This window comes from Netta rufina, assembly GCF_964035555.1.
Source record: "Netta rufina genome assembly, chromosome: 1".
In the NCBI taxonomy this organism is placed as follows: domain Eukaryota; kingdom Metazoa; phylum Chordata; class Aves; order Anseriformes; family Anatidae; genus Netta; species Netta rufina.
Window position 1 is genome coordinate 161,178,641 of NC_140123.1, and position 107,418 is coordinate 161,286,058.

At 40.1% G+C, this 107,418-nt stretch overlaps 2 protein-coding genes across 5 annotated transcripts; both read left to right on the plus strand.

Annotated features, from left to right (window-relative positions):
- The first annotated feature begins 64,641 nt into the window (after positions 1-64,641).
- On the plus strand, positions 64,642-89,612 carry TMPO (thymopoietin). Of its 3 annotated transcripts, XM_084300686.1 has the most exons (11): positions 64,642-64,986; positions 73,673-73,799; positions 75,422-75,580; positions 77,062-77,159; positions 81,723-81,842; positions 81,941-82,036; positions 82,588-82,698; positions 83,577-83,666; positions 83,749-83,814; positions 83,983-84,077; positions 87,796-89,612. In XM_084300686.1, exons 1-11 carry the CDS (start codon positions 64,744-64,746, stop codon positions 88,085-88,087), a joined length of 1,497 nt encoding a protein of 498 aa, XP_084156812.1. In that variant the 5' UTR covers positions 64,642-64,743; the 3' UTR covers positions 88,088-89,612. The 3 variants fall into 3 exon arrangements, with proteins under 3 accessions (XP_084156812.1, XP_084156810.1, XP_084156811.1); XM_084300684.1 differs by lacking the exons at positions 83,577-83,666; positions 83,749-83,814; XM_084300685.1 differs by lacking the exons at positions 81,723-81,842; positions 81,941-82,036; positions 83,577-83,666; positions 83,749-83,814.
- A 3,903-nt stretch (positions 89,613-93,515) lies between these two features.
- SLC25A3 (solute carrier family 25 member 3) lies at positions 93,516-102,775 on the plus strand. 2 transcript variants are annotated; one of them, XM_084295863.1, is made up of 8 exons: positions 93,516-93,644; positions 93,782-93,935; positions 97,498-97,619; positions 100,325-100,504; positions 100,615-100,796; positions 101,462-101,634; positions 102,222-102,332; positions 102,441-102,775. In XM_084295863.1, exons 2-8 carry the CDS (start codon positions 93,788-93,790, stop codon positions 102,599-102,601), a joined length of 1,077 nt encoding a protein of 358 aa, XP_084151989.1. In that variant the 5' UTR covers positions 93,516-93,644; positions 93,782-93,787; the 3' UTR covers positions 102,602-102,775. The 2 variants fall into 2 exon arrangements, with proteins under 2 accessions (XP_084151989.1, XP_084151990.1); XM_084295864.1 differs by lacking the exon at positions 97,498-97,619 and adding an exon at positions 97,785-97,906.
- Positions 102,776-107,418: the final 4,643 nt, after the last annotated feature.

Consider the following 107,418-nt stretch of genomic DNA (forward strand, 5'->3'; position numbering starts at 1 on the left):
GCTGCACCAAGCAGGCCGCCCCTCGAGGCTGGGAGCACTCCAAACCAGAGCGTGGCCTCACTGAAGCTGGATGCCTGGTTCCTCACAAATGATTCCTTCATCCCCTCAAACAGGAGAGCTTTGACATACTCCCACAAGGTTTCTTGGCTCTTCTGGGCTTTTTTTTGTGGTGGGAAGTACTTGGATTCAGTTTATGGTAATGAACAGATTTTTGTCTGCTGGATATGAGAAGTCCCACACTGATCCAAGTGAGGGATATGATCCTCATAATCTTGACTCCAAAAGGTGGTTTAAATAACTAAGTTGGTTGGCATGTTTGCATGACCAGGAGGGAATCTTCACCACATCACAGAATGGTTAAGGTTGGAAGAGACTTCAGGAAGTGACCTTCAGGGTCATTTAGTGTAACACCCGCGTCGTTTTTTATTTTTTAAATAAACAGGTTCTTTACAAATAGATCGAGTGGAGACAATTGGGAAACTGTGGTTCCCACATGCAGCCTAGTAACCTGATCGCATTGAGTCCTGAGCAGTTCTTCCACCTCTGAAGCTGAGCTGGAAGCATGCAGGACTGATGGGGTGGTGAAGCTGCAGAAGGCAGCACTGCTATGAAGAACTGAGCTGCCTCCCCCTTTTCTGCCCTCCCTGCTGGGCATTGCAGTCCCCATTGCCTCAGGCAGCAGCTGGTGCACAGGACTGGACCAGACTGGCACAGGGTCATGCAGGGACAAGTGGCATAGGAGCCCTGTCACAGAAACATGAGTATCATTTCTCCTTGGGGCTGGGGATAAACCTGTCTGAGTCCCTATGCTGTACTTTGTCAGCTAATGATGCTGGGCTGAGAGTGGGGCATCAAAAAGCAAAGTGTGGGAGGAAAGCACCATGTGAAAGTGCAGTCATTTTTTGGTCAGTCAGGCAGCTATAAGAACAGGAAAATAAAAGACTACTGGAGGTTACTGTGTAGGCAGATGTTTCACCTGTTATTTGTACAGCTGAGCCATTGATTTGCTTCTGTCGTTTTGGTGTTTGTTTTTATTTTCCTAAATTAATGTTCTTTTCCTCCTCCTGTTAAAATAGTTTTGTTTCAAACACAGGCTCATCATTCACAAAGAGGAAAGAGTAGTTTCACCAGGGACACCAAAGAAGATATTTTTGAATTTGGATGCCAAGCTGAAGGCAATAGCTAACTTTATGAGGCCAGCCCTGAGCTACTGCTGCTGCATAGGTTACCTTTGTCATTCAGCCAGGATCATCCTCTTAGTGAATAGACTTCTGCACCAGATCATTCCCAAAGGCCTGAAAGGCTGTAGAAAAAGTGCCAAAATCCAAGGATGTCTATGTGCTGTGCTAGAAGCCATATGCTGTGGTTGTCTCCATGCAACAGTTCACTGCCCCTTTATAGCCTGTTGTGCTTAAGAAACCTGTTGTCATGGACTCCCTCCTTCAACCATCATGAGCATTCTGCCAGCTTCATCCTTGTTCTTGACTCTAGGCCATGGCTTTTTGCCCATCTAGCGAACTTCTTAAACAGCTCCTGATTTTCAAGCATATTTTCTGACTTGCATCCTCCCTCCAGTCAGATTCTCTTAATATTCCTTAATGATGAGAAATTCAATTCTGTGAAACTCCAAATATAAAGATTACTAGTTAGGACTGTCCTTTGTTTGTTCATAATGAATGTAACCAAACCATATAAGCCCCAGGCAATCAATGACTTGTAGTCCTGGAATTAATCTATTGTTATCTGTTGGAATGAGGCTTCAAACACATAGCTGTCAAGTGCAATCTCCTTTTCCATAGAGAAAACAACAACAACAACAACAACAACAACAAAAAACACTTTTAAATCACTAAAACTCTGACTGTTTTACTACCAGCTGCAGATCTTCCAAACTTTAGTTGCTCATAATAACGTAGTTTTCAATTTACAATTCAGACAGACACTTTATGAGTAATTCATCCTACTTTCTGTTTTGATTCAGTGTTTTGAAGCAGACATCATCTCTTTATTCCCCCTTAGTCCCCAACAACCCTTCTGGAGCTTGTAGTTAGCATATTTTCACACTCCTCCAGCCACTGATCACTTCAGAGGGGATAGGATAATGCAGGGTGCCATCTCTCCCCCTCAGCCCTTCCTATGAGAACTGCAACCTGAGATTCAAAGATTTCATTCAGGTGAATCACCCTGTTAACTCCCTGCAATGGCAGTTACAACAGACATTCTTTCATCAGTAAGAATTTCCAATTTCTTTTGCACAAAACTATCCAACTGGCATTAATGCATTAACTATTCAATTTCTTCTATTCCCAGTCAGCTCCAGCACTGTTCAATACAAACGTGACTTCCTGAGATTGAACTACATTTTCCTTCCTAGTTTCCCTCCCCGACATCTTTCACACCCTCCTAGTTGCTTCCCTGATTAAACTAACCCTTTCTTTCTGTATTCTCCTATCCAAGGGGAGAGTAGTGCTGCAGCCCTGAGGCATGACAGCTGCCATGGGAAAGCAATGTACAGCTCGATAGCTCACAAGGATATGTTGCCCATGTCCCCACTTGCAGCTTCATGAGGTTACAGGACAGCAAAGTATTCATTACCATAGCACAAAGCTAAGCACTGGGCTTTCCTACTGATGCTGAAAGTTGTGCATGGCATATGTGGTATGCTGAACTATCCTGCTGAGACTAAAGCTGTAAGAGTGTAGCATGGTTATCTGCATCCTTGGCAGAGGCTCCAGCCCCAGAGTTCTAACTCTCCTGGTAGGCAGTGAATGGGAAGAAAGGCAGTGTCTCCGAGTCAGCTGCAGCAGTTTGTCCATCGTGCCCCAGGACACTGAGTCCTGCTCTGCAGTGCTGGGCTGTCAGGAGCTCCCCCTGAGGCCACCAACACCACCTCTCTGCTGTACTTCCAGCCTTTGTAGCTTCTGCTCAGGAGTCTGTGGGGGGAATTAATGTCATTCCTAATACCTCACTGCCCAGGGCTAAGCAGCTTCTTGCAATATGATGCAAAATTATCAATTTGCAAATATACATTCAACTATAAACCGCTTGTGGTTAGAAGGGTCCCCTGAGAAACTGTGGAAAGTGTGTAATGCCTTACATCCTGCATAAGCAGGCAGCAGGGGAGCTTGTAGGAAGCCGCAAGGCAGCTGTGTAGAGAGGGATCAGATACTAATCATGGGAAGTGAAGGAGAGTGGGACAGACCTGAGGGGATGTGCATGGGATTCAGTCCACCAGCCCTCTTCAGGGAGAAAAGGGCATTCCCTTCTTCACCTTCTTGACACTTCTGCTGCTCACTGTGCAAAAGAGGGCAGAAAGGCTGCCTCCTCAGCAGATGCACATTCAACCTATGGCAATTAAATCTTCCAGTTTGCAGATCCCAAAGGATGAGTGACATTTAGCCTGGACAGCACAAGCAAAACAAGAATAAACAAGAGATGACAACTTGGTGTCTCTACACATGGCTTCTGTACTGATGGGGTAAAGAAGGTATGCTTGGCTTCCTGGGAATCTCAGTCCTTCCCTGATCCCCAGAAAATTATGTTTTGGAGGTGTCTGGGTAGGCTCACATGCCCTCAAAAAGCAATTCTTCAAAGTGATACCCATGTCTCTGTTTCTTTGGCTGGTACTCTAAAGGGTATGACCAAGACAGGAGTTGGACTCAATGATCTTTATGGGTCCCTTTCAACTTGGGATATTCTATGACTCTGTGATTATAAGACACACCTAATGCCTAAGGGACATTATTGTTTGTGCTGTAGTGGTGGAACCTCAGACTCTGGAATTGAATCTGACTCTTATATTCACAGAAACTTTCTTAAACTGTTCAGTGGTATTTTAAACTTTAGTTTAAAGGTTTATTTTAGACTTGCATTGAAAATACTTCAGCATGCAGGAACAAAAACTAAAACTCCTGTCCTGGCCATGAATCAGCTTTTCCTCAGTGGGATTTTCAGAGCCTTACTCTCCTTTTCAGAGCCTAACTCATCTCTTTGGTCACTTGATTGAAGGAGCTCCCCAACTTCACATTTTCATTCCTTTAAATAGAGCTTCATTTACCATCCATCCGTTTTAAATAGAACTCCATTAGTTAATTAACATCAGAGAAACACTGGAGTCATCTCTGAATATATATAAGCAATGATATCTAGTAACCTCTCAGAAATATCAAAGGGAAATGAGCAAAGAGGCCAATTTGGATAATTTAGCCTATGGACTGGGGCCATGATGGATGAATGCACTACAGTTAGTGGCATATTAAATCCTCAGCCCATCATCAGATGGTTTTGTATCCTATGATAGTTTTAGTTCCTGACATTCTGGGTGAAAAGAAACTTGTTATTATGGAAAGAAAATATCTTCATTTGTGTGTGTCAATAGTTCTTGAAAGATTCCCAGTGAAGCATATGAAGGCCCTATCCTTCTCTCTGGGCAGCTTTATTTATTCATCTTTTTTTTTTTTTTTCTTTTTTTTTTTTTCCTGTGGTCTCTGACTTGAACAGAGAGGATTCCAGCAGTTAATGTCTCCTAAGCTTTCTGAATGGATGAAGTGTGGCTTTTCATCAATATAGACTGACAGCTGGGATGCCTGGGCTCCACTGCTTCCTGATAACAGTGAAACATAGGGGTAGAACAGGGGATTAACATTACACTTAATTTTCACATGTGACAAGGTCTGGATCTGTTGATCTGAGTGACTTTGAAGATGGTCACTGTCCTTTTCTGGGCATCAGATAACAGCAATAATAAGACATTTCTGAGGACATGTGAATGAGCAGCTCCTCATCCATCAGCAAAGCAACCTATTATGACTTCTGTGGATGCTGAATTCTTCCCCACAGCATCATCAGATGCAGCAGCTCTCAGGATGGTTCACATAACTATTTGGATTTCAGATTATTTTCAGAAGTTAGCTACTAACAGGCTACTCTCAGACTTAAGTATGGAGCAGTTTTTTACTGCTCCACCACAAAAAGCTTTAAATAAAAAAATAATAATAAAAAAAGCTTTAAATAAAAAAAAAATGTAAAACCAAACGCACATATTCTTGGGTATACACAAAATAAATACAGGAAATATCTGACATTTTTGTGGTAATAGGACATTACCATGGACATTAATAGGACACTCCATAATAAAATGACTGCTGTTTGTTAAAAACATGGATTTTTCTGTAACATTATCCTAGCATTTGATAATTCATTTTAAGAGAAAAATATGTCAAGTGAATTTGGATATGTTGGAAATTTGCATTTGAGCACCATTCTGCATAGAAGTCCTTCCAAAGCCCTTGAATATAAATGAATCTAAGTTATTTCCATAACACGTTGAACCATTATGCCAATGAATGAAAAGCTCTTCCTAATGCTGCCAATTTATGTTCCAGATTGTATAACAGGAGAGTAATCATACTGCAAAAGTTTCCGAAATATGAATGCTCACATACACAGTGCTGTAGGTTAGCCTACTTTAAAATGGATGTTACTTATTCTTGTGCAGATGAAACTGCACCTCACTATAAATATTTCTGCAATGATGGAGAATTTCTGTTAGGCATTTTATGATCACTCATATGAGTCAGAATAGAGCCTATTCCTGACTTTTCCCATCCAAAAGAATAATCCTATCAGACTAACCAGTAAATATTCTGAATATTTTTCTTTTCGGAAATTATCTGTGACACTTGCAGTATGTTCCCTGATATAATGAGCAATAACATTGCCACTAGAAGCAACTTACCAATAGTGCTTCACATAATGCAGAATTACATTTATTATGATTTTGTGATATGCTCCTATCTATTAATTTAAAGTCAGGAAAGCTATTTAAAATATATCTCTATCTGAAATCATCTGCATTCTGAATTATTAATTTTCTGAAAAACAATGTTAAGTCCAAACTTGTTTTATAGCCTCTGGAGCTATTCTAAGTGAGAACTTCAGCTCTGGTAAATCAGCTTAGTTTACTTATAGGTCCCAGGGATGAAGAGAATACAGAGAACTTTGTTTACGTCTGCCAGCACAAGACCAGATATACTATCTTGTCCTGCAACCTTAGCTCTGGTATACAGCTTAAGAAACTGGGATTAGGACTTTGTGAGTGTTAGGAGACTTGGGGAAATGGCAACTTTCTAAACGTTTATTGATTAGTTCACTATAACCTTCCTTCCTGCAGATTCTGCTTAAATTCCCAATAAATTTCTTTTCTCCATTAAATCTGGTTCTCTGCTGAGACATCATTTCTCTTCAGAGATTTATTTCACCTATTTACCTGTCACATACTTTGTTGTTCATTCACTTTATTACACTGTTTTCCTTTGTTGTTGTTGTTGTTGTTGTTTTTCTATTAAGTCTGCAAAGCCTGGCACTCCAAAACCGTCTTTAATGACTCATTCCTGAGGCAAATGAGAAATCCTCTGGTCTGGAAAGTCATCTGAGCAGGACAGCAGAAGCTATTCCACACTTACCACTTGAACATGATGTGATAAACTGTTCTACCAAGAGGTAAGGAAAGGGGTATCTCCACTTTTGGGGATCTGGTAGCACAGTGCAGGTTAGAAACATATTACATAATATTCACCCATTTCTTATAATTACCGTAACAGGTGAGCTTATTAACTCTTGTAATAACCACTGCTGGGATCCCAAGAGGCATCCCTTCTGCAAAGTGAGGCAGGCTGAGAGGTAACAAACCCAGAAAAGATTCTACAGCACAGCTCTCCCATTCCAGTTTTCGAGGCAGCTGCCCATCAGGCCAGTTCTTGTCTCCTGCTTCTGGGGGTGGAGTTGCCTCTCTCAGCAATGCGGCCTGCACTGTTTGACCACAAGTCCAGTCTTTGGTGCATGTGGGAAGCTCTGTTCACTTTCTCCCATCACCTTTCTACAGTACCTGCCTGACTAGGAAGACGCCCATCCCCAAATGTCTTTTTTTATCTTCGGGACAACGTCAAAGAATCAAGACTACAACCAGCCTATGTTCTCAAAGGGAGTATGAAGAATCCCAGTTCTGCTTTCACATGAAGGCCTCTAATCACCAGTTTTTTACCAAGAAGGACCTTCTCCTTCACTCTCAGCAATCTTCTCATTTATCTTTGTATACATAAATCCCCTGGCATAAATCTATCTTGACGGAAACTATCTTCTGTGGGCCAGATGGCCTTTGTGTGTATTTTATCACTAGTGCCAACAAACTGGGGAAGTGCACAGAAACAAAACTCTTTTTGACAACTCCTATCATTGCATTTTAATGATGTAAGGCTTCTAAAAAGACAGCTACTTTCAGATGGAACAAGGTTGGTCAGAGTTTTCTGAAGAAAATAAGAGCATATTCATGACACCCAAACTATGTACCATCTATCATTGCTTCCAGCAGACTTTCAGAAAGGAAATTGAAAATTGACTTGGTTTTGCACAAAGATTTTTCAGCCAGCATCAGGTGTTAGTTCCCAGGCTTGATCATAAAAATAAATAAATAAATAAATAATGGGTATCAAATGTCATAAATGTCTTAAATCAGCATAAAAATGTGTTGAAAAATATTTGGTTTTCACAAACTTTAATATGTCTGAAAGGGGTAGGTAGAAAAAATAGTTAAAATGGTGAAATCAGAGAAAAAAAGTGAATTAAAGCCCTCTAGGGTCTGATTTGTTAAAACCATTTCAGTCTAATGCTAAAATACCAGATTAAGAGAAAAGGAATGTAAGTAAAATGTGATCAAGAATAACAGGAAGAACATATTTGTTTAGGATAATATTCTATATATTTCCTTCAATTTAGCAATTTGTAAGTAACAAAATGGGTCCCATTTGCATTGATTCTCTGACCTGCAATATAGCTATAAAGATACTTTTGAGATGTGTCTGTTCTCCTGGAGCTAGTCTGCTGGCTTGTTTCCTGAAGTTTGTTGAGGAACATGATATCTGTTGCATGATAAACACCACACAGAGGGTTTCCTTAGAAAGCTCTGACTCAAAAATAAACTAGTGACATATTAAATGCAGAGGATTAGCAACAGGTGTAAAATAATAAATTAAGATATCACTCTGTTGGAATCTCTTTAATACCTTTAATCCAGCAATGAAAATTCAGGACAGTTATATATGGTTCAAGTTAAAAAGGAGAAACATAATTCTTTAGAAAAAAATAAAATAAAATATGTCAATCATTTCCACATGCCATTCCTCTTGAAGAATGTTTAATATCCATTTACTTTATGTGCACAGAAATCTTCCAGAACCTGAAAAAAAAAAAAAAAAGTTCTTATTTCTAAACTGACAAAAATTAGAATTACTAGGAATGATATGAGAGAGCTTGTACTCAAGATCTGTCAGCTGCTGTCTTAACTGAAGAGATCCAGAGAAGAGAATTAGAATTAGCCATAGACCTTCTGAACACCTGGCCAAATCATCCACCAAACCTTTAGAGATTTGTCTATTCCTATTTAACTATGAGAAGACATATAGTGGAAATACATGCAAAAAGGTTAAAAAAAAAAAAAAAGAAAAAAAAAAGAAAAAGAAAAAGAAAGAAAGAAAGAAAAAACACACAAAACAACACAATTAATGCTAATTAACATCACAATTAGTTATCTAAGCAGATTTATTAGAATCTGTCTAAAATTGGAGAATAAATTAATCTTTCATGTCACACATTTTTAATTCCATCTCCAGATGTAAAATTTACCCTTGTTACCGGTCCAGTGTGGAGAAGCCCTCAGAGCCCTACACTTCACCCATTCTCAGTCTGGACTAAAGGACTTCACACTGCTGGGTGACTGCCCAGTTTCAAGGAAACTGGCAGCAAAGCTCTCACTGACTTCTGTAAAGCCAAAATTTCAGACCTGGGATATCTGTCTATCACTATTTATGCACACCATAGACATGCACACACAACTGCACTGACTTTGTACAGAGCTTTGCTACAGATCAGAACATTACTGCACAGACAGCAGAATCCTTGGGCAACACATTTCCTGAAGTTCAGCAAAACCAAAATATCCTGAAACTTTTGCTTTTTATTCGCATTTCTTCTAAAGCTAAGACCTGCCTCATTTCCTGGTTAAATTTTAAACTGGAAAGCTTGAAGGGTAACAGTATGGCTGCATAAGAACTCAGGGTAGGGCTTGTCACCACAAGGATGGGAGCTTTGCCCTGCAACAACTTCCTGCGTCAGTTACTGCTCTGACTTCAGAGAGGAGCCCCATTAGCATGCACTCCGTCTGCACACGTTTTATTTGTAGAAGTAATGTAGAAGCAGAAAATGCATAGGTTCTCTGCTTGGGGAAAGAAGAGGGTGTGCTGTTCAATGCATTCAAATTAGACTGCCTTTATGGACAGAAGTCCTACTTGTGTGATAAAAGGCAGGGCATTTATCAATGTTCCTCTTCCCTATTGCTATTCAATCCTTTATGAAATTCAGCCTGAAAACATCTGCTGAAACTTTCTTCCACTTACAATTTACCTGTTTTAAATAAAAAGGACTTTGGATAGAACTAAACCATTTCCTTCTTTCATTGTTAATACTTTGCTTTCGAATTGCTGAAATCTGTCTGCAGCTCACTGCTTTCCTTTCTGAACATGTAGTTCCAAGACCTCCTTTTTTAACCAGCGAAGATTCACCTGGGGACTGTCTCCTAGGAGATTTAGGTGAAGATTTAAGCAGAACATCTCATTTTAATCAGATTTATGCATTTTGCATACAAATAAATTTTCAAGTAACAATGAAGGTCTTTATATTAATTAGAAAATGTATTAATGTTAGAATGGAAAATACTAGCACAAGAAGCTGGCAGATATTTAGATCCTATTAAAAATTAAAGCAATCAACAAGTTCACAGTTATTCCAGAGTGGGAATCTGATTTGAATAGAGTTTAGATCTAATGTGATACCACTGAAGTCATTATCTGCAAAATAAGCCAAAGAGCAGTATTTATAAGACAATCCTGTATGAAACACTTTGGCCAGAACAGTACAATGTAAACAAATTGAGCTAACCCTAGATTTGGGGTTATTTAGCATTTTTATTACATTTGCTGGATTTTATTTCATTTTCAATTTTTGCCCCATTTCACAAAATTTTCTGTTAGGTACAAAAATCCTGCTGTTGGAAAAATGTTAAAATAGTTTATATCTCTCTGGAAAAGGCACTAGATTTTTTTGTTGTTGTTGTTAGTTAGAGGGTAGTGAAATTGCCATTATAGCTTTTTACCTGATTTTTATGATCTGTTTGTAGCTACAATAAGATTAAAATGGTATTTTGCTTTGAGTTGCCTGTTTTCCCTCTGTGAAGTTGGCTCCCTATGCCTGCTGCAGTTTGAAACAAAACCCTTTCTGAAGAGGAATTCCAAATCTTCCAAATCACATTAGGAAGGAAGAACTTGGTATCAAAAGGCCAAGCTGCCACTATTTCTTCGTGATGACTCTCATTTAACAGCCATTAAAATGCAAATAGAACTATGATTTTCAGATCACAAAATTAACATTAACAGCTGGAATGATTGATTAAAGGTCATGGCAACTGTATAACTTAATTTCCTATATAATTGTGTTCAGTTTTCTGCAGATTGTTTGGATTTCTGAATTAATTTTAGCTGTTGCTGAACAGTGACAGGTGCATTTATTGGTCTCTCATTTTTGTTAATATCTTCCTGTGTGAATGATTCCCTTCTTTCCAGGAACCAGAAGAGTACCCAGAGGGGACACTCCAGAATTACTATCTTCAGCTAACAGGTTTTGCAGCATATTAGCAGATCTCTTAGAAGTTTTTTATTGACCTGGACAAGACAAAAATGACAATTCATGGGTAGCTAACAAGTCGTTCCTCCAGGAGCTTTCTCATGTATGCATGTACAGAATAATGCAAATATGGCCCCTAACTTCCCAAGAGGCTTTGAGCTAACTGCTCAGATCCTACTCATCTTAGATCTGGCCCACTTTAATGGACAAAATATGCCACAGGTAGATGAACTTTCAGTTTATTTTTGAGTCAAGTCATCAATAGGATGAGAAGGCAGCATCTGCCTGTACTGCTCCTTAGATATGGAAAATTGAAATTCAGCTGTAAATCTTATTCTACAGCAAGAGACAGAGTCATTTTTGAAAATCTCTCAGAAAAAATCCACAAATACCACCTGCAAATGCAGCCAGAATTCAAAAGAGTTCAGTCCAAGAGTCTGAGGTTGTTTTTTTGTTGTTGTTGTTGTTTTTTAATCTGCTTATTTCAGTGCTTACCTGGAAGCACATCTAAAAATCAGATCCCAGTGATAGATGCTAAGCACTTCTGAAAATACAATCCTAGAAAAAATTAACCTGAGGCCAGAGAGAATCTAAGATAGTGTAACTTGCACCTGACCTCATGGCCACATCCCAGCACAAACACAGCATCAGCTCAGACACTCCTCCTCTCCCCAGTGAGAGCTCCATTCGCTGCCTTTGGTCGCTCAGTCCCATATCTGCCTGCTAAGATGCAGTGAGTCTACGAAGAGCCAGATAAGACTACCAAAAAAATCAGCATTTGAAAAGATCGGGAGAGTGTGTCATTGTGAAAATAGGGAGGGGCATAGTGGAGTGGAGAGAAAACATGACAAATTGCCTTTATTTTTTTAACTTCTCCTGTTACTGCAGGGGTCAGACCCCTGTTCAGGACCACTGAGACATACTCACCAGACTGCTTGGTTTACAAAGAAACCAAAACTCATTGCCCCCACTCCCTTCCTGGGGCAACAGGTAGCTGCTGAGGCTTCTGCTCTTTCTAATGAAATTGCTTCAGTGTTGGAGAATGTTTTATGGTGCACAGGACAGGCAAAGAAGCTGAGTCACGTGTGCCTGCAGGCAACTTCCGATCTTGTCCTTTTGAGTCCCAGGCTTTGGAGTCCTGTGTTTTCCTGAACAGCTTGCTCTAGAAAAAGCAGATGTCGAACACCTGCACTGGGGCAGGGAGTGTTCCACAAGCAGTGAGCTAAGCAGCCCTCCATGTGGGAGAAGGCACCAGGTTGTTTTTATTTTTGCAGCCTCCCACAGCTCTGTACGTCTGAAGGTTTAGCCGTAAAAATCCAAGCCACTTCAGCAAGAGGTCTAATTGTTGTTAAAATCAGAAAACGGAGAGCCTGAAATTACCCCGCTCAGGCAAATGAGAGCAAACAGGAATTGGAACGGTTCATTTTCCACAGGCAGACAAAAAGCCTGAAATGAAATTAGCCTTTAAAGTTTTGTCACAGGCGGCAGGGATAATGACTCCTCTGCTGTTTAAATGAACTGAGTGTTCTCACAGCTAAAGTCTCATCTCGGAGCCACAGAACTGTTCGGATAGTCATTATTCCCTGCTACCCACATTCTGAGATGTCTCATACATGAGGGAGAGCAGAGTATCTTGACACGTATGAGGCGCGGATTTTACCTTGTGGGTTTACAACTAGTACTTGTAAAAACCTGAACTTTTGCCCTTGGAATTCTTTGTTTGTCAGTCAAATACAGATTGCATGAGGAGCATGACAAAAGCAGTCCCGTAGCCATTGTCCATGGAGCATTATCCCGGAACAGAAGGACTATCTCTAGTGAGGAGAAGGCAATTATTTTCAGGCGCACTAAGTCTTGATTTCTATAGTAAAATTGCCAAAGGGGGGCATCAATATAGGTTATAATGGACTTGACTGCTCCCACATCCCATCTTTTACATATGCTATTCAACAGCTGTCAGATGGAGTCCTTTTGGGTTATACAACATTATCATGGACAAACTGGCCCCTCTTCACGTGAAATTCAAATAAATCAATCACATTTTTCAGGATTTCATTAACATATAGAGAATTCTGCCCTTTAAAAAATTAAATGCTATTGTCCCACATGCTTTTCATTATGTAGCTGTCAGACAACGTTGGTAAAATACCACCGGCTCTAACTTATATCAGTGTATCTCTACAGATATACCTCACATTACACAGTTTTGTTCTGTTTTTTCCTTAAAAAATGCATTGTCAAAATATAAATCATTAGCATACAGGGAGAACTGATCTGTATAAAACAGCTTTGAGTTTTCACAGTACCACAGTAAGAGGACAAAAGTGCTAACAGAGGACATGTAGCCTTGCATGCATGGAAATACTTGGCAAAAATACACTTGTGAAAAACTGGCTTACTGGCTCAAGAACATTTTGCATGTAGTTAAAAAAAAAAAAAAAAAAAAAAAGCCAGTGAGAGAGCACCAGAAAAAAAAAAAAAATGCCTGCAAAGAAATAAAGAAATGGTTCAGGAACAAAGAAAAACTGACAGAAACTGTCAGTTTGACAGTACTGACATGAGATCAGTACTGGATAACACAGAATTTTTCTCTAAGTGCAGGGCAGTGCTTTGCCCGATATCAGTAAAAATGTAAAATACAGATTTATGAATCATCCCAATTTGATGAAAATGTCCTTTTGGCTTAATCAGTCTGAGGAAATGATCCCTCATTTGCATAAATGCTAAGGCTAAAATAATTCAAAACTGTGCAGTTATATATGTATTTGAACAACCTGAAGGAGTAATTAGCTGCTAGTAGAGCATTCTTGTGGGGCTTGAAATATGGATGATTCAGAATCAGAAAGGGGAAATTTGAATATCCTAATCCTGATCCTGCATCTATGAAATACAATAACCTTTTGACAATGCTCCTTTTTCTTCAGTCAGTTTTGCTAAGTTGTGCTAGTATTGAGACCTAGAGGAAAAAAAAATAAAAATAAAAATAAAAATAAATGTTTCCTTCATTATTTAAGTGCTAAGTAGTCATATTATTGTTTATTGAGATTCTTTGAATGGTTTTAGTTCTGCAGGCACCTGCTTACTTTGAAATGTCCTTCTGCCTTTTTTTTTGCCAATATTTTCAGTATCTGTATGTTTTCTCTGTATGTAAGGGAAAGTTTTCATATGGTAGGCATTTGGGTGGTTTGGATGTTTTATTGCTTTTCTTCAGCATCCTTACGTATTTTGTTTTACTCCTGCAATATCTCTCTTTCTCACTGAATCTATGTCAGAAGTTTAAGTGCACTTCTAGTACACTTTATACATATCATCATCTTGTTGCTACTTGCTTTCAATTAAGATAAAAAGCCCATATTTAGCATTGTTGGCATTGGTTTATATATCTGAAATTGTTCATATTTTCATTTAAGGTTTTGACACTCTTCTGAAAGCTGAAGCATCAGCTGAAGCCTCACAACTATTCCAAAAGGAACAAAGGCTATAAGGTAGAAATAATTTGCCCAAATTCACAGACAAAGTGAGGATCAGATTTGAAAGTAGATGCTCTGGTTTCAATCCCACCTCACTGAATCCTGCAGATTATCTGCCATTGATTTCCTCTGGCATTTGACCAGGCTCTGATTTCATTGTTGTAATCTTGCTAGGGGTTATGAACTTCATTCGTTTCTAACATTGTGGTTTGTGAATGCCTGTGTTATGAGATTCTTCAATTACTAGGCAAAAATAAAATACAATAAAATGATGCTTTCATGGATGGAAACAGCCCTGGCTTAAATGGAGGGTACTGCAACCAAATCATGTAATGTAGGAGTACGTGTTTTGCTAGCAACTGCTAGCTAAGGTTTCTGGATCTTTCACATTGCTGATTGTTCTGAGGCATCTCCATGCCAAACTACTCTTACAAGTAGAGAAGATGCTTACAATTTTTTCCCCTTGTTATTATTTGACTATGATTTTCTTGAATGTATGTATTACTTCATGATATTGAATACCTGCCCCAAATTTCTTGTTTGCAAATTATGTTGAGTAATCCAAAGAAGGGATTCACTGTTTGAAATGTCACGTTTCAACTCTTGTGATTGAGCATACAGTTGTCTTGGCATTTTCAATGTCCTAATTACATATCACAACTTTTAGACTAGTGTGTCTAGTTTAAAAGCTCAAATTTTTAAACTCAGCTATTGTTCTTTACTTATGAATTTATGAGTCAGTCTATGAAAACTGTCAAAATACAGGCTTTCTATAAGCAGTCTCTCCAGTAAGTTCAGCAGATGAAGTTTCAATTTTGAATGATTATTATTGGTAGAAAGTTTTAAACAGAGTCTAATAGTAAGGGTGTTAATATACACAGAAAAGTTTTATAGATGTTTACCTGACCCTCTTAGCTATATAAATTACCAAAACCATTACTAGAGATGATAGATTTCCATGCTAGCACTACGACAGAGGACATTTTTTTTTTGCAGCAGATCCCTCTGCAGAATGAGTTATAGAACCATACCAAAAATATAACTGAATCTTTTGACATCACAGAAATGTGATTAGTGTGATTTGATTTCTCTCTTCTCTAAAACAAAGCACTTGCAGAAGTTAGAGAAACTAAAAGCTTTATGCAGCCCTATCTTGGGGAATATATAGTGGTAACATTAAATCAAATTTTTCAGAGTGGTTCTTATAATTGGTAAAATAATATATCTCTGTGTGTGAGAGACAGGAGACAGGAAGAAAAGAGGGAAATTCTGCAAACATTTGTCCCAAGGCCAGTAAAACCCTTATGTTGTATGCTTATATCGTAACTTCTTTGAGGATCAGGCTATCACTTAGTTGTATGCTTTTGGTGTATCTTGAACACCAAAAGAATATTGAGGAGTACTGTCACACAACCAGCTATTATTATCAATTATAACAAGCAAAATCAAATTTGATTCATATGATTTTCCAATCTGACATCTTTGCTGTCAGTAAATATTCATGCAGTCAAGCTTCACTTCCACTGATGTTCAAAACATTGATTTTCACCTTTGCATTCTGAGCTATTCAGCAAACAAACAAACAAACAAAAGAACACATTTAAGTTTGATTGTTACTGTTTTCATTGACATGGTTGATTACCTAAATCATTCAATCAGAGAGCAGAAACAATATATGTGACTTACATAGATAACATCAAGCTGGAAAGCAGCAAATGTTTACAACACTTTTTGTGAGCTACTCCAATGCAGAAAAGTTTTGGGGAAGAAATAGACTATTAAAAAAGTACAAAAGTTAGATCCACCTACACCCTTTTGTTCACTCATCATTGGATTAGGAGAAATACTGGTAGACCTAGCCATGAAGTAGTCAATCAATCTTCTAAGTTGCTTCAAATTTTTAAAACAACAGGGTTTCTCTAGGTTGCTTAATAAAGACTGAGCTCCCTAAGGACCCCGCATCTCACCCTTGCAATTGGCAAGGGCTAGGAGCCACTAAAGCTGTTTGAAAAGAGGCAGCTGCCAGCATCACATAACCTGCCATGACCAGCTGGTCGCATTATGCAAACAAGTGTCCCTTGGCAAAGCAATCCAACAGGCTCTAGGGTGTATGGCTGCATTTCAGCTGGTAGCTTTGAATGGAAAAAAAAAAAAAAAAAAAAAAGTTATGGAGTGCAAAAGGTGCTGTGTATAAGTGGGTCTCACTCATCTTCTCTCCAGTGTTGGTGGGTGAATGTTGCTTCAACCTTTTGGTGGAAATGAGAGGTGTTAATTGCAGGTATCAAAGGGCTGTCCCACTCTGCAAAGTCAGCATGGACTACATGCTGATCCAAGGAGTAAACTGTCTTTGGAGCTGCTTAGCTGTGACTGTAGTCACCGTGATCTCTTAATTTTCTCACAAGAAACATCTTAAATCTGTTTCTCTCTCCTGTGGGGCTCTTTCAGAACCGCTAACAAGAACTGCGAGTGTGTGATGATCAACCTTTCCGCAGGCACACCAAACTCCAGACAATCTGATATCAAGGCAATATTTTAGTGTGGGCAAAAAGACACCCAAAGATCCCCCTTCACATTGTCAAACAAATTATGCAAATATTAAAAGTAATGGAGGTAATAAATACTGTTGCTTGAATGGAAAACTCAAAAGAATATGAAAGGGAAAAGAAAAATGTAGAAGTTGACTGGACTCACTAAACAAGATTGTCCTTTTCCTGATTAGAATTATCTTAATTTTTAAAGGATAATACTTTAAAAATCCACAAGCCCAAAATTAGTAAGATTACCAGAGCTGCCCTAGAGAGTTCTCCAGGCAATCCCTTGTGTCTGCAACAGATCTGTCTGCAAAGCCATCATCGGCCTCATTTTGTACAAAAATACTGAAGAACTGAGAAGCAAATTCCTTGAACATCCTTGAAAAAAGCATGACTAATCAGCAGAAGCTTTTGCATCTCAGTGACTTTCTCAGACCCCTCCTCAGACAAGCTAATGCTGTTAACACAGAGGAATACTCACTTCATGAATGTTGATAACATTCAATGTTATCAACATGCATTTTTATTTCTCCATCCTGAATGGTGAAGACATTTTTTTTGTTTGTTTATGCTGCATAACAGGCATGTGGCACCTCATAGGAAAGCAAATAGAATAAAAAGATTGAGATTCCTGCTTCAGGCTTCAGATCAAGACTCAAGAACTGCTGGAGCAGTACCCTGTAGCTCTCCCAGAACATCAATTAAAGTTCTGTTGCCACTTAAGCATCCAAAGCAAGGCTAAGATTGTGTATACTGAGTATGTCTAACACTAAATTCTCCACAAAAACATTTTACTGACTATTCTGTTCTGAAAACAACCAGACTTCTTGTAACACATTTCTTGGACATGATATAGTAATTTTCCCTTCTTTCATATGAGAAATATTTTCTTGGATCCAAAATAAAGCCTTCCTAAATATATTAACCTATTGGCTTGTTCTTTCTTCTCTTATCATCATTCATAAGTAATAATGTAACAGATGCTGTTCCCTGTAACTCCAGACTGAGAGATGTTTTTTACTTTCACAACAATTTTTTAGATTCTGAAAATGCTGAAGTTGGTGATTTTAAACCTCCTACTTTACTTTCAAAGTTGCTGAGGCTGCAGAATCAATCTCTGCAATGGTTACCTTCTTTAAGTCTCTCATATATCAGTGAAATAGACACAGTCTTCTCTTCATTCTGTTGTGTCTGGAATTAAGGTGGAAATTAGACTTTTTTATAGCTTTACAGACAGATAAAGATTTTTTCAAGATGCTGTCAAAGGTAAGAAATGGTACAATTCCACTGGGTGCTTAAGAGTAGCCTTTTAGTAGATTAAAATTAAAGGGAAAATTTTAAAAAATACTAACTGCTAAGTGGTAGCACAGCTAGATTTTGTCACTGCTAAAGATATAATATAGCAAAATAAGATCTTGTCTACTCCAAAAACGGGATCAGAACCTGAAATCACAGTTTAAGCAAGAGAGCAGCAGTGAGCGAGGGGACACAACCATTTAGTGTTTGGTTCTCTGATCCAGTTGAGAGGAACTGCTCAAGCCACCTTCTCCTTTCATGCTGGTCAGATGTTCTTTGCCACAGAAACATTTCTGTAGGCCCACTGTGCAAAAAATGTCTGTGGATTAAAATGCTGAAATCAGGAAATGACAAAATAAAGAAGTTTAATGGATACTGCGGCAAGGTCATTAAAAGAAATGGAGGAAAACATTTTGCTGGCAAATGGAGGTGCATAAAATAGCTGTGAAAACCTTTGCCTTCTAATAAAACACACAGTTGCTGCTGACAATATAACTAACCCCCAGATTGTTCCTTTTCAGGCTTCAGTACATTTCGTCTTTGTTTTCCAAAACCTCAAAACATCCTTTCGATTTTAAAAGTTTTCTAAGGAATCTGTCCCTTTCTTTCCCATGGTGGGGAAGAGGGGAAGGAGCTTCTGCCAAATTCTAAACTATTTGATATTTTCCACGTTTAATTTCCAGTGCAACTGAACAAAACTAAAAGCCAGCTTCCTTGTGAACCCTTTTGAGCCTCTGTCTCTCTCTGCCTCCTGTTCTTGGTACAAGTGACCTTAGCAGGTGCTAGGTTTCACATTCCACCTCATTTGCTCCTTTGTTCATAAGCATTTCTGTCCTCCCTACCTTCTCACCACGTGATCTTCTATGATTCCTCTCACAGCTGTCAGAAGGCAGGGAGGGGATGTATTTCTGACATGCTCTCAGTGCTCGCAGCTTCCATTCCTGGTCAAAAGGAAGAAAACCACCAGAAACGCTTGTCCGCATCAGTCTGTCACTGAGCAGCAATTAGGGCAGAGTGGCTTGTGGTGGCACATCATACATAAAGCAAAGGTGTAGGGCAGACCAAAAATTCCTTTGAAACTGTGAAGGATCACAGGTCTGGTGTCCTGCTGACATGATCAAGCCCTCACTAAGCATTTATGCTGTTGGCCTAGCATTCACGAGTGATGCTGCCTCCTCCATTACAAGGTCTTTGTAGAAGACACTGGTGTCAACATCCCTGCCACCTGTAGGTGTCACACTTTGAGGAGAGAAGTACCATTTACCCAAAGTAGCCCGGAGGAAAAACACCAGTCCTGCATTAAAAGCACAATCGTCTTCTAATCTCAATGTCTGTGCTGAGCTGATGAGACAACAGACGATGAAGCAAGGGAAGATATTTCTCTAATAGGTCAATTATTCCCTAATTGTCTTTCCCCAAATTTCTCGAAGCTTCCCTCAGCCACAGGGTAGCTGTCAGTTCCTGGAATAGTTGAGTCTCCATCCTGGAAGCCCTTGAGTTCACCCAGACGTACAAGCAGTCATCACTAAACAGTATTTCAGGTCTTATATGTTCTCCCACACAGTTTGTTTTTTCCTTCTCACTTCCCCTCATTATTTGATGAGCTCTTGGATTTGATAGCTACTATTCCTAAACAGACGTAAGTACACAGAAAATTAACAAATCTTATATGGATAAAGTATCAGTTTATTGTCACATTCAATATGAAGTAAATGCAGTCTTTCAAGTCATTAATATTGGTAAAAAAAAAAAAAAAAAAAAAAAAAAAAAAAAAGTTAGGAATAATTTATACTATGATTTCACTGCATTTTCAAATCAGTCCATCCCCCTCACATCTAGTCAACTTCATAGCACAATGAAAGCTGACACACTGAAGAATACCAGACTCATTTTACATTCTGTTTCATGGTGTTTCTGGACCTACTTCTTTGTTTGTCCATGATGTACTACAGAAGGTTTCACTTTAAGAAACTTTGACTACTGCCTCTTAGAATATTTATAGTGGGCCATTAATTTGCTAATGCAGTTTTATTTATTTTTAATTCCAAAGGAAATACAGTACTCATGTTCAGAAGATTCTCATAAGTGACCAAAAATGTTTTCTAAATACATCATTTTAAGTGCTCTTTTTCTGACTGCCTAAAGTCACCCCCAAGTTTTACTCATGGAAGTACTGTTCTTCGTTGTTCTCTGTTTTCTCAATTTCATTTTCTTACTGAGTTGATTATGTGCCTCTGCAGGGATGGCATTTTAGAAATGTATTCTTTGATGACAGGAGAAAATTACTTTGTTTGCCTTACCACAAACAGTGGGGAAAATCTTAAATTCTTTATTTGAGCAAAGTCCTTATGACTTCAGTAACTTCTTTGCTAAAAAGTAAAATTAAAGGTACTGTATTTTGAAAATCTATCTGATCTGAGCCCACTAGAACACAATGAAAGAAATTCAGTGTTGAGAGAGAAGCTTGATGCTGAAGACTTAAATCTGCATGATTGGCTTCAAACATATGTCTAGTTCATTTAGGAACTACTCATTACTTGAAGGGATACCCAGGGACAACTCTCATTGTGATTTGTACCCAAGTGTGTCAATATGCAGTCTGTCATGATATAAGGTCCCAAAATAAAATATTCTATTTTGATCCAGATAGGCAATCTTTGATGTTTTTGAAAAAGAAAAGATTCACTTAAATCTTTCATAGTTCGAAGTATTTCCCTGTCTCTGCCAAAGAGGTCCTTTCTGATTTTGGGCAAGGCATTTAGACTAAAATGGTAACAGGTTATCACTATTTGTGTGCTCCCCATATACAGAAGAACATGTAATGTGAATTCCTGGGGCCAGATTTGCATGCATAGCTGCAGCTGTATATTAGACCTATGGCCTGAACTCACTCATTTCAATAAAATCATACCCTTACAAAAATCAGGCCCTGGGTATTTTGAGAAGCTTATGCAAATGGCTGTTGAGTGCCATTGAGACTTACCCTTTCTGTATAACTGACCTACTGCATCAGCCAAGAATCTGAGCTCCTAGGCCGTCAACAGATGCTTGTTAACAAAAATTTCTTTATGATATACCTTGTAAAACATATTTGGCTAATGTGTTCAGGGTTTTAAAAATCTGCTTTAATTGCATGAACACTTACAGTTATTTTTAAAATACCTCCCTTTTTTATAACTGACTGAAATATATGCAAACTAATAAAAGTGCTGTCAAAACAGACATTCATACTCAGATGACTAACACCTGAAGCAACAGCTTTCCTTAGAGAAATGGTGACCTTATAAATGAATTTCAGTGACGCAAAACGGTATCACCTGACTAAGTTACATCATTTTCTCAGCGAGGTCTAGGCAATGTAAGTCTAATCTACTTTTGACTTACTGTCTGCCTGTACCTTAAGTTTGTATTAGAATGGTTTATGTAGTTTTGTGGCATATCATCATTCATGATCAAAAAAGGTGGAAGTGCCAAGTTTGAAATGGCTTGATCAAATACAGATTCACCTTGTGAATTTAGCTCTACACAGCAGCAGAGCAAGAGAAGCCATGCACTTCCCAGACAGAAGCTTGTGTACAGTGTGAGAGTGCCTGTCAGTATCAGAGAAGAAAAATGTAAGAGCACTTTAATTCTCTAAGAGAGCGATTGAGAAGTTAGGGAACACACTGTAAGACTAAACTAAGACCACTTGAAAAGTGGAAATGATCTTCAGGTGTAGTTCTAACCTTGGTTCTCCTCTGCAGCAGTACCAGTCTTTCAATCCTCCTCTCTGTGTACCTTTTTATCTGTTATGCAAAATCTGCTAGGAGCATTCTCTATGATCTTTAGAAGTAAAGCAAAAGATTCAAAGCCCATGCCAATATAGGAATGTGGTTGGACTTTTTCCATCTAGAGGAATTACGAATTCTCTGAAGGATGTCTGAAAAGCTTGTTGTTCAAAATCAGTGGCAAATTAGAAAGTGTATCCATTCCTGGATGATCACAGAATCAAGAAATAGCTCAAAAAACAGTCCTCCTCCAAAGGAGTTGGTTTCCTCAGATTCAGTAAACACCATATTAAACAGACCAAGACAGGAAGGAATGCACTGTAAACATAATTCCCAGAATTACTACTGAAACCCACACCAAAACAAGAAACAACATTTTTTGAATGATTTCTTGGTTATGGTGATTTCCTATTTTCTTGTCTGACATATGACATACCTGTCAGGGATGTGCTGGCTAGCAATAGGTAACTAGAGCAGCTATATAGAAATGAGACCTGTAAGGCAGTAACTGAGTCAAGGTAAATAATAACATCAGTGATTTTTACTGTTTTTCTTTCTCACAATAACTGCTCCTAATAATTAAGATTCTTCAACTTTCTTCTTTCACTTTATCTCCCAAAGCATTACACTATTCTTTTTTAAAGAAAAAACAAAGAACAACAACAAGCAGTGGACAGATGCCACCTTAGTTCTCTATGCATTCAGCATTTTCATTGTGAGCCGTGTTGGTCAGCTGTAATTTGCCAGCCAAGTTACCCGATTTGCACTGTGCTTGTTTTCTAGCCGAATCCAGGTGTAAGTGCTTCCAGCATGAATACAGACAGATGAGCATAAAATATTGCTTCCTGCAAATACTTGCACCTGTCACTGTGTTACTTGTCACTGGTTTTCATTTGCTGAAAATGTTCAGGAAAAGTTGGATAGGTGAATTTCCACTGCAGCAAACATAAAGGAAGAAGTGTGAATTCAGCCACAGGAACTTCACTTTGTATTTTACCCAGTGAGCCTTTCAGCCCCAGCACATGATGTCCTCAAAGTCTTAAATTTCATGGGAAGTTTCACAGAGGAGACACTGTAAAATGTGGCGAAAAAAAAAAAAAAAAAAAAAAAAAAAAAAAAAAAAAAAAAGTTAAAAGGTATGTTAACATCCAGCTGTCCATAGATCTGAACCAAATGGGTACCTTGCTTGAGTTATCTGAAATGTGAACAAAACATCTCTCTTTGCTACTCATTGTGGTCCCACTATGTGAAAGAGGAATGGTCTTTACTGAGAATTTCAGAGGTAAGGCCAAGATTGAGTTTATAATGGAAAACAAGTTTCGACCTTAGCTATGCAGAGCCAGTAGCCTCTCCATAATACAACTGTCAGTTCAATTTTTGTCAGTGATATAAACATGGAATTGAAATAAGTGTTAGACTAGTATTTGGATGAAAGTTTTAATCAGATGAGCACCTGCACTCCAAGTCTTAAAAAATCGCTGAAACTGAAATTGTGTGTGAAACATTGCCATCCAGTGGCTGCTTGTGCAATTTCCAACCCTTCCCTTTGTAGAAGAGAAAAATGCTAGGGATTATGCCATTCCTGCTCTTCTGTTTTATGAAACCACGCTGATCTCTGCATTAGCACCACAATTCCAGAGAGAAAGCTCAAATACCAAGGGTCTTCAGTTCTTTCAAGTTGTATGCTTTTTTAAATAAACATTACTTTCTCATAGCAATGCATTGTATTGACATTTAAACCTCACTTCTGTATCTGTGGTATATCTCCCACAAGGGGAGTTTGCAACAGGTAAGTGAAAGCCCAAGGGAGTCAAGTGGCAAGTTAAAGACCATGATCCTGCAATGAAAACATAACATCATCCTTTCTCCATCTGAATGTCATTCCTCACTCTCCTTTATCCCATCCTGCTAGCCTTCTGTTTGAAGTCCCCTGGAGTTGCCTCATTCCCAAAAGCTCCACCACTGTCTTTACCCTCTTGTGGGGGATTGAAACATTTGGAAGCTCCACATGCTGCCCCTGGCAACTAATTCTTTTGCTTTGCCACAGGATATCTACAGCATGGGCAGAGATGGTGAATTTCCTTCTGCCACCTTGTCACCCACACTCAGCTCTGAGCTGGAGGGACCACATTTGATCTTCATCTCTAGTTAATCCTCTGTCCCTCTGCAGATCTACACCGGGATTTGCAGATGGTCAGGAGGAGTTAGAGGCACAGCAGCAGAAATTCATCTGAGGGCTTAATTTCCTTGGAGAACACTGATAGTTTTTAATAAAAGCATCAGCAGCAGCAGTCATCTTTGCAAAGGAGGTGCTAATCCATAGGAAATGAGATTGAGAACAGCTGTATTAGTTGTTACTGTGACTCAGTTCCTTTGAATCGTGGCCCACACTGAGGGGAAATTAAGAAGTTCTGCTCCTTTCCCAGGTCCATAAGCCTGGTTCTACTTTGTTCTCACAACATTCATGATATCCACCAGGTTATGTAGACTTATTGTCTTCGCAAACAACATGACGCTGCGTGGAAACCCATGCCCACAAAGTCCTTATCACCAATAAGGGAAACTGTTGCCCACAAGTACAGCCATTATCTCACCAAGCTGCAAAGCATTTCGTGTAGTGAAAGCTCTTTCCTCAGGTCTGGAGAGGAGTTCTGGCATTTGGACTAGATGGTATTTGTTCCAAAGTATGCAAGACCTTTGAGGGTAAATATTTGACCTGTCTGTGGTATCAGGTATATGACAGATATATTAAAGGTCACACATACTACTAATGATAAAAGGGTTAGCACAAAAATGTAGTTTATTTTATAAAAATAAAAGTAGCTAGTGGGTTGCAACAATCAGGCAAATAAAACAAAGATATTAAAAGCTTTCAAACGGTTTCATATTCTTAGACTCTTTCAAGTTCCTCCTTTTGGTGGTCTGCCCTAGCTAGACAAACTCAGAAGCGATCTTACAGTCCTATTAAATGTTATCTGTGTGAAATCAATCAAAAGTACTCTAAATAGCATGTAGCTCTGGGACTGATTCATGAAACATTGCCCTGTCTGATAAGTATGGCCTGTAGATTATTCAGTTATGCACCTAAAGAGTCAAATTCACCAAGCAGCAACCCATCCCCTATATTCTACCCTACAGAAGAGGAATCCATGAGCCTCACTGTAAATCACCAGAACATCTGAGGATTATAGAATTTAAACAAATCATCAGAGCTTTTCTAGGCTCTCTGCTTTCTTTGCTTTCCTAATTAACTTTTATGTAACTTATTGTATTACCTACCTGCAACAGGGAGCTAGCACACTAATCCATCTGCAAGGTGACTCCTGTTGTGTGCTATGCAGATTGGGATATTGATATGCTGCTGTAGACTACAAGACATATCTGTTTCTGTCCCTTGTCTGTCATTTGTAGATAGAAAAGGAGGAATGGCTCAGAGACTAACAAGAGAGCTTGATCCTACCATATCTCTAGACTAATGCAGGGAACAATAAGACTGGGATAACCGTCCTTACTTAGACATTATGGTGATTGGCTTCGTTACCGTGTCTATGATTGATCTGTACTTTGAGAGATTCAATCAAATCAAAGCTTTAAATAGATATAGCCTTTGTGATTGTTAATTTTAAGGCAGGATTCAGTGCTTTTAAGCTCTGGCACTTATCTTTGCTCTCTCCACATTTAAATCTATATAATCAAAGTCCCTTTGGGAGCTGTGACTTATTGCAGTCAAACTCACTGCAGTTATGGAGCCCCATAGAAATGATCAACACTTTCTCTTAAGTCCCCTAGACTTATTGTTGATGATCACTATAAATATTTTTCAGCAGGATTTATTCTGCTCTTAAAAAAAGGCAGGTGTTAAAGTTATTAGAAGTACGTCAAAAGTTTGCCAGTTAATACCAGCCTAGAGGTGTGTTTACCAATGATAACATGAAAAATAAGAAAGAAAAAAAAAATCTGTGGGAATTAGGATTTGTCAGTTATTTCAGAAAGTTTGGGATCATTTTGGGAAAACCAATTTTTAGAAGAGGAGGCTCTATTAAAGTACCATTTCAGCAATCAGACTCTCTAAATCCAAAATGTAGGAAACCTTTCTTGCATGAAATAGCGTGTTTCAGTTTCTAGAGATATCTTTTAAAGAGTCAGTCAAAGATTACAGAGTTGCCCTGGGATCCCCAGGTGACAGAAGAAGTGTGGACAAGCACTTTTAAACAGGCAGCTTTCACCTGCACAGAGCCCCAGCAGTACCACAATTTTCTTCATTCCTGCCATTTCCAACACACCATGCAGAATAAGCACCTGAACCTCTTCTTGCTTGTACAGTACCCAGCATGCTTTTATGCCTGCCAAAGAAACAGGAGTAATAACAGATTTGAAAGCCTGTTTGTCATTACATACAAATTATTCCCATATATATTACGTTCCATCAAAACATTACTGTATCCTCTTCTGTCCCCAGTTGAAAAAAAAAAATAATAATAAATATATTAAGCCAAAAAGATCTATGCACAGATTTGTAGTGGTGTTGAGTTTTCCTGCTGTGATTGCTACAGCAGTCTTTTGAGCAGCTGAAATTTTGTAACCAAATGGGGGGAGGGAGTTAAAAGCCAAAGAAATGTAAAGTAATTGTCTGGAAAGTTCCTAAGTGGGTTTTTGAGTGTAGTTTTCCAAGAATGTGCTCTTTTACAGAAAGAAGTGATTTTTGCTGAGAGCAGTGAGTGTTGCTGATTTACTGAAGTTGATATTGGCTAGCTGCCTGGTTACAGTCCCAGGCATAGAATTATTTGCCTTCCAGGCCGCCAGCACTAAGTCCTTCAGCTCATCTCTATTTACTTCAGACACAGCCCAGGAGGTAGGAAAATAGATGCATGCTTTCATAGGAGTTAGGCCACAGACACACTGGAGAGACAACGGTTACATTTACAATGGTCCCAGTTTTCACAGGTCTGTTCCAGATCCCACAGTCTCACATCCTCATCCTATGAAAGCAAATACAGGTGAGTATTGCTGTGCCTCGGAGAGGAGTGGGGTGTCTTGCAAGCAGCTCTGTGTATGCTGTGCTTCTCACAGGAACTGACCTGAGAGTTCAAAATACACTTACAACCACCAAGGATATTAAAGCGTTATAGCATGAAGGTAATCCTGCACACAGTGCAGTGGCCCATGTCAGCATGAAGACCTGATAACGGCATCCACTGATGCAGCCTTGGAGTTCGAAGATTTTGTCATGCAGGTAGCCCTGCAGTCCTTCCTGGTATTCCTGCTGTAGGTGTGGAAAGGACCTGATGACATTCAGCCTCCCACTATGAAGAGAAATGCATTTATATAGCCTTCTCTGAAAAACATTGGTACAAAAAAAAAACATCCTTCAGCAGCCTGTTCCAGAACATAAACATATTTATAGTTTGATTTTTTTTCCTAAATATTTAGCTAAGGTAATGATTGATGAAACTTCAGCTGCTATTTTCCTGAGACTGCTGTTGAGCACAGAGAATGATGGGTCACTGTCCTCTTATAATAATCTTTTAAATTTTGCAGGGTTGAAAGGCTATCGGAATTACCTCTCCCCAATTACAGTTATCTCTTTTCTGGAGGTGACAAATCCTTTCCTCTTTCATTTCTCACAGATAATGTTTTTTAAACACCTCTGACTATTTTCACTGCTCTTTTTTTGGAATGTCTTCCTTTCAAAGCATGGCACTCTGACCTATCCAAATGCTGTCACACCAGCACTGCAAAGAGTAAATTCTTCTCAGTTCTGTGACACTCTTGTTAATACATCCCAGAGGGAGATTGATTTGCTATGCAACAGTATCTCACCAGCAGATTGTTTTCAGTTTGTGGTTCAGTAGAAGCCCCAGACCCTGTTCTGCAATTTTGCTATCTTGCCAGGTATTGGCCATTTTGTGCTTGATTTTGAATTATCACCATCTACATTTCCTTCTCCTAAACTTCATTTTGTTGATCTTAGATCCTCAGTTTCCCAAGTCAGGCTGGCTATCTAGTTGATAAAAAGCCCCAATTTACAGATGCAGGCAATGCTTTCAACCATAAAGACTGTGCTGTAAGCAAGTGCCCCAGAGCAGCAGGACCAAGGCTGGAGTGGAGTTCTCCAGGGGTAAGGTCCCTGGGTAAGGAAATTGTCCACACAGGCATGAAGAGGAGACATGGCAGTAATGTCAGAGATGCAACATGTTCCATCCAATGTACTAGTTTCCTTTTGTTATACCACTAGAGGAGATAAACAAACAAACAAACAAAAGAAAAATGATTTCTTCTACTAGCAATGTCACGTAAGTGCTTTTGTCTTCCAGGTATAAGCATCTGCTTGCTAACAAAGGTCTGGGTCCCACGAATACTCAGTAGGTCATAACTGATCCGATCCCTTTTAACTGGAAGCCTGCTGAAAGCAGTTCACGTCCTAATGCAAGGGAATGTCATAATCCAGGAAAGCCTTTGTAACCCAATGCACCTATCAGCTCTCAAAAACACAGTTTGCTGAACTCATGTAGAACTGGCTGCTTCTAAAATACAACTGTTGATAAGAACTGTAGGTAGCAAATTAGAGTTAATGTACAATGCCTTTTAAAAATGTTTAAAACATCAGATGCATAAATTAAAAATAATACCTATGCCTGCATTCAGCTGAACTTTGGACTCTAGGAGAATGGAACTTCCATCAAAGAGCAACAACAAAGAAAATATATTCTCATATTTTGTGAAAAGACACAAGCTGAATAATATTACAGTAATAGGCAGGAATTGGCCTAGATTACTGTCCCAGTGGCCAGGCTATACTGCTTAATAAAATCTCTACATATACACCACGCCATAGCAAATGCCACAAATATATCACAGGGTCTAAAGGAATGATCTCTTTCTCCACTTCACAGGAAAGAAAATACTGCTTACTTAGAAATTTATTACATTGGAATCATGTTCACTCAAGACCAAAGAGAAGTCTTTTTTTCTTCTCCCTCATCCTATCCTCGTTGTATTGTCTTTAATAATAGCTACCTTCAGGTATGTCCTGTGTATGAGTATTTGAACAATATGCATTTGAATAAGTGAGCAAAGTATGCACTTTACAAAGACAACTTATAAATAAAAAGTTATGCATACGCTTCATTTCACTTATAAAATGTCCCACAATTTAGTCTTTTTTGACTGTACGTTACACTGGCCTGAGATCCTACAACTGAAAATCCATCCAGAACAGCAGTTTACTTTGTCACAGAGAACATCCTTGGTATAAACAGGGGGTTCCCAGCACTGTCTCTGTTCCTCTTGACTTCCTTTTATGCAATGTCTAGGATAGACAGTCAAGTATCTATCATAATACTGTTTTACTTTTTATTTTTTATAACATGTTATGGAGCCTAACAGTTGTTTGGGTCATAGATGAAATCCTCAACAGCTGAAAGCAGCCAAAACATTCTTGAAGCTGAAGTAGAATACCTACTTTTAGACCAGACAGGGCTTGAAATGCCCTGTGAAACAGGGACTCAGACACTTCTTGATTTGCATGCTCTGCACAAACCTCATCACTGCTTCTAGTTAGATTGTGTATTAAGAATGGTATGAATTTTATTTTATGGATCAATCGTTATTAAAAATAATTACACAGCATTAGGCAGCAGCCACTTTAAAAATGTCATTATCACAACTGCTGGATTCATCTAAAAAGGAATACCAAAGTGATTCATTTACATTATGGGGGAATAGCCTGCAAGCTTTGATTTCAGAAATCAATTTTTTTATACAGAGAAATAAAGCAAATGTATTAAAGTGCAGTGGCTTGTTGCAAAACAGTCTCAGACAGTTTTGATGACACATCATTAGCACCGCCAAGGAATGGGAAGAGCCTGGTCAGTTGGTCAACTCCGGCTGTCAGTACGCATGTGGGCAGTACTCTGGGATCAACAGCAGTGGCAAACACTTTCCAAAAAACACTGTGCCAGTTTAAATACACCAAAGAGCTCCCCTGTCTATGGAGAGTTTCATTCTCTCAGATCCTTATCCCATCACTTTCTGTGTGATTTTTTCCCAAAAGTGAGGCAGCAGAAACAACTGTTTGCTGGCTCTCAGACATTGCATGTCAAACTCTGGTATAACAGCTATTCCTGTTGTTTTATTAAATCTATGCAAAGTGATGTAGTAGGCTATGAACCCAGGCATAACACACCTGAGCAACACTGTGCTCACTTATGCTATGGGTACAGCAGCTGCCTTATTAGATGGGCAAGGCAGACGTCCACAGGCAATGCTTCTGAAATAACTAGAGCAGCTACAGCTGCCAGAGTGCTAACATCTCTTTATGTTTTGGACTCTTGCATTATCATGGTAGTGAAGAGTGGCAAAGGCTATAGGACAGATATAACAGAAGTAAGGTTAAAGGTGAGCTAAATCAGTGTAGCGAATTCTTTATCTGTAGGGCATTAGCAGTACCGTGTGAAACACCATTTTTCCTGTGAAAGCACATACACTCAAACTACATATGACTGTATGGTGCAGGTATTTTTAAGCTGTCTAGTTTTGATTCATAGGCCAAATTACTACAAAACACAGAATCTGTGATACAAAGGTTGAAACAGAACTGTTAAATGTCACATATTCCCATTAGTGCAAATGTGCAAGATGTAAGGAAAGCCATGCCTGAACTTAACAGGATATCAGATGTACCTAAAGATACATTTTGGGCCATGATTGTGCAAAACAAGTGTATTTGCTGCTGCATATATGCATTAAATATGAGAATATTGATAGATACGTTGTGTGTTAGTGTCAGGCAATAACAGGCTATCAGAGACACTGCAGTTCTCTGCAACTGAAATAACGTTTGCTTCATTCCAGTTTGGTTCTGTTTTCTCATTTGTAATAGTTCCTATGTTTTCTGACTCTCATGGATCTAGCTCCTTCTTGCTTTGGCAAAAGATCACTCATGGATTATTCTTGCTTTGCCTCATAATAAAACATACATTACCTCACTCTGAGGATAGAAATATGTACAACCTGCCCTAGAAGCAAATGAAACTGAAATGAAATGGTTTAGAATGCAAACAGAAATAAAAAATAAAAATAAAAAAAAAAAAAATAAAGGTGGCGGGGGAGAGAGAGAGGGTTGGAGAACAGTCCTGAACGGTCCTGGAAATTAAATTGTCTCTGATCATGAAGAAAAGAACACTTTATTTTTTAGCAGCCTACTGAGTGATAAATGTATTGAATTAGGACTGAAATAAGGCCAAAGGGCTTGTGGAATAATGGTGGAATAATCTTTCCACCTGCAAAATAAGCAAAAAGATCCTAATTTTAAAATTCCAACTCAAAACTTACTGTTTAAAGATCAAAGACAAAACACAAAAATATTACATTTCAGTGTCATGAAGAGTTGTAATGGAAAAAAATTGTTATGATATAAAAAGAAAAAAAAAAAGGAACAAAAATGAAATCAAAGAATTTGCACAAATAAAACAAAATTGCTCATGTTCCTGCAGGCATACTGATATCAGAGGCAAATCTTGTTTGTCTCCCTTAAGCTGGTTCTATTTACTGAAACTAAATCCTTGATGGAAGTAAAGCTAAATTGAAATTTTCTTTTCATTGGTATTATTGTGTATATTTTTCTATCCATATTAATAACATTTCCTATTTCTTCAGCAGCTGAACTACATCTGTACAGAATTCTAAAGAAACGTTCGTTATTTTAAGCTGAAACAATGGAAAGTTTCCAGGTGGTATCACAGGCAGAAGCAATGTCCATCACAAGACTGTGGCTTACCATTTCAAGCAGGAATCCTTTGAAACACAGTGAAGAAGGAGCTGGATGTGCTGCTTACAGTACATGTTATCAAAATTCATGGCCACAGGGCCACTCTAATTAATTCTGCCCTACTGTGGTAGTACCTGTAGCCTCGGGACATTGTTGCATTAGGTATTGTACAAGCATATGAAAAGTAGATGCTCAGGTGATTACATCATAAGATGTTAATATACAAGCTGGCACAGGGGACTGCAAGAAAACAGTGAGATGGCAGTACTCACTGAAATAAAAGATGGGCACAGTACAGTGGAAGTCCTCCCAAAAATGGTATTTGCAGCAAAGAGCTTTATGGCAGGACTGCAGGGCAGAACTCTAAACAAAACACTTTTGGACAACAGAAGTCCTAATAGAGCATCATCCCAACAGATTTATCCCTATTATAGTAAGATGATATGAAAATAAATGTTTTAGTGCAGTGATTAAAGCAGTCAGGTGTACATCTGCTTGCCCCATATACAAAATTAAACTGAGATAAAACACAAGGGTCTATGTTTTTTTTTTATTTTGATGTTTGTCAGCTCCATAAAAAGCACAATCACCAAGTTTAATCAGCATGTCTTTCACATGGCTGATCTCACCTGTCTGCACTAGAGTCAAAATGCGACAGCTGATCATTCTTAGTCTAGTTGTAGAAGCAGATATAAAATAGATAAAAATCAGCCTCCTTGTGGTAGACTTTGCACAAACACAAAGCAGATAGTTCTTGACCCAAAAGGGCATATGAAGATCAGGGAGAAAGCATACAGACACTCGAGTGCAGATTTAGTTAATACCTCTTAAAAGACAAAGACGGGCTTTCATTAACCTACTCCGTGATAAGTCCAGCATGCTTTTCTCTGCTGTCCCTCCATCTTGCTCCTGTCCTCCATCCTTCTGTAGCCCTGATTAACCGACATCTGTACTTCCCCAAACTCCCCTTTTCCCTCTGGAGATGTTTACCCAGTGGATTTGGAGGATTTGCTACATTTGTTTTGGATTTCCATGTGTCTGGGTTGACAGAATTGGTGGCACAGTGTTGAACACTTATCCAAAACGAAGGCTGTTAGCAGAAATCTTGGTGATTTCCCACAATGTGTGTACTGTGGAAGTTCCTGCACAATGTCCGTGCAGCACATGTTCAGCATGTCTGACATGAGCAGCAACAGTACCTGCGAACCTCTTTCTGCAGAGGCAGACACGTGGCAATCCCACCCCTGACAAATGATTGCTTTTTATTTCATGTGTCTGATGCTGTCAAGTGCCTGATGCAGTTTGGTGTCAGGACAGCAGGAGGAACGCAGAAGACTGGTTACATCATTAGCTCCAATCCTGCTTTGTAACCAGCCAGACCCAGGGCTTTGCTCCTCAGCCCCCCTTGTGTGTTTTTAGGGAACCCTGGCAGCCTCCTGCCGCTGGTTACTGCTCTGGCATGTGAATGGGCCGGCTCGGCCTGGCCCAGTTTGGCCTGCCTTGGGCTTCCTCCCTCGCCTCAGTGCCCTGTGATGCCAGCCTGGAACAAGGCCTCCATTCACTGCTGTCCCACGCTGCAGGCCCTGCTCTCCGTTCACAGTCATAAACCCACTAATCAGGATTTGAATAATGAATGCTAACACTATCCAGCTTCAGAGGCTTTGTCCCACTCTCCTGCCTTGGTTACATTTATTTAGAAGGCAGTTTTTTAATCCCTTTTCTTGAGGCAAGCTTTAGGACTGTGTGTCTCTTGTACATGTACATACACCTGCCCCCGGCAATGCACACTGCTCACAGAAATGAGATTTTTCAGCAGCCCTGAGCACCTCTATCTCCCCGACCCCAGGTGGGAACATAAACTCTGCACTCACAACGGCCACCTGCCAAAAATCCTGGCTCCACAGGAGGACCAGGAGGTACTTGGGGCAGAGAGCAAACTCCTGACAGCCACCTCTGCCAGCATGCTGGGGCTGCCCTTTGCTCATACTGGCCTCACTTCAACAAACGCAAAAGGCCACCACATCACGGGAGCCTGTTCCTCCCAGTTAAACATGGCTGAAAACATGCAGTGGATCCAGAATTTATTGGCGGGGGCACAGCGAGTATCTTGCTTCCTTTAGGAAGCTGAAGGCTGAAAGCGTGCTGGGAGAGAACGAGTTTTCCAGACTGACCACAAGATGTCCTCCGAACGCCAATACAAGCCCTGCTAAGGCAGTGCCAAAATGCCGGCTTAAAAGTGCTTTTCTCATAGACGCATGAAGCTTTCATAGAATCATAGAATCATAGAATATCCCAAGTTGGAAGAGACCCGTGAGGATCATCAAGTCCAACTCCTGGCACCACACAGGTCTACCCAAAAGTTTAGACCATGTGACTGAGTGCACAGCCTTTTCAAAATGTATTAGAGCTAGACTAACTTTTCAGTTTAATATTTGTCATGAATTTATTTGTTTTCCCGTTGTGGTCACACAGAATTAATCCAATCCAGGTTTTTGTGTGCTCAAAACATGAGCTGCCTCTAGCTGGCACGCTGCAAGGCCCAGTTGTCCAGACTGCACTGTGCTCCTCAGGGTGGCTAAGGTGCTGTCCTTCACTACACAGTATGGCTTTGAACCTCTAATTGGATAAATTGTAGGAAGATGGGGAGCAAATAGTGCATTTGCAGTACTAACACTTGGGCAAAATGTTAATCATGTTACTAATTAACTGTAGAGATCAAAACCAATTTCCATTCTTACCCAGAATTTACCAGTGAAGGGCTCATAGACAGTGCAGACTGACTCCCTCCCTGTTCCTCCACAGTGAGTGGCAGCATTGGTCCTAGCCAGGGAGATGGAAATTTAAATATAAAACCAGGGACAGCAGGTGACGGGCAGGGAGAAGAGCACAAAACAAAGAAACACAACTGCTCTGTACATTAGGTCATATCACAACCACCATGTAAGGGTGACAAGAAAAACAATGACAGCATGCTGAACATCAGTGTCAAAGTAGGCCACCACCTGCTTTAACTTCCAGTTCTCCATGGCAAGAAGTTTGAAGTAACACCGTTTGGCCTCAGTCTTCAACAACTGGACTCTTCTGTCTCAGTAGACAGGTACAAGAAGGTGGAGGAAAGCATGTCAGTTAGCTCTGGATGTGGCCCAACAGGTCTAAGGTCAAAATAGATGATGTCCACTGACTGTCTACTGATCTATTTTATGTATTCAAACCAAAAAGAAATAGTACTTCAGTCTAACCTTTTTAGATGATTCTCTCACAGCTATGAAAGTACAACCACATTGTATTTACCTCTAGTGCAAAGTTCACATGTTGTTGTTACATGTTATTCACAGCATTGGCTTCCTTTAAAAAAGTTATTTGCATTCAAAGATAGAAAATGGAAAATGGATGACACTAAAATAGTCAAATATATTCAACTGTTTTATAATTTGGGAGTCAAATATCTCTCACTAGTGAGCAAAATGCAGAAATGCGGTTTCATTATCCCAAATTAAACACAAATTTGGATACAACTTGGCAACATTTCAGCTGTAACAGTGCAGTAGTAACCACACTTACACAGGTGTAAGAGTATCATGGCAAGATAAAAGTGAATCACTTAATTATCAGGGAGATAGAACAGGGAATTCTAAAATCTAAAAGTCACCTTTGAAACTAAGTTTTTCATTTCAGCTCCTGCTATGTCAGCATTAAATTCCATGTATGATCAACCTTAAAGGACTATATTTCCTGAATAAATGCTTTCCAAAATCCTGCTTGAGAAAAGAACCTTATGGCCTGACACAGCCAATGGAAATTTTTATTCCTATTAAAGAAACAAAATCTTGCCCAAAATGTATATATATATTCTTCTGCTTCTCCAAACAGGCCTCAAGGTTCATAAAAAGGAATGAATACTGCTCATTTTAAACACTAGTATGATTCAAATTCTGGCTTTAGAAATCCATAAACTGTGGATTAGCAGAAACCAGGAATGTGTACTGTGCACTACTACAATTCTTTACATGTGCTTTTCTCACATTCCTTCCCAATTTGCCACTGTACAAAACAACATACTTTGGCTGATGAGGAATAAAAATTCAGACCCAATTTCGCAGCATGCTTAAAGGAATGGCTGCTAATCCTGGCAGACTTTTCATACGTGTGTGGAGAGACTGGGAAAGCAACATGAGATTAGAGTAAACCAATTGCCAGAAGCCTTAGGAAAGTGAGCAGCTCCCTTCTGATACTTGTTGCTTGAATATAGGTACTAAGAGAGGAGACTTAGCTGAATGCTCTGGAAAGTGCTTGTAGGTAGACCCAGGAGACCAGATCTGAGAGGAGGCATTGTTCTGTTCTATATCAACCAAAGTTTCATTCTTTCCTAATCGGAATACTTAAATACTAAAAGTTTCAAGTCCTAGCAAACACAATACTGTAGTTTATACAGGACTTATATCAACACATAGCTTTAAAACAGGTATAAAGCTACAGGAAAAAAAAAAAAAAAAAAAAAAAAAAAAAAAAAAAGACACTTGTCTGGGGTGTGTTATACAGGTATTATCTTAGCAGTATAATTATACCAATGCAATTATGTAGATGCGTACTTAGGTTGCCTTTGTCAGTGTCTCTCATCTTTTATATCATTCCTCACTATAAAACACTATCGAAATCAATGCTTTATGGTTTCAGAGTAAGTTGAATAGTAGGAGGTTGTGGTTTGACTGCCAAGCAAATTAGAGAGATGAGTACTCTCTCTGGGTAAGAACAAAGGAGCCAGTTCAATACCGAGCTTGTTCAGGGAATTGAGAATAGTTACTTCACAGATTCTGACTCTAGATCTTTAGAGTCTCTATTCAGGAGACCAGAGCAAATGCTCTGTTTGTGCTTTGTCCAAAGGCAAATATGAGGTGAAACTGCAAGTCCTAAATGCAGCAGCCCAGAGCTGGAGGGTGCAGGACAGGGATCTGTATTTACCCCAGTGTTGCTGATAATGGCATCTATTCATGCATGCATTCTCAGACTCCTTTCTGAAAGTGGTGTAACTGCAACATGGGATTTCTATCTGGCTAGTTCATACCATGCTGCTGTCTTAGCATTGTCCCTTGGTGGCTGGTGCTATGTGTCTCAAAACCTATATTTTCATGTTTGAAACAGGTGGGGTTTAAGAAGTCCAGTGAAGACAGCTTGCTCATGTTGCATGCATACATTTGCAGATATTAATAGACATTCATATGTCTATTCAGCCATCTAATCCAGAAACTGGATTTTTTTCTGCTGACAATGTAGAAAAGCCACTTTCCTGTCAACTGCAAACTCAGGTTGTCACAGCAAAGAAAAACGGGGATCATGGCTTTCAAATGTCCAGACCTTCTTGTGTTTTTACCTTTCTAAGTGTTAGCTCCTGGCAGCCCTGAGGTGAGATACTTAAAAACAGGGAATAGAGGAGGTGAGCTTGCAAGGAGTCACACGCTTGGCTCAAGGAGTGCATGCTCTCAGCTTACCACTAGCCCCTGGCTTAGTCAAACTGGCAGGTTCTTACACATGCCTCCTCAGCAGACAGATCTGTTCACTTTTTGCTAAAAAATCTTCACACAAAACACTTCAGTTTTGATAAATCAGCACTTTCAGATGAAAAATTGTTCTATTTAAAAAATAAACAACCAGCTTTAGCTTGGAGAGATGTAGATTAGTTAATTGTATCAGTGAGTACTGACTTTGAAGCTTAAACATAAACACATCCTTAATACCCAACCAAGCTCTGCTAAGAAGAAAGGATGATTTATAGAGCAATGCAGAGGCTGGCAGAGCCTGAGGCTTGAGATTAAGCCCTAGCTTAATACTTGTTGATATTACTGCATCCTATGCCTCCCAAAGAGGATCACACAATACAGCAGAGAGGGACCAGCTTTTGGATATGCTGTTTTCTGCTCCTGTTAATTATCTCCCAGATTGAAATGATCATACTCTGCTCATGTGTATGCTAATAACAAAGGATCTGTTACAGTTACACTAAAAACATTTAGCAATGTGTCCTGAGCAATAAGCTAGAGCAATGTTTTGAGTTGTTTCCCAAAGAATACCCCTTGACTTGGATTCACTTCATAAATTGCATTCTAAATGCTTTTTTTGCCCCCTGAAAATGAGCTCTAACATTCATAGCCATCTTATTTTTCAGTTTCAGGTAAAAATGTTTCTTTGTATGCTTTCTTTAATTATTTTCTATGTCATATAGAGTCATATGGGAAACAGTGACAACCTATTTGTCATAGAAACAGCTAAAACGGCACTTGGAAGGTTTAAAGTTCATTCCACCTGGCCACCACGTGGATTATATTTTTACCATCATGAATTTAAGGTGGGAAAAATGCATCAAGAGCTGCTGAGCATATGATCACGTTCCCACCAGCTTTATGCAGCCCTGCACATGGGGCACAGTCGAAGCTACTGCAGATCAAGGGCTCCAACAGACACCAATGGTGAGAGTATGTGAAATTGCACTGGCATCATTTTGTCTTCAGAAGTGTAGGTTAGGCATATCTAGTTCTATGACAGTGAACTCTGGGAACACTCTACTAAGGCAGTAGCTGGAACATAGTTTTATAAACTCTGAAATATTCCTGTGAACTGCTCTGATCCCATAACTGTGAGTAGTGCAAATAAGTTGACTGGCTCCATGCCAAAGTGCTGGCACTTTCTGGTTGGAGAGTATGCTTTACCCTCTGCAATGCAAATGTCTAGTCTACCAAGTGCATCCTAATCATCTGATATTTTCAATTGTTTTTAATTAAAAAACAAAAAGATATTAAAATTTAATTTGTCAATATCATATGATGTTTCCTTAAAGGCAACATCCAAGCAGCATACCAAAATCTTCATATCACAGAGAGCAACCCCATGACAGCTGAATAGAAGGGACGTCCAAGCCAGTGCTAATACTCACTAATGAGAAATTTCTCAGATGAGCACTAGGCAAACTAAGTAAAGGACAGAAGGAGAACTTTTCTGTCCCAAAGCATCCTATAGTTCTGCCTACCCACAGAAATCTGCTCTAGTCTAACGTTTGGAGTAGTCATTTTGGTGACATTTCTTTATTAAAATCTAAAGGAAATTTGATAAGCATCTCTGGCCCCCATCACCCTCAAGTTTGTCAGAAGGTCATCTTTTCCAGTTGGAGACCTGTGACTAGCGCTGTTCCCCAGGGGTCGGTGCTGGGTCCGGTCTTGTTCAACATCTTCATCAACAACCTTGATGAGTGAATAGTGTCCACCGATGACACAAAGCTGGGAGGACTGGCTGACATGCCAGAAGGCTGTGCTGCCGTTCAGTGAGACCTGGACAGGCTGGAGAGCTGGGCAGGAAGTAACCAAATGAAGTTTAACAAGAGCAAGTGTAGAGTCCTGCACCTGGGAAGGAACAACCACATGTGTCAGTACAGGCTGAGGTAGTACCTGCTGGAGAGAAGCTCTGTGGAGAAGGACCTGGGGGTCCTGGTGGACGACAGGTTGGCCATGAGTCAGCAGTGTGCCCTGGTGGCCAAGAGGGCTAATGGGATCCTGGCGTGCATTAAAAGGAGCATGGGCCAAGGGAGGTGACCCTCCCCCTCTACTCTGCCCTTGTCAGGCCTCACCTGGAGTACTGTGTCCAGTTCTGGGCTCCCCAGTAGAAAAAAAGACAGGGATCTCCTGGAAAGAGTCCAGCGGAGGGCCACAAGGATGATAAAGGGCCTGTAGCATCTTGCCTGTGAGGGAGGACTGAGAGACCTGGGGCTGTTCAGCCTTGAGAAAAGAAGACTGAGAGGGGATCTTATTAATGTTTACAAATACCTGAAGTGTGGGAGACAAAGGGATATGGCCAACCTCTTTTCAGTGGTCTGTAGGGACAGGACAAGGGGCAATGACCACAAAATGGATCACAGGAAGTTCTGCACCAAGGTGTGAAGGAACTTCTTCACAGTGAGGGTGACGGAGCACTGGACCAGGCTGCCCAGGGAGGTTGTGGAGTCTCCTTCTCTGGAGATATTCAAGGTCCGTATGGACACGTAGCTGGGCAGCCTGCTCTAGGGAACCTGCTTTGGCAGGGGGGTCGGACCTGATGATCTCTTGAGGTCCCTTCCAACCCCTACAATTCTGTGATTCTTCCCATCTTGCTAAGCTATAGCAAGGCAATCTGTGCTGTTTAGGCAACAATCATATGTCAAGTCCTTTTCGGAAAATGCACAATGGCCTATCTTAACCTCATTGCACAGCAAAGCTACATCACTAGCTGCAATCATAATGAAAATGCCCGAAAGCATACTTTGATTTCTGTTGTTATTTTTATTTTCTTTATTCAGAACTTTTTGTTTTTCTTGCTTTCTCCCATCTTGCAAATCTCTCCTAAGTACTGCCTGCAAGTTTAACTACTGAACAATTTAACTATCCCTCTGCAACATTTCTGAAGCTATTAAAGTGTGCAGAGATTCAAAAATGGGAAGACAAAATGGGAAGAAAAACTGGTCTAGGAAATGGGAGTACTGTTGGAATTAGTGTCATGTTCTGAAATTCTGCTTGGAGAAATGACATTGTTGAGACCAGTATATATATGTGCTAGTTCTTTAAGAACTGCCCCCTTATGTATCTTTGCCCCTGCCAGTTAACACACTCAAGTTTAATTAGATCTTTATTAAACATTTCTACTTTCTTGCCCGAGTCACATTAAAACTTAATAGGTAATGCTTTTTTCCTGTGTATTTTTATTTATCCTATTTTTCTTTTCCCCCAGGCCAGCTGGGTTAAGCCAGAGAGCCCTATTCCCTTAACCTCACCAACAATGAGTTCTTTTTTTGTGTCTTCATTTTTTCCTCATATTATGCACTTCTGTCCTGTTGATTTTTTTTATTCCTCTCCAGCTACTGTGTAATTTTTCCTGAGCACCAGGCTTAATTCTTGACATAAATGTAATAACTCGAGAGAGTTTGTACATGCAGATTTGTGTACTGAGGCTTTAATTCAGAAATAAGTACCGAATTTAGAACAAATCAGTTACACAAATCATCCATTCACATTACTTTTTCTCTGGTATCCAGAGATACTGGTGCCATATGCAATCAATAGAAGCCAGTTATCTCTCTGACACTCACTGCAGGTGAATAAAAAACAGAAGGTGCACACTGAGATCTCATTTTCTCCTCCTCATCATCCATGTCCGTGGTGAAGAACTGGTTATAATTAGAACCCTTAAATCTTCTGAATGTAAGTGTTGATGGACTCCCTAGAGTTTCAGATGGCCATATTTGATTGGAAGGAGTTGAAAAAGAGCTGGAGAATAGTCCTTCCTCCCCATATCTTGTTAGCTATTACCACTATGGAGTATACCACTATACTATACCACTATGGTTCTTCATAAATGGTTATGTCTTTGAGAAAATTATGCTGTTTGCAGAAAAAAAAAAAAAAGATGCTGTTTGCTGTATAAAAGCAAATACTGGGTATATAAAAGGTCAACTATTTTAATGTACTTCAAAAGAGGAAGAAAAATCTCTCCTCTTCAGAAAAATTTAGGAACCATAACTATGTCTACTAGGTGCATGATAGAGGATCTCTTCATAATACAACTAATTACAAGACCTTTTAAAGTCTTCTCATATTATCTACTACAACACATTGTTCTCTGCTCCCATTTATCAGCATTTGGAAAGCAAGGAAGAGCCAGTCATGTAATGACTAGTCATATCAAATCTTTAGTTGCCTGAAAGGAATTTCATCTATGAAAATGTACTTGTATTCTATAAATTTATTTTTACAATTTGCAAAGACAGCAAGATGCATACATCTACCTAAGAACAATGTAATTCAGTCACTCTTCAGCAGCTGCTATTAGGCATCTGCTGTACAAATGACACTACCACTTGTAGAAAACAATCAGTCCAGCAAGCCAGAGTCGGTATGTCCTTTGGATATGGTCTTTGATGAATAGTCCCTCTTATTCTTCATTTCCAATCTATTATTAATAACATTGTCCGTGATCATCCAGACACAAAGAATTAAGACAATAATTCACTAAGTGAATACCAAAGCCTTATCTTGCCCAATGGAATAACAGTCATTAAGTTTCTGCCAAAAGACCATTGCTTCAGACATAATGATGAGCAATTATCATCCATGCTTGGAAAGTGTTTATGCATAGTATATTAAGTTAAAATATCCCCTTTTCTTGGGAGTTGCCTTGTGAGATACCAAACCTATCAATTAAATTAGCTAATGAAACACATTTTAATATAAAGCAATCTTCATTCCCAGTGTAACCATCTCCTTAGCAATAGAATATCAAGAATATAAATTAAACCTTTTATATACGACCATCTTCCTGTAGACAAACTTAATGAAATAAAAAAATGGGTCAGGGTAGAAAAAAATTCTGTGTTGCCAAAATCATGACAAATTTTAGGGGAAATAAATCTAACTTCTCGGGACAAGGAGAGGGATATAAAGTAAGCAGGAATAACAGTTTCCTAGTTAAGCATGCTTACCTTTACCCACCTAACTTTGGGCACTGTGGGTAGTCTGGGCACTCTGGTGTCCTAACACTGAAATGCCGTGTCTGTCTCTCTACTGACTACATAGGGAGGAAGAGTTCACAGTATGTTCATGAAGTATTGCAGTTAGGAGCTGGGAGATAGGTGACTGTAATTTAGGTATCACAGTTATGTGAGTACAGGATGAGAAGAAGAAGGCAGGCAAAAGAGCCTGCTGAGCCGCTCAGATCCCTGACCAGTAAACTTAGGACAATGTGCATTTGGTCTGCCCTGATACCATCACCCATTCCCATCCTCCTTTTGTACCTGATCCAACTGTTTAGGATGAGCCATAAAACTGCCATTCTTGATGTGTAACTTCATGCTGGTTTCTCTTCGTGGAAGCAACCGGGTGCAAGGGGAGAGTGGACTGCACGACTCTCTCTTGGCTGTATCTTTGAATGCATAAAGAAAATGTTGTGGTTTTATGCACTGTAGAAACTGTGGTTACTGCCTTCCAAATTTCATATCCTCTTTCCATGAATTCCATGCATAACCTCCCCTCTATAAACATAGCTTTCACTACCTTGTATTTTAAAAGTTACACATTCTCTTTATTTCACTTACTAAAACCTCAAACTAATCCATTGTTTTTCCCCAAAGGAAACTTAAATATGGCACTAGCATGAGGCAACACCCAAATTCTGAATGCATCCTGAAACACAAAGGTATTCGAATCTGAGATATGTATCTATCCACAACATTCTTCTCCGAAATATCTCAGCTGAAGTTCTGCATCCGGTCTGCAGAACTAGAACACTTTTCTGTCCCTCCCTAAATTGTAGGCAGACTCAGCTCTAGATACAAGCATGCCTCTTGTTTAGAGAACAGTAGTATTATTTGGCCCTGCAGTGCCAATTTTAAGTACAGTTTTACTTTCAGTTCCAAATATAGGGAACACGGACTGTTACACTGTACTACAGGAGGCAGCAGGGAGCACATGATAAGGATGAATGTTGCAACGTACAATGTACGTCTATACCCACATATATATCCACAATCCATCTACCTAAAAAAAAAAAAAAAATTAAAAAATTAAAAAATATATATTTAAAAAAAAAAAAAAAAAGCTTCATTTATATGTCCATCTTTCATCCTGTAGAAATACAGTGTTATTCTACAGGAACACTGATAATTTAGAATCTCTCTCCTTTGCATACTAAGGAATTGTTTCTGAATAAAAGTGATGACCAGAACATTGATTGATCTTCTGACCCAAAGACACATCAGATTCCCAGACCAATCTATACAGTCTCGCAAAGCCACTGTCTTCGGAATCTTCCAGAATGTTGTACTGCAAAAGTGATTCAGTTCCCAACTAAGCCCTTCTGAAAAGTGTTTGATTTCTTTCCTTTGTTTAAAAAAAATACCTTCAAGAAAATGTACACTACAATGGACTCATTATTAACAGTGCTTTTAATATATTACTATTTAATTAGTAATATAAAATACTAATAATTATTATAATTAATATAATCATTGATTATTAGAATTTTAAAAGTATTACCAGTCTGCTTGTTTTAAATATCTATAGAAAACAGAATTGCTTTACAAATAATTAGAAAGTGAAAATTTTACCTACTTTAGCTCCTTTTGCCTCTAATTTTCCATTTTGTCTATCTAAGCAATTTAAACATGTTTTTTGGCTTCTAAATATTATCTTAAGACTTCATCCCTTTTATTGCTTTTCACAGGCCTTATTAGCATGTACCTAATCTAGGAATGTACTAACAGTCAGGTTCTCTCATCAACACATATTGCTCTTGACAGTGCTTAGCTATAAATAGTCTAGCTTAGCTTTCAATTGTGTGATGTAGAGTTATGAATGACTTGCCATTCTTAACGCACAGTTTCAATTGTTTTTGCCTTTTACACAAGGCTCAAATTTCTTCTATTATTTCATGCTTCAAAAGCTAGCTTTATTTAAAATTTGGTGACTTATTACTGACTGAACTGATTTTGAAAACAAAAAGGCATTGTCTAAAATTAGTGGATTTTGTAGATGTAAAACCAGCTGTGGAAATGTCAGGTAAAGAATTTGCTGAATAACACAGAACTTTGTCATATGAAGAAACAAGATTTACAAATAATAAAGTTCACATTAAATATTTTAGAATAACATGCTGACACATGCAATACATTGCTTGTCTGATGGTGTGTTTCTTAAAGGTTAAAGAAATGTTCCAAGAACTTGCAGGTGTGCAGAATTACATACATAAGCCTCAAGAATGCCAAGCTATTATGATTAAATATACTAATAAAAGACTCAGAGAGAATTCTTCATTCTGTAGCAGAGAATGTATATGTATATATACATATATATATTTCACATATATACAGCTGTTACTCATAATACTGTTTGCTTTTTTTTTTTTTGATTTTTAAGCCTGAAATATTCTGAAAAGCTGAATTTTCAGACTTGCTAATCCAGTAAATTAATTACATCTTATTTAATAAGTTTTCTGTTTTGTTTTTGGTGGTGGTGGTGGTGGTGATGGCTTTGGTTTAGTTTGGTTTTTGCTTAAGCAGAAGAGTCTGTAGGATCAGAATTTGGCCAAGATCAGAGAAATTGCAAAATATTATTGGTATTTAGCACTAAAGTGCTTTCAAAAAGCAGAGTATTCAAATTATTTAAAAATAATGGTTCAAAAATACTTTTAGCATTTCCCATTTCACTTTTTAAAGCTATATCAGAAAAGATTGTGCCCCCGTTATCCATTTAAACAGAAGAGCCATTTCTTCCAATATGAGTATTTATCATAGAATCATAGAATCATAGAATATCCTGAGTTGGAAGGAATCCATAAGGATTATTGAATCCAATTCCTGGCTCCACACAGGTCTACCCAAAAATTCAGACCATCATGGTGGATACATTCTTTCCTCTCTGTAAAATTTCAGTACATATTCAAATGTCTGGTGCTTTTTCAGTGCTGATCTTTTGATATATTGTTCTGCAACATGCATAGAAAAAAATTACTTTTTCTTCTATTTTCTTGTTTTGATAGTTTCTAAGATGCTATCATTGGAAATATATCTGTGTATCAACCCATGAATGTTAATATAGTGGGCTTAAATTGACCAAAACCTGTTCTCCCTTTCTGTTTCCAGGCAATATTCCTTGATCCCTCCATTATTATTAAGTAGAAGAAGGGGCAGGAACATTCAGTCATTCAGGAAACCTACTGTGTTCAATAAAGAGGAGTTGGACTGCAGAGATGGGAGACTGGGCCGCACTGATGATGCAACTTTAATCATTTTCTTCCCCTCAGTCAGTCCTGCTTTGCTGAGGATGGGTAACTGCAGAGTTACCCAACTTTAGATAAAAGGGCTAGTTTCATCCTTGGCAACATCCTCAAAATGTGGGTCCTCCTGCATAGATAAATAAAGGAAATGATCTAACTGCTTCCCCATTTCCTGCTCCTCTTTACCCGTTCTTTCTTCTCTTATCCACATTCATTATTAAAACAAGTGGACAAAAACAGGCATTAACTGCACATCTGTTTTAGCTCTGGCAAGAGCTCTCAGGATGCAAGTGGCAACAACTGCCAAGTGCCTTAATTTCAAAACGGAAATTTTCCTGTGAAAACTTTCTGTAAAAGACTGATTGATCTCTGCTGCCAAGTGAAACAGGGTAGGGCCATAGCTAAGACATTGTAACTCCTCTCCTTTCCAAATACAGAATAGTAAAATGCTGTCCCTGAATTCAGTTAAAAGAATGTGAGGGAAGGGAAACAAGTGATGTTTTCTCCAGCCATTTTGACCCAGATTGCTGATAGGATTTCATTTTTATGAACTGATTTTGTGTAAGCTACATTGGACTTCAGGGATATGATTACTTTTTCCTTATATTTTTAATACAACAATTAAAATAAAATAGTAATATCAATTTCTGATATCAAATGTGTTTTGAATCAGTAGTTTTGCTGGACTGTAAAGTAGAACATCTCTGAGTGCCACCAGAGGGAGCCAATGCAATTGCATTGAAATTCTACTTCTTTTGCAAAGAAACTCAAGGAAAGATGATTATTACCCTGCCAAATAGCAGTGAAAGAAATAAAGATTATTGTTCTGAAGAACACTGTTTGTGCTTTTTGGAGTAAAAATCTCCACATTCTAATCGCATGTGATGAGAAACACTAACATAATTAAAAAAAAAAAAAAGTTTATACTTTTTTTTCCACAGGAATAGCTATGTTATTTCACATTGTATTGAACTTTATTAACCCATTATTTTAATTATTGCTACCTTGACAAAGGCTCCCTTCACATACTGCCCCACACCAATTACCAAGTCTTTTTCTCATCACTTTGAAGTGACATCTCCGAGCCAGTGAGTGCAGATCAACATCTCCCATCTTTAGCAGCTGTGAAAAAGTTATAAAATGCCGTCTTCTCTGAACCTGATTGTACCTAGCAATGTATCTGATATTTTTCTCTTGCTGCTTTTTATTTTATTTTATTAGAATTAGTGATTGTGAATTAACTACAACTAGATATTGTGATTGTCAGACAATGCATTACAGAGACATGGTAGTGTTGAACTCTTAAAGCAGCTGTGCTCTAAGCACATCATTCTCAACTGTTCCTCATTTGTGGTTTTGGCTCTTCAACTGCCTTTAAATATTCATCTTGTTTCAAAATTTAAAGTGCACTATGATTCATTTCTGCATCTTTTTTAAGTGTCAGGCCATTACAATTGAACAAGATAGTTAACCATCTATCACATCTTGAACACTCACTGGTGAATTGCGGGCCAGCAATGTGCACTTGCAGCCCAGAAAGCCAAATGTATCCTGGGCTACATCAAAAGAAGCATGACTAGCATGTTGAGGGAGGTGATTCTCCCTTTCTACTCTGCTCTTGTGAGACCCCACCTGGAGCCCTGCATTCAGGTCTGGGGCCCCCAGCACAAAAAGGGCATGGAAGTATTAGAGCAAGTCCAGAGGAGGGTCACAAAGATAATCAAAGGGCTGGAGCACCTCTCCTATGAGGACAGGCTGAAGGAGTTGGGGTTGTTCAGCCTGGAGAAGAAGAGGCTCCAGGAAGACCTTACAGTGGCTTTACACTACCTAAAAGGGGGCCCAGAGGAAAGCTGGGGAGTGACTCTTTGTCAGGGAGTGAAGTGATAGGACAAGGAATAATGGCTTTAAATTAGAAGAGGGTAGATTTAGATTAGATATTAGGAAGAAATTCCTCATTCAGAGGGTGATGAGGCCCTGGCACAGGCTGCTCAGAGAAGCTGTGAATGCCCCATCCCTGGAGGTGTTCAAGGCCAGGCTGGATGGGGCTTTGGGCAGCCTGGTCTGGTGGGAGGTGTCCCTGCCCATGGCAGGGAGTTGGAACCAGATGGTCTTTATGGTCCCTTCCAAAACGTTCTGTGATGCTATGAAAGTGCACATTTGTTTTTCTCTATCATTAATAGCATTGGAAATGGCAATTAATTTCTGTAAAGGCTTTTTAATGTTTTGTTTTATACCATCTTCCTTCTTTCATTTGACAAATCTAAAAACCTATCCATTCCCATTCTATTGTTCATCCACCCCCTGAAAATTGCATCAGAAGCAAAAGAGGGCAATCCCAGGATCTTCTCCTAGCACAGCTGAAGTGGAACAGCAGTCTCCTCTAGACTCTAAATCACTCTTTTGCATCCTCATGATTTCGACAAGAGCTGGGCATCCTATTTTTTCTTAAGGAGAAAGAGTCAACCAACCAACCAACCAACCAACCAAAAAGGTAAAGGAAGTGGGAAGAATAGTGAAAAGGGAGGGGAAAGGTGAGGAAAACTACAAAGTGGAAAAGCCAGAAGTAGGCGTAATATTACAATGCATGACAAGGAAGAAATAAAAAAAAAAAAAAAAAGAAATAAAAAAAAAGAAAAAAAAAAAAAAAAAAGAAAAACTACTGAAATAAGACTTAAGCCTTTCTGGCTTTTATAAGCCATGAGGACCACTTAGGGTTTCTCAGTGTTTCCCTGTGTGCACAGATTACTACAGTCCTTGCAGCACTGAGTAAGGAAAAGACAACTGTGGTTTCAGTGTTGTGTAGCCCCTATATCCCAAAGAAAGATGAAGGGGTGAAATTATTACACCATCAAGCCATGGGTTTGTCTAGAACAGAAGCTATTCTTCTCTACCCGGTGCACAGCACAATGAAATAGTACGTGGTGGTGGCCAGACGATCAGGAACACATTGAAGCCAGCACTACAATAAATTGCTGGAGTGCTGGTAGCTGTGATCTATTGCTTGGTTGTTAAAATAAATGAGTTGTCACCTTTGTCTTTTGCTGAGAGTGCTTTTACCACTTTTGTTATCTTTTTTTTTTTTTTTTTTTTTTTTTTTTGAAAACATTCATCAAGCTCTGAAGGTCTTCTCTAATTGAACTCTTAGAAAAAGATTGCCAGCCTACATTACATTGTTCATCTAAGCTCCATTAACTCAGATGCTATTTAGAAGATTCCAAACTGCCATTCATTTTGCTTTCCACTTAATACCAAATGCTTTCTCAGACAAAATGTACCTTGATGATGCAGTGTGATGTTTCAGTATCTGTTCACAATGCTTTCTGTCTCAGCTGCGGGGTTTTCTTAACTGAATTTTGTGACTCACCAAGACATTTTTCAGTGATGCCTGTCTGTCTGTCATGCTGAAACTTCTCAAAACTTTCACAAAAGCAGCAACTTAGAATCATAGAATCATAGAATCATAGAACTGCTTGGAACGGAAGGCACCTCAAAGGTCATCTAGTTCCAACCTCCCTGCCATGGGCAGGGGTGCCAGCCACTAGATCAGGTTGCCCAAAGTCTCATCCAACCTGGCCTTGAGCACCTCCAGGGATGGGGCATTCACAGCTTCTCTGGGCAGCCTGTGCCAGTGCCTCACCACCCTCTGAGGGAAGAATTTCTTCCTAACATCCAATCTAAATCTCCCCTCTTTTACTTTAAAACCATTCCCCCTTGTGCTGCCATTGTCTGCCTAAGCAAAAAGTCACTCTCCATCTATTTTATAAGTCCCCTTTAAGTACCGAAAAGTCACAGTGAGGTCATGTCCTTTATACTTCCAATGCACGTTCTGATAGCATTTCCAAGGTGAAGTCAGCTTCCCTTCTGTGAACTGCTAGATAAAAACTAAACTGACTTCTTGGCTCAGTACACTGACATTTTTTAACCTACTGATTTTCTAGTACTACACTAGTACAATCTCTCAAATGTACAGAGCCTCATTAGTCAAGGGCTCTGGCATTACTAAGTTCTGATGTGGGAACATACTTTTATTTATTTATTTATTTATTTTTCCCAGAGCTTTCTGCAGGTTCTTCTGTTTATTTCTAATTTTATACCTTAAGCAAGCATTGACTATTTGGTTTTAATACCACCTCCTCCTTTAGTTCATCTGTGTTTTAGGTGTCCATCATAATTACTTGGCCTGCATTTGTCCATGATGTTTATACCTACTGAGCATCAGAATGCATGAAAAAATAATCTGATGATCAGCTTTCTAGGATGAAGTTAAATTTACTGAAGATTCCCTTATTCACAGTTGTGTAAAATGGACATCCTCTTTACAGTATGATTCATTTCTCTGTGTGATGCCTCTGCCTCATGACATCTTTGATTTAGTCACCTAACTTCAGTCAGTGATGCTTTTACGTGTAGTACTTTGTGTGGCGTTTGTTATCTCATGTTTTTTCCTGTCTCTACACTCCATTTTGCTTTCTTAGATTCACTGTTCCTTTTTTTGGAATGGCAGGTGTTCACTCCAAGAAGTGATATGATGAGAGAGTTGGACCTCATGGTTACATGATGGCTGTGTATGACAGTACCTGATTTATTTCCACGTCTTCATCTCTAGAATTCTCCTTCTTAGGTACTATATTGTGGTCTACTTTGAGGCAATTTATTGACCGTTTCAAGCTCCTAAGAAATGCCGTATTTTAAACCAAGACAGACCAATGGTATAATTGTTTAGATCCACTACAGTCTTTCATCACAGCTTGGAAGTTATGACTAGGAAGTTATTACAAGCACATGACAGGGATATTCTGGTATCCAGAAGTGCATTACTCAAGGACACTTATATTAGTACACAACGTATCCAGATTTTGCCGTATCCTAACATTTCTAAGGGCTTTGCTGCATAAACACTCTTCTGAGATTACTCTGAAACTATACGTCCCTGACACCTGAATTCTGTACACAAATTTAATCAACCATCTTCCTTTTAATTACTGAGTCCTATCCTCTGATTTTAACCAGGATATCTCAGGTTTCTTGCTGCTCTAAACTTGAAAACATTCATTAAAAACAGCTGGCCTCTACTTTTCCCAATTTAATTGAATTTTACAGTTTTTCATAGTATCTATTCAATACAATTGCTTGGCAATCCCCTTTGAGGGGAGAAGTGATCAGAATGCAGAGTCTGTCTGGTAAGAAGTTTATTCTTATTGGGAGCATCCAGTAGATTTACACCATGCTATAGGAATATAAACAGCTAGATTCAACTGTTCAACTCTTCTTTCATGCTTTTTACCAAAATAGAAAATGCAGTTCTGCATGGGCACTTCTTGTCTGTTTTATTTGACAGTTCTTAGGACATAAATTTTCAAGCCCTGATATTCTTCCAACAAGTTTTTAACAGACCCCCTTTATTAGACAGCTCACATGATGCAACACAGAGAGGAAGCTGCCCAGCTGTGTGGCTGCATTTAGTACTGTATGAACTATATCAGGCATGCTAATAAGGGGAAGCCCCTTACGTCCCTCCTCCCACTAATCCACCAGGCAGTGCCATACAATGTCATACAATGTCCCTTTACCTGGAATTTTTTCAGCTCTTCAGTTGCTGATTTTACACAGGAAGTCCAATCACTCGTTTCCTTAAGTGATGTAATTTTTTCTAATGACTTCTAAATCTTTGTTTTAGCTTGATCAAAATATATTAGCGCAGAAAAAAAGATCACTAAGTCATACAGACTGCACAACAAATCCACGACACTGTGCAGAAATTACATAAGGTGAAAAACTGTAAAGAAATGAATCCCGTAACTTAATATGCTGTTTTATAACTCATAAATTCTTAGCAAAAAGCTAACTAAATCCTGTGCTGTGAACTTACAGGGTGAGGACACAGACAAATATAAAATAGAACACAAAGAGCAGACAGAGGGCTGGGTATGTATGAATGGGCATCAGCAGGAGTGTAAAAAATAGCTAAGAGTAATCAGAACCAAATATATTCAGTTCACAGCAGCTGTTATGGGCTCAGGTAACATCCACTGAAGACAACAGCATTGAAGAGCCTCTTTTCTCCTCCAGGGTTTGCTTTTACATTGATTTAGGAGCATTATTTGGTAGCTTTTTTTTTTTTTTTTTTTTTTTTGTCTTTCTCTGTTTGGACCCCTTTGGATGGGGTTATAGTGATATGTATAGCAAATCTAAACCCACTGACAATTGGGTCACTTTTCCTAGCTTTCTTCATAGGTTCTGGTTTGAAAAATCTTGTAGATAACTTTCCTGCATCAGGACAATTTTCCAGAGGCTGTAGTACTTTAGAGGTGACACGGTGCAGGTGTCGACAATACTCACCTTGAAGCAGGTATATTTTTAAGTATTAATATATTCTAACCCTACCAAAAGGTATCTCAATAAAATAGAAAGCAAACGGAACATCAAATAGCTTCCTATTTTTTTAATGTGGCCATCAGTCATGTTGTCTTTATGAAAAAGAAAGCTTAATGCATTTAATAGAAGACATCATTTTTATAGTGAGGTTCAACAAAGCAGTTCATACTGAGACATGCCCTGATGTAAGAGGTTTGGTCTAGTTCAAGACATTGTTACATGGCCAAATTTTAAGTGGGTACTTCAAATTAGAGGTGATTTGACTTTGTACCTCTGTTACCCATGAATATGTTGCCTTGTATCCTGCATACACTGTGTCAAATCCACTGCTTCTGGACTCGGGGATGCAAGCACAGCTGCAGTGTGAGGATATTGTGTGCAGCCCAGCCTTTAGTTTGAGAGACCAAGCAGCGTCTTCAATTTCAAAAGCAACTGATGCTCTCAAAGGCAGGAGTGCCATTTGCTGGGACCTTGCCAGGCTGGAGAAATAAAACAACACAAATGTCTTCCAATTCAGCAAAGGCAAATGCAAAGTCCTACACCTAGGATAGAATAACCCCATTCAGCAGCCAGGAGCTGACTGCTTAAACAGCAGCTTTGTGGAAAAGGCTCTGGATGTCTCAGTGAACAACAGGGATGGACACGAGGGAGCAATTGCTCTTGTAGCAGTAAAAGCTAATCACATACTGGGCAGCATTAGTAACTGCACAGCCAGTAGGTCAAGAGAAGTGATTACTGCTCCCCACACTCATTGGTCTTGTTTGAGACTGCCTATAGAGTACCATGCACTGGGGCTCTGCAATACTAGAAAGATATTGATGAACTGGCATTTACCCAATGGAGGCTCACCAAAAAGATAAGGGAGCTGGAGCACATGTCAGTGAGACAGATGGGTTCATTCAGTCCAAAGAAAAGAAGGTTACAGGATTACCTAATTGTTCTCTTCAACTACCCAGAAGGATGGTATAGAGACGATGGAGCCAGACTTTTCTTGGAGAAGCACAGCAAAATGAAAAGGCCAACCAATCAAGCAGCAACTTGGCAAGTTCCAAGTAGATACAAGGGGAAAAAATATTACAGTGAGGCAGGACAACCCATTGCAGGAAAGATATGCATGATGATACTCAAAACTCAACTGGGCAAGTACATTGCAAGCTGACTTTCAGCTAAGCAAGCTGAAGGCGGAGTAACAAGATTGCAGTTACAAGGCTGAGCTAGATCCCAGACCTACTCCTGCTTATGGTCATAAAGGGCCTCTTACAGATGACTGTTGCTCCAGGGATCAACACTCTAGTGATAGCCATGATCTACCATCAGACTGAACGTACCATGACGAGGAAAGCATGAAAGAAGGTTTGGGTTGGGCACATGGAATAGCTGTATGCAAATCCTGAAGGGACGGCAGATGCTTCATACACCTTAGAGCATTGATTCTAGTTCCTAGTACCTGTTCTGCTTTGTACTTACACGTCTCTATGACAAATCAACAGGGAACGTATTTGCTGTGTAATTATGAGTCACTGCAGCATTGTAATAGTCCATCCACTTTAAAACAACACTTTTGCTTCATAGCTTAATGTCTCTTCCTGCTTCTGTTCTGCAGTTAATCATCTTCTAGGTTGGAGTATACAATAACGTCTTTGAAGACTAGCTTCAGAAGTGCATATCGGCTTCAATGAGGAAGCAAAGGTGTTTATTGTTTTCACCATAGCAGCCTAGTTGATTAACCACTCTTTAACTCTATGCACCATCAGCAGCTCAGGTCATAGTACATATTTTAGCAGATATGCTTGTTATCCTTGCCAGACGGGGAGTGGGAAGAGGTTGTGCAAGAGCATGAGCTTGCATATTTATAGACACTTTTGTTTCAGGATTGCACTGGTTGGAAGAAAGTATACAAAATGTGTAAGATGGCTGAGGCAGGTAACAGTAGCTGTCCTGAAATGGGAGTAGGGCAGCTGAGGCATGACCAAGGACTCTCACTACTAAAGTAGCTTCTGTTCTGATAGGATGCCCTTAGCAATGTACTAAGCTATTGAAAATGGGGTGAAACATAGCAAAGAGGAGAACATCTTTAGTAAGCTGCTGCAAACTTTGTGTCACTTGTTCTTGGGGTCTTTCAGAGGAAGCCTGGGAAACAAGGAGGTCAGTCCCAGCTGTCAACAGCCCTTCTTTCACTGCAAGGTTCTTCTGTTGGTGCAAGGTAGCCACTGTTCATCCCTGGGTTCTCTGAAATGGTGAATTGTAGAAGCAGTACCAGCACTCTGCTGCAGAATGACAAGCATCATGAGAATTATGCAAGCAATATCACTCAAGTTCCTCATAACACTGCAAGATGTCTCCTCCTTGGACTGCAGTGCCAATATGGCCACATGTTCTTCCTTTAGACTCTTTAGAGCCTTGGCTTGGGCTCTGCACAGTTCCACTGTACCTTTGCTGAAAATGCTTCAAGAGTGTATCAAACCATAGCCTTTCCTTGTATCTCCAGGAGGTTCACAACTCCCAGGAAGATCCACTTGTGCCATCATGGCCAAAGCCACAGAACAAAACAAAACGTCTACATAATTTGCAGCAAGCCTGGCTCTGGTAGTCCAAAAATACTTACCAATGCCAGAAATTTGCATGAGATGTTATGAAGATAGCAGAAGTCCTGTTCTGAGAAAGGAGAGGTCTGTGTGAAAGCTTTAGGCAAAACCAGTTCTGAGGCAGAGCAGCATCAAAGGAAGGTCAGACTGTAGCTAGCACCACCGCTTACACACAGTTGGTGCCACCTCAGCTGCCTGACCATGGGGACCAAGGAACTGAAGACACTAGGAAACGACTGGTGAGAAGGCTTAAACTAGCCAAGCACAAGTGGTCCCACAACATGCAAGCAGGCAATATTTGATCCAGTAGGCAGTCCCGCAGGTTAAAGTTAACCATCAGCAGCTTTTGAATAAAGTTTGAACCTGTCCAGCAAGTTTAGACCAGCCTAGCACCACTGGTTTTGATCCTGCTCCGTGAGGTTTAAAGCCCATCACTTACTTGATCATGGCCCTACCAGCACATGTCATTACACCACTTCTAAAGTAATGAAATTATTCTGAGACCTTAGTTCTTGGTTTTCAGTTGTCAGGATAAAACATGAATTTATTGCATCTGCTCAGGACACATTTGTATTTAAATACTCAAATGAGCAGGCCAGTTTTTTAAAATGTGTCAGGCACAGGTCACATCTTGAGACGCCTGCATTTGGATTGCTGTTCGTCTTTAGCTGTGCTTGTCTGAAAAAAAGGACACCCTGGTGTCCTTTTATCTAAAGAAGTAGTAGTAGTAGCAGAAATCATCAAAAGAGAGCACGGCTTATTGCAATCGCCTGCTTGCATGTGAAGCGAATGCTTCATCTAACAAGTTAATAAAGGAAATACAGTTTCCTGTCTAATGTCACTGTGTTACCAACCTACAAGCACCTTACTGCTGACCAGACCAGGACCAGCCACGCAGCCGGCGTGTGTCCTTCAGCCTTTTACTCTCAAATCTCAAAGGAATTGGTTTCCATTTCTCTCTTCCCCTTTTTAGGTAGGTGAGGAGCAGGTGCTGGAGTCCCTTCACCCCCAGGACTGCTGACTCCAGGGCTTCTCAGGTTCCCGTAAAAAGAAACGCTCAGCATGAACCAGATGCGAAAATACGAAGGCGAAGACTATCCGGGCTGCTTTGCTCCTCGCCGCCGCGCGGCACGGGAACTCCCCCCCTCCCTGCAAGCACACGAGGCCCAAAAGCACACAAAAAACGGGCTGCAGCCGGGCTGTCTCCCCCCCATGCTCCACCGGTTGCTCCCGGAGCCTCAGCTCCCCCACCCCGCCGGGCGCTGCGGGGCTCCGAGCTGCCCCTCACGCTGTGCCCGGGGCCCGGAGCCCGCGGCCCTGGCCGGGGAGCGGCGGCGCGGCGGGCGCAGCCCCGCGGTTCCTCGTTAGTATAGTGGTGAGTATCCCCGCCTGTCACGCGGGAGACCGGGGTTCGATTCCCCGACGGGGAGAGGCGCTGCTGCGCGCTTGTTTTTGTCCGTTCGGGCCTCAAGGAGGCGGCCAGAAAATGGGCCGGCCCCCTGGGGGGAGCCGCTTTTTGTTTGTTGTCGTTGGGGGAGCGTTGCAGCGGGTGGGGCTTGGGGCTGTTGGTTTTTTTTTGAATAAAAACACAAATTGGCCTCCCCGTCGGGGAATCGAACCCCGGTCTCCCGCGTGACAGGCGGGGATACTCACCACTATACTAACGAGGAGCTGCCTTGAATAACCCCCTCGCGGAGGTGCCTTTATGTGTACAGCTCCATCTTCCACCAGCCCCAACGTTTCCAGTAGGGAGCCCGGCCGAGGGGCGGCCTCTGGGCGGTGACCGGGCCCCGCGACCCCGCGGGCGGCGGCCAGGCGGCGGCGCTGGGCTCGGCGCCCCCGAAGCAGCGAGAGGCCCCCGCGGCGAGGGGCCGGCAGTGGGGGTGTGGGCGAGGGGCGGTCACGATTCTGGGCGGGAAGCGGGAAAGGAACCCGAGGCGGAGGGGAGGGGCCGCCGCGGCTCGGGGCGGCTCGGGGCGGCTCGGCTACCGCAGCGGGGGCGAGGGGGGCTTCGCCGGGATGGCCCCCAAGGGCTCTGCCTCGGCCCCGCCGCAGCCTGCGGTGGGCGAGTTGTAAGGCTCTGCCTAGGGCTGCCCAGCAGGACCTCGTGGCGCAACGGTAGCGCGTCTGACTCCAGATCAGAAGGCTGCGTGTTCGAATCACGTCGGGGTCACTTCCTTTTCCTGCTTTTCTTCCCCCGGCCTCTTCTCGGGCGAAAAGGAGGGACTCGCCGTGCTGTTTGGCTTTGTTTTTAAGGCGGGACTTCGATATAGGCGCTTCTTTACTCATCGCGTGTGGGTACAGGAGTTTCTAACTTCACATGAAGGACCGGGATGTGTGCAAGAGCTCCACACACACTGTGGGAATGACGAGAAACAGTTGGAAAGATGCACAGAAAGAGAAGTTCTAAACTTTTAAGTGGAACTGAGGCCAAAAAAATATAAAGAAATCTGGCAGGAAAACCCTGTGTTCGTGCTCCAGCTCACATGAGAAGTGAAAGTGAGGGCGGGCAGCCTGTGGTACAGGGCGGCCCCAGAGCCGGGGCGGGTTTGGTGTCAGGATCCCCAGGGGCAAACAAAGCCCTGATCGGAGGGTGCTTGGTGAGGAGAGTCGTGTCAGGACGTGGTGGCTTTAGGCTATGCCATAGAGCAATGTTCCGAGTTGCCATTTCCACATACGGAGGTGCCAAAGGCAAAAAGACACAGAAAATAGTTTATTTTGATCTAGATGTGAGATAGTGAGCCCGAGAGCTAGGATTTTTGTGGTTTGGGTGGACTACGACGTTTGACACAACAAAATTTACTTAGGAGGGAAACAGACTGGCTTGTCAAAGGCCTGCATTTGAGAGACAGAAACATGGCAGAGAGAAGCTCTAGGTTTGTAAGGATGGTTTATTAGCGTCATAAACCATGGCGGAAAATGAAGCGAATACACAAGTCTTAGAAACCAAACTCAGAAGAATCATCACACTTTTTTTTAAGACAAATACTTTTGTTTTTAAAGCCTAAGATTTGTCCAATATACCCTTAAAGTCTTAGGCAAATTATGCAGCCTTTTATGTGCTCTATTCTAGTGTTTTGCTAACATTACTGTTATGAAGCTAATACATGTAGTTTAACCATCATGTCTCTTTTGTTGTAACTTAAATCTAGTACTCATGCTATTGCCAGCAGCAATGGTGAACAGTTTATTCTCTTCCTTTTTACAGCTACTTCTTATGTATTACAAATTTGTTGTGCCTCCCCATAGCTGTCTGTTTCAGATTAAGACCCAGTTTGTTGGGCCTCTAAATATTTGTATGGCCTGTCTCTGGAGTCTTTCCACATGAGTTGCATTTTTAAAGTGCCCAGAACTCGATGCAGTATTTCAGTCAACATAGGTTGTACCAGTTCTGAACAGACGAGGAGTGCTTCACATGCTGTGCTGACCGTACATCCATTTATGAGGTTAGTACCTTTTTTTTTTTTTTCCTTACAACATGATATTGTCACTAAGGGTCAGGCTGTTTTCCACCACAGCACCTAGCAACTCCTCTGCAGGGCTGATACAACTACTGCCTGTTCCCTGTCCTGTACTTGTTAACTCAATTACTCTGTGCTCAATATTTTGCACTTATCCCTATTAAATTTCATTCTGTTTTTCCAGATAATTTCCAGTTCTTCAGAATTAATTTGAATCTTAATTTTGTCTGTCGATATAATTACAGTATCTGCTAGGCTCATATGATATGCTAATTTATACCTATGTTTTCTATCCCATCAGCCAGATTTTTAATGGAAATATTGCATAGAATGGAATGAGTGAATTGTTCACAGCTTTTGCAGAAAATAACTTTTTTTTTTTTTTTCAGAAATTAGGAAAATATTGACAGTTTTTGCAGCAACCATATACTTACCACCTACCAGTTTAATCTACTCTAGGTTTTCCTGGATGGCTTTTGGTCATGTTGTGTGATAATTTGAAAGATTCTGGTATAATCAGGGCATATGTACAGTCAGGGTATAGATAAAACACATACATGTATTTTGTGAGCAGACAGAGAGGTTGATCAAAAACTGTTTGGGCCCAGAGGGTAGTAGTCTGTGGTGCAATGTCTATGTGGAGGCCAGTAATGAACAGAGTACTGCAGGGGTCAATACTGAATCCAGCCCCATTTAACACCTTCATTAATGATCTGGACAGTGGAGTAGAGCGCACCCTCAGTAAATTCACAGACAAAATGAAACTGGGGGGAGTGGCTGCCTCACCAGAGGGTCCTCATTGAACACCAGGACACCAGGTTGAACATGCGTCAGCAGTGTAAGGCTAATGGTATTCTTCGCTGCATTAGGCAAAGTATCACCAGCAGGCCAAAAGAGGTGATTCTTCCTTCCCCTCTACTCAGCATTGCTGAGGCTCCACACCTGGATCACTGTGTCCAGTTCTGGGCACGCCAGTACAAGAGTGACATGGACCTACTGCAAAGAGTCCAATGGAAGGCCACCGAGATGATGAAGGCAGTGGAGCAGCTCTCCTATTAGAAGAGGCTTAGAGAGCTGGGGTTGTTCAGCCTGGATAAGAGAAGACTCGGGAGGGATCTCATCAAAGTGCCTAAATACCTGAAGGGATTGTGCAAAGACCCAGGCTGTTGTCACTGGTGTCCAGTGTCAGGACAAGAGGCAATGGGCAAAAACTGGAACGCAAGAGGTTCTGTTTGAACACCAGAAAGGACTTCTCCGCTGCATGGGTGGCTGAGCACTGGTACACATTGCCCAGAGAGATGGCGGAGTCTCCTTCTTTGTAGGTCTTCAAAAGCCACCTGGACGTGGTCCTGGGCAACGTGCTCTGGGTGGCTCTGCTTGAACCAGAGGGTTGGACCAAATGACCTCCAGAGGTCCCTTCCAACCTCAACCATCCTGTGATTCTGTGATATAATTCCTGTTCCTTCTACTCTGTTTACAAGGGCCTTTGCTTGATCACAGAAGAAAAGTGGCCTGATGTGATTTCTTCTTGGCACACATTTAGTCTTGACTTTATCTTCTAAATGCTTACAAATTATTTTAATATTCCTAACATTTTTTTTCTCCGAGAATGAAAGATGAGATCAGCTTAGTCATAAGAGTCAATAAGAGCACTTTATTTACCCTTTTCCTAGAAGGTACTTTCAGCTTTACAAGTTTCTGAAGATACCCACTTAAGATCTTGCAGCTGCAAAGTTTCTCAGAGTCATATGATGAATTCCCCAATAGGAAAATATCTGACTTACTTGATTACTTTCTGACTTGTTCTTTTCCTGTAGTAGCCTGGGTCCCTTCCCTTGCAGTGCTAACAATAAATGCTGACAAATTATTTAGAAAAGCCTGAATCAGTTAAATGATAATAGATTAAATTACAGAATTACATCCAATTAAAATAAACAGTATATCCTATCATGAAAAGAATATGCAGGTTCTTCATAAACTTGCTAAGATACAGAGATCCCCAGCAGAAAAGTAAGGTGAGGAAAACTCGGCTGGATGCAGTCTGTTACATGCTTCACTGGTCCTACAAAATGTCTTATGTCTCCGCTTTAGCACCCATCGGAGAGGTGGATGTAAGAAGTAGTGGCAATCTGCTTGCATTCCTGTTCTGCTGCCAAAGCAGGTGCGCTGCTCCAAGCATTCCAGATTGCTGCCAGATGACACCCCGGGCTTGCGGTGTGGAGTTCATCTGATGCCAATACAGAAGACCTATTAATAGCATCGCCGTGCTCAGGGTGTGGTTTCACCCTGCATCTGATGTGAGGGCAGGCTGTCACACAGAGGTCAGTCTCGCCTTCCCCTCACCATCCCTGTCTGCCCGTTTCCCCCATGCCACTTGCATCACGTCTTGCAATTGTGCAGCAACAGCTGCTGGCTCAGCGTGGGGGCCTGGCGGCACAGCTACGAGACCCAACACAAGGCAAGCGTCAGCAGCGCGTGGCCTGGACGGGATGAAAAGCGTAATTGTCTCCCTTTCAACAGCAACACACAACAACCAATGATTAGGTTTAATTTTCTGTCAGTTGTTCTTCGGAGAGCGAGCCTATTCTCCCAAAATCAAAGTAATTTAATTCAAAATTAAGTGAAAGAATTAATGCTATCTTCAAGCCTTAAAATGTCGGAGATCTTGTGACCATTTTTTCTCCCTCTCAATTCCTTATTGGTAAAACAGAGATAACAATTCTCTTCAGTCCCATTGATGTACTATCAAGTTGGCTCCGTTAATTCTGAGGCACTCAAGTAGTCTGGTGGGTATTTGTTTCTATAATACATGTGCTTCTGTGCTTTTGTCCCTCTTACCTTTTGAATACTGCATTTTGTAACCTGCCTCATCTCCTAAAAAGTGTTGTGGTTTTTTTTTTGTTTGTTTGTTTTTCTTACAAAATTATTACAAATTAAATACAGATAATTACTTAAATTCTCATAAGGTTAAAAAATCTGGGAGCTGAAGTAATAGCTCATATATGGTAAAAATAGCTTCTGCTTTATCTTTGTCCATATATGATAAGAATACGTACCACATACATCTTGTTTGGAAATGATTCAGTGCAGGGCGCTCTCCTGTGAACTGTTCTTTTCACTTCATTTCTAACTGTCAGTGTACTTAAGTAGAAACTGATATTTCTGTTTCCAGTCCACAGTTATTCAGGCCCTCGTCCATCACACCAGTAATGAGAAGTTTTAAACCAGCTAGACCATCCGGTTGTGCACTTTTCTTTCCCTGTCTGCATACAGAGGCATACCAGCTTCCCACCAAGCTGGACACCCCTGCATTCAGAACAAGGGCAGCCACCTGCCTGCCTACCCTGTCAGGCAACCAAGAGTGTTCCCACTGGGGTGCAGGAGCCCAGCTTGGTCCCCTCGTAAAACAATGTCCTCTGGTAAATTCAGCAGGAGATGTAACTTTCAGTAAGGCATGCTTTTTTTCTTCCTGCTTTGCCATTTCTACTTGAATTATGCTTAAAAAGACATTTCTGATAAGAAAGTTAGTGCTCATAGAAAGCCACATTATTTTTCTAAATTAGCCAAGAAGATGGACAAGCAACAAGTGATTCTAGAAGGTATAGTTACACTATGCCATAACCATTGGGCAACTGCTTATTTTATTTATAGCAATGCTTTCCAGTTTCTGTTGCCTTTCTAAGAGGGAGTATTATTTTCATTGTCAAACTCACTGTACAGCAAGACTGAATTAATGTTTCATATAGGTTTTTTACATTTCATTTAAATAAGAAGATTTCCATATCAACACAGTCTAAGACAAGGGCATATCTGTAGCACTTCCTTAAATGTCTTTGCCATGAATGGATTTACAGTTTTCACAATTTTAATATGTATTTCAAGGCAAATATTGAATATGAATGCAAATGATACATGCATATTTTACTATGGATTAAATGTTATCAAAAAATTCCATTGAATTTAGGATAATTTTTTGAACACAGATAGAGATAACATATTTTGTCAGTGTAGTGCAACATGAGCTACATACCTCATTTTTATGGGTGGCATTAGAAGTTAAGTACCATAAGCATCGGGAAACTCTAAGCTAGAATTCTAAAATAATTAAGATGCATTCAGTCTTCTCATATCAAAGATGACTGTATGACAGAAAATCTTTTCCTCACAGTCAGGAAAGCTAACAAATTCCAGACATTTGGGAGGGTTCTACAAAGGAAGGATTTTTGGCTTCTACTTTCAGCATATTTCACATTTTTAGGCAAGCTTACACCCTTTTTCAGCCAATGAAAATGGCTATAATCTTACACCATTTTCAATTTTTGCCTAAACCTTCTTTTTGTCACCACTTACACTGACAAGAAGTAAAACATGACTACCTGTTTCTCAGGTAGAAGTGGGTATTCTGGTCTTTGAAAAGCGGAACTTGCTGTTGTTGCAATAATCATTTAAGTACTGAAATGTTTCTCACAAGGCATGGCAAAAGAAGAGTCTTGTACTCCAACCTTTAAGATGCAAATCATATAACAGGCATATGGACCACTTTATGTTTTTGTTTTTCTTTTCCTGTAAAATATTATAAAGATCTTCTGAGCTGATTCATAATGAACTTATTTCCTCTGAGCGCTGCACTTTGCTTCAAAACATAAGCTTTCTTTGCTTCAAAGAAATCAAACAATAAAGGCACAGATCCTCAGCTATATTAAGGTCTAATTGTGGTGCTAGTTGCAGGTTTGCAGGTTACAGTCACTGACTGGAGCAGGATCCCCTAGAGCAGGCTGCCCAGCACCACGTCCATGGAGGGGTTGAGTATCTCCAGAGAAGGTGACTCCACAACTTCTCTATGCAGCCTGTTTGAGCGCTGGCACCCTCACAGTGAAGATTTTCCAGTGCTAATCATTATGCATGTGCACATGTTGGCTCTCTCACGTTATCTTCTGTATCTTTATCTCTTACGTTATCTTCTGTATCTTGCCTGGAGAATGCCTATTCCCAGGGAACAAAATGAAAAGTGTAGAGCTAGGGAATAGAGGACAGTTTTGTGCCAAGGTTGTGTTGTTGTTGTTTGTTTGTTTGTTTTTCTTTCTTCAAAGAGAATTCTACTGCTCTGAAATTGGGTGATACAAAGGGTTGTATGATGCCTTTTTAGCTTTTGTCACTTTGGAAGCACCTGAAGATAAGGCAATGAGAGTCCAGTGTCCAAGCCATGTAAAAATACAACCAAGAAAATCTTTCATGACAGATAATATGTATGTCTGTGGTTGAGGGACTAACTTTAAAAACATAAATGGAACACAGATAAGAACTATAAGTAAGATTAATCTGAGACTGTGGTTCCACAATCACTCTATTGGATTTTGAAGCTAGCCAATGTACATGATGCTGAGTTTCTGCTGTCTTTACGCTTCTAAGACAGCTTTGCCTGACAGCAGACAGACAAAAAATACAGGTCCAACATAAAGCCAGTTAATCCATCCAAATCAGAACTGGGAGTGTAACTTTGTGCTGATACTTCATACTTAGTACTTATTACTTCACACCGTATTTCCTTCCATGGGAGGAAAACTTCTACCTGCAGTTCAGCCTCATTGACTAACAAACTGAACAGATAAAATACACGACACAAAGAAATGAATACTTTTAGATATGTTATAATGAACTGCGGATGATGGCCAGCCACCTCATATCATTACTTGCACTAAGGTAAATTAAATTCTGCAAACTAAGCTTCTCCCTTGTATTCATGACGTTGTTACACCACACCAGTTCCTGAGTAGGAAGCATCAGACTTGTTGTGGGTAGGCCCCAGCTTTACCTCAAAGTTCCCTTCTGCAGATAACACTCAGCACTGAAACTGCTGTACGACAGTTCACACCATGGCAATGGCTGGGCAAACCACAATGACAGCCATCGTATTTACTGATGGAACAAACCAAACCAGGGGAATTCCTTTCTGTCAATAATCTAGAAGTCTTTCAGGAACTTCAAAAGGAGTGGGTGCAAACACCAACTATCCTATTTCACGTCCAGGGTTGATGGACAAATTGAAATATTCACGTTTCAATTACGTTCACCTCTGATCCTGCAATACAGTTCTCCAAAGTGTGGCATGTGTAACCAGATGCAAATATTAAGCAGTTCCCATCATCAAATATGAGCGAATTCACGGCAGTGTGCGTTCCCAGCAGGCAGTATGTAAACAAAAATGCAGCATGCTTGTTCTGAAGGCTCTGCATTCAGAAAGTGAGCCCTTCCCCACAGCTGGCCAGACTCCTGTGAAATTTTTGAAGTCAGCTTGAAAACAAACAAGCAAAAAAAAAAAAAAAACCAACCGGCAAGCCTTTCCAGATTTGCAATAGGACAGAAACCACTCGAATCGGGTTTTTGTTTGGTTACAGTTTTTAAGCACGCAAGCCTGCGGCAGCCGCCCTGCCAAATTCGCTTCCCGCGCGGGCTCCCGATGAGGCGCTGCGGGGAGCCGGGCGCCTCGGCAGCGCCTCAGGGAAGGGCTTGTGGCGTGTGCGGAGCCATGCCGCGGCCGGAGCCGGCGGCACACGTCGTGGGATGTCGTGGGCTCCCCCTAAAACCCCCTACTATCGCGACAGGCGCAACAGAGGCACGATAGCGGGGCGGCAGCGGCGGGGAGACGCCGCCCGTGAGGGAGGGCGCGGGGAGATGGCGGCGGGAGGGGAGATGGCGGCGCCGCCCCGCGCCGCTCCCGCCCGAGCCGAATTTAAACTGCGCTGCCAGCCCTCGCGCAAGGCACCAACGCGGCCCGAGCCCGCGCGCGCCTCTCGCCGTTCCCGCCCGGCGGCCAATCGTGGAGCCGCTTCGTCCCCCTCCTCGCCAATCGGGGCGCGGCTTATTGCGGGCTGGGCGAAGCGCCCGCCGCCGAGCTGCGCTCCTGGCGCGGGGCAGGCGCGTCCCCCCCTCGCCGCGCTTTGTTGCCGCCTCTCCCGGCGGGGCGGCGGCGGCGGCGATGCCCGAGTTCCTGGCCGACCCGTCGGTGCTGACCAAGGAGAAGCTGAAGAGCGAGCTGATCGCCAACAACGTGAGCCTGCCGGGCGGCGAGCAGCGCAAGGACGTCTACGTGCAGCTCTACCTGCAGCACCTCACCGCCCGCAACCCGCCCGCCGCCGCGCAGCCCGACTTCTCCAGCGACGAGGAGCGGGAGCCCACGCCGCTCGGGCCCCGGGGCCGCGGGGCCGCCGCCGCCGGCAGGGTGAGTGCTGCGCCGCGCCTCACGGCCGCCCGGGGCCCGCCCGCCGCTCCCCCGGCGGCCGCTGGAGGCGCGGGGCCGCTCCCCGGGGCTGAGGGGGGAGAAGCGGGGCCGGCTCGGCCCTCCCCGGGCCGTGTGGGGCGTCCCCGGCCCCCCCGGGGAGCCCCGAGGCAGCGGCGGGTGTGCGAGCGGCCCCACGTGGAAGGGGGAGGCTGCGGGGGAGCGGCGTGTTGGGGTTGTGTGGTGCGGGGTTGGGGTGAGGGCGCCCGCTCACCGGAGCTGCCTCTCCGGTGCGCCCCAGCACATGCTTTGTAGCCGTGCTGCTGCTCTGCGTGCTGCCGGCCAGCCGCTGCGCGCTTTCCCGAGACCTCGTTTTTAATATCACATGCGTGTAAGGGAAAAGATGGGAGCCGTTGCCTCTTAAAATCTTTCCCTTTAGGGAGACGCGTTTTCCCTTTTATATTTTCACAAGTACGCTGTGAATTTGCATGCATTAAGAAAGCTTTTTTTATTCATAATTTAAAGGAGAGCACGCTGTCTGCTCTCACGCAAAGGTTTGTACAGTGATTGCCAGCTACTGGAGTTAAGATTTGTGTGGCGCTACAAGTGTTTAATTGTCTGAAATACTATCTTTAAAAGCTCACTTGTAAAGCAGGAGCGGAGAAACAGGCTCTTTAAAAGATGTTTCATACTTTAAGTTTTTTAAAGGGCGGGAAGAAAACAACGGTTGGTGAATTAAGAAACTGAAAATTGCAGCTAAAACAAGATTTCTAACTAAATTACTTATCTCTTTTTCCTAACATCTGCTCAATTCAAACACTTAACTAATGTTCACTGGAGTAACTTTATATTGAACTAGACATTAATGTAATTTACAATAGCCTGCCTGTAGCATGTTCAAGGTGTTTTCAAGTCCAGTAGGCTGTTTGAATCTGACATGTTTCACAGCCTGTAGGAGAATTGAATAGAATCATTAGGTAGATAGAATCATTAAGGTTGGAAAAGACCTCCAAGATTATCTGGTCCAAGGGTCCCCCTACCACCAATGTCACCCACTAAACCATGTCCCTAAGCACCATATCCAGCCTTTCCTTGAACACTCCCAGGGATGGTGATGCAATCACTTCCCTGGGCAACCTGTTCCAATGCCTGACTGCTCTTTTTGAGAAGAAACATCTCCTCATTTCCAACCTAAATATCCCCTGGTGCAACTTGAGGCCATTCCTTTTAGTCCTGTCACTGGTTATCTGCGAGAACAGGCCGACCCCCAGCTACCCACACCTTCCTTCTGGGTAGTTGTAGAGAGCAATGAGGTCTTCCCTGAGCCTGAGCCTCCTCTTCTCCAGACTAAACAACCCAAGTTTCTTCAGCCGCTCCCCATAGGACTTGTGTGTTCCAGGCCATTCACCAGCCTCGTAGCCCTGCTCTGGACATGTTCCAGGGCCTCAATGTCTTTCTTGTACTGAGGGGCGCAAACCTGAAAAACAAAAGTCTTAACTGCTAAAGTTCCAGTATGTTTTTTAACCTCCTTTTCCTGTGCTTGAGCTTAAACAATTGTGGGTGACTTCTCTGTTGTTTGCAGAACGGGTGTTACCACTACACTTCTGTTAATAAATGCTGTAAGGTGCTGTGCTGTTTCTGCTAGTGCTGTGTGTTAATTTCAAAGCAGAGTATCATTGTGTTCCAAAACTTCACTGAATATGCTAGTGGCATTTGTTTGGATTTGGGTGTTCTGTGTCCTGTCAGAAGCCTGACATCCAAGGGAGTGGGATTCTGTTATGGAAACGAAGTGAAATATTTTGATAAGACTAAGAGGGGACAGGAGGGAAAGCACTCAGGCTTCTGAAAGAGCATGGGGCAAAGGGAGGATATTGAAGCTACGAGGCATTATGGAATAGATAAAGGAATACCGTATTTCCTATAAGTGTCTTCGTAGGACCTGGAAACAAAGGTGGATTCAGCATCCTCTATCTTTCACTTGTCTTTATAACTGTGTTTTGTCTTCAGTATTTTGGTTAGGTGCGCACTTAAAAGGACCAGCGAACAGTTTGCGCTGCATGCGTAAGGAAACAGAAGTGTACTCTGTAACTTGCACTGATACAACAGGACAAGCTGCATTGTTTTTAGGCTGAGATGAGACCAACAAAGCTGCAATGCTTTACTAGTTCTGTTTTTTATTGAAGAAATTGTAATTGTAGTTGTAATTGTAATTTCTATTACAATAGAAATTGTAATATTTGTTTGTGTATATGGAAGGGGACAACGTAAACTGACTGTTTTAAACCTTTAGGCAATCAACTTGACAAAACTGTAAAGATATTTCTTCTTCTCCTATGGGATTAAGAAAACGGTGGGCTACCGCCTCCTGTATCACTGCTGAAAGTTGGAGTACTGCTCAATTTGAAGATTGCAAAAGTCTCTCCCATCCAGGTGATTCAGTCGAGGCTAGTACGAACTTGTAAAAACAGTGAGAGAGCACTTAGTGGATTTGCATGTTGGAGGGTTCTGTCCCACTGTGCTTTTTTTGTATATTTCTTTGGGCATACCTTAACATAACACAAGCATTTAATAACAAATCTGTCGCTGAATTCTCACTACCGCTGTTGGCTGAGCGAATGCCTGATGCACGGAGGGAGAGAGGGGCCAGAACAGTGCCTGGAGCGAGGAAAGGAGCGCTTTGAGCAGAGAGAAGCAATGCAGGCGGGAGACCTCACTCACCCCTGCCTTCCAGGGCTTGCCCTCAGCCATCCCGGCTCTCTGCACCCTCTGCCCGCAGGGACCCAGCCGCGGGCCACAAGGGGTTGCCCGGGCGGGGCGACGGGAGGCGGGCACGGCACGGGGCGGGGGGAGGCCGCCAGGGGGCGCGGCGGGGAGGGGTTAAACTGTAAAGAGCTTCTCTGAGCTAACGCATTCAGGTGTACGTTGCTCTGGATCTTTATCAACAGGGATTGAGAAGAAAAACATTTTAATAATCCTGCTGCAACTTGGATCTTTTAAATCCGCTGCTATTCCAGCACAGCTTTATCAATACTACATCCCAGTTAACTTTCTCAAAACAAATAAAAACTTTAGTGGATTAGTGATATATCGGAGGACAGCAAGTTTCATGCACCCATAGTGCCTGGTCTTGTTTCATTTATATTTATGTGAGTTTTAGAACTAATTTGTTCTGATACAGTAGTGAATGTACAGGTGATTAACGTGAATGTATGAGCAGATAAAACCTTAAAGGGGAGTTGTTCTGTAAATGATATTTTTAGGACCTGAAAACATCACACTCTGGAACAGTAAATTCCTTAGGCAGTTAGTGTATTTTTTTTGGAACCTGAATGTCACAAATAGACTACTGTAATGTAGTAAGATCTTGCATCTCCTCTGAAACTCGTTTCCTTACATGTAATGTGATGCAGTAAGAACTTCTATTGCATGTGCTGCACTCTACTTTGCACAAGGTGACTTTAAGTGCTGTGAAATACATAAAACTCCCCAAATCAAAGTCAGGAAAAAATGTCATCCCAAATCCACTGCTTAAAAGAACTTGCATGTGAAATATTTGAAAGTGTCTCTTTAAGTATGGACGCTTCTGTAGATGTAACACCTCTTGGGCACATGGCAAGGGGGCTCACTGTAGCTATACTGTTTACCAGGAGAGGAAAAGGCTTTTAAAAGAATGCTTTGGGGAATGTGCTTTCTGATGATGTTGTCCAGAGTATCCAGCTTCTCCTGATTTCTACTAATGTATATGGAGTTTTTGTTTGTTATTCTTCATTTTTTTTTTTGTTTGTTTGTTCGTTTTTTGAGGGGGGTGAGGGGTATTTGTCCTCCTATTTAGCACACTGGTATGTGAGGACAGTGGCTGGTATGAGACACCTTGCTGCAGAGGGAACCATCTGCATCTGGATGCTCATGGTGCTAGTTGATGGTGACCTCAATGTCAAGACAGACAGCTCAAAGCGGAAATAACTACAAAATAGCATTTTTGCCCCTGGAAGAGCATTGTTTTAAAGTACGTACCAAAAAATTACTTTGACACTGCTGCCAAACGGGAGCTATTCAGACCTCAGAAGATGTAGTTTTTTGACTTTGGTTACTGATGCCTTTCATGTCTCCCTGGAAGAATTTCTTCTGAAAGTGTGTGTGTGTTTTTTTTTTGTTGTTTGTTTGTTTTTTTTACCTTTAAAGTGGTGATCTGAAGAAAATCAGTCAGATATCTTCTCCTTACTTCTGTAGATGAAGGTATAATGACATTTGGACCTGAAGGGCCTATTTGAAACTTTACAGGCGATGCCTATCGGATGTTTTTTTTTTTACTTTTTGTTTTGATTAGGTAGCCAGAGCTAGCATCTGTGCTTAGTGGTGTAGTTGATACATAATAATATCTGTAGCTGATATAAGTGTACAGTTTCAATCCCTTCCCTGTTGGAAAGGGGCAGAATAATAGATCCAGATGCTTAGTAAGATGAGTGTGGAAGGTGTGACTGCATTCTTGAGTAGGTGAGAGAATGTAAAGTTTGTGCTATCTGGTGATAAAAGAGGATCTACTTGGTGTTTCCTATATGGTTGTATCTCCTGATGATGATGTGTTGTACAAATGTGACCCAGAGTACAGATCAGCACCTCTGTGGGCTTTTAAATAGCGCTCATCTGCAGTGTGAGTGACTGAGTGATTCCCACCTCAGTGAGAAGCCCTGCTGGGCTCTTCTGCACCTCAGACTTCCTGCAGCTGTAGGATCTTGAACTTGGGGTGGCACACTTGTTAGTGTGCTGGTGTAAGAATAGAAGCCATATTTAAATAAAATAGGCCCAGGTGTCCTGGTGAAGCAATTCTGTCTAGCACTGCTTGTCAGTTCAGCAGGGACAGAGAAAGAAGTTGCATTTCCAGGTTCGCCTGGTTGAGCCCAGGGAGCATCTGAGTTTGGTTTCTTGATTTGCTTCTTGTCCTGAATTTTTACTTTTTCACCAGAGGCTGTGGTGAAACAACTCTTCACCATTCAGCATTGATCTGCTTTCAGAGCAGATACATTCCTTTTGCTGAGTAATGTAGAGTTTAGTGGCTGGGGAGGAAGGAGTAGGAGGGGTAAGTAGTCCCTAGTCTTATCGTTTAGGACTATTACCATACATAGGCATGGAAATTCAAGTCTGGTGTGTACTAACGAGGGTTAAAAGGTAGAGTTCTCAAAGCTGAATTGTCAGCATCCCTGAATTATTGCTGCAGAACTTCCTTTCCGTTGTTTGTTTTGTCTGCCAAGTAGCTTTGTAAATACACTGGAGTCCAGGAGGACTTAGTTTAAAATTAATTTTTTCTGCAGCAGAAAACTTTCTATGATTGAATAAGAAGTGCAAGGGGAATAACCATCTATTTCCCTGTGCAAGTCTGTTATTGAGACTTGGTAACTGCTGTTCCTGATCTTTTCCTGAGGAGAAATAACTAGTTGCTGCCAGAGATGACGCTGTACAAATGGAGAATTAAAGAGCATTCTGTTGACATGATCCGGGCTTCCTTAGCCTGTCTTAACCTCATTCAGAGAAATAGTAAAGAAGCCCTAAGCCTTTCTGCTGCTGGTGATGAAGCTGCACCTGTCTGCAATTAAAGCCCTTGAATATCCTAGTGTAGGGGCAGTTTAAGTCAAGATTTGAAAATACTTTGACATTCTGTAGTTTTGGTATTATTCAGTGACTTCGTGGAGATGTTAGTTCTTGTTTGGTGGACTAGTGCTAGAAGTAATAAAGGTAGTAGTATGGTCTGTCTGACAAACTGGTGTTGGATTTCTATTCTGAAACTGAGCCTGACAGATACACTACCAAATGGCTATCTATTTGACATGAACAAATCTCTCCCTAGCAAAGTGTGCTGGTCCTCTTCCATCTCCTTCCTAGAAAATGGGCATGACTGGAATTTTTTAAATGCTGCTAGCTCTGGTTGGGATTACAAGATCTTCAGGTAAAGATTTATTAGTCTGAGTACAACACTGTAAGAATATTTACAGTATTACAGGCAAAGTGATTAGACCTTACTTCAGCAAATTCTGGTATTCACCACAACTTCATTTTAAACACTTACTCTGCACCACAGTAAGACTTTAAATTTACTGAATGTCACCAAACCAGGAAAATGTTTTCTTATTTTTCCTTGTATTTGCAGTGATAGATCAGAAAAAACCTGCAATAAAACTTGTCTCACAGGATAGTCCCATTAAAAAGTTATGATGCACAGGAAGTGTAGTGGTGCATTGTAGTATGATTGTGGTAACTTGAGGTTTATGTGGTTGTACCATGCACAAGGTATGTGAGACTTTTTCCTGTCTTCTAGAAGTAGTCTCTGCTTCTAGGGACTAATCCTATGGACTAGTAAGTGGTTAAATGGCAGCTTTGTACTTGCACAGGTGAAATCATTTGCATCTCCTTTAAGGAGAGTAGGTATTCAAAAGTAAAAGTTTGAGACCTCGCAGAACACAAGGTAATCAATGCATTTGGTCCTGTTATTGAAGAACACAATTACCTTCAACTGTTCATCCCTCCACTGCCTTCCTTTTCTGCTGAAACTGTGTATTCTCGTGGTCTAGATTTATGTTAATATAAAAGTGAAACAAAATCAGACAAAGTGAAATGGTATTTGGAATAAATGTATTAAAGATACTGTAGGATGTGAGTTCACTTGCATTGGAGGACGTTACTACTCGTAAGTTGCAGTTAGATTTCTGTAAATTAACTTAGTAGAATGCTGTGTAGTTCTTCTGGTATATATTTTAAGAGTGTAGCCTCTTTTGTGGCCAGTAAGAGATACAAAGAGATAAATTAAAATGGTTCCAGTTTCTTTAACGAGGTGTTGGAGTATTGACTTGCTGCACGACGCTAGTTGTCTTCTGAAATACCCAAGTATCATCCTAGTTAATCTGACTTGTGACATGTGCAAACTCTGGAGCTGTCAATAGTCTAAACAGATCTTAACAAGAAAACCCAGCATGTGTTTTGTAACTCTTCCACTGTTTGTACAGGTCAGTAGTTGAGGGGAAAAAGTCCAGATACGAAATTCTTGTTATACAGTAATACTATTTGATGTTAAGTGTGACCAACAGATTCAAAAGTAAAAACAAGTTTCCTGTAGTTGCAGGTTAGTTACTTTCTGTGTATGGGATGAGCTTTTTTATGTGATAAAGAAACTTCATGACAGATTTTTCTCACTTGATCAGTCATTAGTCAGTTCTACTACCTCAGTGATCTTATCCTTTCTTCAGACTTCTTGGAGTCTGCTTCTTGAGAATCTTAAGTTCTTAGATTCTTGTTTTTCAACAGTCAATTTTAAGTTCATCATGCTGGCATTTTCACAATCCAGGAGTTAAGGAAAAACCTAACTTAATTACAGAAACAGTTACGCTGGAAATCCTTATAGTTGTTTAGCATTAAATATCAAGACCAAGCTTGTATGCAAACCAGTATTAAACTGGCACTAATGGCTAGGTAGGTATTGACTTGTATCGATGATCTTCTTACAGTCTTCTTACAGTGGTATCTTACTAAATACACCAAGAAAAATATGTTAATTGTGAATATGACAACATACTTGCATTTGGAATTTTAGGGTCTTCAGTAAGTACCAGAAGAGCTATTTGGATCTTTAAGTTGAATTACATTAAGTGTATAATTGATACGTTTATATCTTCTTACTTTGAGATAGTACTTAGAAGTAAGTTGTATTTCTATTGGATTTTCTCATAGTTGAGAGCAAGCAGTTCCTGAGCATATTTCTTCTGTCATACCTCATCAATCTTGCAGATCTTGGAGCCTAGAAATGTCTATTGTAGTAACAACACTTGTTCAACTTGGGAAGCCTTCATGATCACTCTGTTTGGATATCATGGAAACTGCTAATTTGGGAGTAGCATCTTGGCAGATTATTTTGATAACCATCTGTATGTGGTGGTGGTGTATTGCCAACTGTTCAAGTGTGTTGCCAGAGTTGCGTTTGCAAGATATAGCAAGAATAGAGCTTTATAGCAAGAATATATATATTCTTAATATATTAATCTTAATATATTCTTATTTATTTTCTATAATATATATATGTGTGTGTATATATATAGCAAGAATAGAGCATTTATAGCAAGATAGAGCTACAGTAGCAGTGGCCTAAGCAGGCAGGCAGGCTTTTCAAAATTTGAGGGTGTTCATGGCTTTGCCTTTCCTCTACTTGTTTCGTAACATTGTGTTTTGTGAGATTACAGTAGGAGAAGAGAGGGAGTAGGCATTTGGGGAACTTGGATGGGAGGGTGTGAGAACTGAGGGACCTCCTCTTCATTAGAGGAAGAGGTATCGACCTGCTAGGTAGAAGGATACTGCAAAAAATGCTAATGGAACACAAATACTGTTTAGTGCTGGTTAAATGTCTAGTAGTTTTTCTCTCCAGTTATTGGAGAGAAACTCTCTCTTGTTGTATACTTCAAATTAAAATATGTGATCAGAATGAGTAAGTTTTTATTATTAAAGAGGCATCTTTTAATGGTTATTTCCCTTTATGAGTAGGAAACACATGTTTATTTAGTAGGTATAAATGGTTCGAAGGGTTTCATATATGCTTTATTTTCAGTTGAGGTGTGTGTGAATGTCATCACTTTTCTAGACTCTCATAGCTCCCTGTGCTCTCATAATAATAAATTATTAACTGGAAACATTCTGCCTTTTGTTTTTGCAGAAAGCCACGAAAAAAACTGACAAACCTAGGGCAGAAGAGAAGGATGACCTAGATATAACAGAGCTGAGTAATGAAGATCTTCAAGAACAACTTATGAAGTATGGAATAAATCCTGGCCCAATTGTAGGTAGGTCAACTGAAGTAGCTAAAATGTTCACCTGTTGAATGTGTTGATCTCTAAACTTCAGTTCTGAGTACCCTGAGCTTTTCTGATTTGGTCGCTTACATAACCAGTATTGTTATAGTCTTGTGTTTTGCTGAGGATGGGATGTTTTCATTGAACTATTTACACAGAAAATGCTTGAAGCACTCCTGTGTAGGAAAATCCAGTTTGTTCTGTATGTTCTAGGCCAGCTGTACGTGTTCCAGCTTCTGTTTTGAAGCTATGTAACTACTAAAGTTTAGCAGTGTGGTAATAAGGTTTTCTGGTACAGAGGTTGATCTTGAGCCTGCTTAAATGCGAAATATGTCTTACATAATAAGATATTATTATTCGAGAGCAGAACAAGAACAAAGAATTTGCCCTTTAGAGCATTTCCTACTCTGCATTGTGCAGAAATCTTTTCCTTGCTTATTTCTTTTCTGGCCCCTTGAACTTTGCATGCCATCCTGTGTGCTGACCTACTTCAGCAGGAGGAATAGGGAGAAGTCTCCACCCCAACTTAATCTCCTGCCTTAGGCAGTCTCCTGTGTTACAAGATCAAAGCTCCTTGCCTTAAGACTGTGTGCTGACCTGATAGCAAGGTACTTTGATTTCACAGCTCTTCAGCAGAAGATGGTCCGCTCTAGCATGCAAGGCCTTTTGTAGAATGTTTGAAATACTTAGTGAAAGTGCCAGTGGTAGAGCCTGGAGTCCTACATGCATTCAAATAGTCTTCTATGCATAATACTTTGTTAGCTGTTTCTGTATGTTTTCCCATACAACTTCTTTCTCTCAGATAACACTTAAGCCTTGTGGAAAATGCAAATACCTCTGCAGTCTACTAGAAAAATGTTTAGAAAAATGTTTAAGTTTTTCGTTTTTAAGTAAATGCCTTAGTTTTTACAGCATATGGGTTCTGTTTCTTGTGAGTCTTCTACTTCTTAAGAATGGCTTCCCCTTAAAAGTTTTCTGATAAGGTTGGACTCTTGGCTGCTAGCAGTGTGGGCACTGGTCACTTCTACAGATTTTTGCCTGCCCAATCCTGATAGGATTCTTTGTTTTAAACAGCTGTCCTGTCCGGTTAGGTGAGCCATCCTAACAGCTAAATGCTGGAAACACGAGGTTCTGTTTTTGCTGCTTGCTTATACTACCTCTGCTTATTGGGCTGAATTTGCTAATAGGTCAAACGTTAAATTAGGAGAAAGTATGTTAATTCCAGGATAAAGAGGTTAAGGGGATAGTGGAATCTGCATGGACACTTACCCTCACAAAATTTAGTGAGATTGACACTGCAAGGGCATGACAACTTGCATATTGTGGCAAATGAAACAAAAAATCTGAAAAGCAGTTGTTATCCTTCTCTAGACAAATGCTTGTAATACTCAGTTTGCTGACAGATCTAAGCTTGTCTTAATTTTCTTGAACCAAAAATTCAGAAGCCTTAGAGGTAGCATATACCTCCAGGTATATAATTCTTTAGGTCATACAGACTGATTAAAAATAGAAAATGTGTCTGGAAATCCGCAAGGGATTATATAACAGTCATGTTCTAGCAGTCATCGGGAGACTAAAACTGCATCTGTACCATGTATCTTTACTTGCTACAGCTACAACTAGGAAACTTTATGAGAAAAAACTGTTGAAACTGATGGAGCAAGGTCCAGAATTGAAGTCATCCATGCCTCTGCCAATGATTTCTTCAACTACTGAGAACACCAGACAGAACGGAAGTAATGATTCTGACCAGTACAGTGACAATGAAGAAGGTAAGACTGAAGTGGAACTTGTGTGTGAACTATTCAAATTATACATAAGTAATACTAGAAGTAGAAGAAATATCTAAAGAGGGTATGATCTGTTGTTGAGGCTTTAATATACCATTGTAGACCATGTGATAAGTATACTTAATCATGGAGTGCTAGTACAGTGACCTAGGAGCCTGTTCTGGGAAAGGACACTTCAATTGTAAAATGTTCCCTTCTGTTTGTCCATTTTTCACATGGAGTTGAGCCTGTAAATCTGGTTCCAGTTCTCATTGCACCTTGCCTATGAGTTTTGTATTACAGTGCACCCAGTAGTTATCTTCGTTAGGGGATAGTCTATAAATGTTCATTAAATTTCAGTACATCAAAGGTATTGTTTAATGTGTTCCTTGTATATGAGTTTCTTGTGTATGACACTTTATGTTCTGTTCCTTATGGACATAGCTTGGGTTGAGTTGATTTTTATTTTTGGGGCGTTTTAATATCAAGTGATTTAAAAAAAAAAAGTATTGGGCAGGAGAGGTGGGACCTAAAACACCATCACACATTACAAAAAGTAAAAACAAAAAAAGCTCTAAGAAATATATTGAATGGAATGTTTGAAGATGATTATTTTGTGTGGTTCATAGTGATTAGTGTAGTTCTGTAGATTTTTTTGATAGAAACATCCAGAGATGGAGCATAAGGGATTGAAATACAACTGGGAAATTAATTGGGTCTGCTTTGTATCGTTGTGCTGGCTTTTGATCTTTAATTTCTTGTACTTGGTGGTGGTGATGGGGTGGTTAGAGGGTTTTGTTTTTGTTCTGAGATAGTCAAGACTCCAATTGTAACTTGACAGCTGTCTCCATCTAATTACCAAACTGTTCAAACATTGAAGGAAAAATGAAAAGTTTCTATATATTCAGGCTTAAAAGGCCTAGGGGATGTTAATAACTGAACTTGAGATCTGGGGTGTAATGCTGTTAGTGTTTTAGTAAGGGGAGTGGAAGTGATGCATCCTCTTACTGGTGAGATGATTGCTAACCACTTGCAATCCTCTTGCATCAAAAAGGAGTCTCCTTTAGAATAGGTACTTATACAAGACTAAACTCACAATCTAAAGCAATGTTGAAAGCTTCAGTCCCCTTACTAAATAGTATGAAGTTAGTTTTGTTAAAGCAATTGTGACATGGTACCAGTTCCTAAATGGAACTGCTGGATTAGTCAAAGCTTATTTGAAGCGTAGGATTATTTTTTTTTTTTTTTTTTAAGGATAGAAGTGACATACCTGGGTCAGAACTTTGAAATAACATTATTCTTCAGGAGACTTAGTTCTTCTCCATTCAGTGGAAAAACTTAACCTGTACTTCAACTTTTTTTTTAAGGAAACGGTAGTTCATAACAGTAATGCTGTGTCTTAAAATGATTTTTTGGTACTAATTTAAACCAAGTGTAGTTTATTAACCTGTAGTAATATAAAAAATAATTAAAACCACTTACAGATCCGAAGACTGAGCTGAGGCTTGAGAAGAGAGAACCGCTGAAAGGCAGGACAAAGACTCCAGTAGCCCTCAAACAAAGAGTTGTTGAACACAACCAGGTATGCTTCATTTAATGGCATCTAGAACAGCTACTAACTGCAGGCAGCGTGCTTACTAAATATAATCACACTTGATAAAACAGCCTATACTGTTTTCAAGTTTTCTTTTTCTTAGCCTATTCTAATACAGCATGAAAATCCTGTGAATTAACTACAGCTGCTGGTTTTTGCCTGTATGATAACATTCAAAATTATGGTCTTCTAAAAACTGTCAGTCTCTCTTGCTAGCATCTGCAGCTCTACATAGAGGAAAACACCAGGTCAACCATAACATGTTTAGCTTTGGAAGCCTGACAGAAAATAAGTCAGAGGTACTTGTGTTGTCCTGTTGTATGTTTGCGGAGAACTTGACTTAATAAAAGGAACGGTTTCCCAAACAATAGATTTGGAAAACATTTCCAGTCTTTTTTTCTGAGAAATATTTTTAAATACCAGAAACATTATATTTCTATCTCTAAATGTATGCATTTATAAATTCATATGTTTATAATTGAGTTAAATATAACAATCCATAAAGCCATGTATTGCTTTATATATATACATATAAATACAGGCATATACAGACATGCAGCATTACTGGAGTAGACAATTCATTGGCAAGCTTCTCCTTAAAAGAAAATAAGTAGTTTGAATCTCACTGTATGTACTCGTTGTCTTTAGAAATACTATTATTGGTTCCCTTGTCCTAGTGAAAGAAGGATTTTACAGAAGCACCTCAGTATTTAGCTAGCAGCTCAAAAGCCTGGATTCGGTGACTGGTGGCTGATCTGTCCTTACAATGTGACAGTATCAGTAAATAAAGCGTTGCACAGCTTAGATTACTTAGGATATTTACAGCACTACTCATCTGACCAATAAGTAGCAGAGTTGTCCTACAGTAAGGACTTGTCCAGAAAACATTCCGGAGGGGCACAAAACCTAACCTGCTAATAGTTTGATATTAGATCAGTATCTTAGTGAATCAGTCTTGTCTGAGTACTCTGTAGTATGGTAAATGCTAGATTCTTCCTATTCAGATGATATGTGTATGTATCAGCATTCTTTTACTATGGATATTTCTTAAAGCAGGTAACACACAAAAGCAGGTAGCTGTGAGCTACCCAAGCTCACAGCTGTCAATGTACAGAACCAGTTCTGCATATTTTTGACTGGCTTCTTAGGGATACAGGCTAAACTGATCTCACTTCTACAAATCAAAACAAACACGTGGTTCAATATACGATACACAATATGTGGTTCAATTCAGTATTCATTATTCAGTCAATTTCAGCTTGTGATGGTGTTTGTAATGGGCATCCGGATTAAAGTTCTTGTACTTCTAGGATTACTGTTTCGTAAGTTGCTATCTACCCCCAAATCCCTGCTAGTCTCAATATGTTAGTTATTTACATGTAATGCAGCTATCAACAAACAAAGCTTCATAATCTTTGGAAACCCATTTCCTTTTTATTCTGTATTTTCAGGGCATTTAAGTGATGAGGGCTTACTTTCTCTCTTGTTCATCCAATTTCAATGTAATAACGTTACGTTATTACTATTTTCTCTTGTAATCTTTTTCATGAGTAGTATAGATACAATGTTTTTGCTCCTTCCATATTTTACTAATTAGTAGTTAATGTAATATAACTTGATTAATCCAAAAAGGTGTAATTTCAAAGTGGTGACACACTTCTTCAAGAACTCTCTAGCTTGTTCAACCTTTGAACTCCTGACTGCTGTTTTAAAAAAAACAAAACAAACAAAACAACAGTGCTTTATAACTGCATGAAGCCAAGAGGATGCAAAACTCCATGTCTTGGGCCAGCAAATACATAGCCATGCATTTTGCTGAGAATGAAACTGGAAGATGGGGAAAATTATAACCTTTATTTTCCCCTTCTGTGAAATTGAATCTTAGGATCACAGCGTATGTGTCAACTAACTATACTCATTCTACAGAGTTATATGCAACTCGTGTTTGCTGTGTGGCACTGGATCTAAGACTGGGGCTCTGAAGAGTGGTGGGCCTGGACTGGTTGGCAGTGTGGTGTTACAGCTTGTGAGACACTTCTAGGTCCTGTGCAGCACTATTCTTAGCCTAGAATAGTGAAAGGATTGTCTGTCATCTGGTGCTGAAGACTTGGCACTTAAGGATGTTGCTTTTCTCTTTTCTTAAAAGAGTGCAAATAAGTCTTAGAGCAGGCTGGTTGCAACAGAAATTGGGTGGGGGGGTCTTACCAGTTGGATAGCAGTGGAGGACTAGATGAATGAGCTCAGTTCTTCGTGTAATTGCCTGCTTATTGTAAACTGGAAGAGTTGGAAGGAAATCCTAACTTGAATGCTTTCTTCCAACCTAGTAGGTGAATGTAGACTTAAACGTCGAAAATGTGAGTTTAAGGCCTCATAGTAGATGACACTGAACAGGAAGAGGTGGGCTAAGCCTATTGAGGCCTCCTTGCAGTGTAGAAAGTCTCAAGAAGAGCAAGCACTTCTGTAGTGGCATTCTGGTTGTGCTGTTCTTACTCTTCTCTGCTCTTCTGTTTTTGACTACCTGTATGCATATGTTGAATGATACTTCTGAACCACAGCGCTGTAGCTTTCTGTGATCATATACAGAGTGTTGGTGTATCAAAATGTATTGCATTTTAATAGGGTTTATTTACTTGAAGTATTTGCGGAATAAGCAGAGAACACCTCTTGAATTAATGGTGTGGATAATCCTAAGTGTAGACTTTATTTTTGTCTGTTGAATATGCCCTGCTGAAGTCTGGATAGTTTTCATGCAATAGACTTGGCCATTTCCTAGACTTCTCATGCAAGATCTCCCTGGTACTTAAAATACCTGAGTGTCCAACAGGGAAAAAGTAAGGTGATAAGGGCTTATTTATTGAAACACTTCCAACTTTTCATTGTGGGGGGGAAAAGAGATCAGTTCCAAGTAAAACAGTCTGGGGCAGGGGAGCTTTCCAATAGTAGGATTAGGGAATTGCCTCTCTGCTTTCTCAAGTGGAGTGTATTTGAGTGGGACTAGTCTGAAATTAGTGTTTTCTCTAAGCTTCTAAGGAAGAACACCTCTCAAATAGAAAGAAGGATGTGGGAAAAGGAGATATGATTGAAGGTGTTGCAGGTTAAGCTTTTGTTAATAGAGAAAGCTGAGAAGCCAGTGTTTGGTGAATGTATAAAGAGGGATTGGGAGACCTTTCATTAGAAGTCTATTTAAATTTGAAAGAATACTGGAGACATAGGCTGAAATCTACAACTCTATATGGAATATCTGAATCTATTTGCATGAGGTCTGTGCATGAATATCCATCGTTTGGTTTTCAAAGTATTTCAGTAACTTTAGAATACAGCAAAACACTTGTGCTCCCTCTGGTGGATATGTAGCAGCTGTAACAGAACTTCTATTTATAATCATAAAACTGCTTAGCTTCTAGTTTCACTGGAGTAACTTACAAGGTACAAGTGGGGAACTGAGAAGGGTGTTAAACTTTTTTTTTTTACCCCTTGATAGATAAGTACTTTACAGTCTGTACTCTTGAATGCATTCAGTTTTGTGGCTAATATTCTTTCAGAGAAGTTATTTTGCTGTGCGGCAGTGGTCTGCGTAATTCCCACCAGCACCAAATGTAACTTAAAGCTTGGTAATGTGCCAGTGAAAGAGATATTAATGTGCAAAGACCTCAGTATTAACAAAGGGTTTTTATTTTTATTGTTCTTTAAAGATAAGCAAATACAAAGGGAAATATTCTCTAATTTTGAAAAAACAGGCTTTCCCTCATCTCCATTTCCTTCCAGGTGTGTGCTTGGAATTAGGTTTGAGGAGGATTTTAATTTTAGCATACAGCTTGTGATAAGGCATGGGGAATGGTCTGTTTGTTAATGGTTTTAAAATCTGGCACTTCATTACACAACCACATGACAACATGATCTGTTTCAGGCTTGATCATTTAACCCGCAGTTAAGTGAAAATTAAGTGATTCTCATCATTATGTGGGAACTTCTAAGATTATAAAACATCTCTCCATCTGTCTTCCCCTCTCCCCTATGGAGATGAGATCCTGTTGAAATATAGGTATCTGTGCCTAAAACATTATTGTCTTCGCTTGAGAGAATACACTCTTGAGTAATGAACAAGTTGTTGCATTTTGCTTATGATTATAGTGTTTGGCTTTTGCTTCGTTTTTGTTGTATACATGTAGGTAGGTAATGTAGCAGGCTTAGAAGTTATATCTACTGTAAGTTATATCTGCTGTCCAAGACTTGATGTGACTATTTGTAGCATTATGGATCTCATGCTATTGCAGTGAGCAGGTTAGCTTTTGGTCATTAATTAGTCCATTCTGTATTTGAAAAATAGCATGGTCTAATATGAGTATTGTGGTCAACACTACCTGTCTAGTTAGCCAGGCATTATTGAACATAAAATGTTTCAATTTTTTTGGTTGGTTTTGTTCTTGGTGGGTGTTTTTAATGTATTCAAGATAATTGGTTCTGGAGTATGCATGCTATTTTGGCTTTTGGTTTTGGGTATCTGTTGAGAGCTGGCTTTCATGTTTGATCATGTGTTTGATGCTTGAATAGACTTACTCTCAAGATGGAGTTACTGAGACTGCCTGGACAAGTGGATCTTCAAAAAGTGGACCTCTTCAGGCATTTTCTAGGGAGTCTACCAGAGTGTCAAGAAGAACACCAAGGAAAAGGGTGATGAGAGGCTTATTATAATAGAAAAGCTTTTTTCTTACTATGAGGGTCCTAGTGGCTATTTTATTCAACTGTTTTCTTTTGTTTTAAACAAACAGGTGGAAGCTACAGCACAGTTGCCTGTAGATGATGCTGTAATATCAGAGAGTACTTCCCTAGCTGACACTATACTGACTGCAAGCGACGAAACCCTAGTAAATATGATTAGTAAATATACATAATGAATCATGCAAGTGGTATTCTTCTGTAATATATCTTTACTAATAGAATCATTCTGTTTTGAAGACATTAATAGAAGACAGTCTCGCTTTCTTGAAGTAGTCTTTAAAACCGCATTCAGTCTCTGTATTAGTACCTAGTGGTGCTCACTTTGAGATGGCACTAAGTAATCACCTAGTCTCGTGTCTTTTTCGGGGGAGGGTTGAGAAGAACCATTTTAAAGGCCTTGATTTCTACTTAGTTCATTTAAGTACATGCAGAATATCTGCTTTAAAGTTTGGCTTTTTGTGTGAACTAAATAGCTTTTATGTTTCTAAATGGCTTAAAAGAAACTATTTGGAATGATAAGCAATGCATTTCCTTTGCTTATGTCAGAGTATCTGTTACATAACCTTCTTGAATTAATTGCTAACATACATACTTCTGATGCACGTAAGGGTTTTGTTGTTTGGTTCTGTTCCCCTTCCCCTTTTTTATTTTGTGTTTTTGGTTAATTCTGAGTTTGAACAATTTTGAATCTCGGCAGGTTGGCAATAGGGTGCCTGGAAATTTCAAGCATGCAGCTCCTACGCTGTCAATCAGTGAACTCTCAGACATGCCCAGAAGAACACCAAAGAAACCATTGATGACAGCTGAAGTAAATAAACTAAAATATAGATTGCTATTACTTTCTGTGAACAAGATTCTTGTGTGTGTGTTTAGCTCTTGGTGCAGAAGGAATGGAAGGTGTCATTGCCCTGGTGGCACAGTAGTTCAACCAGACTAGCATTGTCATATGGCATCAAAGAGAATATAAAGATTTATTATCTTCCCCTTTCAGCTTCTTGTAAGGGGGTGGGGAAGGGTGGGAGAATACTGCTCTTTTTTTTCCCAAGCCAAGTATGTTTGTGGCTATGTCTCCTTATGCTGCTATTTTTCGATACAGAGTATAACTTCATTTCTTATAAACTATTTAACTAGTTCAAAGATAGAGCAGAATTGTTACCTAGCTTTGATTTCATATATCAGCATGTTCTGAGGAAAAAAACACAACGTGCCTTAATTGAAGGACTGAAATAGTAGAATTACTTTAAAGTCTGAATTTAGAAAGCAGCTGCGAAGTCCTGTCAGTTACTAAGGGTGTGTGGGGGAATTCTTATACTCTTAGCCTATTCAAGCTGTCAAGATTAAGTATTTATTGAAGAAATGTCTAAAGCACTGGCAAGCCCATGTAATTGTATTAATGTAGTACTATAATATTGTGCAATTCTGTGTGACAAGATTATGCTTGGCTAAATTTAAATGGAGTTTATTGCTCCAAGTAGTTACTGTAGATAAATGTGCGTTAATACTTATGAAGCCTGCTCTACCAATAGACATGAGATTTATGAAGTGGTCTACTTTATTTATAACATGAGTAATGGCAGCTTAGACTTAGTTGTCAAGTAGAAGGTGGTGGGAAAACTTGCTTTATTACTTCAAACTGTGTATGTTTTCAGTTGGTATTTCACTGTACTATGGCATTGTTTATTACAGCAAAAAGAGACAGAGTATCCCCATCAATGCTTGTTTAATCATGTTGGCCATAAACATTCCCGTGACCTGCTCAACACAGCCATGATAGAGGTGATGGTTAAGTTTTTTTGATCATCTAGATCATTGGCTGGCAGTTGTATTTGATTTATACAATATATTCTTTATCTTAAAGGAAACTGAGGAGAGCACTGAATGCTTTAAGACACCAAAAGTGACCAGACAGCTGCCAGTAATGAAGGTTAAACCAACTTTTAAAACCCAAGACTTAAACTTCTTATATGTCACTGGGTGACTCAAATGATTTCTTGCAAACTGCATGTGGTTATGGTCACTGAGATAGTTGTTACATAGGACCTTATTGTTTTGAAGTTTGTTAGGCCTATAACTTTTTTTCTTGTTTTCCTAGGTGCTGGAAAGAACTCATACAGAAGAACAAAGAGTAGAAAGGGATATTCTTAAGGAAATGTTTCCTTATGAAGTATCAACACCTACAGGAATTAGGTATTGTTGATGCTTATGGAGGGCTTGTTTCGCAGTTGTTGAAAACCTATTTGAGAAGTATCTTTAAATTACGCTGCTAGACTTCTGAGGCATGACTTCCTGCATTCTGGCTCTATGACAGGAGAGAACCAATTCTGTTTGTGTACATAGTTTCATTGGTCAAAAAGCCTTTTCTTTATTTAAACTGGAGAGGATGGAGGGAATATAGCATTATAGTAGTACTTACTGTAACTCTTAGATGCTGGAGGTTAAATGGAAGGAGCTTCTCTGTGGTAATGGTTCAGTATTTGACTTGAGTTTTTGGCTAGATGCAACTGCTTTTGTCTAGCTGTTAATTAAGAAAGTCTTCCAGCACAGATTTTGGCTTTCAAAAAGAAAGCTCAAAATAACTTTCAAATACCATTTTTTCCTTTGACTACAACAGGACTCTTATTCATACATAGTAATATTTAAGTAAGGATAGAATAGGAAGGGCTATTAAGTTCTTTTGGAACTCAACGTTTAAATAAAAATTAAAACCCTCTGGATAATCAAGTCATAAAATTTTGACTGTCCCTTTTAGAGACTGAGATAGTAATTTCTTCTATGTTAAGATAATGTGAAATCCACTCTTAATGTTATTTCACAGAATCACAGAATCACAGAATCTCTAGGTTGGAAGAGACCTCAAGGTCATCGAGTCCAACCTCCAACCTAACGCTAACAGCCCTCCACTAAACCATATCCCTAAGCTCTACATCTAAACGTCTTTTGAAGACTTCCAGGGATGGTGACTCCACCACTTCCCTGGGCAGCCTGTTCCAATGTCTAACAACCCTTTCAGTGAAGAAATTCTTCCTAACATCTAACCTAAAACTCCCCTGGCTCAACTTAAGCCCATTCCCCCTCGTCCTGTCACCAGGCATGTGGGAGAACAGGCCAACCCCCACCTCGCTACAGCCTCCCTTGAGGTACCTATAGAGAGCGATAAGGTCACCCCTGAGCCTCCTCTTCTCCAGGCTGAACAAGCCCAGCTCCCTCAGCCGCTCCTCGTAGGACTTGTTCTCCAGGCCCCTCACCAGCTTCGTCGCCCTTCTCTGCACCCGCTCAAGCACCTCGATGTCCTTCTTGTAGCGAGGGGCCCAAAACTGAACACAGTACTCGAGGTGCGGCCTCACCAGAGCTGAGTACAGGGGGACGATCACCTCCCTCGCCCTGCTGGTCACGCTGTTCCTGATACAAGCCAGGATGCCGTTGGCCTTCTTGGCCACCTGAGCACACTGCTGGCTCATATTCAGCTGACTATCCACCATCACTCCCAGGTCCTTCTCTGCCTGGCAGCTCTCCAACCATTCCTCTCCCAGTCTGTAGCTCTGCTTGGGGTTATTGCGCCCCAGGTGCAGGACCCGGCACTTGGCCTTGTTGAACTTCATGCAGTTGACCTCAGCCCATCGGTGCAGCCTATCCAGATCCTCCTGCAGGGCTTTCCTACCCTCGAGCAGATCGACACACGCACCTAACTTGGTGTCATCTGCGAACTTACTGAGGGTGCACTCAATGCCCTCGTCCAGATCATCAATGAAGATATTAAAGAGGACCGGCCCCAGCACCGAGCCCTGGGGGACGCCACTAGTGACTGGCCTCCAACTGGACTTGGCTCCATTCACCACGACTCTTTGGGCCCGGCTATCCAGCCAGTTTCTAACCCAGCGAAGCGTGCGCCAGTCCAAGCCAAGAGCAGACAGTTTCTTGAGGAGAATGCTGTGGGAGACGGTGTCAAAAGCCTTGCTGAAGTCAAGGTAGACCACATCCACAGCCTTTCCCTCATCTACCCAGCGCGTCACTCTGTCATAGAAGGAGATCAGGTTCGTCAGGCATGACCTGCCTTTCATAAAGCCATGCTGACTGGGCCTGATCGCCTGCTTCCCCTGCAATTGCTGCATGATGACTCTCAGGAGGATCTGCTCCATGAGCTTTCCTGGCACTGAGGTCAAACTGACAGGCCTGTAGTTTCCCGGGTCTGTCCTCCGGCCCTTCTTGTAGATGGGCGTCACGTTTGCTAGCCGCCAGTCGATTGGAACCTCCCCTGATAGCCAGGACTGTTGATAAATGATGGAAAGCGGCTTGGCCAGCTCTTGTGCCAGTTCCCTCAGTACCCTTGGGTGGATCCCATCCGGCCCCATCGACTTGTGCACATCTAAGTGCCGTAGCAGGTCACCAACCAGTTCTTCATGGATAATGAGGGCCACATCCTGCTCCCCATCGCCTTCCACCAGCTCAGGGTACTGAGTATCCAGAGAACATCCGGTATTGCCGCTAAAGACTGAGGCAAAGAAGGCATTGAGCACCTCCACCTTTTCCTCATCTCTTGTAACTAAGTTTCCCCCCGCATCCAGTAAAGGATGGAGATTCTCCTTAGTCCTCCTTTTTGTGTTGATGTATTTATAGAAACGTTTTTTGTTATCTTTAACGGCAGTAGCCAGATTGAGCTCCAGATGAGCTTTGGCCTTCCTAATTTTGTCCCTGCACAGCCTCGCTACTTCTTTAAAGTCCTCCTTAGTGGCCTGCCCACTTTTCCAAAGCTTATAAACCCTCTTTTTCCTCCTAAGATCAAGCCACAATTCTCTGTTGAGCCAGGCCGGTCTTCTTCCCCGCCAGCTCGTCTTTGGGCACGTGGGGACAGACCGTTCCTGCGCCATTAAGACTTCCCTCTTGAAGAGCGCCCAGCCTTCCTGGACCCCTCTGCCCTTCAGAACCACCTCCCAAGGGACTCCACCAACCAGTGTCCTGAGCAGCTCAAAGTCGGCCCTTCGAAAGTCCAATACAGCGGTTTTACTGGTCCCCTTCCTGGCCTCGCCAAGAATAGTGAACTCCACCATTGCGTGGTCACTCTGCCCAAGACAGCTCCCGACGATCACGTCCTCCACCAGTCCTTCTCTGTTTGTGAAGAGAAGGTCTAGCGGGGCACCACCCCTGGTAGGTTCACTAACCAGCTGCGTCAGGAAGCTATCTTCCACGCTCTCCAGAAACCTCCTAGACTGCTTTCTCAGGGCTGTGTTGTGCTTCCAGGATATGTCAGGGAAGTTGAAGTCCCCCACGAGTACAAGAGCTGATGATTTCCAACATGTTAACTGAAATTTCAATATGAAATGCAGTTGCATAAAATCATGCTGTAAGGAGGAGGTATAAAATCAGTTACTACTTCTATGGGCACTATTCAGCTCTGTTCTCTCTTGTTTGAGGTTTATCAGACTAGTTAAATCTATGCCCCATTTTTATTAAAACCATGCTTGCATGCTGTCCTTGCATTTAAGGGCATGACAATATATGCAGGTTTCTTAACCCTTAAACCTGGCTCTGTGTGTTGACATAGCCACTAGCCATTAGTAGCATTTTAATGGCCTTGGACAAACTCAGGTTTGGAAATCCTGGAGGGACTATGTAAGTGATGAGTAAGACAGAAATGCTTCGTAGTTCTATTTCTAGTCATGATATGAGTATGTGGATAGGGTGACATAAAGTGGCAGTGATTTTTTTTTAAAGGGATGTTTATTTGAATGCTGAATGGTTAACTTTAACTATTGTCTCTTAAAAATCTAGCACTTGTATCATTACGAAGTGTTTCAGGTACCCTATTCACTGGAAATAATTTATAGTTCTTCATCTGTACTAAAAATTTTCCTGTATACTTTAGATTCCTCTTTTAAATGTACAGCATTCTTTTCTCTTTAATTAACAGCGCTAGCTGCCGTAGACCAATCAAAGGAGCGGCTAGTCGGCCTATAGAGCACACTCCTTTCAGAATGGAGGAAAGTTTCGCTAAGTATGCTCCAAGATATGGTACCTCAAGTGACATCAAGTCAGAGAAACCACCAACAAAAAAAGAACGCTCCATTCCCCTTTGGATAAAAATTCTTCTCTTTGTTCTTGTTTCAGTCTTCTTGTTTTTGGTTTATCAGTCTATGGAAACTAATCAAGGAAATCCTTTCTCTAAATATCTCAATATTGTCTCTCGAGATGGTGCCAATTGAGTATCTTTCTGAAAGGCACACCCGATTTGATCTCCTATTTTTAAATGTAGAGAACTCTTCTGCCCTCTCATCGGCTCAAGGACTACTTACAAATAATGTGATTGGAACCTGATAAATTGGATAAATGAAACAAGCTAACATTAAATGGACATCAGTAACTTTCTGGACTTTGGACTAGTAGGAGATCACTTTGCCATAGGAGTAACATTTTTTTAGATCTTTGAACTTTTGTAGGCTTTATTTTTTTAATGTGGACATCCTTTAAATTCATTTTTGAGAAACTGTATATTTGTTTTTGCAAGATCTTGGAAACTGAGAAGGGCAAACATGTAGTAAAATGTGAAGCTGTGTTTTTTAAAGCTTTCTTTGTACAGAAAAGAAGTTGTACTTTTGTCTATAGATTATGGTGGAGGAAAATTCTTAACACAAGTGATAAAGGGAAATGCATTTTCATGTGTTTTTCAGTAACGCTTTAACTGAATTTGGTGTCTTAGGATGTAGGGAGAGTACAACAATCTTTTCTGTAGGTTACTGTAACATTTTAGTAAATGTAACTGTAGACCTGTTTGCATTTCTGTAAGTCATAGAATCATCCAAGTAACTCTGTTTAAGTGTAACATTTAAGTGTATCACTTCATTTTAATGCTTACAGTGTTGTAGGAGCTGAGTACAAGTTTAATTGGCAACAGATGTTTTAGACAAACTTATTTATTAGTAATACATGTGGAAGACAAAAATTGCATCAAATATAATTTGCTACTAAAATGCCTTTCTTTGGGTAAAGATTGTTATCTAAATTAATCTGAACTTCAACTTTGGCAGTGGTCTTTTTCTTAAAAATGCGAGGTCTTTCTGATACAGCTTTATGTGATTTTGAATATTCATGTAGAGAGGTATTCTCAAAGCGTGAAAATTCCATATGAAGTTTTATTCTTATATGAAGAGGGCATTGCTGCATTTTCTTTTACAGTTTCATCTTCAAAGGTGAGATTTACTACATTCATGCAGTTGAGTATTTTTCTCAGTGGAAGCATGCTGAAACACTCTATATTGTGTAACTTAGTTGAGCAGGCAGCTGGCTTCACTACTACCAATAAGGAGTGATAAGCAACAACTTCTTAAAGTGAATGTATACATTTTTGGTGTGCTTAAAATCTGCAGCATACAGATGTTCAGTCTCATTGCTTCATACAAAATTGCAATAAATCATACTTATTCTTAAAGTGCTACTTATGAAAAGCTAAGATCATTAGTTAATAGTCTGTTTTTACTTTAGGTACAATTACTGTGTAGACTGTAGTTATGGGGAAAACATTACTTTCTGTGACCTTTGGGACAAACTCGGTAATTTGTAGCAAAGCAATAGTGTTTTTTTTTTTCTGTTAAGAGTAATGTTTTTTTCTTCTAATCTGCTTTTTGAGTATTTCAAATAGCTGAACTTGTGTCCATCCTATAGAAAATTGTAACGTAAGACATTCACTTTTGGTGTCAAAATGCAGGAAAATAAAGATGTTTTTAATGTGTGTGGGTTTTCCTTACCAAAATAAATGCATTGCTGGAAAAAAAAAAAGCAAAAGTAAGAAAATTGGTGCATTAGTGGTGTTTTGTGCTGCTAGGGTATTCCATGTTTACAAAAGTAAATAAATCTGATACTAAAAACAGAATGGTTTGCGTCAACATTTGGTAAGTGAAATATAGCACTTGTACTATAATTTTTGTACAATAATCTTTTAGTATACATTAGGCCTTTAATTTGAACAGGGGAAAAGGTAGTCAGTTTTTCAGTGATGAAGAATTTTCCTTTTCACATTATTTTTCATTCCACTTTAACACATATAGCAGTGTGAAATATATCTTTATCTTCTCTAGTTACATGGAATACTTTCAGTCGACCTTCTTCATTGATACTGCTAGTGTCATCAAAAAAAAAAACAACGCAAACCCTGCAATGCAATTAAATGTCATTCTTTCATTTATGCATCGTTTTGGAGAATCTTCAAGAGAAACCTTTCAACTTCAGTGTTAATTCAAAGTAGGTAAAGACTTTTCCACATAAGTCTTTAAAGTGATCTCTGTGTGGTTCACTTGTAGTTAGTAACAATGCATCTTTCAGAAATGAGTGATCTTTTTGTACAGGGTGCAAGAGTACTATTAATGGAATTGTTGAATGTGCTTAAAGCATCCTAAAAACAGCTGCATAAATTATCCTGAATTACACTCTTCTTCATCTCAAAGTTCTGAGGCAACAGGAACTTGTATTCCTCATTTATTTTTCTTGACATTTAGACAGAATCAGGTTAAAACTCCAGCACCAATCACAAAATAGAGCAATTGTATTGGCTGGTAATATAATAGCATCCAAATTCTAATTACAAAGATCAGTTGAATTCTTATGTAGTAATTATTTAAATTCACTTTTAGGCTAAAGGTTACAAAACATCTGAAAAGAGTCTGTCAATTAATCAGGACAAATGTTTTTGTTGTGTATGTTATGCTGTGTTCCTCCTTCCATCATTGGTCTTCCTGTGTAGGATACTGAAAACATGGCAGATACTTATTTTCCCAGTCTGAATGAGAGCTTTCTAACATGAAGCGTACAATTCTTCCATTTAAACTGTGTGGTAATCTGTTAATATTCACAGTTTCAGGTGTCTGGTATCAGGCTAAGAATCATGTGTTCTAACACTTTCAGTGTTGTAAGTTTTATGCTCCTGATTGATGGTAAGGCTGTGAGAGTACATGGTATATAAGACAGGAAACTCAAGGAGGGTCTTTAATTTAAAATTGAGGTTTGAAACATTAATTGCATTTAAGTAGGAAACATTGTGAAGGAACTATTTCTTCTCCAGGTTTACTTGCTAGCAGTATGTCTGTACTGTCCCACAGAATACTGTTTTGTTTTTCTCATGGCTTGACCTGTGAAAGTCTCCACAGTACCAAAATCTCAAATTTTGCCATTTTTTGCCACCACCTTCTCAGGTGGTTCTGTGCATAAAATGCCTTAATTTTTATTTTATTTGTAATTAGTTTTGTGAAGTTAAATAGGAACAGGTTAGTTTAAAAAAAAAAAAAAAAAGCCTTTAAATAACAGCTCTGTAAGAAGGCTCTTCAGCAGAAAAGATGTGTATACTGCAAATGAAACTTGTAAAATTGTGCGGTATATGTTGTGTATTTTTTTTGGCTTGCTTCACCTAGCTAATCAAAGCAGATATGGGTGAGGTTGTGATGTATAACTTAAAATTGTGTTTACAAGCTTAAGTATTTCAGTGTACTTTCAGTTGTCTGTTTAGCTTTTACTTCGCATTTTTTAATATTGTTTGTTAAGTCTAATTACATTTGTCGAACACTTCCTATTACTTCTCTTTCCTCGGGGAGTGCACCAGGCTGCTTTGCACTGCTGCAACCTCAGGCTATGACAGTTGCATACATGAATGTGTTCATACAGCATACAGCCTGAGTCAATTCAACTTGTAAAATAGTCCTAAGGTGACAAATATGTACTGTTTATATACTTGTATGTCTGGGGAGAACTCAAATGACAAAAAAAAAATAATGACAAAGATGAGGGCACTTATAGTAGTGGATAGTAAAAATAGGAGAGGTTTTGCTACTTCCTGCGTTCTGAGGATGTGACTGCTGTAGTTCAGTCTAGTTTCTTTGGATCCTGCTGAGGGAGGTAATGTGGTGTTAGAGCTTCTTCCCTTGGGCTATGAAATCTACTCACAGATCTGACTTAATCCAGTACTGCTTCTCTGGAATCACTGTTTAGTAGCTCTTGACACTTTTACAGTGACTGAGTATGTAAAATACATGCTTACATATTTTGAAAACAGTAGGTTACCTGGAGAACAGGCTTCTAAGAGCTTTGACTTTAGGGGCTTCACCAAAATGGTAGATCTGTGACAAGTTCTTGTTAAGACAAGTTCTTGTAAAACAAACTGGTCTGAAGTTCCTTCATTGTATGCTTCTGGGGTGTGTGTTAATAACAGAATAAAATGTTTACGAAAGCTTTGGGGAAATAGGAAAATACCACTTTGGAAACCAATTCTTGGGAAACTGCTGATTTTTAGAAGATGGATTTAACTTAAAATGGCTGCCTTCTATGAATCTGAGACAAGCAGACATGAAAAGGTAGCATCTTTCAAGTCTTCATCCATTACTACTTTCATTGTGATCAGAAGTCAGATTAGATGGTTCAAATTACAGGCTTTTGCAATCTTATCCCCACACATGTAGGAAAAGAAACTGCATAAAATGATAGGCATTCAGCAGGAACATGTTATCCATGTATTTTCACAGAGACATGTTAGGTTCTGCCTTTTAATGGTATTTAATAGTACAGTGGTTAAAAGTTAATTGTTAGCTAAACCCAAATAACTGGTTGTTCTACAGGCTGTAACTCTTCAAGTATCAGTACTGGTTACGCACACAAATTGCCACTGTGAATATAAATATAGTCACATGTTTCATGTTTCACAGTTGGAAGGAGCAGAGGTTTTCTATATGTTTAAAAATCAGACAAGTTTACAAGAATTGTAGTCCTTATATATAACTTCAAGGTAACAGCCCAAGTCTCAGCTAATAACCTCCAAACATGACTAATTAAAAATAAGTGTCAGTGTTTGGCTTTCAGATAAAAGATATTGCTATGAATTTAGATGCATGTGAGTAGAGTAGAACAAGCAATGGCAAAAAGAACAATTCTGGCCTGTTGTCCTTGCTGTCAGTGGCAATGAAGGGAACTGTACTTCAGGTTCTCAACTGGTTGCTAGATGGAGCTATTAAAAGAATGCAAGTTCCAGCTGACCTTTTCCTACTCAGCAGCTGGAGTCTAGTTTACTCAAGAGGGAGTTAGCCAAGTGAGTTAGTTCTGTGACAGTGCTGTTATGCTCGTCATTTTTGACACTCTGCCTGGATTAACGTTATTAGGAAACAACTGGAGCTAAGGTGTAAGGTTAGCGTAGCAGCTGGTCATGCTGCTGGAAGTTCCAAAGGGCTATTTCTTCAGTGTAGCAGTAAGGGTGTGCTGGTCGTTATGTAACAGCTTTGAGCCCTTTATTAGCGAAGCTGTGCCTGGTGCTTTGTCTTGCGTGCTTACATTAAGGAGCACGATGATGGAATAGATGCCTTGAGGTTAGGGAAACCTTTGAGTCATTTACCTCTTCAGTAACTAGAGAGATGATCTGTGTTCTAGTTTTGTAGCATGTAAATCCACTAAAATAAGAAAAAAATATTAGAAAAGGCAGGGCGGGGGGGAGCTACGGCCGCGGGGCCAGCACCGGGAGCGCCGCCAGGGCCGGGCCGAGGGGCGCCGCGCCCGCGCTGAGGCGCCCGCCGCCCCCTCCCCCGCGGCAGGAAGGGCGGTGGCGCGGGCCGCGCGCGCGCGCGGCGATGCCGGCTCTGGGTGCGCCTCCGCCAATCGCCTGGCGGCTTCTTGAGCCCTGGCTCCTCCCCGCGGCGTCGGCGAAGGACAAAGTCACCGCGCCGGGCCCGCGGTCAGCCTCTGCGCCCTGCCGCCGGCCGAGCAGCGGGCTGCGCCCCGCCGCCATCTTAGGAGGTGAGTCGGGCCGGGGGGGGGGATGAGGGGGGATAGGGGCGAACCGCCCGGCCCCGGGCCCGCTGCTCGCCGCGGCCGCCTCGCCTGTTCCGGGCCCGGCCCTCGCCGCCCCGCTGCGCTCTTGTCGCCCGCCGCAGGTCGCCATGTTCTCGTCCATCGCGCCGCTCGCCCGGCTCAACCCGTTCTACGCGCCGCACTTCCAGCTGGTGCAGGACGGCCTGAGGAAGCGCCCGGAGCCCGCCGAGGCGCCCAGCACGCGGCGGAGCTTGGCGGCCGCGTCTGCAGCCGAAGGTGAGAGCGGCGGGGAGGGACGGGGGGCACGGGGGAGGGCGGCGGAGCGGGCCCCGGTGCCCGTTAGGGCGGCGGAGAGGGCGCAGCGGCCCCCGGGCTGGGGAGGAGCCGGCGCTGGGCCTACGCGCGGCCGCTTGGAGGACGAGGAAGGGCACGGGCGGGGGAGGCGCTGGCAGCCCGCAGCGCTCCGCGGGCGGCGTGTGCTGGGTGGCACCAAGGGCCCGGCGTTACCGGCAGAGGACACGGGAAGGTCCCGGGCCGGGGCGCATGCAGGGGCCCCGATGGAGCCCCCCTGGGGGTGGGAGGCTGCTTCATTTAGCTCCGCTGGGCCTGCGGCCTCGGGGGCAGAGGCTGTAGGCCCGTGCTTCTTCCTGAGGAGAAGAGGAAGCACCATGTGAATCGGTGAATCTGGATGGAGATTAAATATCCTTTTTATTTGTTGTTCTTATTTTTTTTTTTGACTGTTTATTCACAGTTGGATGCCTGAATGTTCATATGTTTTCTGTTCTCCTTTTTTTCCTCCTTGTAAGTTCAGTAGATGTAGGGCATACTCCAGATAGCTGTTACATAAGATGCAGTGATGCTCTTTAGGTTCAAGTCCAAACACTTCCTGCATGTTTCATTATCACAGTCATGACTTCAAAGGTCAGACCTTGACAATACTCCCAATAGTGAAAGTAGATGTCAAAATTCAAATTCTTTAAAACTTTTGATAGGAAACCATCTCTCTGGTTTTTATTAAAAAAAAAAAAAAAACTATAAAAAGATTTCAATAAGATGCATGTTCTGAAATACTATAACTGTTTAAGTATGTTAGTGCTTATTTTTATCAAAAAATACTGTAAAATGACTTCAACAAGATGCATCTTCTGAAATACTGTAATTGTTGAAGTATGTTAGTGCATTCGTATTCAATGAAGTATGTAAAAGACAACAGAGTGTTGGACTTTTATTAAGTTAAAAATACTTGTGGCTTTCAGTAATAATAATTTAGCGAAATAAAGCCCAAAATCACTTTTCAGTGTGCTAAACACATTCTGTAAATCCATGTATTTCTTACAAGTGTCATGTTAAATCTTCATATTTTCTAGGCAGATCCTGATCACCTTTGACTCTTTCTTAGTCTTTGCTAGTCTTTCCTGGTATTTTTTTTTTGTTTCACGTGTCATGTAGTTCTCTTGGCCTTTGTGTTCAGAGAACAACCACGTTGCAGAAGATATCTGAGCTTATACAAGGTCACACAAAGTCAGTACAAACCACAAGACCTTTTGAGTTCAGCTTGGGGCATCAACTATAATGCAGCTCAGAGACAGAGTGTTTTATGATCAGCTCTTGGAATTTGTCCTTGTTAATGTTTCAAATCTGAAGTAAAGATGACAGCTACATCACGACAAGGACTAAGACTATTTTAGGTAGCAGAGTAGGCACGTTTTTGTACTGCATAATTGAGTAGATTCAGGGCATTTATCTTATCTGTGCATCTAGGTATGTTAGAATAGCATTTTTGACTTCTGAAATAGAAAGTCAGGTATATACTATGGCTTTCTTTTCCTAATACTGTAAGCATAGGTACATGTAAAGAGCATAAGCCAAATTGATAATGGCTTGCTTGTCTTAAATACTGTTTCTGACTGATCTGTCAGACAGATCAGTACCATTTTAATAAAGTAGATATTTAAAGCTCTAAGTTTATATGTCTTCTACAAAGTTTGGGGAGTACAGTCTTTTAACAATAAATTGATGTGTAAAAGGGAGTGTGAAAAAGCAGTTCTGGTATCTTGGTAGTGTAGTAAGTATTAGAGTACTGCCATTCCACGCCACAGGCCAAAGATACAGCTGGACAGAGCTGCCCAGTAATTCAGACCTGGAGTCTGCTCTGATTACACCTGCATAGAAAACTTTGCTTATGTTAAGCTAATCATTCTGATGAGTTTTATACAGAATATTATTACTGTCTGGAAAGCTGCCAGCTTAACCATGCTATTTAGAGGTACATGCAAGTCCAGGACTAGCATGTGTATAGCAATGAGCAGTAAGTTTAAAAAAATTCTCACAGGTTATAAATTATTCTTGTTGTTAACTTATTCCTGTCTTTAAGTTTAGGCTTAATACAATGCCTATGATTGGGAATTGGGTTTTTCTTTATTTTAGAATAAAGAGAAAATATCATTTTTATTGTCTTTGTGATTAATTTTGAAGAGTATGGTGAGAAATAGTGTGGTGAAAAATCTGGAATGCTTTGGGGAACCTCTTCTATAATAGGGAAGCTATAAATTGAATGTCAGCTAGTGTTAATGGGTGATCTCTTGATGCTTTTAAACGTAATTGGAAACTTCTGTTCATGTTCACAAATGAATTTATTTCAGAAGGAAAAAAAAAACACATCAGAGAAACTGAATTCAAGGATAGATTTTTGGTGCCATGATTTTTGTTAATGCTTCTCTGGACATGTTTCTTCTTAAGTTGGTGTAACACTTAATGCCTGTTCTATTATAGTGGCATATATAGCACTAATAGCAAAGGAACTTAAATTATCCATTTCCACTCTTGGGGAATATTTTCTATAAGTGTTTTGTTTTCTATACCCTTACCCTGTATTATAGTTTTGTGTACGTGTATATAACGTTTGGCACAGAAGCAGAAATGTGTTGCTACCTTATGCTTACTTTTACTGTTATTAGTAAATTGTTTTCTGGTTGTGTGTAATCATAATAATTCTTATCCTGTATAGCTTCTTGAACAATGGAAGAGAATCTGATTCTTTTTTTTTTAAATTGCATTAACTGCTACATTAGAATTCATGTGTCAAAAAAAAAAAAACTTTTAAAAGTGGATGATTTTATACACAGTGCTGCGTGGAGCAGTGCAAGTTAAATATCCCTTGATTGAATGTGATCCAAAAGCTTCTTTAATGAGCATTATTTATTAACATTAAATGTAATGATTAAGTCTAAAAAAAAATCCTAGAATTTCATTAAATGAAATGTAAATGTCTGTGTCTGCATTTGAAAGAAAAATGTATCTGCATGAAGAATCTGAAAAATACCTGTGTAGAGAAAAAAATATAACCTTAATCTGATCTTTGGACTTCACAATCAATGTCCATGTGAGATTTAAATTATTGTATTTCCTTAATAACTAAGGGAAGGGCTTAAAAAAAAGCTTTCTCTCCAGGATACTAGAGAAATGCTTTCCTTGCTTATTTCATGGGTATAAGAGAATGTTTAACATTGCAATTTTGAGTCATAATTACTACTAGTAGTTTATGGGATTCATTTATAAGATACAGGTGTGCTGTGTGCTAAAACTTTCTTTCACTGCTTTTTTGAAAGGCACAAACTTAAGTTGGAAGGCCTAGAATCAAATTTTGGTAGTTTGAAATGTGTTAATTGAAAATAAGGGAATTATTTTTAATGCTATAGTTACATAGTATAGCTTGGGAACTTGTTTCAGTTTAATAATTTTGAGAAGATAGCACTCAGTCAATTTTGTTTCTTCTCTGATCTTCATTACCATGTCTGGTTGATCGTGTATTAGTAATATTTTTTTTCTAATTAAATAGAATACAGCTGTGCATATGGCTCAGGCAGATTCTTTATGCTTTGTGGCCTTGGTGGGATTATTAGCTGTGGAACAACACATACAGCACTGGTTCCTCTAGACCTGGTTAAATGCAGAATACAGGTTTGTTCTGCATGTCAGTATGTGGTGAAGCTGATAAAGCATGTTTAGTGTGGTATAATTAATCTACTAATGAAATGGAGCCTTAAACTAATCACATGGACATCGTTGTCCAACAGAGCACGGAGTTTATGTAAAAGCATGGTGTGTCTTTATTTTTTGCTGCAGAATACAGTTGTGAATATGGCTCGCTCAAGTTTTATGCTCTCTGTGGCTTTGGTGGGGTCCTAAGTTGTGGCCTGACCCACACTGCTGTCGTACCTCTGGATTTAGTGAAATGTCGTATGCAGGTTTGTATTAACTTACACATTTCTTAAACTTTCTGTACATAGCTGGCATATTAGGAGTTTACAGTAGGCTATACAACCTTTTCTGGTCAACACACAGCAAATAAATTGAGCATAAGTTCTCAAGTCTACTGCTGTGCAACTTAAAATACGACTTTCAAGGGAAGATGGGGTATTTAGGCTAACCTGGGTAAGTTATTTTTGACTGTATTTAGGACAGGTTCAACTTACTATATTGGCTTAAAACAAAACAAAACAAAAAAAAACCAACAAAACAACAAAACAACAACAACAACACAGCACTCACTACAGTGTTATTTCTTGCTGGCTGGTAGGCTACCTAGCACAATTAATGTGTGTCTGAAGTAAGATAACATTTTCAGTGTTTTGAAGACTTAGAGTTTTTTTTACCTTGGAGTAGCATGCATGTATAATTTTAGCAATTAATATCTTGGATATTACTGCATGAATTATGGCTTGGCTAGTTCACTTGAAGTGATAGAAGTGTTTTGTGATTGAACTGTAAGTAGTGAAGTGTCATTACAACTAACTTATGGTACCAGATTCAACATGAAAATCATCTACAGAACAGCTGTGGCTAAAAACAGCACTGGGTTTATTCAGGCAAATTTGCACCTCAAGAATGACGCAAATTAAAGTGCACCTCCAAATCTCTGAAAATGTAGTAGTTAATGGCTTTCCTGTTGCATAGGCTAACACCAATTATAAAAGTGGCTATTTTGTAATGCCAGAATGCCTGAAATGATGAGGACATGAAGAGGACACTACTTTCTGGTCAGAACTACTAGTCACACTAGGAGAATTGCGTGTGATGCTCTTCAAAGCTGTGTTCTTCTAGATGGTTTTAGCGCTTTACAGGGAAAGGTTTTTTTGTATGCTTGAGAACACTTGAAATTGTGGTCTCAAACTAGTCATTTTGTAACTCACTGGACAAACAGGGTACATCAAGAGTGGGCAACGCACTTCTACAAAATGCTTTCTACAAAATTTGGATTGAGGCTTAACTACATGGAAAAACTATTTCTACCAGTAGGGAAAAGCTGTAGTTGCATGTGTGTGTTATTTCTGAAAGTGTAGCTGAAATGTGCAACAGATGTGTGTTACTTGAGCTACAGTTCTGGACATCTTACCTGATGAGGGTGGTGATGGCACCCCCTTCCTTTTCTAGCACGTAGAGAAAAGTGTGATGAGAGACGTTCCATGTGGCTTGCAGTGTGACCTTGTAAAACCTGTCAACATTTATCTTATTACAGGTCCGGTAGGGGATCATGTTACCAATTCTTCCTAGATTCTCCAGGAAGAAAGCTGTTTCCTATCCTCTCATATCTTTTTAGGAGGAGGTGGTCTCCTACATAGATGATTGTTAAACGTGGGTCTGATGTGAGAAAGTCTCATTTTACAGTACCCAATTAAGTATTCTGAATTTCAGTGTTTTGAAATTGAGTCTTTTAAACTTGAAATGTTTACGTGAATTAGTTCTCGAGTAGGTTGTTGCCAGACTGTGAGACAAAGAATTAGACATTGTAGTTTTGCATGCATGTCCCATAGTTTTTCGTGAAAGCTTTGGTTGGCTTCTAATTTGATACTTTTCATCCTCCCGAGGAAATGTTGGATGATACCAAGTATGAAAGGCAAGAGGACACGACTTAAAATTGTCAGAATGACCCAAAACAAATATATGTTTTTAATAAATATATTTTGTTGACTTTTTTTGGAAGATCTGATACTCAGAGTATCAGATGACCTCTAGAGGTCCATTCTGACCTCAACCAAAGTTTTTGTGTGCAGGAAATATTTTCAATGTAGTGTTCACTGTAAAGTCAAAGCACAAGTGCAGAAGTTCTTGAGTGTTCTTTGATTTGCTTTTTTCTACCTATGTTAGTCTGACTGTGTTGAGGGATCAAGCTAACAATGGACAAGTAACCTTTTTTCCTTAAAAATCAGATGAGTGTTCAGCCTTGGTAATAAGGCACAGGTGCAACACCTTGTTCGTAAGTAGGTGTGACATGTAGGCTCGAATAGATTGCTGACAGACTCTGTCAGATATTCAAAGAATCAAATCTAAATATAATTGTACAAAAATAGTACTGTCAGTGTTACGATAGTGACTTCAGTAAATCTTTCTTATGTAGAAAGTCTACAGAGAATGAACGTAAATCACAATTCAGGGTGCTTGCTTCCTGACTATTGAGGAATATACTGACTGTTGAAATAAGTTAGGGTTTGAGACTAGCAAGCAGCCTACTGCATTTACATTAGTGTGACCTTGTGGTTGTGATGATATAAAGAGAATCATAGGAATCCACCTGTCTGAGGAATTTAAGAATTTTCTGTGTCAAATGGGGGGTGTGAGAAGGGAAATGATAAGCTATTTAATGTAATTAACTGTATTCTGTTTAGGTTGATCCACAAAAATACAAGAGCATCTTCAATGGATTTTCAGTGACGGTCAAAGAAGATGGAGTTCGTGGCTTGGCTAAGGGATGGGCTCCAACCTTTATTGGATATTCGATGCAGGGGCTTTGTAAATTTGGTTTCTATGAAGTTTTCAAAATCCTATATGGCAACATGCTTGGAGAGGTAAGCCTTAAGTGTTTGCTGTGAGACTGTACATCAGCAACAGTATTTCTAACACAGAGGAATCACAGAAGGATGACTCGTTAATGAAAATGTGTTCAAATTCACTTCAGGAAAATGCATATTTGTGGCGTACTTCACTATATCTAGCTGCATCTGCCAGTGCAGAGTTTTTTGCTGACATTGCTCTGGCTCCAATGGAAGCTGCTAAAGTTCGCATTCAGACACAGCCTGGATATGCTAACACTCTGCGGCAAGCTGTACCTAAAATGTTTGGAGAAGAAGGCATCTGGGCGTAAGTCTCTCAATTTTGATTCAAGTTCTTGATTTGGAATACTTTTCCTAATGAAGGGCTGTTGCTAAAACTAATAGTGGCTTTAGCTTATAATATTTTATGTCTTTGTAGTTCAAGATAACATACTTAGCATCAAAGAATCTGTGCTGAGATGTCTGTTAGTTCCACATGCTCCTTAGATCCATCTTTGTGAGTATCTTTGTGCTGAGTTCTGCTGGATAACTTTAGTTTCCAGCAGTTCCAGTCAGAGATACTCAGCAACTTTTTTGGTTGTACAGTCGAAGATGCTTGAGTCATTGGCATGTGAGAGTAATATAACTGCATGTTAGCCTTATGTTCTGATAAAAGTGGCTGTAAATATGCAAGTCATTTATCGCTATCAGGACTTGGCTGGTATGCAGACATGAGCCTTGCTGCACTTATAGTAGCAGTACTGTATTAGTGCAGTGCAGTGTAATCTGAAAAGTGACAACTGTTAGTTCTTTGGAATGAATAAAACAAGGATGCTCCTGTTCCGTAAGTATTGTGACAATTTGGCCTCATGGTGTCAGTTTTTAGAAGTTGTTCTGCTGATAACAGCAATAAGCTAACATTATTTTTTTTAGGTTGCAAATATACCTTAAATGTTAGAGAAAATGAAACTGAGTTTCTCTTGTCTGGTTAAGTTTCTATAAAGGTGTTGCCCCACTATGGATGAGACAGATTCCATACACAATGATGAAATTTGCCTGCTTTGAACGTACTGTTGAAGCTCTCTACAAGTATGTTGTTCCCAAGCCACGAAGTGAATGTTCAAAAGGAGAACAGCTGGTAGTCACATTTGTTGCAGGCTATATTGGTAAGCAGTCTTTAAATCCTGCACTTTGTTAATGGAGTACAGTAACTCAGGAAGCTTAACCCTTCTCAGAATATCAAATAGGTGGAATCAGAATAGGAGAATTTACATGTAACATTAAAATGTTCAGGTAAAAAGCCTGGGTTCAATCTGTGAGTGGAATGAGTGGTTAAATGGATCTGTAGTAGGATGGTACTCTTGATTGTTCTGATGTTAATATGAAGTTTAGAAACATCTGATTCGAGCAGGAAAACGGGCATCTTTGCTATGATGGGAAAGGTCCAGGAAGGTTGAAAGAAGGGGAGAGAAATCAGGGCAGAAAGGTGACTTTTAAATTCCAGAGATTCAGAATGAGTTTTATTTTGGCAGAAGGTTTAGCTGCATGATTAGAGCTGAGGTGTTTCCTGATAGTCACATAACACTAATAAGAATGGACCTGCTATCCTTTTAGAATACCAGGAGGCTTGGCCTAACTCCTGTGCAGTTTATTAGTGGTCTAGGGAAGGTGTGGTTTCAGTTGGTTGTGCTTAGTGTACACAGTAACGGTACAGTTAAAATACCACTAAACTGATGTCAAACTATTCTTTCAGCTGGTGTGTTCTGTGCAATTGTTTCTCATCCTGCTGACTCTGTGGTGTCTGTGTTGAACAAGGAAAAGGGCAGTTCTGCCTCACAGGTTCTTATGAGGCTTGGATTCAAAGGTAAATCCTTACCTTCGTGCATTTCATATTGTTTGTTGTTTTCTGTGTTCTTGAGAGATTTCTTATTTCCTGGCTTCTTATGCTCATGGCTTTTATTGTGTTCTACAGGTGTATGGAAAGGCCTGTTTGCCCGTATCATCATGATCGGTACCCTGACTGCACTACAGTGGTTCATCTATGATTCTGTGAAGGTTTATTTCAGACTTCCTCGTCCACCTCCACCTGAAATGCCAGAATCTCTGAAGAAGAAGCTTGGTTTAACTCAGTAGACAACTCATGGACTGACTTTGCTGGCTGTCCCAGTGATGAGTTTCATGAAACTTTTATATATTTGACTATGTAGAAAACAAACTCTATATGATATCATTATTGGCTGTGCCCTCATCACATGTGAGGGTTTAAATTCTACCACTGTCATTGCCTGAAATAAATGAGAAACGGAGTGCTTAGTGTCTGTTTACTACTGCATATGTAAGCTTCATTTCACAGCAGCAAATGCATTAAATACTTCCCAAGTAAAATAAAAAATAGGCTTTTCTACACTTCAGGAATTAGAGAATTGTGAAATAACTGCAACAAAGTAGGCTTTCACTGTTCCCAGAGAAGTCCCAAGAACCATGTAGTAATTCAGAAACTAACTGCAGTTCTGTGCTATTTTTTTTTTTTTTGAGTCCTCTTTCACTTGCTTGTATAAGCTGTTACTATACAGGAACTGGACTCTAAGATGAGACTGCAGTCTGGTAGGGCATCTGGCTTAGGGTATCTGCATTCTCCATAGAGTTGAGGGGAGCCTTACACATAAAACTATTTCCGCACTGAAGTGATCATCCCAACATAACTTATGGTTACTTGACTAATTTCTGCTTTTCTTGCCTTTGAACTGTATCCAAAGACCTTAGTCCTTCTGGTTGTAGTGTGGAATTAAATGGTAGCTGCTACTTTAACGACAATAAAGCTGATGTTAATGAAGATTCTCAAAGATACTCAACCACTAGAAGTTTACTACAGCTTTATAGTAAAATAAAAATTGATTGCCTCTTATTGTACAGATTCAACTTGCCAGCTTTTCCTTAAGCATAGTACTTCTGTAACTTGATGTTTTTTCCCCTTTTTTGGGGGCTCAATTACCTTAATACAGAGTTTTGATTGAACTGTACATTTCTGCAGTCCAAGAAGCCCATACCATTTTTTGAACCTTAATTGGTTTAAAGAACTCTAGACTTGTAGGCATTGCAAACTAGAAATGTCTTAAAAAGACAATTGATTTGTTGGTTTTGTTTTGTTTTGTTTTTTTTCCCCCGGTCTTTTGTGTAAAATGAGCAAGCTACCTTTTGAGTTTTGCTTGTTCAAGAAACTTGATAATCACAGAGCAAAATCCAAAAACATGCCTAATAGCATGTAAAGGGTTCACCATGCCCAGTACTACTTTGTTCATTTAGCGGAGCTGGAACATAAGTCTCCTTTGTGCAAAGCCATTTAGATATGTTGTCTTTCAGCATTTGAGCTGATGATGTTGAACGTAGCTTGGCTTCACATAAGTTATATTGCTTCTACTTTCTTAGAGTCAAAAGGAGAATTAAAGCAGGCTGTGCTGGAGTAGCAGACACCTTGACTGCTACATACATCTTACCAGAGTCTGATGTTCTGCTAGTATCGAGAATCCTCCCACTTAGTCATAGGGGATACCCTATGACTTTCCAAGATTTTGGATAGTTAGGCTAAACAAGTAAACTAACGCTTCACATTTTCAAAGGCAGCAATTCAAAGTAAAACCTATTAAAACTACTGTATTTCCCTGTTACCATGACGCTAAACATTCAAGGAGCATACATTCTTCCAAGAACGTCCATTTCCATACATTCTTGGAAATATACGTTCTTGGTAACTGTTATACAGCAAAGTCAACTTCTGTTAGTAAATAAAATACTTTTAAGAAGTATGTTAATGTTGAATTTCAGTGATAAAAGTACATACATGTTGTTGTCTTTCTTGTGAGCAGGAAGCTTTGAAGTTTAACAAAACATGAAATGCTCCTAAGAGCATCCTTGGAGGAGAGCATTAAAAGGAGGCTTTGTACATTGTACAAGTTACTCTGAGAAGGAGAGAAAAAAAAAAAAAGCATCACTTGTGCACTGAATATTATAGCTTGTTTAAAAGTATGGACTTTGCTGAAAAAAATTCAACTTCCTTCTAATCTTGGGAAAGTGAGGCACTACTGTGAACTTTTAAGACTGGTAGAAGAGTGAGACAAACTTAAATTATACAGTGAGGTAAACTGAATGTCAAGTAAGCCAATGATAAGCTAGGTTTCTCAGACAAGACTGTTTCCTGTCGTGTGGAGCAAAATCATGCAGTTTTTCTCTAGAAAAAGTTGGATAACCTGTTGGCAGTTGTATTAAATACATGCAGTATTCACGCAACTTAAATTCTTTTTCTCCTTGCTGAAACTGTCCTATTAAAGATGCTCAGATAGTTCTATCAAGGTAAATCTGAGCTAAGACTTCAAGGGACAGCTAGCTCTTCTCTCTTTTTATTTTTTATTTTTTTTATTTTTTTTTTTTTGAGTGAGGCAAAAGAGTTCCACTTCCAGTGTTCTGCTCTAGTGGAAAACCAGAGGAGAGAATTGCCTTGCAGCTGCTAACTTCATTGATATTCATTCAGCCGTGGTTTGGATGCTTGAGATGGAAGGCTTTAACATATGAAATGCTGTTGCACAAAGGGTCACCCACTGAAATCTTTATTCAGCTTCAGGGGGGAAATGGTGGTATTAAAATTATTTAAAGATCAGCTTTGTTATTGATAACTGTGCTTTATAGCATAACGTGTAGTATGTTTTCTGAAAGTACAGAAGATGAGGTGGGAGAGCTACAGTCCTTTGATGGGCTTGGTTTTCAATGCAAGGAAAGTCCTGTATCAAAAAGGAGCACTCCCCTGGAACAAAATATAACTTAGGTAACTCCAGAATGATCATTAAACCCAAGAGTGCTTTGTAAAACATGGATTGTGTATGTGCTACTTGTGTATATTGCATTATGAAGGAGAAAACATTCTTGCTATTGCTGGAGCTGAGATCTGCTTTCTGGTTTAAAACATGCTGTCTCTATAAATTTGGAATAAGAACTCCATTGACACCCTGTGTTTGTATTAGAGTGTACTACAGATCAAATATGCTGATACTTGCTGAAGTGCTTGTTACATATTTTAAAACGGGCTATAATAATACAAATAGTTGTAATTCATTTGCATTTCTACATGGAAATGATGTAGTTCACAGTGAAAACAATAAACATCTTGTGTTTTTTTTATAGCGAATATGAGTACCTCTTGGATAGATGAGCTTAATAGCTATATGGCCTTCTTACAGGATACAATTTGTTGTTGTTGTTCTCCTTATTAGTTGCTGGCTACCATATAATTGGCAGTTCTATACCTGCATGCTAAGTTAAAAGCAAACGTCCTGAATAGCATAACAGGTTGGACTGTATGGGATGATAATGCTGTAAGTAGCATAGCTGTAATTTTCATTACTACCTGAATCTCTCTATCACTTTAAAAAAAATAAATTATTGTGGAGGGTATCATTGAACACCCTTAGAAATGAACTAAATAAAATTTTTAACTTTCCCAATCTAATACATTCCTCACTGCTTACAGCACTAAAGCAAGGAGGCAGCTGCACCTCATCTTTTCCACTATGGAATGCGCTTTGCCTCTGTCCTTAGACCAAAGCTACTCTGAAACTTCCGTTTGATTTTTTTTAGTACAGTGCAGGTATGTGCTTGAAAATCAAAATAAAGGTTCCTAACACCTATACAGACTGTGGGAGAATCATGGATAACTTGCCCTCTGAGGATGTTACTGTGGGTGTGTGAACTTTGATTATAATTATTATTATTAATTAATTAAATTTTACTTCTGTGACTTAAACTTTTTCTCTTTTGCTTGGTAGCAACAAAGTGTCTGAAAGGATCATAATATCTGATCTGGACCTGAACCTCCCAGGAAGGAAGAGTGGCCTGCATATCTCTGTAGGTGAAGGGAAATTGATGATTCTGTAATAGATTTTGCATACATAATTTCCCATGGACACCACGTGTACGACTGTATACTAAGTTTTATGTTCTAGTATTTGGAGATCACCCATTTGTGCTTGAAAGTGAAATCACCAATTGTTTTTCATGGTTTATTTTCTGGTTACCGTTCAAAGAGAGAGAGAGTGCTCTTTTCATGCAGAAAGACCTCTGCTGTTGCAAGACTTCTCTGATCAGCTGTGCATCTGAAGTGTAGTTTCCATTTCTCTCACTTGTGTAGATTAAACCGTGTAGAGATTTTGTTGAGGTTAGAAGCTTTGTATTAGTCAAAATCTGATATCTTTTATGATACTGCATTCAGGCTACCTACACTCATATTTTCATAACTTGTCATGAGGGTTGCACAGCTCCCTGTTTCAAATTTTAAGTCTGTTCCTACACTGGAAAGCAAATTTATTCATTGCAGGCAGTATATTTGTCTGGCAAAACTCTGCATAGTTAGTATGTTTTGGACCAAAAATATTTAATAGAGATCTATTTTTACCCAGTTTTTCCTCTCAAAATTTTGATATCAGGAGAAAATTGCATCATGAGGGCCTTTTTGAAAGAACAGATTAGAACAGATTTCTCAGTTATATCAATTTTCTTTTGCTAGCTATGACTATTACGCTTGGTGTTCTCTTTGACAGGGCTAATATGAGGATGCACAGAAACAAACAAAAAAAGAGGATTAGTGAATTCAGTGAATACCAGGCCGTAATATACAAATGATGAAACAAAGCATTTAAGGTTGAAGGCTACACAGCAAGCAAGGCATGGGAGACAGCAACACGAAGAAGATACCGAATGCTGAGTGAAGGTGAGAATATTGAGTAGGAGGAATGATTATCTCTTCTATGAAGCCAATGGCCAAGTAGTTGCAAGATGTGCAGTTATGACCAACCAACCAACCAAGTAGTTGTAAAAGCCTTACTATACTGTTATACTTCTTGATATAATTTCATTTTAAGAGATTTTTCTTGATTGCTGCATCTCTCCTAGCTGTTTTTAATAAT

Excerpts from the sequence above, each read along its gene's own strand:
- TMPO (XM_084300686.1), top strand. The coding sequence starts at position 64,744 with ATGCCCGAGTTCCTGGCCGACCCGTCGGTGCTGACCAAGGAGAAGCTG. Across the intron at positions 81,843-81,940 it reads GAAGAACACCAAGGAAAAGG|GTGGAAGCTACAGCACAGTT; the intron begins GTGATGAGAGGC and ends TTAAACAAACAG. Across the intron at positions 82,699-83,576 it reads AACCATTGATGACAGCTGAA|CAAAAAGAGACAGAGTATCC; the intron begins GTAAATAAACTA and ends TGTTTATTACAG.
- SLC25A3 (XM_084295863.1), top strand. The coding sequence starts at position 93,788 with ATGTTCTCGTCCATCGCGCCGCTCGCCCGGCTCAACCCGTTCTACGCG. Across the intron at positions 100,505-100,614 it reads ATGGCAACATGCTTGGAGAG|GAAAATGCATATTTGTGGCG; the intron begins GTAAGCCTTAAG and ends AATTCACTTCAG. Across the intron at positions 100,797-101,461 it reads GGAGAAGAAGGCATCTGGGC|TTTCTATAAAGGTGTTGCCC; the intron begins GTAAGTCTCTCA and ends TGTCTGGTTAAG.